Below are 110,177 nucleotides of genomic sequence, written 5' to 3' on the forward strand. Positions count from 1 at the left end.
GGGGAATGAAGGTACTTTAAATGATGTAGAATATTATAGCTGTTGAGAAGTAATAGAAATATAAGTTTGAATATATATTGCCTAATATGAACAAATATACATGAGCATGATTTGTCAACCATAGCAATATAAATGATACCAATGTCCTGTGTATATACACATAGCACACAGAGAATTGACATGTATCATCATATTGGTTTATCATCCAAGCTCTAATATAAAAAAACATTTTTTTTTAAATTTGCAAGCATGCACACTGAAATTAATGTTGGTGATCGTTTAGAATTAAAAAGATAATCTATTGTTATTAATACTGAAAATAAGACGGAGAAAGTTCAATAACGATATGATTTGCCAAGGCTTCTGTGAATTTATGCTGGTCATGCTGTCAGATGTTAATTTTTCATGCAAGTTTTGATATTTGAATGTTTCAGTGGACTGAGGGGCCTTGTCCGTTCCATCTAAACACGACGGTGGGCTCCAGTAACATGCTGTGAACATCAGGAAAGACATGGATATTTGTATGATATCAACCATGAACTACGACACGTTGCAGTGTAAAACTCAACCAGGACTCGGGACACAAAGTTCATTCAGGACCGATGTGGCAGCTGCATTAAGTTCAGTGAGGAGTGAAGACTGGTGACACAGCTGGGCGAAGTTTATTCAGGTGATGCAACTGCATAACATTAAACCTGGACGGACAATACAGCTGCATCAAACCATGGATAGCTCTGTAGCGTAGAGTTTAACCAAATTTGACCGCTGTGCCGCAGCAAGTTAAACCAGGATTGACAACACGGCTATACTGAAGGAGGATTTGTTTGTCGGGGTTCTCTTGATCACCAAGACCGTTTACTTACTCAACATGGCACTTTTCCAGTACAGATTGTGTATTGGGAATGTTAAGCAGTAACAGTGCACTCTATGTAGCCCTATGTTGGATGTGGTAGTACAAGTTTGTGTGCTTCAGAAACTCACAAATGGTGAATACTGTATTAAATACAGCATTACCATAGTATTTTAAGACTGGTGTATACTGGGTACATGTATCAAATTCAAATAGACTTTAACCAAGCTAGGCTCATTCTGTTAAATAGCTTTCATAGGTCTTAATAAAAAGTCTGAGGTTTCAAAGTTCAAATCAGTTTTGAACATTATTTGAGAAAACACAATGTATCCTTCAAAATTTCATCGAGATGGAGGAAAATCCAGCTCTTTGTAAGATTGAAAATCTCAAGTTGTTGATCACACAAAACTGATGCCTTCGTGGATATTTTTTGGTGTTTTGGTCAATTTTCAAAATACAATTATGTATTACTTATATTTTTAAAGGTTTTCCTTTTTTGGGGGTAAATTTGTGTTAAGCATCGATCTCAAGTCAAGCTTTCATGGGAACAGCAATTTACACATAACGTGTGATACAAACTTAGCGTGAAATACAAATAATTTTGTCGTTATGATTACGTACAGAAAATTCAGGTTGTATAATTCATTGTGGTGAAGTTTTAAACTATCTACTGTAAATTCACAGATAAATGACTAAGGTTGAAACCAATTGAGAGAAATGTTTTTCATAATTTCATGGTACATGTCAATAATTGTGAAATTATTTTAGAGTTCTATGAACATATAGGCACAACAGATTATCATTTGGCTACATCCAGTTAGTTGAAAAGTTTGTGTATGGAAATCCTTCAAAGTTTGTGTATGGACATTTTTCAACAGTGACAACATTTTAAAAGTGTAAAATCCTGATGTTTAAACAAAACTGTCCAGCCTAACAATTTCTGTTTTTCTAGTACATATGTATCTAGATGGGTGTTTGACCTAATCGTTTCGAGGTCATTGTGAAATATAGACACATCATATTCTGTCAATATATGGGTATTGAAGGATGGAGGTGGGAAAATGGCAGCAAAAGATGTAGATTTACTTTATAAAGTGAAACAGTGGCAGAAATGGATCTAAATGTAATGTACATTGGCAAACAGGACGGAGAGTTGTTATTACAGAAACAGAAAGTCCTGTGGAGCGACACTGTAGGGGGAGAGAAAAAAAACAACAGAAAAACAATAAAAAATGTTGTTACAGAAAACCATATTGAACAAATAAAACAATAGAGTACAACCAAGTCTGGGCTTTTTGGTTCTCCACGTGTATATGAACTTTACCTATGCACATGTTCCATACCTAGCTAGGCATGTGTATATGTACATGTTCTATACCTAGGCATGTGTATATGTACATGTTTGCCTGCGTTAACATACAAACATAAATGTGGACTGTACATGTTCTATACCTAGGCATGTGTATATGTACATGTTCCATACCTAGGCATGTGTATATGTACATGTTCTATACCTAGGCATGTGTATATGTACATGTTCCATACCTAGGCATGTGTATATGTACATGTTCTATACCTAGGCATGTGTATATGTACATGTTCCATACCTAGGCATGTGTATATGTACATGTTCTATACCTAGGCATGTGTATATGTACATGTTCCATACCTAGGCATGTGTATATGTACATGTTCCATACCTAGGCATGTGTATATGTACATGTTCCATACCTAGGCATGTGTATATGTACATGTTCCATACCTAGGCATGTGTATATGTACATGTTCCATACCTAGGCATGTGTATATGTACATGTTCCATACCTAGGCATGTGTATATGTACATGTTCCATACCTAGGCATGTGTATATGTACATGTTCCATACCTAGGCATGTGTATATGTACATGTTCCATACCTAGGCATGTGTATATGTACATGTTCCATACCTAGGCATGTGTATATGTACATGTTCCATACCTAGGCATGTGTATATGTACATGTTCCATACCTAGGCATGTGTATATGTACATGTTCCATACCTAGGCATGTGTATATGTACATGTTCCATACCTAGGCATGTGTATATGTACATGTTCCATACCTAGGCATGTGTATATGTACATGTTCTATACCTAGGCATGTGTATATGTACATGTTCCATACCTAGGCATGTGTATATGTACATGTTCTATACCTAGGCATGTGTATATGTACATGTTTGCCAGCGTTAACATACAAACATAAATGTGGACTGTTCATGTTCACAACACATGTTTATACTTGCATGTATGCAGGACATGATTAAGTACCAATATATAATTCAATGTTTTCTGTAACAAGTTAGACAGCCATATTTCCAATATAGACTTTTCTGAGGACAAATTTGTTTTGGTTATGTAACGCCTGTTTATGAAAAAAAATCACTTTGGACCTGGGTAGTTCATTCCTTTTCACACTTCAATTTATTTTCACACCCTGATTTATTTGTGACAATTTCATGTGTTGACGTTAGACATGCTTATCTGAAAACAGAGATTGTGATTTATTTATACAATGAAGTCACCAATCCTGATATTTTCAAAAGTATATTGACGTCATCTTGATTTTTAGTTCACACTAACAGCAAAATGTACATAAAGGCTACTAGTATGTGAGAAAAAGCTAATATAAGTTGCTGTTCATCATTTTTCCAATCTTGTTGATTGAATTACACATTATGAGCTTGAAGATTGGCAATAATTACAGTTAATTTATGCCATAGCCTCTATCTGTAACAGTACACCAAGGTTAACTGGTATGTTTTTCCTATAAATATCTCCCCATTTGGTTTATACCAATGCTGAACTCAGGTGATGAAGGTTTCCAATATTAAACAAGTTTTTATCAGTTTTATTAAAAATAAAAACATTTGGCTTCTTCACGTAAACTAACATTTACTGGTAACACTTCTGTAGCAGTGAGTATGATCTGCTCTTTGTTAGATAATGACATTGTACCGTGGCCTGTCTAGACAGGACCCTGTGTAAGACAGAAACCTATACATCAGACCTTCAACTAAGCTCCACTCTACATTTCTTTCTCAGTTAAACCTGTGTAAGCCCCAACTTTATGTTTCAAATTAATACAAATGTAATGCTTTGGCTTAGATGGGTTTCACTTCTAAAACATTAAGACACCTGTGCAGTGAACAACTCTGTTTATCAGTGTGTAGCATTAAACTGCAGGTTTTATTGCAATAATACAATAGGTATAGTCTCTCCACCTCAGGAAGTATGTGTCTGGCTAATGTACTCACAGAGGGATTTTACCTGTGAAAGTTCATTTGTATTTAAGTTAAAAAAGAGTGGCAGTGTCCTGTCCATGTAACTACAATGTTTATTGACCTGACAATGTTTTTTTTTTTTTTATTATGATATACTTGCTGGCTATTTGATTTATGCATTAACACGAATAGATCAGTATTTTTTACAAAAATGTGATCATGAAGAATCATGTTCTAAGGTTTTGAAATTCTGATTATCTTCAAAAGAAAAGAAACATGAAGAAGAAGAGAAAAATATGTTCACGTTTTAAAGATATTTTACTGATCATGTAACATGAAAATATTCATTATTGTGTATACACTGCCCTTTTTAGTTGGTGCATGAGTTGTGCTAAATTTTGAGTGTTTTTCAAAGTTGAAGGTCACATACTAAAATAGAAGTACAACGTCCAACTTTAAATGCAATAGTAAACATTTCACAAGCACATCCCCAATTGCTACACAGGAGATTTGTTTTGGGAACACTCTGCCCCTACACTCTGCCCCTATCAGCTTTCTTGTTTCTGTTTTGTACTTTGTGTAAAAAAAACGTTCAGATGTCAGTTTTTCAACATTGGTTAAAAACTTAACAGTACTGGTCATAAGCGCACGCAGATATTTACCGAATACATGTTTTAGTGCTTCGTACTACCAACTTAACTTTAACCTGGGTCAGGAACAAGTATTCATGTTTTCTAGGTATTCAATATCTGTTCATAAAAAAAACTTGGCTTAGGCAGTTTAAGCCATAATTATCTGTTTGAGTAAGAGTTGGAATTGATTTGCAAAGTTTTGTTAAACTGGATTTCACTGTACAGTGTATACAATTGTATACATATCTGTAAAACAATGGTCTGTGTTAAGCCACCTGCTTCTCTGTAGATACTCCAGCCAACCATGTTCTCAGTAAATATCCAGCCAACCCTGTTCTCAGTAGATATCCAGTCAACCCTGTTCTCAGTAGATATCCAACCACCCCTGTTCTCAGTAGATAATCCAACCACCCCTGTTCTCAGTAGATAATCCAACCACCCCTGTTCTCAGTAGATAATCCAGCCACCTTCGTCCTCGACAGAAGTGGCTATATTGTCAAACAGCTATATTACTGGAACAAATTTGCATACAAAAAGGCAAATTTGTCACTTAAAACTTTTAATTCTGGCTTTAAGGGGGACAATCGTGTTAATGTATATTTTAAGGGGGACAATCTGTCCTCTTCAAACACTGGCTAGATATTGGGACAACTGGATTGGAATTTAAGAGGTTGACCATATTTAATAGGATATAATACAGGATTAAAACATACCAGTGAAGTTTTGTTTGTGGTCCTGGCCGTATTGATATAGAATTGGGAGTAAGGATTAAATTGGAAGTAAGGATTCTTGTTTTATAAATGCATGAATTTTGTTATTCTAGACATTTTGGGGAAAACAATATTTGTGCTGTTGACAATAGGTCCTGCTGTACCGTTTCGTGATTTGATTTTGGTCTGTGGTACAGTTCGTAAAATCATTGATCTTGAATTAAATGTATTGTATTGTGCCATTTTTTACTGCATTTGAATCAGAACTGATAGAAATAGAAGGTATTTTTGCAGTAAGATCATTTCATTGTTAAATGTCACCTGATCATGTAATTTAACTATGTTGACTAATGTGAAAGGCAGCAGATGAAGTGTGTGTAATATTTACATTTTGTGTAGACATAGTGTACATGTGTGCTTGTCAATATCTGTTATGATAAACACCACACATTATGAACCCGATTTTCACAAGAATTAAACCTATACCAGCACCTTTTGACACATAGGGGAATGGGGCACATGTGATATTTGACAGGGACAGAAGTAGATGGGCAGGTTATGGGATGGAAGTATATACACTAATAGAATTCAGGCAGAAAGATAGGGACAAGATTGGCGTTGATTATGAGCTGGGACAAGCATATCCGCCACCTATTTCTGCCCCAGTCATCACCTGTTCCACCATCTCTCCCACAAAAGATGCTTATATGAAGTAAAATTTTAACTTATTCCATTTCTTCAGTTTTAATATTTTACATGTTTAAACAATTTCAGATCTCTTAAAATAATGGTTTGAAAATTGCTCTTCTTCACTTTATAAAATTTGTCGGGTGTAATTTTTATTCTTGTAATATTTTACCTACTGAAATGGTTAACGCCAAACATTTCTGAGACCTGATTTTGCAATGAGACATGTTTTAAGTATCACTGATGACAAAGAATTCTATTGTTTATACTCAATTATAAATCATATATTAAAACAGTGTTTAAGTAAGTGTATTTCTGCGCAGGAAATAATAATTTAAGCCCACACAGATGTCCACAAGAAGTACCAGGTATTCATAGCAGGATAGGTTTCTTGACAAATGACTTTCTATGAATAGATAAATTAATAAGGGGTATAGAAGATCGATTTTGTTTAATGAACAATCAGATAATTGGGGGGATTGGAGGGAGCTGCTGTTCTTATGACTTTATAAAGTGTATTTACTTTATACAGTTTATATTTACTGTATAAAGGGTTATATTTACTGTGTTCTGGGTTATATGTACTGTGTTATATTAACAGTATACAGGGTTATTTTAGTTGAAATGTTATTAATATGGCAAGGTGACTCTGAACTCAACAGAAACTGCAACAGTGAATGTTGCTTATCAATCAATGCAACAGACCATTCAATCTCTAAAAAAAAATGCAAACTTAGCATTTTACAAATTAACACTGCACAAAATGAAGTGTATTTTCTCATCAGAAGTTATGTAGGACCAATGTGTAGTGATAGACCACAAATTCAGGTCTGTATGTTAAACGTCCAGATCTGGTGTCTTGATACTTTTAGTGTTAATTTAGGTCTGGCTTATCGTCTACAAATCTATATCAGTGTTTGAAATAAACCATTTTCAATTAATTGTTGAAAACAAACACGAGGGAATCTTTTTTCTGCACAATATTAACTGTTTGCTCTGCCAGGATCATTATCAACGTGTCAAAATCTGTTGCCTCAAATTGAATATAAAAGATACAAGTATTTCATCAAAGAGTTGTAATATGTTCAATAAATATTGGTACTGCTTATGTTCTGTATGTATAAACTTGGGGTTACATTTCAAACCAGCAAGTTCACTTAAGAATTTAATATCACAAACAAAAGTTTGGTGTACTTTACATTCTGTATATTTGGTTTAAAGTATCTTGAGTTAAATATCATTGTTTACCTTTTAATCATTGTGGACACATGCTGGCCATTATGGTCTATTATTTTATACATGTTTTATTTATTGTTTACTTTGTACATTGTAAATAAGAAGCGTCCAAATATGTATACTTCTGTTTGTTGTCGTCTTTATATGTGTCACCAAATCATCAATGTTACATATACATTGCAATTGCATGAATTGTAACCAGTGTTTTTGTTTTCATTTAAAATCATTCGTAGATTTAGGATACCTGTATCATTGTTACCTTGGATACATAGGTTTAGGATACCTGTATCATTGTAACCTTGGATACATAGGTTTGGTATATCTGTTTCATTGTAACCTTGGATATACAGGTTTAGGATACCTGTTTCATTGTAACCTTGGATACATAACTTTAGGATACCTGTATCATTGTTACCTTGGATATGTAGGGTTAGGATACCTATATCATTGTAACCTTCGATACATAGCTTTAGGATACCTGTATCATTGTAACCTTGGATACATAGGTTTGGGATATCTGTTTCATTGTAACCTTGGATATACAGGTTTAGGATACCTGTTTCATTGTAACCTTGGATACATAAGTTTAGGATACCTGTGTCATTGTAACCTTGGATACATAAGTTAGGATACCTGTATCATTGTAACCTTGGATACATAACTTTAGGATACCTGTATCATTGTAACCTTGGATACATAGGTTTGGGATACCTGTATCATTGTAACCTTGGATATGTAGGTTTCAGATACCTGTATCATTGTAACCTTGGATACATAAGTTAAGGATACCTGTGTCATTGTAACCTTAGATACATAAGTTAAGGATACCTGTTTCATTGATACATAGGTTTGGGATACCTGTATCATTGTAACATTGGATAGATTGGTTTGGGATACCTGTATCGTTGTAACCTTGGATACATAGGTTTGGGATACCTGTATCATTGAAACCTATGATACCTAGGTTCGGGATACCTGTATCATTGAAACCTTCGATACATAAGTTAAGGATACCTGTATCATTGTTACCTTGGATATGTAGGGTTAGGATACCTATATCATTGTAACCTTCGATACATAGCTTTATGATACCTGTATCATTGTAACCTTGGATACATAGCTTAAGGATACATGTATCATCGTTACCTTGGATACATAAGTTTAGGATATCTGTATCATTGTAACCTTGGATACATTGGTTTTGGATACCTGTATCATTGAAACCTTGGATACATAGGGTTTGGATACCTGTATCATTGTAACCTATGATACCTAAGTTTGGGATACCTGTATCATTGTAACCTATGATACCTAGGTTTGGGATACCTGTATCATTGTAACCTTGGATACATTGGTTTGGGATACCTATATCATTGTAACCTTGGATACATAGGGTTTGGATACCTGTATCATTGTTACCTTGGATACTTAGGTTTGGGATACCTTTATCATTGTAACCTTGCATACATATGTTCGTGAAACCTGTGTCATTGTTAACTTGGATACATAGGTTTGGGATACCTGTTTCATTGTTAACTTGGATACGTATGTTTGGGATACCTATATCATTGTAACCTTGGATACATAGTGTTTGGATACCTGTATCATTGTAACCTTGGATACATATGTTCGTGATACCTGTTTCATTGTTAACTTGGATACATAGGTTTGGGATACCTATATCATTGTAACCTTGGATACATAGGTTTGGGATACCTGTTTCATTGTTAGCTTGGATACGTAGTTTTGGGATACCTGTATCATTGTTACCTTGGATTCTTCTGTGCGATATAAAATCTGTATGTCCCATCAATTTTAACCTCCAAGTTTAATCAAAGAAAACTTGTTTCCAAAGCATTGTTAATGTACTACTTCTGATATACATTTAGTACCAAGACGAAGTCATGACAAACTTTATTTTGACCTCTAATCTCATTCAAGGATAAATTGCTCAAAATGTCTTACCTTTATTATTTGATATAGTCATCAAACTGAGGACATAGTGTTACGGCAATCTGCATATTGATCTTTTAACCTCAGTTAAGAAAATCATGCTCTGGAGCATTTCTTTCGCTGTATAGGTCATCAGTCATCAAATCGGGATAGGGTGGACGGAGTTGCGTACGAAAACAAGGTTACTGGAGTTTTCACTTTCATCATCGGGGAAAAGGTCATTTGTTTTATGGTATGATGTTTTACGTGAGGGTGATCACACTTAGCGGTGAGTTAAATAAATGAGTGTTCTTAACCAGAAATAGGTGACCAGTGGTTACATGTCGGGCAGAAGGAGGGTACCAAAATAAGGTCACATCATCACATGCAACTTAGATTTTTGACCTCTAACAAGAATCATATCTGACACATTTATCAACACTTCTAGCCCTAAAAACATTTTATCATACAGTAAGTAGAAGGTCAAATTAAGGTGACATCGATTTGGTTGTGCTATAGCGCTGTGGTCTCAAAATGATCCGTTTTACTTTAAGTAGGCTAAAGGTCACAATACAGGTCGCTGCGACCTTATCAGTATACACACCATTCCTCTTCTATTAAAAAGTCCACTTGCAGCAAATAAGGGTGTATCCACGAGGCCATTCTGCAAATTTGAGGGGTTAGGCGTTCTCTGCACCCGTTGAATATGCTGTGATACTATCAAAGACACGCGGTTTGATTGGTTTCAGGTTTTAAAAAAAGACCAATGGCCTGTCTTGTACCTGTGCTATGAAGACTACAAACAAGCGACACATGATTTTCAAAGCTAGTCAATGACAGCGCGTGGATCTTTTGATTCAAATAAAATGATTAAATGAGTCTTAAGTGTATCATTGACAAGGTAGCGGTACATCTAGCCTATCGATTGTGTCGTGACTTCATCCAAAGGTGCCGAGAACTTTAAAGAATAAATCCTCTGGAAATTCGAGGATACCACAAAGATACTGCTTGATGTTCCGTCTATATTTATGCTGTTCTGTTATCGTGGTCTAAGCACACATTGGGCCACCAATACGTGCATAAGTTATTATGTGCGCCTCCCTCTTAAAGCTGAATCAAGGTGATGTGAAAAATCATCATCTAGGAAACCAGATGTCAGGATATGCTACCTTGTACATTATGCGTTTGATTTGTATGGGAAGGCTAAGCGTCTTCTGCCTCTCAACCACATAAAGAAACGTTGCACCTCCCCAAGAGACCACACCACGCCGACCATGAAACTCACCCATATACTTCATCAGCCTGCATCTATGGAAACCCCTCCGTCAGCAGTTGACATCCATCACGAATCTCATAACACTCGGAACAAGCTCTTGAACATGGAATCAACTGCGACATGAAAATATAGTAGGTAGGGAATGCATGGATATTACTAACGTGAAAGGGAAAGTTCACGATCTGAATGTCGCAATTATCATATCTGTCGTACAGCTTAGCAGCAACCTGTTCTCGTTGGTCACGCTTCGAGCAAAGATCGAGGAAAAAGTCTGTAATGTCCTGGACTTCGGGCCAATGAGGGCATACACGATCGATGTAGTCAACAAATCTACAGTCATTTAAAGACGGCCAACCATGGATACAACCGCATGCGGAACTGGAGGATTCTGCCAGGTCTTTGTTACAAATCCTTGAAAACCCATCTTCGAATTATGCTTCTTTTGAAAACTTAAACAGAAGTACAGTAAGTTTCGATAGGAATACCCACAGCCTGCCTGAAAATCTTGCCACTGAACTCAAAAAAGATATTGTCGACCAGAAACTCAATTATTCCACTTTGGCCTCCGCTGGACCCCCCACAAAACATGCTCCTAAACAATTAACAACCAAATATCTAGACCGCCGATCGCCCTTCCTGGGAAAAGCTCTCATAATTAGAGAACAGTGAGGTTCCGCCAGCCTGGTATGAGGTATCGTAGCGCAAAGGGTCGACTAGCCAAAAGTTCCGATAAAAGAAACATCCCAGAGATGAGGATGTCCAAAAGTGATCAAAAGATCCATTGAAAATCCTCAAAATTTACCCAACTCCACCTCTCGACTATACAGTGTTACAGTATGACTATAACCCTGATCCAATGGTACTAAGGATGGTAGTGAGAACACAACAAAGTTAGTCTAGACCAAAGAAGTATGCACAGACCAGTACTGATACTACATGTTGGCAAAGACCAGTATTTGAATAGATATTTAATGGGTCTACCGACTAGCTTGCCGATCAGCCGAGATGTTCTGTCGTCACCCTTGTTCGCTTGCTCCTCCTAGAATACAACTTCTGATTACTGTATGTTGTTTCAAGTATGATTTTATTAGACAGATATATAATTCTTGTGTATAACACCAACATCAGTTAATCAGCAATGCTTACAAAAAGGACATTGTGATCTGCGAAACAAATATTTTAGTATTTAATTTAAGGTTTATATATCTATCCCGTATCCTTTGTTGGCTATAGCTCCTCGATCCCACGGCATGCTGTCACACTTACATATAACGTCATTTAAGGAGAGGGCGTCCATAGGCTTTGTCTGTTACACAATTCCTTTTACATATACGATCCGTATAATAAAATATTTTGAAATGAAATGATGTCATGTTTTTCGTCAAATCGTATTCTGATTGGAAAGTTTATCTATGCGATTGGTACAGAGAAAAACTCATTATGTTTGCTTCGTTATATGGGCTACGTGATAAACAAGGGATTACCATATCTGATGTTTAATCATAGTTACGCCATTGAACATGATCTATGTACGTTCTGACGTTATTTAAAACCCTAAAACAAATAATCGGCCCACTGATTACAATTTGGAAGAGGGACTTACCAGTATTTATTGTGGAGTATAGATTTGTTTGCTGCAGAGCTTACAAAAGCAGCCTGCAGTTTATCAGTGTATCTGAAAACCTGAAGTAATAACTGTCTGATTTGCAGCCATTAGCTGTTACAGCACGTATGTCTTTGATGGGTATTGATCGAACAGATGACACCGAACGAGATTACTGGAGGTGGTTGTCGGTCGTGTGGGTGTAGCTGTACATTACCTTTACAGCAATGTACAAAAATACAAACAAAACCATTACATCAACTGGCAATGTTATATAACGTTTAATGGAGGAGAGAAAGTATTTAACATGCGCGGAGACTTTCGTTAGACATTTGTAATGGTATGCATTGGAATATCGGGGGCTTTGAGACGGAAAGTGCTTTACACGTCTTGATTTCATGGGGAATAGGGTTTTAGGCGAGAAACATTCAACTCTGTTAGATCAGTCAGTTAACAGTTGTGAGCTGATAAATAACTAGTAATGTTGAGTGTTGGTGATGATTGCGGTTAGTATATGTTTGGTAAGCCTCTTGGATAACAACTAGGTATTAGTTTGGCAAGATTTCCATTGATCTATTACAAGTTCTTACAGATATGCCAGTTGCACTATCTAAAGGAAATATGAATGGTTCTTGAATTATTGCTTTTTGAAGGAAGGTACACACAATCGATGTCTTGGTTTGCTAGTCTAGATGCTACGAATACCTTGGGGTGGGTTTTGGAGAGGAGGTACACATATTTGGGGTATTGGTTTCTGAGGGAAGTTTCACATAATGTGTGTGAATGAGGATTCTTTGTTGTATCGGGGAGACTGAGAAAGAAGAGTTTTCGTTTTAGTAGAGGAGACTGGGAAAGGAGGTATGTATGACTGGAGAAGGGGGATTCTTTGTTGAGTAGAGAGACTTGGAAAGTGAATACTTTATTGAGTAGGCTTGAGAAGGAAGAGTCTTTGTTGAGCGGAGAGACTGGGAAAGTGAATACTTTATTGAGTTGGCTTGAGAAGGAAAAGTCTTTGTTGAGTGGAGAGACTGGGAAAGTGAATACTTTATTGAGTTGGCTTGAAAAAGAAAAGTCTTTGTTGAGTGGAGAGACTGGGGAAGTGAATACTTTAATGAGTAGGCTTGAGAAGGAAGAGTCTTTGTTGATTGGAGAGACTGGGGAAGGGAATACTTTATTGAGTTGGCTTGAGAAGGAAAAGTCTTTGTTGGGTGGAGAGACTGGGGAAGTGAATACTTTATTGAATTGACTTGAGAAGGAAGAGTCTTTGTTGAGTGGAGAGACTGTGAAAGTGAATACTTTATTGAGTAGGCTTGAGAAGGGAGAGTCTTTATTGAGTGGAGAGAAGGAAGAGTCTTTGTTGAGTGGAGAGACTGTGAAAGTGAATACTTTATTGAGTAGGCTTGAGAATGAAGAGTCTTTGTTGAGTGGAGAGACTGGGAAAGTGAATAATTTATTGAGTAGGCTTGAGAATGAAGAGTCTTTGTTGAGTGGAGAGACTGGGAAAGTGAATAATTTATTGAGTAGGCTTGAGAATGAAGAGTCTTTGTTGAGTGGAGAGACTGGGAAAGTGAATACTTTATTGAGTTGGCTTGAAAAAGAAAAGTCTTTGTTGAGTGGAGAGACTGGGGAAGTGAATACTTTAATGAGTAGGCTTGAGAAGGAAGAGTCTTTGTTGAGGGGAGAGACTGGGGAAGTGAATACTTTATCGAGTAGGCTTGAGAAGGAAGAGGCTTTGTTGAGTGGAGATACTGGGAAAGAGAATACTTTATTGAGTATGCTTGAGAAGGAAGAGTCTTTGTTGAGTGGAGATACTGGGAAAGTGAATACTTTATTGAGTATGCTTGAGAAGGAAGATTCTTTGTTGAGTGGAGATACTGGGGAAGTGAATACTTTATTGAGTAGGCTTGAGAAGGTAGAGTCTTTATTGAGTGGAGAGACTGGGGAAGTGAATTCTTTATTGCGTTGGCTTGAGAAGGAAAAGTCTTTGTTGAGTGGAGAGACTGGGAAAGTGAATACTTTATTGTATTGGCTTGAGAAGGAAGAGTCTTTGTTGAGTGGAGAGCCTGGGAAAGTGAATACTTTATTGAGTTGGCTTGAGAAGGAAAGGTCTTTGTTGAGTGGAGAGACTGGGGAAGTGAATCCTTTATTGCGTTGGCTTGAGAAGGAAAAGTCTTTGTTGAGTGGAGAGACTGGGAAAGTGAATAATTTATTGAGTAGGCTTGAGAATGAAGAGTCTTTGTTGAGTGGAGAGACTGGGAAAGTGAATAATTTATTGAGTAGGCTTGAGAATGAAGAGTCTTTGTTGAGTGGAGAGACTGGGAAAGTGAATAATTTATTGAGTAGGCTTGAGAATGAAGAGTCTTTGTTGAGTGGAGAGACTGGGAAAGTGAATACTTTATTGTATTGGCTTGAGAAGGAAGAGTCTTTGTTGAGTGGAGATACTGGGAAAGTGAATACTTTATTGAGTATGCTTGAGAAGGAAGATTCTTTGTTGAGTGGAGAGACTGGGGAAGTGAATACTTTATTGAGTAGGCTTGAGAAGGGGGAGTCTTTGTTGAGTGGAGAGACTGGGGAAGGGAATACTTTATTGAGTAGGCTTGAGAAGGAAAAGTCTTTGTTGAGTGGAGAGACTGGGGAAGGGAATACTTTATTGAGTAGGCTTGAGAAGGGAGAGGCTTTGTTGAGTGGAGAGACTGGGGAAGGGAATACTTTATTGAGTAGGCTTGAGAAGGAAAAGTCTTTGTTGAGTGGAGAGACTGGGGAAGTGAATACTTTATGAGTAGGCTTGAGAAAGAAGAGTCTTTGTTGAGTGGAGAGACTGGGAAAGTGAATACTTTATTGAGTAGGCTTGAGAAGGGAGAGTCTTTATTGAGTGGAGAGACTGGGGAAGTGAATACTTTATTGAGTAGGCTTGAGAAGGGAGAGTCTTTATTGAGTGGAGAGACTGGGGAAGTGAATACTTTAACGAGTAGGCTTAAGAAGGAAGAGTCTTTGTTGAGTGGAGAGACTGGGGAAGTGAATACTTTATTGAGTTGGCTTGAGAAGGGAGAGTCTTTGTTGAGTGGAGAGACTGGGGAAGTGAATATTTTATTGAATTGACTTGAGAAGGAAGAGTCTTTGTTGAGTGGGGGGACTGGGGAAGTGAATACTTTATTGAGTAGGCTTGAGAAGGAAAAGTCTTTGTTGAGTGGAGAGACTGGGGAAGTGAATTCTTTATTGAGTTGGCTTGAGAAGGGAGAGTCTTTGTTGAGTCGAGAGACTGGGGAAGTGAATATTTTATTGAATTGACTTGAGAAGGAAGAGTCTTTGTTGAGTGGAGTGACTGGGAAAGTGAATACTTTATTGAGTTGGCTTGAGAAGGGAGAGTCTTTGTTGAGTGGAGAGACTGGGGAAGTGAATTCTTTATTGAGTTGGCTTGAGAAGGGAGAGGCTTTGTTGAGTGGAGAGACTGGGGAAGTGAATCTTTTATTGAATTGACTTGAGAAGGAAGAGTCTTTGTTGAGTGGGGGGACTGGGGAAGTGAATACTTTATTGAGTATGCTTGAGAAGGAAGAGTCTTTGTTGAGTGGGGGGACTGGGGAAGTGAATACTTTATTGAGTAGGCTTGAGAAGGAAGAGTCTTTGTTGATTGGAGAGACTAGAGAAGTGAATACTTTAATGAGTAGTCTTGAGAAGGAAGAGTCTTTGTTGAGTGGAGAGACTGGGAAAGTGAATACTTTATTGAGTTGGCTTGAGAAGGAAAAGTCTTTGTTGAGTGGAGAGACTGGGAAAGTGATACTTTATTGAATTGCCTTGAGAAGGAAGAGTCTTTGTTGAGTGGAAAGACTGGGGAAGTGAATACTTTATTGAATTGGCTTGAGAAGGAAAAGGCTTTGTTTAGAGGAGAGACTGGGGAAGTGAATACTTTATTGAGTAGCCTTGAGAAGGAAGAGTCTTTGCTGAGTGGAGAGACTGGGGAAGTGAATACTTTATCGAGTAGGCTTGAGAAGGAAGAGGCTTTGTTGAGTGGAGATACTTGGAAAGTGAATACTTTATTGAGTAGGCTTGGGAAGGAAGAGTCTTTGTTGAGTGGAGAGACTGGTGAAGTGAATACATTATTGAATTGGCTTGAGAAGGAAGAGTCTTTGCTGAGTGGAGAGACTGGGGAAGTGAATACTTTATTGAGTAGGCATGAGAAGGAAGCGTCTTTGTTGAGTGGGGAGACTGGGGAAGTGAACACTTTATTGAGTAGGCGTGAGAAGGAAGAGTCTATGTTGAGTGGAGAGACTGGGGAAGTGAATACTTTAATGAGTAGGCTTGAGAAGGAAGAGTCTTTGTTGATTGGAGAGGCTGGGGAAGTGAATACTTTATTGAGTTGGCTTGAGAAGGAAAAGTCTTTGTTGAGTGGAGAGACTGGGAAAGTGAATACTTTATTGAATTCGCTTGAGAAGGAAGAGTCTTTGTTGAGTGGAGATACTTGGAAAGTGAATACTTTATGGAGTATGCTTGAGAAGGAAGAGTCTTTGTTGAGTGGAGAGACTGGTGAAGTGAATACATTATTGAATTGGCTTGAGAAGGAATAGTCTTTGTTGAGTGGGGGGACTGGGGAAGTGAATACTTTATTGAGTAGGCGTGAGAAGGAAGAGTCTTTGTTGAGTGGAGAGACTGGGGAAATGAATACTTTATTGAGTAGGCTTGAGAAGGAAGCGTCTTTGTTGGGTGGGGAGACTGGGGAAGTGAATACTTTATTGAGTAGGCGTGAGAAGGAAGAGTCTTTGTTGAGTGGAGAGACTGGGGAAGTGAATACTTTAACGAGTAGGCTTAAGAAGGAAGATTCTTTGTTGAGTGGAGAGACTGGGGAAGTGAATGCTTTATTGAGTAGGCTTGAGAAGGAAGAGTCTTTATTGAGTGGAGAGACTGGGGAAGTGAATACTTTATTGAGTTGGCTTGAGAAGGAAGAGTCTTTGTTGAGTGGGGAGACTGGGGAAGTGAATACTTTATTGAGTAGGCTTGAGAAGGAAGCGTCTTTGTTGAGTGGGGAGACTGGGGAAGTGAATACTTTATTGAGTAGGCGTGAGAAGGAAGAGTCTTTGTTGAGTGGAGAGACTGGGGAAGTGAATACTTTATTGAGTAGGCTTGAGAAGGAAGAGTCTTTGTTGGGTAGACGAGACTACGGAGAAGAAGGATTACTTGTTTGAATAGACGAGACTGCGTATTGTTTCTTTGAGAATGTATGGGGAAAGATGACTCCATATCGTGATTGGCGAGACTGGGGACAGAGGGTTTTTGAGTGAGTGGAACTGGGTAGAAGTCCTCTATTTGGAGTGTGTGAGACTTTGTGTGGAAAGAGTCTCCTTGATTGAATTTGGACGACGACTTGGGAAGGGACATTGTTTGAGGAAGTTATCAATACTCTAAAACCAATAGGATCCCTAAGAGAGGTACAGCTACAGAGACATGCATGTTAGATGTGCATCGACCCTTTATCTTAATACATATGCCCCTGTATCCCGGAATGTAAATTTAATTAGTTTCCTCTATTTTTAACATTGCTTCATGTCGAGATGTGATATATCAATACTTCAAACATCTTTGCTTTTATGTTATATGTTTGAACATGTGGTTATAAAAAGTGTTACGTACCGGCATAACGCTGTCTGAAGTCTTTGCCTTTTTAATTAAAACTCCAAACATTGCTACATTTCGATGTATTTCATATCACTTTGAATTGATTTACAACTAAACAAGTGGGCACCGTATGCAGCATTTGCTGTTATTTATACGGTTTTCTGCGGAAGTCATGTGTATGGTAAATTGTTGGAATTAAAATGAAGTCACGTGACAATTTACAAACAAAACCCTTCCCGGGCTCGTGATAAGATGCGTCGCTCGAATCCGTGTCTCGTCTATACCTACATCGTTAGCCTTTACTGTATTGATTTTTCAGCGATAGTAGCCATGGTGACTCCATCTACAGTTGCAAATCTGTTCATTTGACAGTTAAAAAAAGTAGTTTCTGCAGAATTTTGTTAAAGAACTAAATACATAATAACTGATATTAATGCAGGGAAAATTAATCCTATGCAAGGGCATTCGTTTAAGCGGCCCTCCAGCCAGCCATCCTCAGTCCTATAGTTGTAGTATAGGATGAGGGGTACAGAATGGAGCTGGTAAGTCCGTGTTAGTGTCCTCGGAGGTTTTCTTGCTAACGCTGTACTTGCATATCTATACACAGAGAGATGTAGGTCGCGATAGGTAATCAATAACAGTCTGTCACACGGAGGGTAACTGTATTATCTGGTGCGCCATTAGATCTGCTATTGAGTGTGATTACGTCCGATTTGCTGTTATATTCCGTGTGCAGACGTAATGATAATGCTACGAAACCTATTTGTTCTTGGTTCCAAATGTTCATCCTTTATGCGCTGCTCTGCATCGTCTCTTATTGCATCAATTATAGTTTTAGATAAAAGAACTAAAATTGTTCTGTGACCTTCTACATACATCCAATTCTAATACAGACCCATGATGGTTTCTTCTTTGCGCTCGCCTCAGCTATTCTGTATTGCTCTCCGGAACACTAGGACTGTTTCCCTTATCCCGTCGCTAACGTTTGCCTATTTTTTATTATCGCAAATATATCCTTTGCTTCCATATCTTACATTCGTCCACATGTTTTCAGCACTAATCGCCGATTGATAACCACGAAACCCTAATTATACATGTATTCTCTATTTTTATTGAAAATCGATACACTAGCTTATCACGCTTGATAACTATAATCCCTCCGAATACCCATTCATGATAAGGAGTCAGTTTGGTTTTGGCCTACTTTGATGTTTTGGATTTGAAACTTTACTAGTATCCTAAAAACACCTTTTTATCGTTGGCTTTGCTAGTTACTTAACCAAACCATTATCTAAACTTCTTACTACTATCATCAGTACCGTTATATCAGGGTTTCTGTCGTCTTGTTGTACTATGCTCCAGAGGTGAGATAAATGGAATGTGGGTTTTAAAGAATTCAAAAAATCCGTGATCGATCTCGAGCATGCGCTCTCACAACATTTTACTTCTCCACTTTACCTTGGGGCAAACTGAACTTGTTCTCCTATTGTGAGAGGCGGACACTGATATAACTGTATCGATGTAAACCATATACTACTCACAGTTTGCTAAGGATCGCCTATATTTTGAAGAAGAAAAAAACAAAATCTTAGAAAGGACATTGTTTTCCTTCCATACTGTTTTGAGCCTTCCAAATCGTCCTGTGTGTGTGTGTTCAGTCAACCATAAAAGAGAGTGCACACCTTTCCACGTGTACACCCCTTTCAAAAGGTAAGCTAGGCTACGTAGGCCAGGGCGTTGTTCAAATTTTCAAGGAAATCAATTTGATGAATATTCTTTGCTTGTTTTTGTTTTAATATGGCACAAAGACGAACCAGACAACGGTGAAATGAATAGGGGCATCGGAATGCTGTAAGCTAATATGTCTCAACGTCAAGTTGCATCAGGCCTTGGGGTATCTCAAAGTGTGGTGGCAAGAATGTGGAATCGTTTCCAAACAAACGGAAACCCTTCAAGACGTCATGCTGGAGGTCGTTCTAGGGCTACAACGCAGCGCCAAGACCGATGTTTGCCGATACAGGCACGGCGTCACGGGTTCCAGACTGCCACAGCTTTACGAAATGACCTCCTTAATGCTTCTGATACCCGGGTAGCCACTCAGACAGTTAGGAACCGTCTTCATGATGTTAGTTTAAGGTTGCGTAGACCAGCGATACGAGTTCCCTTAACTGCCCGCCATGTTAGTGACCGATTAGATTGGGCCCAAGCTCACAGCACTTGGACTCTTCAGGAATGGGAACCTGTTTTTTCTACTGACGAGTCCAGATACTATCTCGACTTCACCGACAGGCGCGTTAGAGTATGGAGACAACCTGGGGAAAGGTTCAAGGCAGGTAACGTTGTGGAACATGGCCGACATAGCGGAGGTTCAGTGATGGTGTGGGAAGGCAAAAGCCTTCGTGGGAAAACTGACCTCCATTTCTTCCATAATGGTACCGTTACCGCCCGGATTTACTGCGGTGAAATCCTTGATGCCAATGTCAGACCCTACGCTGGCGCTATCGGTCCTGACTTCATCCTTATGGACGATAATAATAATAATAATATACAGCATTTATATAGCCTCATATATAATTTGTAAAATTACTCTAAGGCGCTTTACAACATATGGATAATAGTAATGGTCATAATTGTGAAAACAAACAACAAAGGCTTGCAATCACTTTCATACATTTAACAAGCAATGTGCACATAATTGAACAAATAAAAGGTTGGTATTTACATGACGTCTTTGCAAAGATTCTAAAATGCAGACGTGAAGAGGTGAGTTTTTATGTCCCTCTTGAACTTGGCCAGGGTATTCGACTTCCTAATAGCAGATGGTAAGCTATTCCACAACGTAGCCGAAACCCTCCCAAAGCATCTGTTTCCGTAATGCTAGTCCACATATAGCAAGGGTGACTGAGCAGTATCTACAGCAAGAGACTATTCATCGAATGGAATGGCCAGCCCGCTCGCCGGATCTAAATCCCATCGAGCATGTGCAGACAGCTCTTTCGGCCAGAAACGGTCAGTCAAGAACGCTCCAGGAGCTGGTAACAGCTTTGGTAGCTGAGTGGAACGCTATCCCACAAAACCGGATACGCGATCTCATTCGGGACATGTACAGACGTTGTGAAGCTGTAATTGATGCTCATGGGCATCACACTCGATACCAAAACAGTTTCTGTTTATTTAGGATTAGTTTTGTTCAATTTAAGTTTTTTAGTGAATACCTCGTTGTAACCAATTTTAAGGGTAACCCTTTTCCCGTGGCTCATTTTCCGACTGTAATTACGATTTTTGGAATTTTGCATGCTGATGAATGAAATGAACAATCAATAGTCTCAGTATAAACCAAATAAAATATTTATTTTCACATATGCCCAAAAATAAAAGTGACCCTTAGCAGAATGTAAGTAGTATATATGTTAGAGCATATCTTGTAAAAGGTACGGTAAAGGCTAAAACGAACTATACTGCTAATGAAATCCTGAGAATGATTGAGCTCCTGGTTGACACGATTTGGTGAATTCGTTGGTAAGTCAGTATACAGGGCATTCCAAGGGTAACAAACTGTGCCCCTGTTCTGGCCAAATGGGGTTTTTTCTTCTCCATATGAGGTTGAAATAAGAGCGTAACAGGTCTGGTGACAAAAACTTTGTCATGTCCTTCACTTTCAGACATATCGACAATATGGTTTCTGTGGTAACTACGTCGATCGTATGAACCCATTTTCCCCCATCTTTATTCACGACACGACAAAGGGACGGCTTATTTCTAAGTTGTACAATAGGTGTGACTATTTCGGATTTTATATAAAAAAAGTCGTCCCCTTTCTTAAAAGTAACATTCATGCTTACCTAACTTACAATGTTTGCATGTCGCACTGTATCGGGTATTCAGGGGCTTGCTTCGAATATCATGATATCTGTGATTGACGTCCACTGCTGACGGACACACTGACAATGCAGTGCTTTTCAAGAGGCTATGGGCACAATCATGAGATAATTGGGAAATATGTAGGAATTTGATGATAAGTGTGCCATGTTCTGTTGTCTCAATCTCGGTGTTCTTTGTTCGGTCCAGTAGCACAGTACTGTCCTCGGACAAGCTGTGTATATGTTACGTCAATTTACTTACCTGGCAAAAGTTCACACCTTATTTAGCGGAAGTACTAATGGAATGGTAATAATCGACGTTTTTGGTGTTTTCATTAAACAATCTTCTCCCATTGATGGCCCGTGTTTCTGTGGTGTCTTCCGTGGCACCTGTCGTCACATGACTTAAACTGTTGCGTAGACGTCTAGCCAAACCGATATAGAACACGACATATGAAGGTCGATACGTTTTTGCTAAGAAGTGAGCCTTGGCGTTTTGTTGTCATTTAACCAGTTTTCGGTGAAGGACATATGGAATTACTTATATTTTACCTTGATTTACATGGTGGGTGTCATCGATGAAACAGAAGACGCTTACCCTTCCAGAACACCTGGTCTTATTTTCATTCTTCGCTTCCAATGGTCTCCGAGTAAATATCTCTTATGAGTTCAAATTACAGTTTTGTTAACATTACGATATTTTCTTGATTGTTTTGATTTACCACCACTCGGAACTCATTGGCCAATTTGGTCTTCGATGGAAGGAACTGTAATCGGGGCGAGGTGTTCCGAATGGATTTACTACCGTCATTCAAGAGGAGCCCGGAACTGTCTTATACATTTGAATACGTCTATTCTATTTTGGACTTTGAATAGGTGTAAATTATGACAAAAACAACACCATGGCCTGACTTGATTTTAACCATACGACAAAATGAATCACTTTCATTCTAAACCACTTTTGACGTTTACCATTTTGTTAAATTATGCATTTAAAATCTCTGTATGACGATGATTTTGAGGCTACTATCGGTTTCTTTTTGGAGAGTTAGATTAGAATGGTGTTGAATGGTGTTGTATTATACAGCAAATGAGTGTACATTGTATGCCATGTTAGTGGTGATGTCAGCCCCTTTGGTGTCACTTACCGTAGCCTCTACATGTTATCCTCCTTAGTTCCATGCTGTGCACGGGGATCGATAATGGAGGTTAGGTATGTGGGCTTAAGCAATTGAACTCGTGTTTTTCCTATAGACATGTCATTTCTCGTGATCTGTAATTGTTTTGTAAAGTTATATGGCGCTAATCAAAGATACCACACAGACCTGCGCAATCTGTCCAGTATCCTGTCATTGGCAAAGACATTTAAACATAGATATGGTGTGTTTCGGGACCATTTTAAAAGTGTTTACCAATGTCTAGTTTTCCTATCGTTAGACACAAATGGTATCGATTAACAAAAACCTGTTACAAAAAAAGCATCGTTTTCATGGTAATTGTGTTTCAAGTCCATTTGAGAAGAGTTTAAGTCGTGTAGTTTTTAAGCACAATTGGTATCGATCGTAGCAGAACCACAGCAGAAATTAGACATCACTTTGAACTGCTGTGTGGTGTGAAGAAACAACCGACTATATGTATAGACACCATACCTTTACATGTCGACTTGTTTTATAAAGAGCTTCCAAAATCCCGATGCGTTCATAAGACGGCTTTAATGCATTCACAGCAATATAAATGCACTGTGATTCAGTTCCGGGAGCATGTGGCATCATTTCACATTACCATGTGTTATGCATAGGTGGGAATGAATCACTGGGCATTTTCGTTTTAGCTCTGACACGAAGTATCTGTGAGTTTTGATACAAAAAGAAGCGTTTTAGCTCACTATACAAAAGTGCAGCGTTAAAGCTCACTAAACCCGAGGTACCAAGTGAGCTTATACAATAGTGCAGCGTTAAAGCTCACTTAACCCGAGGTACCAAGTGAGCTTATACAAAAGTGCAGCGTTAAAGCTCACTTAACCCGAGGTACCAAGTGAGCTTATACAATAGTGCAGCGTTAAAGCTCACTTAATCCGAGGTACCAAGTGAGTTTATGTACAATGGGACAGCGTCCGCCGTCCTTTAAAAGACTAACCATGGGACATTTTAAGATAAAATGAAAAGTATCGATAATTAATAGGCCAAGGGAATTGAATTTTATGGGGAAGAGGGGTTGGGAAATTACATTAATCTTATAAGACTTCTTCAGTGCGGATGCCGGGAATTTTGTGTGAATCATTCCTTGGTTTATAGTTGGTTATTGGTATTAAAGTGTTTTGTATCCTGTTTACAGCTAAGGTAATTTAAGGACGTGCCTCCATGTATGTATGTATGCATGTATGTGTGTATGTGTGCTGGGGGTGGTATGGTAGTTTATTTGACTTCTTGCGATAGCGCGGGCCTGATACCGAGGCACCCAGCACAGTTTTATACCCAGTAACATTGGGGACAGAACCCATTGTCTTCGGCACATTGTAAAATTTAACATTGTACTGACAACAGATGAACCAGTTATTGCCAGTTATTGCCATTACCCAAAATGCTGAACGTTTGGCAGGGAATAACAACTGTAACATTTTTAATTAATTGACATTCCCCTGGGGACAGAACCCATTGTCTTCGGCACTCGGGCGAACGCGCACACCAAGGTCAACATTGACTCATTGCCATGGAAAGCGCCAGGAAAGAGTGGTCATCAGGGAACAGGAGGGCGAGATTCAAGTGAAAGAAATAAGGATTAAACTTTAAAGACTATCCTTTTAGAATAAGTAAACGGATTCCGATTAAATTTGAGAAGGAGCCTACGTGAAAATGACTCGATGGCTCATTATCATGACATCTAATACACACTAGAAGTACATGTATGTATTGCACAGAAAAAATGCAAGTCAAAGATCCACGGATCGAACATTATTTCAGAGTAAATCGTCGTTTTAGCATTAATCAAACCATTTCTTTTTAATCTTGATGCTAGTGTTTCGTTTCGCCATGATCAAGAACGATACCCCTTCATTTTTAACCGATATCAAGTTTCTAATGACAGATTTGAAAATATTCACAAATGGTGTGATTTCCAGAAAATTAAATGGGAAAAGTGACAGGATATATAATTTCGCCAATGCTTTTCATCATAAAATGAAAATCATCATCAGGGCAGAAGAGAGAGAGAGAAAGTCGAAGACCTTAATGGAGGCAGGCGTATTCTATTCTCGTTCAACCATACTCTTGTTGCCTGCGCAAGCTACGCCGAATAGAGAGTCTCTTGAATTACAAGTGATCAAGCGTCTGGTTGAACGAGACTAGGCGTATTCCAGCAAAACCGATTCCATAGGAGGCACGGTAGTTTAGTGGTAGGACGCAGGGCTCGTGACCGAAGGGTTTCGGGTTCGCGTCACGACACGGCACTGTGTTGAATCTTTGAGCAAGATACTTTACTCTGCTTGTTCTAGTCTACTCAGCCGTAAATGAGTACGTGGTTGGGCAGTGCTAGAATCGTTGAATGCTAGCGCCGAAATGGCAGCACCTTTTGTATGCTCCCAAGGAAGTTGAGAAAGATATTGGCTGATTGCAAAGGCCCTATAACCACGGATAATAATTTGTGAACCGCTTTGAGACGACCTACGAACTAGGTTGTCATAAAGTAGTATATAAGAACCTCGATAATTATTATTAGCTTCCATAACAATTACCACAACCAAGCATATATAATGTATATATCAGCCAGATATGTCTTACCGCGTTGGTCTTGTTCAAATCCTTCAATTCATGATAAATGACTACTGGTATGAACAATGGTAGTTTGTACTGAATCATCACATTTTATTGAGTAAACAACAGGATTGAACAGCAGGCTAGGCCTATATAAGTTATCTCCTTAAGTTGGCACGACAAAGACAAAGAATGAAACGGTTAGTAAGAAAATATTGATGCAAATTATATATAATAAGTAGCATAGATCCCCAGTCTATATATAGCAGATAGTATAGGGGAGATAATTCCATTTATGTTTCAATTACATATAAATATTCAATTGATATTTTTAGCTATACAATGCTCTTATTAAAAAGTCAATCATAATTAATTAGTAATAGGAAAGCAATGCCCTAATGATATATTAAACAGAGAAATTGCTACAATTGTATTTTTAAGAGAAGAGATGCCCCGAATCCCCGACTGCCTCGTCAAGTGTTCAGGGAAATGGTTTGGTGACACACAAAATGACACGCTACCAATGCTAACATTAACATCCATAGTTGAGGAGTCAAAACTCACACAATGCTGTTGCGTGTCTTCAAAGACAAATTACGATAACAATGATAATAATAAATGAAGAAGCCTTGCGTGGATACAAGCCAGAACAGTGAGTTCGTGTTCAATGAGTAAAAGAGGAAGCAGGGGAAATTATAGAGTCGATTTCATCATCAGAAATACGTGCTTCGGAAGACAATGGATTGGCTTTTTCTATTTGCAGTAATGGACGAAGGTAAACAGACAAGAGACAAGACAAATGGCACTGAAAGAAAATAAATGTTAAATGTGGTAGGTGGAACCTTCCGGATATAGTTTCAGCTATCCTCCTTATATGACACGCTGCCATCGATTGTTAACCGGCATCGGTAGGATGGGGACCGACTGAAAAGCATAGCTGAAAGCTGTGGGAAACAATATCTAACAAGATGTAAAGAAGCATTTTTGCATGGAAGCCACAGATGTTAGCACAACAACGTCTTGTTGATTTCTCGAGAAAGGGAAAGGCAAACTTGGTGTAAATAGGCACCGTCCGGGATTAAGGAAAGAAAGTCAAAGGAAGTCTCACCATTTTGAATCGGTCAAAAAGTAAGACTTTGACGGGATTCTTATGTTCCCAGTCATTGTGGAAACAACATTGAGGCCTGACGCAGCGTATCGCCAGAGAAACTCAGACACATCACCGCCATTTACCTCGCCGTACCATGGAAGGAAGACTGGAAGGAGGCCTACCAAAGGAAGAACACCAAATTTGATGATTAATTGATGGAAAGTTGCAGGAGCAGAGGATGGTCAATAGGACTCTTTCGAGTGGAGGTTGTATGTAGAGATTTCCCCTGTCCAGTCGGTGTGAAAGACACTGACATCAACCGACTCACTGGGATGCCAAAGCCATGAGATGACTGGGAGAAGCGGTAGAGAGGGAGCAGCAGAAAGAACGCCATGCTGGCTCTGACACAGACGAGAAAAACCATCGTGGAAGCCGACATAAGTTTGGTAACCACCTTCTCCCACTGAGCTTTGGTCATCGTCCGATGAGCTTCTTTCACTTAATTGTAGACACCCATCACGTAAATTTAAGGTTAAAACCTATAGCAATTTCTTGTTCAAAGCGAAAACCTTGACAGTGAAAGTAAAAAACGCTAGACACACTAATGAGTATAGTAGAAAACGTCTTAGTCCATGTCACACAGGGAAAATACATCTTCGATATCCAAGGTTTATGCTCTCGATACCAGATTTTCTCAATTACAAAACTGATTTTTTTCCAAAAGGATTTCGATCAAACTTCATACAATGATCAAATATAACAATACCTTGACTGACTGTTCACGTTTCATGGTTATACGGCTAAGGTCAAGGTCACCATCTCCGATTTATAACAAAAATGTCATTCTAGCGACTTTCTAAGTTCTCCTGAAGATTTTAATGCTAAAATTATACAACAAATAAATGAATTTTAGCACGCGGGCAAATTTAAATGATTAGATTTAAAATACAGTGAAGAGAGGTAACACTGACACGACTCAAGCATAAGGTAGCATATATCTTTACGTGAAGCGACCACCAACATAACACTTGGGTTCAATAGGCTCCTGACCCGTTAACTACCGTATATATCCTTATTTTTTGTTAATACTGAGACAGTGTTTAGTGAGCTAGTAAACCCGTACGTAACTGACCTACCGCATCGGCTTGCTGTCAATATTTAATCGATTTATGTAAACTAGTGCAGGGATGTGTAGTGCACTACACAGAGATGTGCACTACACATCCCTGACTAGTGTGAAACCATTTTGATGGGAAATTCAACCACATGTTTAGTATATTTTCCCCAAAATACCTATTAAACAGCAGAAAAGTTGTCATTTCTTTAAAAAAAAAACTGCTTGCCACAGAAATATATATGCAGGAAGCCATTTTTGTAGAAAAGAAATAAAAAGTGGTATCAGAAATAAATCTGCAGAGATTGCATATGTTGCTTGCCCTTATATGGTCTGGTTTGACGTAGGCGGCTGCTCCTGGTAGGGGGCCTCGGGGGGACTCTCCAGCCAATATTAACACCGGCATGCATTGGATTTTAGAACGAGGAATGGGTTGTATTAACACTATAGGTACAGGGTTTGGGGGACCGAGGAGAAAGTGCCGCAGTATAAGATATCTAAAGTGAATACCTCCTACCATCTAAATTTTTGAGAGGGACGATTTCGGATGTAAGATACCTTCACAATGCTAAAACAGGTAGTTTGAAGTAAATTAAGGCTAACTTCAAGAACTGTGTGATGCGTGCGCCTAGTATCATAACATAATCAGCAGTATTTAGAGTCTAGACGTTCCCTGGCTGGCAAGGACATTCATAGTAAATACGCTATTTTCTTTCATCAATAACAGAACATAAGGACAAGCATGGTGAAATTAGGAATTATTAGAATGGTGTTCTTAAAGAAATAATCGATAACAATCAATTAAAACGTCGTTTAATTGTAAATCAATCAGCAAAATCTTTGAAAAATGAGAGAAACAGCATTTGTTGTTTAATTCTTTATCATCAATTTGTCAGCTCGGAACCCGACAATCTCCCCCTCCCCTGCCTCTTATAATACCGACACACCAATCTATATACGTATGGAAATGTGTGGTCTCATTTTCTTGCTTCCCATTTAAATATCGATTTCTGCACTGTGTCTAGCACATCACACTGGGGACATGCCGCATAGTATATAGGAAGTAAGAAGTGGTCTGCCTAATTATATGCATTGTGTTATGTAGGATTAGGGCTGATTTAAGGATGATTGGACTATATCCTCCACGTAAAAAAGAGTTCCATCGTGGTTTTATGTTAAATGGTATCGATATTTACACGAACTGGGTTTTAATTGCTTCTGGTTTTGGTTTAGCTTTATTATTTTTTCTGATTTAAGGATGATTTCGCCATCGCATCTGGCGTAATTTAATCCTTTTTCCATTAAAAAAGATTTATCTCTGTGTAAAGCTGAAGAGTGCCTTCTGCTTGGTAACCTTGATTATATCATAATTCGTGTTTTGGGCATCATAGCGTTTTATGACATATTTAATATGAATGTTGGCATTAAATGGTTATTTATCTCATTTTGCTGGAAAATTACAACGGTACTTTCATTGATTTATTTAAGTTAAAGCAAAAAATGCATTCAGTACACGGGATTTCACTTGTATCCGACAAAGATAACATTCCGGGATTGTTTTACTCATTCTGATATGCAGGTTGGTGCAGACTTAGGGAAATTTTATGGTCGCCATCATGATTTAATTGGGAACAAATCTATTTCCTTGTGTGATATAGAAATCAATGCGTTTTATTTTGCTCATACGGTTGCTTTGTTATTTCCTGGTCACTACCCCGGTTCTAGCTTTGATGATATTACTGGGATCAGGACCTAGATTTACAATGTTTCGTTGTTGAAGCTAAAGTAGCTCATCCTTCCGGAACCCCTGGTCTTATATTTTTTGGTACCTTCTCACAGGTATATAAATCTTTCCTTCGAACAGACTTTTGTCCTAGATTTATCGATTTTGTGTTCGATTTATGGTTTTGTTGACATTTCGGCATCCTCTTGCTGCTTTTCAGTCGTATTATAAGAATGCTGACTGTTCGGTACCCAGCTGGATGATAGTATACAACGCTGCTAATGTAACGTAACATATCAGTTGAAATTGAAATGTCAGAAATGGATTCATTGGTGTATTGATGAACACCATTGAACTAGCCTCATCTGAACTTAATAGACCATTTATGTTTTAAACCATGAATATTGTGGTTCAAACTTTGTTGGTATAGTTTGCCCGGCGGAATGCTTCGGCATGGTTTTTCAGTGAGACAGCATTCTAAAGTCGGCGTAATACACCAAAATGCCCTGCCTCCATCACACATACTCACATGCACGCATGCACAACACGCATGGAGGCGCATGTGACCTAAGCTAGTACGTTAAACTCTATACAACCAACCAACTACATGTATGTGGCATTAAGTCTATGCTAATGGAAAAAAATGAAGGAAAATCATCCATTCCATTAACGTGTTATGATGTTTCTCATAAAAATTCAAAGATAAACAAATAAAAAATAAGACCATATTTTGACTGAAATAAGAGATTAAAAACAGTCATTCACTCCTTTTAAGACGCTGACATAAAATTTCCTAGACTAAAAAAGCCATGATGTAAGCAAAGAACTAGATATCTACCCCTGCATGTCTTGTGTGAAGTGCTTTTCTACACGGAATGTTTTCATATTCAGAAACAATCACAAAGATATTCCCTTGGTACCTTCATGAAAAATATACTTTGGGTTAGTGACATTCTAGTCCATGTCCTCGATTCTCAGTAGCCATCGATCAAGACAGTATTCCCCTGAAACCTCCATCCCTACCCTTACTCCCGTGTAATCTCAACCCCTACCCTTATTCCCCTGTAACCTCCATCCCTACTCTTACTCCCCTGTAACCTCCACACTACTCTTACTCCCCTGTAACCTCCACCCCTACTCTTACCCCCCTGTAACCTCCACCCTACTCTTACTCCCCTGTCACCTCCACCCCTGATCTTACTCCCATGTAACCTCCACCCCTCTTTTACCTCCCCTGTAACCTCCACCCTACTCTTACTCCCCTGTCACCTCCACCCCTGATCTTACTCCCATGTAACCTACACCCCTATTTTAACTCCCCTGTAACCTCCACCCTACTCTTACTCCCCTGTAACCCCCACCCTACTCTTACTCCCCTGTAACCTCCATCCCTACTCTTACTCCCCTGTAACCTCCATCCCTACTATAACTCCCATGTAACCTCCATCACTACTCTTACTCCCCTGTAACCTCCACCCTACTCTTACTCCCCTGTAACCTCCACCCCTGATCTTACTCCCATGTAACCTCCACCCCTATTTTAACTCCCCTGTAACCTCCACCCTACTCTTACTCCCCTGTAACCTCCACCCCTATTCTTACTCCCATGTAATCTCAAACCTACTCTTACTCCCCTGTAACCTCCATCCCTACTCTTACTCCCCTGTAACCTCCACCCCTATTTTAACTCCCCTGTAACCTCCATCCCTACTCTTACTCCCCTGTAACCTCCATCCCTACTCTTACTCCCCTGTAACCTCCATCCCTACTCTTACTCTCCTGTAACCTCCACCCCTATTCTTACTCCCCTGTAACCTCCACCCCTATTCTTACTCCCCTGTAACCTCCATCCCTACTCTAACTCCCCTGTAACCTAATCTTACTCCCATGTAATCTCAACCCCTACCCGTACTCCCTGTGACCGCCACCCCTACCCTTATTCCCTGTGACCTCCACCCCTACCCTTACTCCCATGTAACCTCCACCCCTACCCTTACTCACATGTAACCTCCACCCTACTCTTAGTAACCTCTACCCCTCCCCTTACTCACATGTAACCTCCTCCCTACTCTTAGTTACCTCTACCCCTACCCTTACTCACATGTAACCTCCTCCCTACTCTTACTCACATGTAACCTCCTCCCTACTCTTACTCTCCAGTAACCTCTACCCCTACCCTTATTCTCTGTAGCCTCTACCACTACCCTTACTCCCTGTGACCTCCACCCCTACCCTTACTCCCATGTAACCTCCACCCTACTCTTAGTAACCTCTACCCCAACCCTTACTCACATGTAACCTCCTCCCTACTCTTACTCTCCAGTAACCTCTACCCCTACCTTATTCCCTGTATCCTCTACCACTACCATTACTCAATGTGACCTCCACCCCTACCCTTACTCCCATGTAACCTCCACCCTACGCTTAGTAACCTCTACCCCTACCCTTACTCCCTGGGACCTCCACCACTACCCTTAATCCCATGTAACCTCCACCCCTACCCTTACCCACATGTAACCTCCTCCCTACTCTTACTCACATGTAACCTCCACCCTACTCTTAGTAACCTCTACCCCTACACTTACTCCCTGTGACCTCCCCCCTACCCTTACTCCACCCTACTCTTAGTAACCTCCTTACTCACATGTAACTTCCTCCCTACTATTACTCTCTAGTAACCTCTACCCCTACCCTTACTCCCATGTTATCTCAACCCCTATCCTTATTCCCCTGTGACCTCATTCCCTACCCTTACTCCCTTGTAACCTCCACCCTACTCTTAGTAACCTCTACCCCTACACTTACTCCCTGTGACCTCCACCCTACCCTTACTCACATGTAACCTCCACCCTACTATTACTCTCCAGTAACCTCTACCCCTACCCTATTCCCTTTAGCTTCAACCCCTACCCTTACTCCCTGTGACCTCCACCCTACCCTTACTCACATGTAACCTCCACCCTACTCTTAGTAACCTCTACCCCTACCCTTACTCCCTGTGACCTCCACCCCAACCCTTATTCCCTGGAACCTCCACCCCTACCCTTATTCCCTGTGACCTCCATCCCTACCCTTACTCCCATGTAACATCCACCCCTACCCTTACTCCCATGTAACCTACACCCTACTCTTAGTAACCTCTACCCCTACCCTTACTCCCTGTGACCTCCACCACTACCATTACTCCCTGTGACCTCAACCCCTACCCTTACTCACATGTAACCTCCACCCTACTCTTACCCTCCAGTAACCTCTACTCCTACTCTTATTCCCTGCAGCCTCTACCACTACCCGTACTCCCTTAACCTCCACCCCTACCCTTAGACCCCTGTAACCTCCACCCCTACCCTTACTCCCATGTTATCTCAACCCCTACCCTTATTCCCCTGTGGCCTCCACCACTACCCTTGCTCCCCTGTAACCTCAACCCTACCTTTACACTCCTGTAACCTTTACCCCTACCCTTACTCACATGTAACCTCCACCCCTACCCTTACCCCCTGGAACCTCCACCCCTACCCTTATTCCCTGTGACCTCCATCCCTACCCTTACTCCCATGTAACCTCCACCCCTACCCTTACTCCCATGTAACCTCCACCCTACTCTTAGTAACCTCTACCCCTACCCTTACTCCCTTTGACCTCCACCACTACCATTACTCCCTGTGACCTCAACCGCTACCCTTACTCACATGTAACCTCCACCCTACTCTTACCCTCCAGTAACCTCTACTCCTACTCTTATTCCCTGTAGCCTCTACCACTACCCGTACTCCCTTAACCTCCACCCCTACCCTTACACCCCTGTAACCTCCACCCCTACCCTTACTCCCATGTTATCTCAACCCCTACCCTTATTCCCCTGTGGCCTCCACCACTACCCTTGCTCCCCTGTAACCTCAACCCTACCTTTACACTCCTGTAACCTTTACCCCTTCCCTTACTCCCCTGTAACCTCCATCAATATCCTTGCTCCCCTGTAGCCTCCATCCATATCCTTACTCCCCTGTAACCTCCATCCATATCCTTACTCCCCTGAAACCTCCATCCATATCCTTACTCCCCTGTAACCTCCATCCATATCTTTATTACCCTGTAAACTCCATCCGTATCCTTACTACCCTGTAACCTCCATCCATTTGCTTACTTTTCTGTAATCTCCACCCCTACCCATACTCCCCTGTAACCTCCACCCTACTCTTACTCCCCTGTAGCCTACACCACTACCCTTATTCCCTTGTAATCTCCACCCATACCCTTATTCCCCTGCAATCTCCACCACTACTCTTACTCCCCTGGAACCTCCACCCCTACCCTTACTTCGCTGGAACCTCCACCCCTACCCTTACTTCCCTGGAACCTCCACCCCTACCCTTACTTTACTGGAACCTGCACCCCTACCCTTACTCCCCTGTAATCTCCACCCTACTCTTACTCCCCTGTAATCTCAACCCCTACCCTTACTCCCCTGTAGCCCCAACCACTACATTTATCCCCTGTAATCTCCACCCTACTATTACTCCCCTGTAATCTCCACCCCTACCCTTACTCCCCTGTAACCTCCACCCCTACCCTTACTTCCCTGGAACCTCCACCCCTACCCTTACTCCCCTGTAGCCTTCACCCCTACACTCACTCCCCTGTGATCTCCACCCCTAATCTTACTCCCCTGTGATCTCCACCCCTACCCTTTCTCCCCTGTTACCACCACCCTTTCCCTGTAACCTCCATGCATACTTACCTTAACTCCCCTGTAATCTCCACCCCTACCCTTACGTCCATGTAACATTCCCCTCTACCCTTACTCCCCTTTAACCTTCCTCTTCTTTCCTTACTCCCCTGTTTTCACCACCCTTACCCTGTAACCTCCATGCATACTTACCTAAACTCCCCTGTAACCCCCACCACTACCCTTACTCCCCTGTAGCTTCCACTACTCTGTAACATGGATTATCTTCCCTTACCTTCTTGTTACCTCTAAACTTGCTAAATGCTCATTTTCGTTCCTGATTGTAGCCTATTTGGTGTACACTGTTGAAATGTTTAATTAGGGTATGTTAAAGAAAGATAACAATATAAAGTTTGAATGGCAGGTGATCGGATTTCTTTTTATGTAAACTGTGACATCTCCTTGAATTTACAGTGAAGACTGACGTATACTGTTTGTAGTACGGTGTGTTGTATTTCTTACTGTAATACCCAGTGATTTTTTTTTCATTTAGACTTATTATTAAACTTAAAATTTATGTCATGGAGCGAGATAACTATTACCACTTCATTCCTACCCCGAACCCTACCCCTTACTTCAGAACTTTTTTGACTTATCATGTCATTGCGCTACATGTGTTTTCTAAAAGAAATCTAGCAAGGAATTGAAATTCGTTGCAGTCATAAGCTTAATTTTAACCAACATCTGAGCTAATAGTTATTAATTTTTCAGTCTAGTTTAAACGATCAATTTTGTCATATTCGGTCTATCCTTTACAAAATCGAAATTATGTTTTGAACGCCAAAGGTTCAGTCGCAACTCGGGTGATTAAGCAAAGAATACGGGAAATAGAAAAATCTGTTTTCGCTTGGTTCGCTTAACAGGAGGTGCATTTTACATAAATTAAATAAACTGTTACGTTTAATCTAAAGACAAAAATAAGAACAGTTCTTAGACTGTACGTGTGTGGAGAAAAACCCAACAACAAAACCCACCAAACAGAGCCTATGGCAAGCCAAGTTGTCATTTATTCAACCAAATTATATAAGATATCTCATATATTATATAAGATATCTTATATATTATATAAGATATCTTATAAAAGATATGATATCTCATTTAATTTTCTTTATAAGATATCTTATATCTTTTATGAGATATCTTATAAAGAAAGGTATATAAGATATCTTATAAAATATATAAGATATCTCATTTATTATATAAGATATCTTATAAAGTATATAAGATATCTCATAAAGTATATAAGATATCTTATATAATTAAATTAGATATCTTATATAATTTGGTTAAGTACTGGATCAACATTGCTCCATGAATAAATGACAACTTGGCTTGCCATAAGAGCCTGAAATAGTCTTGCTCAAGTCCGAGAATTATTCAACCAACAGTTTGCTAGTCAAAGGTAATACAGGATGTTACTGTAGAGATTCAGCATAGAATATGTAATCTGAACGTAGAAAGTATTGGCTGCCAATGCAGATTGAAAGTGTAGTATATTTTGTGTTCCATTTTAACACATTATTTGTCATACAAAAAAACAAACAATAAACAGACACACGGTATCACAACTTAAAAGTGCGGCCATTATTGGTCGTTTTAATTCTCCATATTAGTATATGATAAGGTATGACTAGACTCGTCTTTACACTGGCGAGTAAAATATAATTTAATGAAAAGCGGTATTATCTGTGTCCACGTGGATTCTGCTTTAAAATATGACGTCATCTGATTATGAAATATGACGTCATTCAATTGTTTTGATAATGAAGTCACAATACAATTACTACTCACATTTGTTGAAACTTGTTAATTAATATGACAAGTCCGCAATATATATGCGCGCACATTTATCTAAGCTACCGACTGGTATTCGGATGCATTTATGGTTTTTCTATGGAATACAAATTAAAACATACAGAGCTCAGGTCAATGAATTATTTGAATGAAACACCTTAGTGTATTTTTTTTAATTTATCTATTAATGTGTTGGCTGATACAGTATCATGAAACAAAGAATTGTTTCATTGAAAAGAAAAAGTAAAAATCCAAAAACGATATTCTTTAAAAATAACCCAGGTCAGAGTCGTTATAATATTGCATACACATGTCTTTAAATGAAAGCACGTATTACACCAGGCTTTTACCATCATATGGTATGTTGTACAAAGTATGTCTTATGTTCATTACATTATTTCCTTGATATTTATATTGCAATAAAATAGTTAAAATTACACAACTTTTGTCTTTGATTTGCTTAAAACGAAAACAAACAAATGAAGTTTATTATTCATTTATAAATAAAAGACACATATATGAAGAAATTGGCAAATTTAATTGATTTAAATAGGAAATGAAAATATTGGAGCTACAGAAATGACAGTAGACGTCTTGTTAAGAGTGTTCCTTAGTCAGTTAATATATACATTTTAAAGACTGAAATTGATTACTTTGATTTAGTTTGATTAAATAACTTTATTTTTTAATTTGCAATATCTGCTTTTATCTAAGAATTTGCGAAAAACATGCTGTATCGCAAATAGAACCTGCTAATAGCTGTCTACTGCAGTGTGTCTTTTCAAAGTGTATATTGTTTATTGGCAGTGCCATGTGAAGAGATGTGTGGTCTATTTTTAGAAACAAGGTCACTGGAGTATTGCCACATAAAAGCATGTTCGCAGTTTCCTCAAAGAGTCACGTGATCGTTGTAATCCAATCATTATTAGAGTGTTGTTTATCTGTAAACAATTTGTTTGTTTGCTCCATGCTACAACGTTGGTGAACCCCGCAGACATAGGATGCCATCTTTGAAAGAACTATTGATGGAGAGAAGATAACAAGGGACAAAGAGGGGCACGGGAATGTGCTATCGAACACGGAAGAGGTGGTGTCCGTGTTTTGACTGAAGCGGTGACATTTCTTTGTGATAAAAAATATTTTTTAGCGACGGTTTTAAAATTATTTCTGGATATAACAGGATATTTCTACCTTGCTACCCCGGGCCGATAGTGGATCGGTCTACGGTAAGTTCACATACACTTGGTCTGTGTGTAACGTTGTTGTATCCATTCATGAATCGTGTTGGTACAGTAATTTAACGTGTTCATATAGCACTTAAACGCTGATTTGTGAGCATAAAAGCTATATTTCGATGGATTTCAACTTGACTGTGTGTACGAGGTGTAACTGTGATTGTTGATATCAGAAAGTTCAGTAACGGATGCAGGAACCGCCATATAAACCGGACATAATTTTCAAAATTCCTCTGTTTACACGTGGTTGTATTATGTAAGTAAGATATATCGAAAATACAAAACAAATATGACTATTTATTTGGGTGAAAATGGGCATTGACTTGATTTCAAAATGGCCGCTCGTGGATTCACTTGAATTATTCAACGTTGTGATAAGAACAATGCTAATTAGTAGATAACAGCGTTATGTACGATAACGTAATCAGCTGATTGATTATTGGTCGTTAAAATGCTTGTTTATTAATCTACAGTGCACATCAATTGTTCAATTCTATGTTGGTGTATTGTTCATATGGCAAGGTTAAAATGCGGATGCCATCGGGTCATCGGGCGTCTTGCACGCTAAAAATTGACAAGTGTCGGTCACTAGCCTCGTTTTGATTTTCCGTGAAACGTGATCTGACTGCCTAATTTGCATCAGGTAATAAATATAAAGCACTTGACGTCAAAAACTGATGTGTGTGCTGCATCCTCAGTGTACGCTGCATTCAACACTGTCTGTAGGATTCTGTTGTAAACTCAACTGTGAGGTAGGGGGGTGGGGACCCGCCATCTTGATAATCCCCAGGGGTGAGGGTCGCCTCGTGCATTACTGCATTGAAGCGTGAAGTTGTAAGTATGTCATGTAGCATATCTAAATACTCGCAGTGACGCGTACTTCACAAAGAGAAAACAACTTTGCCTGCCGTAGGCATGGTAATTTTAGAATAAAGCCATACATCAGAAACACGTTTGACAAGATAAGACCTGCTTGAATCTACTATTGAAAATCAATAAAACCAAACAAAATTTAAACACCATTCGTGTTCAAGGTTTGTATTGTGACTATTGATGTTGTCATGATTTTAACAAGTATAATTTGAGGGTTTTAATAATATGATTGTTACTTTCAGTCATCTATAGCCATTGATATTAGAGGAGCTTCTAAAGTAATTATAATGGTCCAAAATTCAATAATGCTTCACACTTGTATTTTGTTATAAAAACAAACATTTTGAAATAGGTTTTCAAGTATAAGTATTTAGATTAGGAAATGGTCTACTTGTATAGCCCAACCTGTATTTTCATAGTAATGAGAATTTTCACTAGGCCTGACATAAAATTAGCTAGCCTATGGCGACAAGCTAGTGGAATTGTACACCCCTGTAATGGGATGACCACATACTGCAGACTCTGAAAATATTGATCAGGATACATATCAAATTGTGAAATATTTCTCAATTGTCTGTTCAAGGTTTCTATGCACTTTACCATGATGTATCTTCTACTTCCAGGTTATAATCAAGACAAAATGGCATCCACAGAGGAACTCGCCACTGAGGATATAGACAGTAAACCAGATCAGGAATCTACTAGTCATGATGGGTAAGTTTACAGGTCCAGCCAGAGACGACATTACAGTCTGAAGTGAAAAAAAAAAGAAACACATTCTTCATTCGTTGCTTTTCCAGTGTGCTAACTTGGCCTAATTGTTGATGGCATTTTGTTATCAACTAGCATTGGCTCTTCCGTTCACAAGCTTCACTATATTTTACAGTTACTGTTTTACTGAACTTGAATCACCTTATACAGTACAGGTCCAGTACACTCTGCTGATTGAGCTATATAGCTATAAAGACATATATAGCTATATTCACCTATTATTTATAGCTGTATGGAGGGAGCTATATTTTATCAGATTTCAATTTTCATTAAATTAAAGCAAAGTCGCATAAAACAATAAGGTTTATGGTAATGTTGATTACAAAAAGCATACAAAGCGACTTTGTTTCATTTTCCTTAAAAAAGAAAATTGCATGAAAATAGCTCAAAAGACCTATTTCAGATAGGTCAATAGAGCTATTTAGGTCTCTACAGCTATATAGCTCTATCGGCAGAGTGTACTGGACCTGCAATATGTAGCCCACATATTCTTTATCGAAGACTGATCACAGTAAAATAATACAGCAAATCTAAATTCAATTGCCAAATTTGATGTTTTTACTTTTACACTGACTTCTTCAAGCAAACCTTGGATTAGACCATTAAGAATATCACCGTTCCGGTGGAGATTTCTCTGTAAAGCCAGTATGGGAAGTTTATAAATCTTGTGTGCATAAATACATGCATGAAAAGATCTCTTTTGTTGTGTGATAAACCAGCTTACTTCTCCTTTAATGATAAGGTAAATAGTAATGGTGTCGATACTGGAATAGTGTACCATACAATCAGAATTTACTCCTAATCACCAGTGAAACTGCCTTCTTCACTCTTTGCTACGTCATCGGTGTACAATGCCACTAGTCAATCTTGACTAGTAGACTTTCTGTCTGTGCTTGGGCAAACTTTTAATATTTACTATAAAAATCGAAGATTGGGCGAGTAGAATTATTCAAAACCTGATATTGGACAGCCCTGTATATATGTTATACATGTAAGTTGCTTACATTTATTTTACGACAGTTTAGAATTAGTACCTAGTCCGGTTACTATTACTCTGTTCATTGATGAAAATATGTACCGAAAAATTCAAGTCATTTACTATTTATTTTGTTTCATGCACATCAACTGGCAAAGAATATCTTTGTACAAATTAAGTTAAATCAAGCAGACCGATACATAAAAAGTGCTCTTCTCAAATGCAGCATTAAGTAGTAATAAAAATGTTTATTGTTTTCATTGCAGAGATGCTGAGTTAGAGACTGTCCAGACAAATCGGAAGATATCTTTAAGTGACACAGAAACGCCTGATGATCAACCAGAGAAAAGGTTAATTTCCTTTCATGATGCAGTTATCACAATGTCCATCATTCTGTCCACATTTTGTTTCCAGAGATTATCTCTAATAAGAAGTCACAAATTTCAGAAAACTTATTTGTAGTATGTAGATGTGAAAAGTATGTAGCCCACATATATTCTTTATCAAAGACCGTTCGAAGTAACATAATACAGCAAATCTTAATTCAATTGCCAAACTTGGTGATTTTACTTCTATAATAATACTGACTTCTTGAAGCAAGCCTTGGATTAGACCATCAAGAATATCACCCTCCCGTTGGAGATTTCTCTGTAAAACCAGTATGGAAAGTTTATTAGTCCTCTACAAGTGAAACAGGGTTGTGGGGGGGGGGGGGGGGGGGGGGGGGGACTACTATAGTTTTCCTCTCCGTCCGTCTGTGTACCTACATACGTAACACCAATGTTTGTCAGCACTCTAGTGGCTTCATCTGAGGGATTTTGATCAAACTTCACACAATTACAAAGGACCATAATATCTCAAAGAAGTTAGAGTTTCAGGGTTGTTGGGTCAAGGTCCCCGATAATAATTTTAGAAAATCCTTGTCTGCGCTCTAGCGGCTTCATTCCTTGAGGGATTTGGATCGAACTTCACACAATTACAAAGGACCATAATATCTTGGACAAGTTTGAGTTTCAGTGTTGTTGGGTTAAGGTCAATGTCACTGTTACTATTTTAAGACAATCCTTGTTTGCGCTCTAGCGGCTTCATTCCTGAAGGGATTTTGAACAAACTTCATACAATTACAAAGGACCATAATATCTCAAACAAGTTTGAGTTTCAGGGTTGTTGGGTCAAGGTCCCCGATAATAATTTTGGAAAATCCTTGTCGGCGCTCCAGCGGCTTCATACCTTGGGGGATTTTGATCCAACTTCACACAATTACAAAGGACCATAGTTTCTCAATAGCTAGCGGGGGCTGGTAGGGGACATGTGTTGCTTTAGCGTATGCTTGTTAATCTTGTGTGCATAAATACATGCATAAAAAGATCTCTTTTGTTGTGTGATAAACCAGCTTACTTCTGAACCTGCCTTCTTCACTCTTTGCTACGTCATGGGTGTACAATGCCACTAGCCAATCTTCACTAGTAGACTTTCCGTCTGTGCTTGGGCAAACTTTTAATATTTACTATAAAATCAAAGATTGGGCAAGTAGAATTATTTAAACCCAGATATTGGACACCCCTGTATATATGTTATACATGTAAGTTGCTAATGTTTTGTGACACAGGAGTAGTTTTAGGCATGGTCCTCATTACAATTTAGAGTCAGTACCTGCTCTTCCTCAGTTCAATGAGAAGAATATATAAGAACTGAGAAATTCAAGCCAGTTACAATGAATTTAGTTCAAGCACATCTAATAATACAGAATGACCGAAAATATAAATTAAGTTTAATCAAGCAGATACATCTCAAACTCCCTTCTCAAATACTGCACTAAGAAGTGATAAAGATGTTTATTGTTTTCATTGCAGCGATGCTGAGTTAGAGACTGTCCAGACAAAGCGGAAGAGATCTTTAAGTGACACAGAAACGCCTGATGATCAACCAGAGAAAAGGTTAATTTCCTTTCATTCTGTCTGTCTGTGTGGCCACATTTTGTTTCCAGAGATTAGCTCTAAATTAAGAAGTCTCAAATTTCAGAAAATTTGACTGTAATATGAAGATGTGAAATTGGGGCTCAACAAGTTTGTAAGGCCAATGCCACTGTCGACAAAAATATAACAAGGGATTTGCTGCTGATAGACTGGTCGACAGAAGAAACAAAATGGTCATTAGATCATGATTTTTGATACAGGACCAATAAAACCAGTCGCTGGTCATATTGTTTAGGTGGTCACTATACACTGTCATATAGTAAAATGCTTTGGAATGTTTCAAATAGTAGTTATAGACAGAGGGTTGCTAGGACAGTTAACTGTAGAGCGACCAAGTAGAAAATAGAAAAGTCAATACCCTTTGTTTGCAAAAGGGAGAGTTGCAGATAATATGTCGCCCATCAAGATAAATGTCCCCAAAGCAGCAGACACTCCCCTGATTCTACATAGAGACCCACACATAATGGTTTGTTGTAGTGGTATACCGATTATCGGAAACATCGATTAAAATCGACTGTGAAAAAGACAGTTGTTATGTGTAATTCTATGTCAAATATTGCGTAAATTCCCGCTTGAACCATGTCCACATTCAAACGTCACGTAGTCAATGTCGGTGGTCAGTGAATATGGCAAGAAACTTACGACAAGCACCTTGTTACCTCACCTTCCCATCGACAAATTACCCACATTTTCAAAGTTCAGATTTTGATGACATTTAGCATTCATACATAAGTCATAACTTTTAATGTTAACAGATTAAAAAAAAAAACCTTTTTACAAATCCATGATAAATTCTGCATTATGTCGTGCAATAATGGATTAATAATGATTTTTCCTAAATAATAGTGATCTAACTTGAAGCAGATGCAACATCTGCACCGACATTATATTTTGGGTGGTTTATATAAAAATGATATTGTATATGGTAATAAGTGGAATTGCTTTTCGTTGCGTCACTTGTATTCGTTTAGTATAATACATACATCCGCTTTTTGTATCAACCGAAACCGCCATATTTAAAAGCTAGTAAAATGAAGCTAGCAGGAGTGGTTTTCGTGATAAATGATTATACATATGCTATGTTATAGTGATTGGAGCATTCAAATGGGGGTAATTAATACCTAAACTGTGAGTACACCTAGTTGTCATCAAGTTTTGAGTCAAAACAGAGATATAATTGAATCCTTCCTCCGCCTAGATTTCGGAAACGAGCATTTTCTCATCAGTAGATACAAATTACATCAGATAATAAATCGTCCGGCCTCTTATGTTACACAAGTAGGTCATTTTAACCAATAATCGATTATCGATCTTAATAATTACTTCACTGTCACTAACCTTAATACTTTCCTTGGTCAGTACAAGTACCGGTATAATTCGACAGTGGTTAGATCAGAGAGATAGTTTCTTTTGTTGCATTGCTATGTACAAAACGGTCAGACAAACACTGGACACCAGTATTTATAATCATACAGTAAACAAGGAAGGGATTGTCATTATATCCTTGAAGGATGGGGCCATAGGCAATGTGCACATCCAAAATGACCAATATATAATGTTAAACTAAGTATAACTTTTTCGAAAAAAGCTACAATATAATTTTTCTAAGAGTTTCAAAAAATATAACATTGTGGCATTCACATGTATTTGTGAGAACAATCTTTACATTCATGGCATATGAAGGTACATAACGGAATAACTTTAAAATTGTTTTTAAATGAAGGAACGTGGATGATTCATTTGTCTTTAAAACTTAAGTTACAAAAATGTTATGCAAGCAAAATTTGACTTTAAAATCCAAATCAGACTGATCAACTCATTTCATAATCAAGAAAACAGGGTCTGAGCAGTTTTGTCACTATGGCAGTACCTGGTGATTTGTCAAATTCCACTCTATCATGCTCATCTGTGACCAGCTACTTTTCTGTCATACATTTAAACATATAGTAAGTCTTGGAATGTCATTAAATTCATTACAAATGACAGATGGAGTACCCAGTGGCTTCTGATTGGCGGTAAAGACTAATGAACTCTAAATATTGTACAGTTTATTGTGATGTTAACATTTATAAATACCTCCGTGTTATAACAAGATTAGAAAGGTTCGTTATTGAGTTTAATTCATGAATACAGTATATAATGTATTAATTAATAGTTATTGTCTGGTTGATTGCATTAAAGAATGATTTTACTCTTTTTCAGGACAAAGTCTGAAGCTACTGATGAAGAAGATGAAAGCGGAGGGGTTGCTGGTACGAAGATGGACAGCTCCGATGACGTGAAGTGCAATGTTAAAGATAAGGATGATGTTGAAAATGTTAAAGACATTTTGAAGGATGATGTTGATAATGCTAGGGAAATCAAAGATGATGAGAAAGAGGAGGACAGTATACAAAGTGATTTAGATAACGATACAACAGAGGAACCAAGTGGTGAAAAGGAAGACGAAAAAATTCCAAGTGATTCTATTAAGGATACCTCTTGTGATGAAAAAGATGAAAAGGACGAAAGTGTACCAAGTGATGATAATGATAAAGAAAAGGAAACTTGTGATTCAGATGTAGAAATGAATGATAAAGAAAAGGAAACTTGTGATTCAGACGTAGAAATGAATAAAAGTAAGGAAAGTGGTGCTAACGGGAACGATGAGGGTGATAAAAAAAGTTCAGAGGAAAAGACAGTGACAACAAATGGTGATGAATCCGGAAAAAGTGTTAATTTAGCCTCGAAGGATGAGAAAAAATTAAACGAAAATGGCGAATCTTTGTCTAACAATGTACCACACCGATCGCGTAAACGTCCATCTCTGCCCTCTGAAGTAAAAGTAAACGGTGTCAGTGACAGTAAAATGGATGATGATGCATCAACAGGCAAATCTGAGGACAGTGAAAAGGAAAATCGTAGGTTAGATATGGACATTCCCATGGATCTCAGTACCAAGTCTAACTCCACAACAAATGGCAATGACATCATCATGTTGTCAGACTCGGAATCTGAAGAGGAACCTTTGATGATGAATGGAGATTTTATTGAACCGAGTCCGAGCGAAATCCTTAAAAGACGTAAAGCCATTAAACAATTTGAATCTGAATTACGTAATGAGGAAGCCAAACTAGTGCTGTTGAAAAAGCTTAAGCAGAGTCAAGTGTCCCATCAATTGCAGGAACATACAAGTGTTAATAACAAGCAGCCTGCAGTGAAACAGTCTAACGTGTCTCAGCCCCCACCTTTAGTACGTGGCAGTCAGCAGCAGCAGCAGCAACAGCAGCAACAACAGCAACCCCAGGCACGCCCTGCCCATGCTCACAGTCAACCCCCACAGCTCATGAGGGGCAACCAGATGCCCCAGTCCAGTAGGTCACATCAGCAGGGGCCTCCTCCTCTGGTGAATATGGGCAGTGGACAGCGTATCGACAATCGCCGGATGCCACACATGGGTTACCAGGGTGGCCTCGTCCAAGGACAGTCACATCAGTCCCATGGAAGTCATGGCAGTATCATGTCCAACTACCGACAGAATCAGAATTCTCAGGCGGCACAGGCAGCACAAGCAGCTGCTCAGGCAGCTCGCGAAGCTAGGGAAGTAGACAATCAGACGCCGGCCCAGCGTCAGGCCGCAGCCAAAATGGCTTTGAGGAAACAACTGGAGAAAACCCTCCTACAGATTCCTCCACCCAAGCCTCCACCGCCAGAAATGAACTTTATTCCTAGTCTAGGGAGCCCAGACTTTATATCGTTGCTCGGATTAGAGGAAGCTGTCAATTACATCATTGATGCTGCTCTTATATCAAAAGGACAGAAAAATCCTGATGAGAAGATGGTATGTAATCCATTTACATGTATTCAGTGTAACACAGACTTTACTCCTGTGTGGAAGCGTGAGAAAGCAGGGTCCAAGAATGTGATTTGCGAGAACTGTGTAACAACAAATCAAAAGAAGGCACTTAAACAGGAGCACACAAATCGCCTCAAGAGTGCATTTGTGAAGGCTCTTCAACAGGAGCAGGAGATTGAAAGGATGCAGTCCCAAACACCCCAATCCTCGTCTAACAACGCAAATGCTTCCTCTAATTCCTCGTCATCATCCTCTTCCCTGCAGCAGCAGCAGCAGCAACAACAACAGAGCCATACAACAGCCAATTCCTCGAACAGCAGTGGCAGCAGCTCTCTGTCCTCAGGGCCACCCCCGTCCTCCCTTCCCTCGTCGGTGTACAAGGCGACGTCCGAGACGATCCGCCAGCATCAGAACTTTATACAGGCACACCAGGCTGCAGCTGCACATCAGACTGCTCTGAGGATGGGCCAGCCACTTGGTATGGCTCCATTTGCGGCTGCAGCAGCTGCAGCACGAGGGGCATTCCCCTATCAAATTCCATATGGGGCCAAGCCGTCGGACTTGCAACTCCAACGACAATATCTCTTGGACATGATTCCTAACAAGGGGGCCATGTCATGGAGACCATGAATTGATAGTGTGTAGATTTATCACCTGCGATTTCTTGTCTCTTCTATTAAACTGCTTATCTTATAACTCTTTAACTGAAGCATTATGTATGGGTCTTCATTTACAAAGAAGATTCTAAATAATAAAATTGAACTTGTCATGACACTGAAGTTGTAAAAGTGCATCAGTATTTTTTCGTAACTGTAATAAGATGATTTGGCCACATTCCTTTTTTGACCTTTTGGACGGCCATGGTCTCACTATATAAATATATATAGCTAATTGCCTATTCAGTAGAATTGGATGGTCTAAGACTTAGTCTGTCTATCAGAATTTGTGCAACACCTACGTACTGTATTTAATAGAATGACCTGCTTTCGAAACATGCATAATATCATTCCCGTACTGTTTCAAAGAAAAATAATTTCTTTTTTCGGAATGGACTACATGTTTACTCATTCTGTATTTTGTTTGAAAAGCTTGATCAAGATTTTTCAGAAAAAAAAGGTTTTTTTGTTGATAGATTTTTCTCAGTGCTGTGAAATGAGATCCATTTCCATAGTTCAAACTCAAAACAACGAAAGATTTTCTCGTTTTCATCTAGTGCATTGTAAAGGCTTATTGTTTTCATACATACAATGTACATAAGCATTTATTTGTAAGTGAAGTTTGCAACTCTTGCTTTTTATCATTAGATCGGATAAAAAACAAATTTAATTTCCAGTTTTAATTTCATAGAAACCTGAGCACTAGTCATATATTTGTACAGCCAGATTGTGTGGTTTGAGTTTTAAACAGTTTCCATGCACAAGTAAATTGTGGAATAATGTAACTTGTGTTTATGTATCATGCATTGAAATGCTCACTCTTTCACATTAGAGATTTATATTACTGCCATCATTGAAACAACCTGTTACTTAGTGACTTGGAAATCTTCATTTGTTTGTTACAATCATAATCATGTTATAATCTCTGTTTTGAAAACACAGTGTCCTGTTTAACAAGTTTAATTTTCATTCATTTACTTTGCTGAAAGTTTTTGTTGGAGTAACCGTAATTGCTTAAAATTCTTGTTAGACAAGTCGTAAATACATTGGTATCATGCATTCATGTATATGAGTGAAAGCTTCAGGTTAATTTATCTTCAATTTCTTTTTATATATATTAATGAAACATTTTGTAAAACATTGTAAAAGAAAAAGCAGGAAAACATGTACCTCATCTGATCACTGATGGTAATCTAAGGACAGCAGGGAATTATGTAGATTAGACTTTGGTCATTGCTTGTGAAGTTCTCCCAGTGTGTATGAAGTTGTAACATGTTGACCCCTCCTTCACCTCGTAGGAACACCCCCTTCCCAGTCACCGTCAAAGGAGAGCTGGTCTCGACTTCTGATATTTCAATTAATCATGGTGTTAAGATCTTTGCAATATTCATCATGTTTAATAAACTATGTATTAAGTTATATAAAGGAAATCTGAGGACGTGTTTTGCCAAAAGTAACCTCAGATCCACATTAAAATGAGATTTTCTGTCGTGTTGTTTGAAGTATTTTGGATGGACAATGAATATTGAATTGTACATAGAACTTGTTAAGGTATTTCACGTCACCGTTTGAAGGGTGTATGCAGTGCGACCTTGTTATGTATACAGAGGACCTGGCATGGTAGTCATGTATATCTAACCGTGTACCAGTAGTATAAAGCAATGCCAAACTTTACAAGTTTTAAAAGGGGAGGAAGGTACTGCAGACCAAGATTTTCAGATTTGTGTACATGTGTGTAGGTGTTTTTTTTTATAAGGATTGAATATCCTGACCGTATAGTGCTTGTTTAATTAAAATTGGCATACAACTTGCAGGGTAGGTAGGATTACCAGAATCACTTATAATTTACTCTAATACCACGACTGTTCGAGACACTGCTACTAGTGCTACAGACACTGGTCTTGTATGTATATGCATCTTTTTTCTCAACAGTTCATGTCAATTACTCTAGGTCCTGGCACAAATATCAACAGGAGTTATTGTACCTGGATTGGTGTTCAGGTTAAAACGGCTAGTAGTGTTTAATAGGCCCTTTAGTTTCATGTCTTCAAATACAAAGGAAAAAAGTTTCCCTGGAGCAACAGAACCGAGAATTTAGTGCACCACAAAAATGGTCTGGATGATTGTCCACCTTGATTCTCTGCTGTTCACGTGTATAAGAAGAGACTGTTGTCACTTCATAAAACCAGAACTAGGGGGTTATTAATTTCCATGTTTAACTTATTTGACTAAAGGGAAATAACCAACTTCATTTTGGAAAGCGATGAAAGTGGCAAATTAATAAAAAAAATGACTCGCTCGCAGGTGTATGGATATTTTGTTTAAACTGTTTCGGTTTAAATCTTAATAATGGTTGTATGCAAATCAAAACTAGTATTTATTATTAAACTCCCTGCTGTTTGGGTGCATTTTGTTTGATTTGCAGTACTGTGAAAGACAGCTGGTTTTCGTTGTGTGGAGAAAGCACCTGTTACAACATCAGCATATCTTTCTAGCCATTCATGACATAACTTGGTCCTTTTCTGGAGTTTGTTGTTGTGTTCAAGACACAAGTGTCGCATATTTGTACTTTACCAAACTGTATAGAAATTGTTATTTAATGACAAACATTGTAAAGTAAATGTTTGAAAATCAATTTCTTGACGTTTGTTTTGTTTTTAGCTCACCTGGTCCAAAGGACCATTGTGAGCTTATGCCATACCGCAGAGTTCGTCGTCCGTTGTCCGATGTCAACTTTTCCTTTAAAATGGTACTAGTCCTGAATGGCCAAGTAGATTTTGACTACAGGACTATGTATGGTTTGGGCCTGTTTTGGCCCCCAAATGGATCAAAATTCAAAACCTTTAAATGAACTTTGAAATGACTGTTTCTTTAATTTAGAATACTTCCCAAATACTATTATGAAAACGTTTATTTATATTACTAATTATTGTTGCCATGGTAACAAGTTCAAATTTGCAAAAATTAGAAAAAAATGAATATTCAGTGCATATTGTGATATTTTGCAGTTTTTCTCCTAAAAACTATAGAGTGCATGCTTGAACAAACTTAATATCAAAGGATAATGTGTAAGCATCTGTAATACATCTTTAGGTGAAATATAAAGTTTGTTCAAGAGTGCGCTCTATGGTACCTAAGAGAAAAACTAGGTGAAAACCTGTCAAAATTAATCAAATTTCAATAATTTATGCAACTATGACCTGGTTACCATGGCAGCCAAAATTGAAAACACATAAATGTTCAAAATTAAAAAACATTCGTTTGAAAGTTCTATTGCAGATATTTAATTTTGATGGATTTGGGGGCCAAAACATAGTGTCCTTTAGTTTGGAGCATCCTCGGGCCAAGGGGACTCAATTTTGTATAAATGCTGGGTGTGGTCCAATTCCGTCTATGCTTATTGCCGAGTTATCTTCTCTTGGGAGCAGGTATTGATTGTTACGACATTGGTCTGTGCGAGGAAATTACGTTGTTTTCTCAAAAATTGATGACGTTACTCTCACAAACAAGTGACGTACCAATCAATACCTGCTCCCAAGAGAAGATAACTCTGCAATACGCAAAGACGGAATAGGGGAAATAGAGGTAAAACCTTTAAACCATAGGGATTAAGGGATAATATCCTAATTTAGTCTGGAGCATCCTTGGGCCAAGGGGACTCTTATTATGTTTAAATGGTGGGTTTGGCCCTCCTTGGGGCAGCCAAAATTAAAAACACATAAATGTTAGCATAATAGTACTGGGGAAGTATTCAAAATCAGAAAAACATTCATTTGAAAGTTCTGTTGCAGATTTTTAATTTTGATGGATTTGGGGGCCAAACCATACCTAGTCCTTTAGTCTGGAGCATCCAAGGGCCAAGGGGACTTTATTATGTATAAATGGTGGGTGTGGCTCTCCTTGGGGCAGAGCTGAATAGGGGAAATGGAGGTAAAAACCTTCAAAATCCTTCTACCGTAGGGATTAAGGAATTTTATCCTTATTTAGTCTGGAGCATCCTCGGGCCAAGGGGGAAATATAGCGAACTTTTTTTAAATCCTTCTGCTTCTGTAGGAATGAAAGGATTTGTTCCATATTTGGTCTGAAGGGGAACCAATTTTGTTCAAACCGTGGGTCTTGCCCCCCAGAGGCCTTAGGGGCGGGGCCCAATATGGGAAACATAGCAAATTATTGTTTAAAATCCTTTTTCTTCTGTAGGAATGAAAGGATTTGGTCCATATTTGGTGTTGAACATCCTTGGGTAAAGGGGAACCAATCTTTTATAAATGGTGGGTGTGGCCCCCCTAGGACCTGAGGGGCGGGCGGGAGGCCGCATAGAGGAAATAAGAGGTAAAACTTTTAAAAACCTTCTTCTACCATAAGGATTAAGGGATACTTGGGCAAAAAACAATTTCGTATAAACAGCTAGTGTGGCCCCCCTGGAGGCAGAGAGGTGGGGCCCAATAGGGGAAATAGAGGTAAAACCTTTAAAATCCTTCTTCTACCATAGGGATTAATGTATTTTCCTAATTTATAGTCTTGAGCATCCTTGGGCCAAGGAGACTCAATTCTGAATAAGCAGTGGGTGTAGTCTCCCAGGGGGCAGTGCCCAATAGGAGAAATAGAGGTAAACCCTTTAAAATCCTTCCACGACCATCGGGATTAAAGGATTTTATCCTTATTTAGTCTGGAGCATCCTTTGGCCAATAATAATAATTTGAGGTTCTATATACCGCTTTATCACGACCTAGTTCATAGATATAACACGATGCCGTACTGTGACTCGAACCCGCAACCCTTTGGTCACAAACCCGTCATCCTACCACTTTACTATCGTGCCTCCAAATATGAAGTGTACATACACATTTCTTTATAACTTGCAACAGATAAATAACAAATATTGATAGAGAAAACATCTTCATTTAATGACATCATCCCAGCATCAAATCTTTTAGCGACATCACACATTTGTGAGTAGAATAATCCCACTTGAGGAGTGGATGCTTTAAATCCCCTTTTATCACCAATAGCTCTGATAAATAACATATTAAACAAAGGTATTAAACAATTCTAAACCGGCCGACACGTGTGTAGGTCATTTGAATTCATAACAAAGTTCATCACAAACTCATCTCGCATGAATCTTGGGTCACAATTTTAAGAGAAGGCTTGTTTGTTTATGCACACATGAAACCGTTCAAATGATACATTTCGGTACTATAACTGCACGAACAACCTGTGCTATTTACCTCCCCAGATACTGCTACAATCATGTAAATCCACTGGACACAGGACTATCCAATAACTTTGCCAGAAATTGCAGATGTCAATTAACTTCTGTAGAACAAGTGGTCTACAGTCAGTATATTGTGTTTTAAGGTTTACAATTTATAACCCTATCCTGGTTAATTCAACCAGTAGCCACTAGTCCTGAACAAAGGAAAGTTTTTCTCAATTCTGATACAACTTTTGATTGATGAACAGCAGCTAAATGTCCAGTGTCCCTTGGAAATGTTGTAAATTTTCAAAACAGTAGCCTAGTATTCGCAGAATCACTTGCAACTCTACTGGAAAACAAAGTTTAGATTGAAATAAAATAAATATTGTATGTGTTAGCATAGGAAAAATTGTTTGCTACTAACATTTTAGTATGACAAAGTATATTAGATATATACATATATATACATGTGATTTGAGTCAAGTACAACAAATTACACTAAACTTGGCTACAGTTAAAATCCACTTTCATCCACACATTCACTTCTGTAACACCCGAGTCTTTCATTTATCCACTTATTACTCGAAAGCTTTGATCAAGTCTGCTCTACAAAAGTACACCAGAAATGTCTGCGAAAAAACAACTTGTAATTACAACGACCACAGAGGGCAAAATGATATAACTAATATTATCAATAAATGCAGTCTTGAAGTATACTGTGGATTTGACAAATTAACAATGAACACAAAAAAAAAGACTGATAAATTATGAAAGGGAAGAAAATTGTTCTTTTCACACCTGCCTTGATTAATGATATGATCTATAAAAGTACACCATTAAGTTTTATATTACTTACACATCTGTACCACATGAAGATATGTCTCAATCATCCTTGCCATATAAGGGCATCTCTAAGTCATCCATGCCATATATGGGCTTTTTTTCAATCGTCTTTGCTTTTTAATGCTTATTTCAATCATTCACGACTTACAAACAACATGTCTCGATTCACATATTATAAAGATTGGATGTCAAAATTGTGGCACTCATGAGACGTGTATGGTAAAAATCATCCTTTCACCCTTAATATTTGGACTTGCAATAGTGCTCATCCCTGTGCACTATATTCCACACAGAATGTATCAAATCAAATTGTAGTATGCCATTGTAATGTAATTCTATTTAAAACAGTTTTTCTATCTTATTCAGTTATATTGAGATAATATTTAACAACCTATGACGACAATACTGTCCCCATTGGTTGTAGGACAGGATTTTATCAGACTGATCACCTAACCATACTAGGTTATACATTGTAGGTATAAAATGTTTTTAAACACCGTTAAAGACTCTCAAAATATACAATGTACTGTTGGTTCTATCATTTACCAGGTCAAGAAACCTGCAATGACAGGACATAAATGTCAGAACAGTCCAGCAGTATCAAGCTGACCTTTATTTTGCATCGCAACGTCGTAAATCTGTAATTATACTTTTAATTGTGACATCAAATAACCTGTAACAATGATCACATTTAAAACATTGTAATAACAAATTTCGTATGTTTGAATTTGACATTAATTAAAAATAAGATCGATACCTTTATGACAGAATAGATATTAGGAAATCCTCATTGCAGAGAACAATCTACTAGGTTGATTTTGTTTATCATATTTAAATCTACATATTTTGACTGGCTGGACCAAGTTTTAAGTTAATATGAAATTGGGACAGAACTAAGAGCCTGATATTTTCTGGTGAACCTTTGCAGAGACTTTCAAATCCTACATTAAAATCGATAGGTCTTTCAGACTTATCACCGGCTAGTTTACATTAAAAGTGAAACAGTCCACCATTCCTCATAAAGGGAAGGAATCCTGCAGATAGAGGTCCGACACAAAACACTTCTCGCACATTAAAGGACACTAGTGACATAGGTTGCTTGTAGATGAAATTATTTTCAACAGTTTCTAAGTTTTCTGACATTACCAAGGTATACACTCAAACATTGAATTTATAAAACTCTTAAAATTAGTAATTTTGGAATAAAAAAAAAAGTTAAATTGACAACGTTAACACTGTTATTGACACTGATTTCAATTTCCTTTGTGTACAAAACTGAAAAGTAGTTGACATTCAGTTCACAGAGTATGCTTAAATACATTTTACAACTACATATTAGAATTCACTAAATTCAAACAAAATCATTTTGCCGCAAAAAGCAAAATTAATATCACCTTTGTATCAAAACCTGCAATATTTCATTCATTCAATTTGAATTATGTAACTAAAATTTCAAAAAACATTTGCATAACAGAATACACACCAGTTCCAATTTCCAGATGTTGTTATGTATCAGAACCTTAAATTTGGCATCATGATTGGTAATATTGTCAAAATTATCATCTCAATCTGCAAAATTCAGCATGTCTGATTTGTCATTGTGTCGCCTCATTCAAAGAGATGAATTTTAATAATTTTAACTTCATACAACAGATTCATAAAGATGAATTTAGTTTGAATGGTAAACAACATATCAATTGCTTATACAGGCTATGATAAATAATCATAAACCATGTAGTGGAATTCATGATCAACTCGTCCCAGGTTAACTCATTCACCCCTTAAAAACACATTTGAGCTCTTCCAATTCAAAGGTTGGAATAGTTCATTATGAAATTTCAGGGGTGAATGAGTTAACACAAAACTTATGTTTAAGATATTTACATAATGCCTCTGGTAAATGTTCACTTGCAAGTCTATGTTTAAAGCCATCATTTACACCAGATATATGACCCTATTTCGAGTTTGTTATTTTAAACATCTAAACAAAGCTCTAAACACAAACATCCAGTATATAGTCTTTTTAAATTAAAATATAAAAATACTCATTCATTTCACTGGTTTCATGTCATAACAGCATATTCAAAAAGAAAACTAGATTGCATCTTTTGGTATAACGTGCATACAAGGGCTATTCAAAATATAATTGATAAGATATGGGTGATCTGGCCAAAACTAATTGTCAATACAATCATATAATGGACCCCTAGAAGAAAATCATTGTGGGTGTAGTGGGTCACAAAAGTGCTAACCCAAGCACAAAACACCGGAGGGATATATTAGTGACACTGTAAGGATGATGGGGTCCTACTGGGTTACATTAATCCTTTCACCACTGTAGACCCTAATGGACTCATCCAGATCAATGCATGGTAGAGTTTACTAAAGTTGCATAGGGTGAAAGGGTTAAATGTCCCAAACAAAATTATCACTTTCAGTCCATCTTGCTCCGTACATCCAGACATCAGAAGCACGATAGTAAAGGTTTTCATGTGTATTCTGGGTTTGTTTTATTTTTGACATTATAATACATTGTACTATGCAATAATGTAAGATTCAAATATAGCCCAAACTGAAATTATGCTGATTAAAAGGGAACGACTGCAATATGAATTCTAAACCATAAATATTGCAAATAATAATAAGTACCTCTAGATATGTTAAAAGGGATAAAAAGGACCTTCCTGTGGAAAAGCTGTCTTAAGTCTAGAAATTCATTCATTGTAATATACCAAAGACATCTATTAACAAGGTTACCGCGAGCGGTATATAATTCGCCCGTCACACATTGAATGAGCAGTTGTTTGTATGATTGAAATATATGAAGTATTTGTGAGTAATTTATATTAAAAGAGAAATCATTCAACATAACTGGTAGATCAATGAGTGCAATACAACATCATGGAACGCATGCATCGCATTAATGAAACCAAGGGTAATAACTCCAGTAATTACAGTCGGATAATGGCGGTTATCGAACTCGTCCGAGCTTTCATGGTAATTACCCTTGTTGTGAAGTTTGAAGTTAATCTGTTAATAATTACTCGAGATATTTAGCGGACACTGTTTCGGCAAGTCCATAAAGGGGCATAACTCCACAAACTATGGTCGGATAATGGCGGTTATCGAACCTGTCCGAGCTTTCATGGTAATTAACCTTGATGTGAAGTTTGAAGTTAATCTGTTAATAATTACTCGAGATATTGATCGGACACTGTTTCGGCAAGTAAAGGGGCATAACTCCAGAAATTATGGTCGGATAATGGCGGGTATCGAACCTGTCCGAGCTTTCATGGTAATTAAACTTGTTGTGAAGTTTGAAGTTAATCCGTTAATAATTACTCGAGATATTTAGCGGACACTGTTTCGGCAAGTCCGTAAAGGACCATAACTCCAGAAATTATGGTCGGATAATGGCGGGTATCGAACCTGTCCGAGCTTTCATGGTAATTAGCCTTGTTGTGAAGTTTGAAGTAAATCCGTTAATAATTACTCGAGATATCGAGCGGACATCATTTGCCCCGCCCGCCCGCCTGCTCACGTGATAACATAATACGTCCCCGTCTTCGACGGGCGTATAAAAACTGGACAAATTCTAGGTCATGCATATCATTAATGTTATCAACAGTCATGGCATATTTGGGGGGTTGCACTTGTCAAAAAGAGGTGTACCTATGTTGAACATTAAAGTTGCATCATTTTCCATTGTAACTTGCTATTAAAGCCTATATAAGCCACTGAGAAAAAGCCCTGATAACGACTTACCATACTACTTGAAGTTATGACTACACTAGCTTATTACTTTCTTGAGTAATTATGATTGTCTCAAAATATAAAAGTTATCATGTTGCAAAGTCTTACTATCTCAAATAACAACAACGCTCTCTTGTTAAAACAAAAATAGGTTGTTATAATAACAAAGCTGTGCCGTTACTATGACAGCGAAATGAAGTCCCAATTTCATTATTACGACCTCTAAGTGACCTGTACTGGCTTCTGTAGTCTGTCATTGCCAATTATAAAGAAACAAATTCCATTCTATGAGGTAGTACCAAAATCCACATTTATAACTCAAAGTAGCTCTAAAGTACAAATTATTAGAATATCTTAGAAAATATTACGTGACCGAACTAGGTAAAATTGACACAACCTGATGACTGACCACTGGGTCCACCTAATGCCAATATACTGATATCTATACTAAATTAACCAGGTAAACTTACTGATACATCAGCACATGTAAGCTAGTTCATGTTTTTTCTATTGAGCAATAGGTGTATACAAAATGTACTGCACCCTGCTGGGGCGTACCTCAAAAGAAGTCAAAGAGAACATTATAAACTCCCGTTGCAGATCAGCAATACCTTATTATAAAAAAATCTGATTTGGATTGAGCACTTTTTGTCCCTGTACTAATGATGGTGACTGTACACTAGAGTAGTGATTTGTTTGTTTCTTGTTAAGGCTAGTACCTGGTGACTGTCCCGCATAAGCCTTGAACCCGCGACTCGGTCGTGGAGGGCTTGTGATCATAGACGGTCAGACGCCTTTACCATCCCGCCACCATGGCCCCACTAGTAGAGAAATGTCTATACAACTTAACTCTTTAATGAATTACTTGATAACAAGTTGAATACAATTGCAAAATGATAAATTCCTCGCAAATTAAAGTATTGTTTAACTTTTTTTAACAGAGTATATATAAATCATAGGGAAATTTCTAACAGTAAACATACAAATTACACAGATTAAATTTTAATGCTAGCATGATGGTGGTAGTAAAAAAGAAATTAGTTTTGGCAAGTTTAAGCAATTATATCCTTTAAATAACAGTTAATTCACTTCACAAAACTAAACAAAGATGTTAAACATATTAACTTGAATAAAAAACCCAAATATAATCTTGATGAAAAAACTCACAATTTTCAAATTGATTGCTTCGTGGATCTTGACAATACCTATAAGAATGAATCTGACCTGTTCATACTAACGTTGTGTATGTAGTTGGTAAATGCATACCAGCACACGTGGGACCCAAACTGTAATTTCTTTTTGTCTTGCAAAATTTTCACCATTTTGCCTTTCAAAATGTTATATATTAGCCTGTGTTAAATCAATTTCCCATTTGACATTTTTCTTTCCTAGTATCTGACAGGCTTCCAAAAAATGTACAATTTTGTCATACACACAAGTGCCAGAAAACATAAACAATATCTTTAAACACTGATCAGACTCAAATCTTACTCATTGTCATATTACATCCATTAATCTATTATAGACACAATCCTCTAAATAACTTTGTAAAACCAGTTCATCATTATACTGTCAACCAATGAATTTTAAATAGAATAGTGTAGCAAAACCATGATGAAATGTCTTCTTTTTTTTCTGTGTAAATTCATAATCTGACTTAAGATATGGAATAGGAAACTTTGACATAAAGATAACAAGTCCTATTACAATTTGTGTTATCCTTGGTTAAAACATGTACTTCCTGTTGAATATTCCCCTTTTCCCAAATCTTTCATGCTTTCATCACACTGTTCATTCTCTATGAAGTAAAGTAACTTTGACCTTCCTGTAATCCAATCAAGCGAGTATGGTCTTAATGTCGGCTGGGGTCGCATCCAATGATGACAAAGACATCAGTTTGCTGACTGACCAATTTTTCTGTAGTTGGCCTGCCTCTACTTAAAATTCTCAAATAGTTGTTGTTGGAGAATTTCAGTATTTGACAAATCCGGAGGCTCGAGGGCACGGTCGGAAGCAGACATTGGTCTGTGAAAGTCATGGTATCTCTCTCCATTATTGCCGATGCCATGGAGAACTGGGCTGTTTAGTCAACCCCTTCGAATCCCTCTGTGTTTTCTACTGCTGTTAGCAGCTTTTTCCTCAGCTCCTCGTAGCTCTCATAAGGTGGGAGATCAAGTCTGTTGAAGCTGGAAACATAACGAGCAATTACAATTACACACCTTAACATGATATATTACTAGAAATAGCTGCATCAAGCCTCATAAACTACATGGTAGACCAAGGACCTTGAATCACTCGCCTTCATATTTTGGAAGTGAAGTCTATATATATTCTAATAGTAATTTGGGTCGAGGAGGGCATCATGGGCTAAAAACTACTGCTACCCAACATTTGGATAAAACTTAACTCAGCAGTATGGGAGAAGATATGTTAAAGGAAATAAACTAAACTGATGCCTTTGGAATTCTCCTCAGCCTCCAATAGGGTAAGCCCCTTTTTTTTCTTGATCCTCAATGGCCAAGGATGCTACTTACACAATTCGAAACCAGCCAAGTTGTTTGCTTAGAGATGTCTTTAAGGGAAATCAGCACTTTTGACATGCTCAGGAGAGTAAGACTCATTATCTGTGTGGTTCTTCACACTATAGGCTAAAGACATTACCCCCGAAAGTTGGTTGAAACCAGCTCAGTAATTTAGGAGACGTCTTTTATTGCATATAACGACAAACTAGAGACCTATCTCTCCTTAATAGCCAACATGTATCCTTGATTGGCACTTATAAGAAAAGTAATAGTTATAATAGTAAACTAACTATAGAGCACTGCTCACCTGTTTAATCATTATCTCTTTAAAAGAGAAATTTTGCACTAAATAGCCTTTTGACCTTTGACCTAAAGGAGAAGTTTACGTTGACCTTATCACACTGCACACCATCTTTTGGTGATACAGGTACAATCAAGTTTAATCATGATATCTTTGATGGCTCAAAAAGTAAAGCCTTGAGACAAAATCTCACTTGAAATTTTGTACATATTTGACCTTTGACGTCCAGTGAAGATCAAAATTACCTAATTATAACACACTTTTCACCTCTAGTCAGTTAAAGATATATATCAGGTTTCATCAAGATATCTTTTATAGTTGATATGCTACAGAATACAGTCCACACAAGATTATACAAGAAGCAGAGGAAGAACAGTACTAAAATGTCTCCCTTCATTTGAAGGGGAGATGTATTGACACAAGTATGACGAAGAGGAAGCTTCACAACACAAGACTCACTGTGGTAACTCTTACAAGGTGAACTTATAATGATTAATTTGAATGCAAAACATTTCTGAATGATGAAAACACATTTAATTAAGCTTCAAAAGCCTGGTCTAGTACATGTCACCGAGTATGTGTTTAGCATGAGTTAAGTGTTTGAAGTTGCTGTTAGTACTGTACCAGGTGTGAGCTCTTGGAAGCTTTTTGGTGGTGCCCCATTTCTCTATGGTAAACAGTTGGGGGCCGTTGCTACCATACAGTTCCCGGAAACCGTTCATTGGGACACGTGATGTCCCCGTCACAAACTGGAGCAGTCTCGACCGCATCTCATTGTTCACGGAATACACAGCCTGAAATTCATGACAATATTAAAAACACATGATAATTAAAGGTGATCTTGAGTTTTTGATTTCATTTTTAGCGAGGTTTTCAATTTTTGATAATTAGTTTTCCTGGGTCTGAGGCCAAAACTGACTGGTACGCTACCTTCCAGAAGTAGATGATGGTCGGGTGGTTGGGGTTGTATTCCCCTTTGTAGGCAGAGTTAGCTTTCCAGTCATTAACATCAATGTCCTGTAGCCCACACATCAACAGCTCCAGCTCATTTTCATCAAATATCTGCAGTAGTGTCTGGTTGACTAGGGCATTGAAACCCTTCCTAAAGCATGTCATCTGGTTATACACTCGAGACACAAACCTCCAGTTTATCACCAAACTGTAACATAAACAGAATTTGTTACCCAAATAGTAAGACCACTCCTTAATTTCTCCTATTTCTATGAAAGTATTAGGGTATTACCAGGTATAAAATCTCTGCTCAACCATATGACAAATAGAATCTTTCATCCCATTGAGTGTCAGATGGAGGAGATTTTAAAGATACCAAACATAAGGCTTGCTGAGTGGTTGACAACGTGAGAATCTTTCTCCAAGGGTTGAGACCTCCCTATCTCACCCGTTGCTGTTGGGAATGGATTCTTTTTCTGTTACCCTGTTGACCCTGTCATATACACAATGTTGAATTGACAGGTCAGTGTATTGTTGATGTGACATCAAGCATTGCTGATGTCCACATTTTCCCGTTGTGAGATATCCTTGTCTCACCCTAGGGTTGAGAGGGGGGATTCCCCTTTCTATTACAACGGTATGACGTCACGTCAACAATCAATCAACATCACCTAACCCTGAATTTAGCCTGTAACTTTAACATTACATTATGTATATGATACACAATGGGAGAAAAGAGTAAGAGAAAAATATCATTCACCCCCTCGAGAAGAGATTGGAATTCTCAACCCTTGAGGGGGGAAAGATTCCAGAAAGAATCTCGGCAAAGCCTCGTGTTGGGCAGATTAAGAATCCCCCCCCCCTCGAGTAATAACTGAACAGCAAATTGAAACACAACCCACCCTACAGATATATCAAGTGTTGTTAAATGGATTGTTATTTTATTATTCTACCTGACCAGTAGTATGTTGTTTGGCTTACTTTATATATTCCAACTTGTTATCATTTGTGACCACTATGTCCTTTCCACCTGGTTTAAGTTCCCGTTCTGTTATCTAAAAGAAAAACAAACAATTTCTGCATTATTTAAACCACCAAACTTAAAGTCCATAGAGCCTGTAATATCAAACATTTGTGACCTTCACAAAGTAGGTCAAAGTCAAAATTATTTTACAAACTCAATACCAAGCAAGCTAACACTATGTGAGCTAAATATCATTTTCCTTCACCTTATAGATCTTTGTTGGAAGGTTTTAAAATATAATTCTCATGCAACTAAACAAACTTTTGGCCATTCAGAATTATTTGTTTACAGGTTTTGAAACATTTGACCTTGAAAAGGGGTCAAGGTCATTCAATTGAACAAACTTTAGTCCTTCAGTTCAGCATGCTTGCAAAATATCATGACCATATGTCTCTTAAGTGTTTCTGAAGCTTTTTACAGAAAAAGAGTTGATGCAAAACCAATTGATGACATACATTGCACCTTGGTATAAGCTTAGCTGCCAGTGCAGCGGATGAGCTAAAAACACAGAGTTTGTTGTAAGTCAGCTACCCATAGTTTTTATTGTGGATGTAAGCAAACTACCTGGTCTCTTTTGGCACTAACGCCTTAATACCAATGACAACCTACAAACACACTACAGCCAACTCATCTCCTTACCTCTCCGAAATAGTCCTCCTCCACACTAAACGTCAGGTCGAGGTCAATAGGGTCATTGTCTCGGATCCAACACAAGGAGTTGAAATACTCCGAGTCCTGTTGTAATCAACATACACATTAAGTACATACAAATCACTAACCAGCAACAACTCTCCATTGACATTACACAGCACATAGAATTTACTAAGATTGAAGAAATTTTAATATCCATTAATTACCATTCAGCATTGTCAAATTACCCTTCTTACCTCATGGTAATTAAGCGAGTTCAATTTTATATAAGAAACAGGATCAGCTACCAGGTACTAAAGGGAACAAACCCAGTACTACCCCCACCCCTCAAACCTGTCCACTTTGTCTCTGTGCACATTACAAGTTACAATATGCCATTTGATTGGGGTCAAAATGTTAGCAACAGAGTAAAACACTTAGAGTACATCATCTAACTCTATAAAAAATATACCTATAGTACACTAATTTCTCAGGTTCCTCCTTTGCACAAAATGACAAATGATCAAATGGCCATATAACAATACAGACACTCAACAAAAATCTTTTGTTCAATGGGATTTGTTGTAAATATGTAATACTGTATATATATACAAGAAGCCCATGGGTCTTAACAGTCACCTGATATATTTATACAGAGAGTTGAGAGAACACGAACAGAAATATTATTCGGTGACAAAAAAACAATAAAACCATCTTATTCAATATCTAGCATACAGATTTAAGACTAAAAAGTATTTGAAACTAGCACCTCTGATTCTAAACAAGGAAAATGAAGAAATTTTAGCACACTGACTCCTTTGGGCCCCACCCTTCAGCCCTTGGGGGTAGGGCTGGCCCAAAATTTTCAAAGTATCAAACTGTCAACTCAGGGTTATAATTCCAATCAAGTTATTAACATGTAATATTCAAAGTATCATTTGCCATAATAAATTTTGCCCCCCTCCTCTCCTTCCCCAGGGGGTAAACGTGAGACCCTAGGGTCAAAAACCTTAAGACCCTTCGATCTATGAAGAGTGTTTGATTCTGCCATATCTGGGTCTTTGAGAAGATTTTTTTTTGAAATTTCAGTCAATTCAACCCTTTTTGGCCCCACCCATCAGCCTTGGGGGGTCAGTCAGGGCTCATATGTGCATACCATCAAACTGCTATCCAATACTGATAATGCTAACCCAAATTGAATTACTTCAAATGAAAATTAAACAAAAAGGTGAAATATATTTGTTATTACTGAAGACACCATAACATTTTCTATTTATTACATTTTTAAAGCATAAAATTGAAAAATGTAATGCATTAAAAAAGGGCAGGAATCAGAAGCGTTTCCGATGTTTTCTGCTTTTTTCTGGTACGATTGCTTATACAATTTTTATTAATTGTGTATTTATGTAAAAACTTAAGCGAGTGTACCAAACATTTACCATAACAACCACTTATTCTACCGTCGCTTCATTTGAGTCTGACCAAAATATCGTTGCATTTGAATGCAGCGAATAGAAGATACCAATATCATTGGTCAATACCAAAAAGTGTTATTTTCACACTGTGAAAATATCTCTTGATTTTTGTCACAGTGTGAAAGATATCAGTTTTATCAAGTTGATAGAATCCAATATTTCACTGGTAAAAATGTAATTAAAACTTACAACTGGCTCCATGTCTTGTAGGATCATGCTTTTACCCAACATCATCTTGTAAAATGGACGAATAAAGAAACCTAGAATAAAAATCAGATTTCAGACACATGCAGGCATTCTTAAGAAAATCAGACAGTTCATTCTGTTTAGACTATCATCAGTATTACCAGATCTTTTATGCATAATGTTACATTACTATCAGATTTACACAAACGAAGTGACATGTCGATGGTTTTGGTATGTATTCATCATCTCAATACAAAGGCAGGTGTGCTATAACAACAACTTAAGCAAGAGAATTATTATGTTGCACAAAAACAAACGAGGACAACACAAGATTACTTGTCCAACTGACCCTTACTTACTTGTAGAAGCACCAGTAAATATTAATGGACATTCTATATAGGTCACATTAAACCTTCTTAATCTATTTCTATAGTGACCTTCAAAACCACATTAAAACCTAGTTATTTCTATAAAACAACACAGACCACATATAAACATATTTCTTTAGGAGAGTATTAGATAGCAGCGTCCAACAATGTCAAGTGCTGTTTGTATCTAATGAGTTACCGTCGAGCAGTTTGCCGTGGTACACAGCCATTCCCGCAATTCTGCCAATGAATTCAAAGTAAGATAAATGATCATCGTTGGCCAGGCCTGACAAAGGATTGATCTGTAAGGTGTAGTTGTCTCTGAAACACAAAATATAACATGTCAATGGCGAAATACACTTGTTATCACTTGTGAATTCCACACCGCCTGAACTCTTATTTTTTTTAACACAAACATAAAAACTAGAGGCCCAGAGGGCCTGTATCACTCACGTGGAACTTTATGCCAAGCAATGGAATAAATGACTCAAGGTTGTAGATCACAACAGTTTCAAAGTTATGGCCAAGAAATGAAGTCCCTAGGGGTGAGCAGCCCGAAGGTCAATACTAATATTATGATTGAGCCTGACTCTTGATGCCCAGCAATGATATATGGTTATGGGGAGGGGATCTCAACTGTTTTAAAGCTATGGCTCAGGAATTAAGTCCCTAGTTGTAGAGTTAGATCACAGGGTCAATCCCAATATCACAATAGTGGCGGTCTCTTGATGTCCAGCAATGATATATGATTATGGGGTGGGGATCTCAACTGTTTCGAAGTTGTGGCTAAGGAATTAAGTTCCTAGGGGTGGGGCCAGACCCCAGAGTCTATTCATACATTATGATAGTGTTTGTCACTTGATTCCCAGCAATAGTATATATGGTAATGGGGTGGGGATCGCAACTGTTTCAAAGTTATAGCTTAGGAATTAAGTCCCTAGGGGTGGGGCCAGACCCCAGAGTCAACTCTTATTTCATGGTTGTGTTTGTTTCTTGTTGCTCAGCAGTTGTATATATGGTTTTAGGGTGGGGATCTCGATAATGTCACAGTAAGAAATTATTTTGGCCCCGCCCCTCAGCACCTCCATTTGTACAATTTTGAATCCCCAGCACCCAGGGATGCTTCTAGTCTAGTTTGGTTAAATTCCAATTAGCGGTTAAGGAGAAGAGGTTGTTTGAAGAAATTGTAATGGCATTAGCTCACCTTGGTCCTTTCAAAACACAGTAAAAACTCAAAACTGTATATGGTGATTATTATTAATAGAATAAATAATATTAAGACTTGAATACTTACGTGGCTGAGTACTCAAACAGGCCATAGAAGGGGTTGAACATTTCCTTAGAGAGGAGGTAGAACCATTCACGAGCAACACCACCATAGTCAAGACCTGTGTCACCTTCGAACTCAATCCATAACCTATAACAGATTATTACACATGATTTACACATATCTACCCAAATTAAATCACTTAGAAATCCTGGACAGTCCTCTCGTGAACATATCTATCCAGTGTAAATCACTTAGAGATCCTGGACAGTCCTCTCGTGAACATATCTACCCGGAGTAAATCATTTAGAAATCCTGGACAGTCCCCAACCCCTTTTCTAGACAAATTAAGTGTATAAGATGTGCATACGAGTGAACAAAATACAATATACACAAATAACTTGTCGTATAATGTGAATAATTTTCTTACACTTTGATATAGTTCTCACCTGGTTTTTAAAACATCTGGCTTTTTAACACTCATGATGGCACGGTAGGAATCTTCAAATATATTGTCTCTGCTAATCTTAATATCCACTTTATTTGGTATATTTTGCTGAAAAGAGATAGAAAAACATTCTACAGCAAAACATAAACAACAGACTCATGGGCTGGTCACCGGAGTTAAAATGTTATAAAAAACAAAATATACATGTACATGTATCACCAAAAATGTCTTTTTGACGGTGGATTGGCTTTTACCAAATGTTAGGGAGTGAGGAACATATTCAATATCAATCATGTATTTCTATTTACTGTAAAAGCCAAAGTTTTGTTACAGAAACCTCAAAATATAATCCAGATGAAATTTTAACCACATGAAATATAGACCACACGAATATTTGCAGATCTTACCTGTACATATTTCTAGCGTTTCGTCTTACCTCTGGCAGTAAAAGGTTTTTACTGACCAAATTATAAATGTTTAAATATTCAATTTTAAAAATGTTGATTCCATGAAATTAAATCCCAACAAATTTTGTTCAGTATGTAAACCATGTATACATTATTTTACCTTTCTCTTTCATAAGAACTTTCCTTATCCTACACTACGGGAAAGAAAATTGGGCCCACTTGTTATTCATTATGATAAATTTGATACTGTTTATTATCATTCTACAGGTTCAAACAATGTTTACTCACTGGTTTCCGTAACTTTGATCTGAAATAGTCATACTTCCTCTTGTAATCCCTGGAATACGGTACTGCCTGAAAAATACAACAAGTTCTATAAATATACAAAAATACTATTTATGGAGACATTGCAGGTGACATGAATAATGTTGTTTCGCTATGACACATCCCCCCCCCCCCCCCTATTATGTTAATACATAATGCTGAACTTTATACAACACTTACAATTGTGTTATACAATATATCAATTCAGTTAGGTTAAAAAAACTAAATGTACATCTAGGCAGCCAGTCTCAATAAATCATAAGGAATCAATATCTGAACCATGAAAAAAACAAATGGGGAAATTGAGTTAAACAATCAAATATTGTGTTGTAGTTACATCAGCTTCGTCAACAGGTGCATTTGGGGTTTGTAAACTGATGTAGTAGTCTGACAGTTAAACTGAAAAGGTCTATTACTCAAGTTTTTGTATAAACAAATAAAACATAAATAAATAAAGAAGCATCCCTCGATCAAACTTTAGTCATGTCCTGATATAGGATAATTTGATTGACATGAGTGAAAGTTAAATCTGTTCAGTTAAGCAGCAATGAGATGTGTGAGTGGTCGAACAGGAAGCGTTACCTTGACCACCAGACCAAACATATCTATCATTCTACAGTAGAGACATTATGCACAGAATTTCTCTGGGATTATCTTCTATGGGAAAATGAACTTCTACACTATAACAGCATCCAGAATCCTGAATGTATTATTCATTTTGCTGGCGAAGCAATTCCACCTTGTTATGGAGCTGCTATTGAATTTGCTATTTCATGTCATTTTAAATATAAGCTTATTTTTTGAAGCAGCTTAATCTGAACCCCCCCCCCGATTAAAACACTGATTTTTGAGTCCTTGTTATCACAATTTTGAAATTTGTTGTTGTACTTATATCAATCCAATGGCAAAAACGAATCTCAGCTTTCTCAAAAATGTTTATCAAAACATCAATATAACTTGACTATCATCTTTTATACTTTGGTCTCCGTGGTCACCTACAGCCCACTCACATACTCACTGGGCGAGCCTGGATGTTTATAGAGGTCACAAGGAGAATCCGACCTAGTCTACGGCTATCCTGTAATTATAACCTAGCAATGGAATACTGTCAGACGCCTCCTTCTCCCCTCACCAAACTGGAGAATTGGTACATTATGCAAGTATCTTGGAATTTCAACTAGATTTTCACAACCCGGTATATAGTCGTAACAAAAACGTAAAAACATCATCAAATATACAAATCTTGATCTTATAGTATGTACCAAATCTTTGATTGACTCTTACACAAACAGCATACCGGTATATCCCACATTATAGAAAAAAAATCTGTCTGTAGTGGAATTTTAAGTGTCATCCTACAATGCCTTACATGATGAAATTCTACTAAGGGAGGTTATCTGGTAGTGTTTATTGGCAAAAACGTCAAAGAAAAGCAAGGATCCGCTCATAATAAATGAATTCTCTACCTCTGATACAACTAACAACGAATAAACAGAACAATAACTGAATATCAAAGATAGTCCACCATCTCAAACTCTCAATCTCAGCAGATTCTGTCATTTGTATCAAATGTCAAAGAATCAGCTTTTGAACCCTTCCTTAAATAAGATTACATGAAGTATCTAAATGGGCCCTTACCTGCCCTCCTAGCTTCTGTAACCGAGGATCTTCCCACTGGGTCATTTTGGTTGCTGAGGAAACAAGCATAGCATCAGTAAAAATACTTGTATATGAACATTCAATTGCAAAAGTGACAAATATGATAGAACACTTCATGAAACAAGTCAGATGGTGGGCTAAAAAATACACAAATTCAAGTTTATCACAGAACAAAAAGAAGTCTTATGACAAGAGGCCCAAGGGCCTTAGCGGTCACCTGAGGTATATCATAGGTACTGGTAGCTTTATTTTATTGTTTAAATGTGATGTGGAAATCAGCATGTAAACTAAGTGAAATACAATACTTGTCATGTCATCAAAGGATAAGAATTTTAAAATATTTGTAAATGTTCCCTTTGGGGCCCCGCTCTAACCCCTGGGGAGTGGGCAGGAATTCCAAGTTTACAATGTGATACCGTCATCCACCAAAGATGATTCTGACCAAGTAAAAATAATTTCCAACAGAAAATTGTCAAAATATACCCAAAAGTGTTGTTTCCCTATATAAACTATAGTAAACTTTACCCCCTCCCCAAGGGAGAACGGATAGCTCGGGGGTCCTGAAATTTACAATTTAAATAAAGCCCCTGATGATCTTTCCATCCATGCAGAGAAAATGACTGTAATACCTCTGAGTCTGGAGAAGAAGATTTTTGAAATATTGGTTAATTTTCCCTTTTGGGCCCCGCCCTGGCCCCTAGGGTTGGGGTAGGAATCCCAATTTTACAATTTGGTAGCCTCATCTACCAAGGATGATTCTGACCAAGTTTGAAAAAAATCCATCCACTGGTTCTTGAGAAGAAGTTGATAATGTAAAAAGTTTACACACGACGCACGACGACGGACGGAAAGTGATTGGAATAGGTCACTTGAGCAAAGCTCAGGTGACCTAAAAATAAAGATCTTATAGCATTCAGTAAGAGACTGTTGTCAGTCTATCAGAAACATTTTGACCAATGAGAGACACTTACAGTGATTAATGTAGAATACTCTGCCATCGGAGTGTGTTCTCTCTTCCCATCCAGCCTGCAATAATAATACAAATCACAGTGCAATTTACAAATCTCAATCTTTTTTGCACGACTATCACATTGCCTATTGACTGCACAAGACTAATGGTAGTGATGCCATATCAAGAAGATGCTCTGTTAGTGGCCCGAAGTTAACAAAGTTACTGGTAATAACTCCAGGGTAAACAAGACTACTGGTATCTAGTGACCACAAGTTAACAACACATACTGGTAATGGGCCCATGTAAACAAACTTTAAGCTCAGGCACAGGAAAGGACTCCAGTCTAACTAAGATGTATCGGTGTATAATGACCACATTAAGCAAGATTACAGGTATATAGTGACCACATTAAGCAAGATTAAAGGTAAAAGTATAACAAGACTTACTCCTATATAGTGACCACAAGTATAACAAGACTAACTCCTATATCGTGACCACAAGTATAACAAGACTAACTCCTATAAAGTGACCACAAGTATAACAATACTTACCCCTATATAGTGACCACAAGTATAACAATGCTTACTCCTATATAGTGACCACAAGGATAACAATACTTACTCCTATATAGTGAACACAAGTATAACAAGACTTACTCCTATATAGTGACCCCAAGTATAACAAGACTAACTCCTATAAAGTGACCACAAGTATAACAAGACTTACTCCTATATAGTGACCACAAGTATAACAAGACTGTCTCCTATATAGTGACCGCAAGTATAACAAGACTAACACCTATATATTGACCACAAGTGTAACCAGACTTACTCCTATATAGTGACCACAAGTATAACAATACTTACTCCTATATAGTGACCACAAGTATAACAAGACTTACTCCTATATAGTGACCACAAGTGTAACAAGACTAACTCCTATATAGTGACCACAAGTTCACTAGACTTACTGGTAATGGCCCCAGGTTGACGAGGAGGTCCTCATTTGAGGACGCCCTGGTGACTAGGTTAGGCATTTCCCCATGCTGACTCCTCATACTGGCTGTCCTTGTGGCTTTTCGTGGATCCTCCTAAAGGTCAAGATTACAGTGACAATGAGGTCACAAGTCTGCTGAATCCTTATACATAATACATGTTATGCTTTTGCCCTTCTTTTTCCATTAAAGTGTAGGAATGATTAGATAAAATAGAAGGCAATCGCTTAGAAATTTCTTTCTTTAGAAATACTTTGTACAAAAAAAGAATATTGGAAGTTGCTCTTGCTTTAAAAGATTGTTATCTTTGCCTATCATTTGTAGTTGAATCATATCATCACTGATCAACTTTGTTGTATATATCACAACATCACATCACCGTGTAGTTAACTTACCCATGTGGTCTTCATGTTATTGTGGTTGATGTAGAAGACTCGACCATTTGGAGCCATACCTATTGCCCAGCCTGGTCCTAGTGGCTCCTCTTCTGGTTCTCCTCCTGTAGCAGCGGTATTCTGGCAACACATCACCACATAGTATTAAGATACCTTTGTACGGTGCCCTATATAATTATATAATTATCACTCTAAAGCATCTGACAGAGAAACAATACACACATCATTTCCTAACTTAGTCACCTTACATGAGATACACAAACATCCACTTGCAACACTATACAGACATCTTGGACTCACATATACACATCACAGGAACACTCAAACACATTCTGTAATGATTTTGGCAGATTCTATAAACACATAGACCTGAATATTAACCTGTCGGTTAAAAACTTACTTCCAACAACACAGTTGGAGTGAGATTATCCAATGTTTTCTAGAATTCTGTAGTGCGACATCTATCCAATGCTACATGCTGTACGAACATATTTCAAACTAAATTTCCTATTTTTTAGATATGATCAGGAAAACCAAAAAGGTCTTTCCAAAAAATAAAATATCAACAGATTCTGCAAACTGAATTTTGCATATTTACTTTCTTTCTCTTTCAATTATGCTTTGAATCAGGTGTTCTGTACCAAATGAAATTCCTACCTTTTTATCTTGAAACCTCAAGTAACGTTATTGCAGATACCGATATGAAAGCTATGCACAATTCCATTACAAGATATAATTTACCACACCATATTACAGCGCTAGCCTAGCCTGTGGTTAGCGAAGAAATAGAGAGCTTCCAAAGAAGACAAGAGATATGACTTAGGATTCAGCATTAAAATGTATCCTTTCATAGCAACTTTTTCCATTTCCTTACTGATGGGCAAAACAATAGTAATAAATAAAAATAAAAACTTTACAAACACCTTCAAAGACTACAACTTTCACTGTACAGCATAACATTGAAATGCGTTAACAAAGTCAGAGAAATCTTATTTAATCATCAAAAATCAGCTTAAAATCCAAGACAAGAAAAATGGCCAATTATAATGTTAAAAAGAACACTTTAAGGAGTATTTTTGAAGATTATTGATGTAAATGTAGATGTAAAAAAAAAGAAAAAAAACTATACAGAATGATCAAATTTCACAGGGATATTCTTAACAACCTAACGTATTTATACTGTACTACAACATCAACTTAAATGATTTATATGACAAAACATATAAACAAAGTCATGCTAAATGATTAAAAAGACCAACAGACTGGTTTAAATGCCATTTTTTCGGAGAAGTAAACAAGATCAAAATGCTTCATTTTTCCAGATATCTTTTTTTCATGCGCAAGTCAAGATCTGTAAAATGAAATATCTTTGGAAAGTACCAATGAATCAAGTTAAAATATCTGTGTCCAAGGAAAACAAAAACACATCAAAAGTTGCCATCCTGCTGGGTTTTAGGATGTTGAAGTTGATGGTAGGAATAGGATTTGTTTTTGTGAAGAGGCAAAGATTTTTTTCTTGCAATCATTAGAGATAAGCTGTGGCAGCATGTCGCCTGTAGCCTGTACACAAACTAAGAAACTCAAGACCCATTAAGTCATGTATAGCAACAATACACGTTACATTGAAAACATGTTAACTAGCGCACACAGTTATAGAATCAGTTTTTCTTGAAGCATGATCACTACAAATATACAGATGACACAAATTATGGAGTACATTTCAACTCCTATTATTCCTAGCTTGCTATATTCGCTTTAGTCTAGTAATGGGACACAACAGAGTCCTCAGGTCAAAGTAATAGGTCACAACTTAGTCCCCAGGTCATGGTAATGGGTCACAACTTAGTCCTCAGGTCAAAGCAATGTGAAACAACAGTCCATAGGTCTTGGTAATGGGTCACAACTTAGTCCCCAGGTCATGGTAATGGGTCAGAACTTAGTCCCCAGGTCTTGGTAATGGGTCACAACTTAGCTGCCAGGTCATAGCAATGGGTCACAACTTAGCTGCCAGGTCATAGCAATGGGTCAGAACTTAGCCACCAGGTCATAGCAATGGGATACAACTTAGTCCCCAGGTCATGGTAATGGGTCACAACTTAGTCCCTAGGTCCTGGTAATGGGTCACAACTTAGTCCCCAGGTCTTGGTAATGGGTCACAACTTAGATCCCAGGTCATAGCAATGGGATACAACCTAGTCCCCAGGTCATAGCAATTGGTCACAACTTAGCTGCCAGGTCATAGCAATGGGATACAACTTAGTCCCCAGGTCATGGTAATGGGTCACAACTAAGTCCCCAGGTCATGGTAATGGGTCACAACTAAGTCCCCAGGTCATGGTAATGGGTCACAACTTAGATCCCAGGTCATAGCAATGGGACACAACCTAGTCACCAGGTCATAGCAATTGGTCACAACTTAGCTGCCAGGTCATAGCAATGGATCAGAACTTAGCCACCAGGTCATAGCAATGGGATACAACTTAGTGCCCAGGTCATGGTAATGGGTCACAACTTAGTCCCAAGGTCATGGAAATTGGACACAACTTAGTCACCAGGTCATGGTAATGCGTCACAACTTAGCTGCCAGGTCATGGTAATGGGTCACAACTTAGTCCCTAGGTCATGGTAATTGGTCACAACTTAGTCCCCAGGTCATGGTAATGGGTCACAACTTAGCTGCCTGGTCATAGCAATGGGTCACAACTTAGCTGCCAGGTCATAGCAATGGGATACAACTTAGTCCCCAGGTCATGGTAATGGGTCACAACTTAGTCCCAAGGTCATGGTAATTGGACACAACTTAGTCACCAGGTCATGGTAATGGGTCACAACTTAGCTGCCAGGTCATGGTAATGGGTCACAACTTAGTCCCCAGGTCATGGTAATGGGTCACAACTTAGTCCCAAGGTCATGGTAATGGGACACAACTCAGTCACCAGGTCATGGTAATGGGTCACAACCTAGTCACCAGGTCATGGTAATGGGACACAACTTAGTCCCAAAGTCATGGGAATAGGTCACAACTTAGTCCCCAGGTCATGGCAATAAATAAATCAGAAAATACTTAACTACTTGATATGTTTAACAAAGTAGCTGTTGAATAAGTCAACTCAGAAAGCAACTATGCTTAAATTTAATCTAGTTGTTCTCTGCTCCCCATTCAGTATTTATCAACTCCAAAACCATTTCAAAATCAATGGACAGAATTTAATTTCAACCCTAAACTGATCAACACCCCATCAAGGATCAATAAGGTCAAACGATTAGTGAGGTCAGTATCTGTGACACACAAGAAAATATACTATCTGGCATTGGATTAGGAAAGACAAGCATCAGGTGTTGATGTAATCTCATCTTGCAAGGAGATTCATCATGTGCATGTGAGCTGCATTTTTTTTTCATGACAAAGCATTTAAGTTTTGTTGTAAACGCAATAGAATGTCTAGTTCAATCATCAGAATTTGAAAAATAATGGGTAAATAAATTATGAATATGAATAAATTAGTTATCTGATAAATTACAAAACCATTTTTTTTTTACAATTTTGTGTCGTGTATGGAGGAATGAAAACATCAAAATGTACTTTTATACTAGATACTCAAAATTCACTGATGGAAAATTGTTTTCACATAACACCAGTAAAACCTTGGTATAATGCTCATTTCATTTACAGCCACACTTACCATCAATGTGTTTTATATCTACTTTTCCTTTTTATATATAATTCCTTTTTATACGTATAAGACTAGCATTCTGTTGGAGAGCTAGGAGGCAGTTCAGAGGCTTTACTTTGTAAGACAATGACTATAGCCAGATCAGAATTTGACTTAATTTCAAGTCTGTTGAAAAAGTTTTGCGCATGCCTTTAAAAATTGCATAACCCATTCAATTATTTGGATAAAAACAAATGTAAGAAAAATGCAATAAAATGGAATACGAGTCATAGGCACACCTTGGTAAGTGATACTTACTAATCTGGGAGCAGAGTTAACTGACGCAAATCTTTGACGGTTGAGTTGATTTCTGATCTGGAAATCAGGTAACAACCCACTTCTATATATTAGTGTCAGTCACGGACGCTGTTTCCAGACAATCAATTTAGAAAAGTCTAAAATCTCTTTGTTTCTTTTAATGTCATTTTGGTGGTGTGAAATGTTAAATGTTTCCTCATTGTTCCTGAATCCAAAAGTCTTAGGACTGATTTTCCAAATGAATAATGTTATTGATAAAACAGGAAAATAGAACAAATCACACCAAAATATAAACTGAATCCAAAATATTCAAAAGAGTGAGGTACAGAACCACAACTTGTAAATCATGCATCAGGTTTGTTTCCAGACTTGAACTTTCTATTATCATAATGATATGTGGTGTACGCGTGTTGAACAAAACCGAAGAAATCAAATTATTTGCATCCTAACCTTCTTCTGTAATGAATGTTGACCGTTAAAGTCGTACAAGATTGTACTCCAAGTCAACCACAAACCTGAAGCCTGTGGACCTACCTCTGTCTGACCAGTAGATGCAGGTCGTTGAGATTGCGTAGGACTGTCAATATCACTGTGCATACTGATGGTGTCCTCCATACTGATGTGTCGTCGAGCCCGGTACATCTGGGCGGCGTTATTTCTCTGCTGCTGTCGCCGATCCTCTCCGGCTGTTTCCTCTTCTGTGGTATCGGTTCTGTAACATTTTAATTGATATTATGCGTGATCCATAACACTTATGATTTTTAATACAGTTAAGGGAATGAATCAACTTTAAATTACATTGATATATATCTACATATATATACTTCAGGCCTGGAACTATATATTAGGAATTCTTTGACAAAAGGTTATACAAAAGAAAATGCTAGAAGCTTTCCACACACAGAAAGATTTCTAATCATTTTTCGAGGAAATGTCACTGTCTTCTCATTAATTTTAGCTGACAGTATTTTATATGAAATATCAATGAAACAAAATAAAACTCATGTTAAGTAAGTTATTTCATTATAGTTAAGTGGGCGATTACTCAACCCTATTTGCATAAAAGGTAAGAAGAAAGCTGTATTCTGTTATTTTACCACCCCTCCCACATAATTCTGAATAGCAACAGTCAAGACAAGGTTGATACCTACCCTGTGGGTCGTTCCCACTGTGTTGACCTGGTCTGTGTGTTGACATAATATGTTCTACCATTGGAATCCATTCTCTCCTGCCAACCATTGGGTAGGTCACTGCTTCCTAATGCCCTGTAACCATACAAATCATACAAATAAGTTCTTATCCTGTCAACTATTGGGTAGGTCACTGCTTCCTAACGCCTTGTAACCATACAAATCATACAAATAAGTTCTTATCCTGCCAACCATTGGGTAGGTCACTGCTTCCTAATGCCCTGTAACCATACAAATCATACAAATAAGTTCTTATCCTGCCAACTATTAGGTAGGTCACTGCTTCCAAAAGCCCTGTAACCATACAAATCATACAAATAAGTTCTTATCCTGCCAACTATTAGGTAGGTCACTGCTTCCAAAAGCCCTGTAACCATACAAATCATACAAATAAGTTCTTATCCTGCCAACTATTAGGTAGGTCACTGCTTCCAAAAGCCCTGTAACCATACAAATCATACAAATAAGTTCTTATCCTGCCAACTATTAGGTAGGTCACTGCTTCCAAAAGCCCTGTAACCATACAAATCATACAAATAAGTTCTTATCCTGCCAACTATTAGGTAGGTCACTGCTTCCAAAAGCCCTGTAACCATACAAATCATACAAATAAGTTCTTATCCTGCCAACTATTAGGTAGGTCACTGCTTCCAAAAGCCCTGTAACCATACAAATCATACAAATAAGTTCTTATCCTGCCAACTATTAGGTAGGTCACTGCTTCCAAAAGCCCTGTAACCATACAAATCATACAAATAAGTTCTTATCCTGCCAACTATTAGGTAGGTCACTGCTTCCAAAAGCCCTGTAACCATACAAATCATACAAATAAGTTCTTATCCTGCCAACTATTAGGTAGGTCACTGCTTCCAAAAGCCCTGTAACCATACAAATCATACAAATAAGTTCTTATCCTGCCAACTATTAGGTAGGTCACTGCTTCCAAAAGCCCTGTAACCATACAAATCATACAAATAAGTTCTTATCCTGCCAACTATTAGGTAGGTCACTGCTTCCAAAAGCCCTGTAACCATACAAATCATACAAATAAGTTCTTATCCTGCCAACTATTAGGTAGGTCACTGCTTCCAAAAGCCCTGTAACCATACAAATCATACAAATAAGTTCTTATCCTGCCAACTATTAGGTAGGTCACTGCTTCCAAAAGCCCTGTAACCATACAAATCATACAAATAAGTTCTTATCCTGCCAACTATTAGGTAGGTCACTGCTTCCAAAAGCCCTGTAACCATACAAATCATACAAATAAGTTCTTATCCTGCCAACTATTAGGTAGGTCACTGCTTCCAAAAGCCCTGTAACCATACAAATCATACAAATAAGTTCTTATCCTGCCAACTATTAGGTAGGTCACTGCTTCCAAAAGCCCTGTAACCATACAAATCATACAAATAAGTTCTTATCCTGCCAACTATTAGGTAGGTCACTGCTTCCAAAAGCCCTGTAACCATACAAATCATACAAATAAGTTCTTATCCTGCCAACTATTAGGTAGGTCACTGCTTCCAAAAGCCCTGTAACCATACAAATCATACAAATAAGTTCTTATCCTGCCAACTATTAGGTAGGTCACTGCTTCCAAAAGCCCTGTAACCATACAAATCATACAAATAAGTTCTTATCCTGCCAACTATTAGGTAGGTCACTGCTTCCAAAAGCCCTGTAACCATACAAATCATACAAATAAGTTCTTATCCTGCCAACTATTAGGTAGGTCACTGCTTCCAAAAGCCCTGTAACCATACAAATCATACAAATAAGTTCTTATCCTGCCAACTATTAGGTAGGTCACTGCTTCCAAAAGCCCTGTAACCATACAAATCATACAAATAAGTTCTTATCCTGCCAACTATTAGGTAGGTCACTGCTTCCAAAAGCCCTGTAACCATACAAATAAGTTCTTATCCTGCCAACTATTAGGTAGGTCACTGCTTCCAAAAGCCCTGTAACCATACAAATCATACAAATAAGTTCTTATCCTGCCAACTATTAGGTAGGTCACTGCTTCCAAAAGCCCTGTAACCATACAAATCATACAAATAAGTTCTTATCCTGCCAACTATTAGGTAGGTCACTGCTTCCAAAAGCCCTGTAACCATACAAATCATACAAATAAGTTCTTATCCTGCCAACTATTAGGTAGGTCACTGCTTCCAAAAGCCCTGTAACCATACAAATCATACAAATAAGTTCTTATCCTGCCAACTATTAGGTAGGTCACTGCTTCCTAATGCCCTGTAACCATACAAATCATACAAATAAGTTCTTATCCTGCCAACTATTAGGTAGGTCACTGCTTCCTAACGCCCTGTAACCATACAAATAAGTTCTTATCCTGCCAACTATTAGGTAGGTCACTGCTTCCTTAAGTCCTGTAACCATACAAATCATACAAATAAATTCTTATCCTGCCAACTATTAGGTAGGTTACTGCTTCCTTACGCCCTGTAACCATACAAATCATACAAATAAATTCTTATCCTGCCAGTTATTAGGTAGGTCACTGCTTCCAAAAGCCCTGTAACCATACAAATCATACAAATAAGTTCTTATCCTGCCAACTATTAGGTAGGTCACTACTAGTAAAAGCCCTGTAATCATACAAATAAGTTCTTATCCTGCCAATTATTGGGTAGGTCACTTCTTCCTAATGCCCTGCAATCATACCAATAGGTTCTTATCCTGCCAACTGGGGGGAATGTCACTGCTTCCTAAAGCCCTGTAAATTTCACTTCACATGGAAACAAATGTTTGCATACATAGTGCATAATAAAAATGCTTTTATGATATCATTAGACCTTCAACATTACTTGTTAATGCAAATGATCTTAGCTGTTGATAAACCATAAAACAACACAAAACATTATGGCAACAGTATTCCACTGAAACGAAAGAACATCAGTTAAGCAAATAAATAACAGAGAAATAACATGATCATATTTCCTGTTTTGATATATTTACATTATTTAAAACAGAAGTGTATGCTTTCTAGATAAGTTTCTACATCAAGACACAGCTACTACCAGGCTTAGACCAATAAGGCCATTGTGTTACCAGTGAGACTTACCCTGTGGGAGGGTCCCACTGTGTTGTTCGTGTGGTATGATTGATGTAGTATTTTCTTTGGTTGTCCGGATGTATCCTCATCTCCCATCCAGGGGGCAGGGGATCAGAGCTACTCGCCTCCTGGGTCGGGCCAGACGCACCGGCCTCATTAATACTGTTGGACATATCTACAAACTCCCATCCTGTCTGTAAAATGTAATACAAGTTTGAATATCATGGAGGTCAACACTTACTCAAAATCATCAGTATGTACATATAATAAATCAAATGTTACTGCTTTTTAATGCACGTATTCAGGAATGTTCAAGTTTTGACGTACTTAAAACTACAAGCTAATGGCCACCCAATAAATCCTGCACTCACTTTTTTTGTTTAAATTGACTAATTAAAATAACATGAAAAATACATTGCAGAGTAAACAACAACTTTGCCTAGTGATTAAATGTCCAATGTTTCATTGAAATTGATGCAGCACTTCAGGAGAAGTAGTCAGCGTACTCATTTTTGAGCATTCCAATTTTAGCTCAATATCAAATTTCAAAAGAATAGCACATTTATGAATGGGAACAGCCACACAATATGCAATAAAAAAACAATTTACACTTTAAGTGTGACACTCTGAAATAAATCAGTGCAATATCTAAAGGTTGAATAGTTCTAAAATAAGGCTACTGTTAAAACATGTACATTTGAAGTATATTGCACAGTGTTAAAGTGAACCAATTTCATTGGGTTGCTATAGTTGTGAACAACTTTGTCTACAGACAGATGGACAAACATTTTAATCCCCAGTTTAAACCCTCTATCTTCAATTTGGGGGTGGGGCGGGGGTTAAAACATTTTTTGGGTAACTTATTAACAAATATATTGTAAAACACAACTAGTATTCAGTTAAAGTACCTGACCCACCTCTTGTGGGGTCTGTCCAGCAGCAGTATCTTCACCTTCCTCATCCTCCTCTGTGTCCGACGATGGTAACAAAGCCAGATACAGCCATAGGTGACCTTTGACTCTTGATCTTACACTGGAACAGAAATTTGTACATATTTAACTTTTCAATAAATTTCAGATTTTAAAACTGCTTACCAGAATGTCCAGCAGGTAATATTAATTTAAATATCTTCTTTTTTTGGGGGGGGGGTTCTGGAAATATTCAAAACTATTCAGTGGTTAAATAAGTACTTTTAGCAGTGCAAAGATCACAGGGACAGGTCACAGACACCAATAAACCTCTGATAAAGCTGATAACAAGTTGTTGATTTTTTTATCGAGGAAGGAGTAGGATGAACTGTAGATTGAGATATTCAGAGAGTATTAAATGACAGTAATAAAAGAATCACAAATAAGAAGTCCAAATGGCCTGTATTGTCTTGTGGTTAGCCTCTGACAATTGCAAGATAGATGCTACTTTCCTTTGATTATAACAAGAACCAACGCTGAACTAAATTCATAATTCTGCATTCATCAAGTTCATTTGAAAATGGTAGAGCAAGAACTGTGTGTTTTTGAAAATCATTGGTACTTTGGGTAATTAATGCTCCATAAAACAGATATAAACCTATCTCTCCTGTCAGTTGTGTTTACTTAAGAAGTAATCCTAAGAAAACCTATCTCTCCTGTCAGTTGAGTTTACTTTAGAAGTAATCCTATGAAAACCTATCTTTGTGTCAGTTGTTTACTTTAGAAGTAATCCTATGAAAACCTATCCCTCCTGTCAGTTGTGTTTACTTCAGAAGTAATCCTATGAAAACCTATCTCTCCTGTCAGTTGTGTTTACTTAAGAAGTAATCCTATGAAAACCTTTCTCTCCTGTCAGTTGTGTTTACTTTAGAAGTAATCCTATGAAAACCTATCTCTCCTATCAGTTGTGTTTACTTAAGAAGTAATCCTATGAAAACCTATCTCTCCTGTCAGTTGTGTTTACTTTAGAAGTAAGCCTATGAAAACCTATCTCTCCTGTCAGTTGTGTTAACTTTAGAAGAAATACTATGAAAACCTATCTCTCCTGTCAGTTGTGTTTACTTAAGAAGTAATCCTATGAAAACCTATCTCTCCTGTCAGTTGTGTTAACTTTAGAAGTAATCCTATGAAAACCTATCTCTGCTGTCAGTTGTGTTAACTTTAGAAGTAATCCTATGGAAACCTATCTCTCCTGTCAGTTGTGTTAACTTTAGAAGAAATCCTATGAAAACCTATCTCTCCTGTCAGTTGTGTTTACTTTAGAAGTAATACTATGAAAAACTATCTCTGTGTCAGTTGTGTTTACTTTAGAAGAAATCCTATGAAACCCTATCTCTCCTGTCAGTTGTCTTTACTTTAGAAGCAATCCTATGAAAACCTATCTCTCCTGTCAGAAGTAATCCTATGAAACCCTATCTCTCCTGTCAGTTGTGTTTACTTTAGAAGAAATCCTATGAAAACCTATCTGTGTGTCAGTTGTGTTTACTTTAGAAGAAATCCTATGAAAACCAATCTCTGTGTCAGTTGGGTTTACTTTAGAAGTAATCCTATGAAACCCTATCTCTCCTGTCAGTTGTCTTTACTTTAGAAGTAACCCTATGAAAACCTATCTCTCCTGTCAGTTGTGTTTACTTTAGAAGTAATCCTATGAAAATCTATCTCTCTTGTCAGTTGTGTTTACTTTAGAAGTAATCCTATGAAAACCTATCTCTCCTGTCAGTTGTCTTTACTTTAGAAGAAACCCTATGAAAACCTTTGAAACTAATGAATTGACAGTTTCCTTTCATAATCACAGCTGATAGTTTGGAAAGATTAGTATATGAATGAAATAATAGAATATTGGTCTGCAAGTAAAGTCAAAGGAAATGATTTTTGTTTTTACACAAAGTATAAGTATGTACATGTAGGACTCAGAAGTATAATCCTATGACACACAAACAACACATGAAATTTCTAAAAATGTCCAAAATAGCTAAAAATCTGTTCAAATATCACTATACTGTCATGATAGTACAAATATCAATTCCTAGTATTTCTGATTTGACAATAAGTTTTTATATATGCAAACTTAAGCTAAATTTTCTCTAAATTGTTGTAAGAGTCTGATCTTTGGAAATTGGTTGAACTCCAGAAGGATGACGCGACTACTAATGGTAGATACTGTATACCGTTTTGTCAGTCGAAACAGGTGAGCTCAAATGATTCAAATACTACAAGTAACATACCATGAAACATGAGTCTATGATTACAACAGGATTAACTGAAGAAAATCAATTTGTAAAACTTGAACAAATATTGTTTTTATTTAAAGCAGCCAGACCTGACAAACATCAACAATAATGAGAAGCAGCATAAAAGATAACAAAATGAAATCAAGTACGATATGTGTACTTAAGTGCATGTACTGGAAAATAAGTCCACTAGTTTACATTCCTGTTTTAAAGTATCATAACATCTAGAATTGTGCTTTTATGATATAATGGTTTCAACAATAAAGCAATGGAATTCAAATAATTTTAAACAGCAAATTTATAATATATGCTGATGCTAAAACTATACTGGGTTGCTGAAATGGTGTAGGAAAATAAAAGAGTTATATGAGACTGGTCAGTCTGTTAGTATGCAGTACAGACATGCTGTCCAGTGTGGCCATTCCTGGTGGTCAGAGAAAGAGAGAGTAGTCATCCAAAAAATCAGTCAGAGGTCATCTCAACTACTCACAATCGATTCCACCGTCTGTTTATAGCAAAAATACAATTACATTCAGCTTTTATTTTTAATTATTTTCACCATAGACTGACAGGGACAAAACAGATGAAGAATCAAGTTACTTATATATTCAGCAGACAAAACATTTAAGGGGAATATTAATTTCACTTTAAAAGATTTCTGAAATTGATCTTGTTTTTACGTATTACCAGAGTAAAATTTTATTCTATTGGCCTAACATTTATAGAGTCTGAGTTTTGAAGACTATTGAACATTATTCATTGCTGGCAAAAAGAATTTAAGGTAAGTTTTGTATTTTAATAGATACAATTTACAATGGGGATTTGGAAACCCACCCAAAAACATCACATTTATATTTACAACCCTTTGTTTTAGTTAGAAATGGATTGCACTTATGAACGAATCATGAAGTTAATGGTAAACACTGATTTTTGTGTGCAAAGAATGAAAGACAATATAAGTTACTCCTCTTTGGAAAACCATTGTAATATTTGTACAAAGCAATGACACAGACCCTCACTCTGATGTAGAATGGACAATATATCTAATAACACAGTCTACAGGGGTCACCTAAAGAAGACACATTCAAATCTATTTTGGTTAAATGTAACATCAGTTTAATATAATAATGTTTACAATATACATGCATACAAAAACTAGCACACCGTCAAGTACAAACTCACTTCCAGATCCCTCCAAAAATAACCCAAATATTACTAAACAATATTTTAAGACAAATACTACTAATATTTTGAACTTATTATATGGGCCCATCAGCTTACTAAAAACATTTTTTTTATATTTCAGTGCACAAACTGCATGCTGTTTGTCAAAAATGTATCATGTGCCAATGCAAGATAAAGATAAACACATTCTTATCAGGTAAGTCCTGATTCTCTGACACAAAACTTCTCACTGTTGTGTTTCAGCAGAACATTTAACTGCTCTGGCAGGTACAGTGACATGCTTACCTGCGAGGTCTGAGGATGTAGTCTTTGGCCGGCACATCACGTCCCGTTCTCTCACAGATGATACTGGTGTGGGCCAGTGGGATCTCCACCAATCCCAAGAAGTCATCTCGGGTCTAAAATATAACATGGAGACATTTCGCTTGATCATTCCTGTGATAGATTTGGAAAAATAGGGTAGATGGATAGGCCAAAATGTCAGTTTTTTTTATAAAGGAAACAATTATTAGATAATTAAATTATATAATGACCAATTATTAATTTAATATTTTATATAAGTGATTTTTTTTTGCTCAGTTTTACAGCCGAATACAGACTGTTTCCCCTAGCTAAAAAGTGTTGTATTTTCCCCAAAATGACCAAAAAAATAAGAATATATTCCCAATTTCAATAAATATAATGCTATATAAAGGAACAGGCTGTTGTTAAATTTAGGTAGCAAAAACACTGTATATCTTCTTAAAAACTACTGGTATGTGACTGTCAAGATTTCAAGAAGAAACATTATGTTGTTAACATGAAGATGGAGGTTGAGGTTCACGTGAGAAACTCAATCTTTCGGAAGGTGAATACATACATTCATTAATAATGGACTCAGTAGTTTATTATGCAGCAAGCATGATGGTAGCTTATATCTAGAACTTGATCTCAATTTCTGATACTTACCACTCTGTTTGAATCAAACACTTCAAACAATAACACATTGTCTCTAGGGTTTACCTGAAATTCAACAACAGATTCTTGTTTAATAGCCTTACAGATTCTCTACCTCAGAAATACTAAGTATCAACATTAACTATAAACTCTTTTAAAAACATGCAATGTTTAGTATTTCAGAACGGAATGACTGCGCATCAATCAATCATTGTAACTACATGTGCAAATATTTAAGGCAGTTTTGAAAATGAATGTCAACAATATCCATTATTTTATCTGCATCTGTGTATATAATATCTCAAACTGCTTTTAATTTTCTTAAAGTACAGTATACAGGCCAAATTAACTGCTTCACTCATTGTTTTGGTCTGTATAAATTCACCCCTCTCCTAATAAATGAACATATTTTACGAAACTTTACCATAATAAATGGCATGTCTTAGTCCCCATATTTAGTTTGTTATAACAACAAGAAGCAAAACACCTGAATATCAACTTACTCTGAACAGGAACTCTTGCTCCCATTTTGGATTCAATGTCTGAAAATAAATCAGAGTATATCATTTATTGTTGACATAATATAACGTACATTTAAAGAATTTCTCCTAAATCTGAACATTGAATAGTACTAGCTAGACCCTCTTTTAAGATAGGTGGTGGGGAAATGGCTGTATAGAAGCTTTGAGTTGAAGTTTCTAGTGTGGAAATTACAACTGAAACATGTATACCATGAACATGTATTTAAATTAGCCTAAACCATTATTACTAGGAACATTTCTGGTGCCAATCACACATCCCCCCTGTGGATTTCCCCCTTATCACGTTGTTAATACAATCTCATATACAGTTCCTATAACTCAAACCCATTGCTTACAGGGCTAACTAAAAAACATTTAATTAGGACCTGATTATTCCAGTACAGCATCGTATTTACCTTTTTGATGACAGCGGTGTTGGCACTATCTATAATACCGGCTTCCCGGTCACCTCGGTACAGGCTGATTTTCACATATGGGTCACTGAAATAAAATTATTTTGTGTTTCTGGTAATGCATTCATACTATTAATGAAAACATACAATCTTTCATACTGACAAAAGCAAAGTTAACTTGATATTTCTATGGGTAAATATAATAATGAATCACCTGTTTGATATGAGCTCTGGCATTCTCTACAGAACACTGCTGTTACAACTTCTTCAACATGTTTTACTAATGGTCAATACAAAACAGCGAATGTCATGTATGCCCAGTTTAAGAAAAGGAGATTTCCCACCATAAATAATGTATCTAGTCAAGTGACCTTTTGGCTATATCTTGAGTACACATAGACAGTTGTTGCCTGCCAATAAAAGTTGTCAGTCTCTGCTTATACTGGGCTGGTAACTACAAATTTCTTGATTTCCTCAGATTTATGCAAAAAAAAATATCTCTGAATATAACTTAAATGATATGGTTCATATACTGTATCATAAACAATTGCTGGGCAGGACGAGAGAAATACAGCCAGGATTGGCCCAGGGACCTGACTTAGTCCCTAGGTAATAACATTGAATGTGATTTTCATACACAATTAAACCATTAAGCCTTATTATACTGCTACAAGTTGTCCAGATAAAGTTTGGTATTATTGAAATTTGTTGACAGTAAGCAAGATGGCAAACAGAGCGTGGGGTACTGTATCAAGGTTTCACTGTACATGTATACAATTGTTAGGCAAAACAAGATATATATATTAATAACTTATCATAAGATAAGTAAGCAGGGTTGGACCAGGGGTCCTGCCCCACCCTTGGGGACAAATTAGTTCAAATGGCATACTACTTGAAAATGGCCGAGATCCTAACCCAATAACAACTTACATAATTGCATGCAGGTTAAACAACACAACTGATGATCCTTGACAATTATCAAAATCAGAAGTCAAATTATACTTTCTCTGACATTTGAAGGGTCAAAACATGTGTTAAACTAATATTAATACCCGGCCTCCTCTGTCCCGGCCGGGTATTAGATTGATCCCATGCCTTGTAATAGAGCAAGCCTGGTGTGAATCCCACGGGGCGATTTTTGAATAAATTGACAGCACATTTCTGTTGAAGTTAAGCTCTACCTAAAATGTTGTTAAATTATCAAGTTAACGTAGCAAGTGCAATGGGAATCTGAATTGACTGCCATGTTGGAAAGTTCGTCTCTCTTCCTATATTGGTCAGGCGTCTAAATATGGGTTTCATGACCCAATATGGAAATTGTAGTAAACATGGCGGCTAGTGTTAAACAAAGGTCCTTACAAACCAAACTATGAAAGCTATTTTTTAATTCAAAACACTCCTAGCAGTCAACTCAATATATCCCTGTGTAGTGGAACTGGACTGGCAGTGACCTCAATTGTTTGAGCATCTGTCAAGAGTTTGGAGTGTCCAAGGTTTAAACCCCAGTCTGGCTGTGCAATTTTCCATCTCCTGTTACACCTGCCACACCTTATGTTGAGAGCAGGGCTCTAAACACCAACCAACCGATATCATGTCAATTGATAGCCCTAATTTACCACTGTGCTTCAGTACCAATATGTAACCCAGCCTCCAACAATAAATAGTATGATAATCATGGTCAGTCCAGGTCAGTCCAGGTCATCCGGAGTTGACAGGATCATCACGAGGATGGGACACACTAAGTTATTATTATTGAATTAAGCATTCATTTGCATGATCACTATTGAGGTTAAGATTAAAGTTAATTCGTTAGTGTCATTTTTGTCCATGTTTACGCATTGACGAATAAAATAAGTGTTGTAAAACACAAATACAACACGAGATGTTCCTCACATGACCCTTTCAGTGTCAGATAATATATAGGGCAAGTTCAGCCTAATTTGGTTAGCTATTTTGAGTTTCCTCAACATGTGTAGTGTTACGTCTATGCTAGCACATATACATGAATAATTATGTATATGGTGTCCCCCTTACCTTGCACCAAATATGTCTTTTTTCGCTAAGTTTGTTCCGCTGATAACTTTGATTCGCAAAACCCGAGTTGTCCCCGGTTGATCCGACTGAAATATGTCAAGTGAGAAATTAGACAGGTTTAGAAATAAGACAAGATTATTCCAGTGACAAGTGATTCGACAGGTCAGACAGACAGTTATCATACCTACCGACAATTCGGGTAAGCCTAGAATTTGCGTGTGTACAGCCATGCAAGATATTAAATTATCAGACTCGGTCTCTTCGTCAATGTTGATATTCCTTGGACAGAACCCATTTCTACTGCGCATGGACAGAACACGGAAGATCCCGGATGTTACGAAATAACCCAGCCCTGTAAATTTACAAAAATAACTCACGCACTTGCTTACATAGAACATTGATAGCGACTATACAAAAAATATTCCATTGGAGAATATAATAAAGTAGACCTATATATCGGTAAATAAATGTTTTTATTGATATTTTTAAGGATCTCGGTAAGGGTTTCATCATGCATATTATCAGAGACGTCTCTGATATTATATGTTTGTTTCGCAATGGACATATTATATAAAATATGGGCGTCACGGGAGACGTTAGTCTCTGGCATCACCAACACTATTGCGAAATAAAATATAAAAACACCACTATAGGTACATGATGAAACCTTCTTCATCTTCATCTTTTAAGCTTCCTCCGTCGATACCGACGATTACGGAAGTTATTCAAAAATTTCGATAGAATCAGATATTTTTAGACAAGTTATAAATTAAAAACTGACTTACGTATACGTCAACCAAATAATAGCTATTTCCACGAAATTAGATTAGATCTAAGTCCGTGCTATTTCATCACATTGAAAATTATGTCAAAGTATACGTATGATCACGGAATTAGATTAGACTATATGAGTCCGTGGTATGATTTACTATATGGTTGTGACTTAGTTATTTATTATATTTATGGAGCGGAGAGATTTTATAGGGATGCTCAGTCATGACCCATTTTTATTTAAGGGACGGTATCAGAGGCTGAGCTCTCGATGTATCTCCAACCGAAAGAGAGTTCCAGTTGCTCAATTTTTTTCTCTCTTAATTTGAGGTGCTTTCCCATACATTCACTCATCAATACGAAAGTTTATCTTGGCTATTGTTTCCTTTTTAACAAAAACTTCACCGCCACGGGGATTCGATCTCCTGACCCGTTATAAAGTTGAGAGCTTATTTACTGCACTACCGATCATGATATTTCTTATGCTAAGATATAAATTGACAATGATATCAAAATGTCTCAACCCCATAAAAGGCCCCGCAACCTATAATTGCCTTTTTGGTATACAGAGGAAATATTAAAAAAAAAAATACAGGAAAATAAGATTTCAATGTTTGTATGCAGTAAACAAAAGTGTCGAAACTCTCAAGCTGCGAAAGCCAAACGATAGCGACAAGAAATCAAACCAGTTAACAGTTGTTTTTTCTTTGCTGTTCATATGTTCATATATGATGAACACTTATTTTCACGATTTATTTTAGTTTTAATGATTTTTTCTTTCGCTTTGTTGTGACGTTTCCGCCTTCTGTTGGTAGAGTTTCGTATACACTTTAAGTTCCGAAGTTGTCCATGTTAATTAAGATTGAAGTATAAATTAAATGTGTTTTCTTTGTGCTATTAAAGACTCGGCTATCATATATTTCATAAGATAAGGTTTGATAATAATCAAGAGTGAGTAGACTGGGTTGTTGATTGTTCGTTGTAGCAGACACTATAGGTGTTTTACTATTGGCGTCCCTGCATGTAGGGCGTAAGAATTGTACCTGCTGCCCCTATTGCATGATCGTAAGAGGCGACTTAATTTGGGATCTTATCTTTTCTCTTCTTTCTAAACAACTTTCTTCTTCCTAATGTCTCTCATGACAATGCCTCACTTTTGGCCTTTAGTTATGCGTTCGCCCCTGTGGGGAAGGCTTTGGGTTCTGTCCCCTGGCCGAAACATACCAGAGTCTGTAAATATGGTAGTTTCTACTCCTGCTTAAGGCTGAGTAATTTAGGAGTGGGACGACTGGTTTGCCCGTTGTCAGTATAATGTGACTGAGTGGGGTGTCCTGCTGGGTGCCTTCGGCAGAATGTTTCAGTGAGGTAGCACTATAAAGTCGGTTCAACACGAACATATCACAGCCTCCCAAAACACACACGCATACACTATACGCATGCATCTTGCACACAGAAGAGGCCGTCCTTAACTGACCATAGCTATTGTTAGAAGGTTAAACAATACTTAACCAAACCAAACCAAACTAAACTTCTACTATAAGAGCATAACATCATTAGTGTTACATTACAATGTGTCTGGTGTCTGTGTGTATAACATGAGTTATCATTAGTGTAATCTACAATGTATCTGGTGGTCGGGTGGTTCAGTGGATAGCGCACTTGCCTTTCACCAAGGCGGCTGGGGTTCAAGTCCCCGATCGGACGTGAAATGGTTGGGGTCACCTGTCCGAACACGTGGGTTTTCTCCGGTTACCCCGGTTTCCTCTATCAATAAGACCCCCACGCGCTAACAACAGGGCTAGCAAGATTGACTAATATAAGTTGAAATAACTTGTTTCATAATTGTTGTAAAATAAATAAAGTTGTTTTTTTAATATATATATCTTGTGTCTGTGTGTATTACAGGTGTTATCATTAGTGTTACATTACAATGTATCTAGTGTCTGTGTGTATAACAGGAGTTGTCATTAGTGTAATCTACATTGTATCTTGTGTCTGTGTGTATAACAGGAGCTGTCATTGGTGTTACATTACAATGTATCTGGTATCTGTGTATATAACAGGAGGTATCATTAGTGTTACATTACAATGTATCTTGTGTCCGTGTGTATGACAGGAGTTGTCATCAGTGTAATCTACAATGTATCTTGTGTCTGTGTGTATAACAGGAGCTGTCATTAGTGTAATCTCCAATTATCTGGTATCTGTGTGTATAACAGGAGGTATCATTAGTGTTACATTACAATGTATCTGGTGTCTTTGTGTATAACATGAGTTGTCATTAGTGTAATCTACAATGTATCTTATGTCTGTGTCTATAACAGGAGCTGTCACTAGTGTAATCTACAATTTATCTGGTATCTGTGTGTATAACAGGAGCTGTCATTGGTGTTGCATTACAATGTATCTGGTATCTGTGTGTATAACAGGAGGTATCATTAGTGTTACATCACAATGTATCTAGTGTCTTTGTGTATAACAGGAGCTGTGATTAGTGTAATCTACAATGTATCTTATGTCTGTGTCTATAACAGGAGATGTCACTAGTGTAATCTACAATTTATCTGGTATCTGTGTGTATAACAGGAGCTGTCATTGGTGTTACATTACACTGTATGTGGTATCTGTGTGTATAACAGGAGGTATCATTAGTGGTACATTACAATGTATCTTGTGTCCGTGTGTATGACAGGAGTTGTCATCAGTGTAATCTACAATGTATCTTGTGTCTGTGTGTATAACAGGAGCTGTCATTGGTGTTGCATTACAATGTATCTGGTATCTGTGTGTATAACAGGAGGTATCATTAGTGTTACATTACAATGTATCTAGTGTCTTTGTGTATAACATGAGTTGTCATTAGTGTAATCTACAATGTATCTTATGTCTGTGTCTATAACAGGAGCTGTCACTAGTGTAATCTACAATTTATCTGGTATCTGTGTGTATAACAGGAGGTATCATTAGCGTTACACTACAATGTATCTGGTGTCTGTGTGTATAACAGGAGCTGTGATCAGTGTAATCTACATTTTATCTGGTGTTTGTGTGTATAACAGGAGTTGTCATCAGTGTTACCTTAAAATGTATCCGGTGTTTGTGTGCACAGTAAAAGTTGTTATAAGTTAAAGTTCAGCTGTGTAGTAAAATAAGTAAAAACATTTGCCCGTTAGTAAATAAGTAATCTGTCCGGATGGAATAAACTTCAATTAGCTTCCGTATAAATATTAGTGGATAAAGGGTAATGTCGTGAAAAACTACATAGAAAAAAATGTGCCGAGAATGACAGAAACGGGAAAAGTTGAGATTCCAAGTACTAGTATTACAATGTGTGAAGCGGGACATTTTCGTTTCTTCAATGTCTGTTAAACAGAAGGACACAGTAATTTTTCGCATTATTTTTTAGGTACCTTCCAGTGACATGTTAAGATGATCATGTAGCGTGATATACATGTAGCACGAGATGAACAGCTACCATACAGCTGACACCAGCAGGTATACAGCTAATATATACAAAACGGATGGTTTTACAGCAGACATCAGCTGATGTACAACAGAGAACAGCTGATATAAAGTAGAGATCAGATGATATACGACTGTACGGCTGGTATACAGCAGATAATAGCGACAGATACATGATGGTATATCACAGCGAACGAACAGCTGGTATTCAGCGTAGATCAGCTGGTATATCGCGCAGCGCTGCTGGTATACAGCAGCTAAGAGCTTTTATACAATGGTATACAACAGATAAATGTTGGTATATCACGGAGAACGAAGAGCTGATATCCAGCGCAGAGCAGCTGGTATACCACACAGAGCAGCTGGTATACCACACAGAGCAGCTGGTATACCACACAGAGCAGCTGGTATACCACACAGAGCAGCTGGTATGCCACACAGAGCAGCTGAGAATAGCTTTCATACACTGGTATACAGCAGATAAATGTGTGTATACCACAGAGAACGAACAGCTGACATTCAGCGCAGAGCAGCTGGTATACAGCAGATAATAACTGTTATACACTGGTAAACAGCAGATATACGCTGGTATTTCACTGAAAACGAACAGCTGATATCCAGCGAAGAACAGCTTTTATACAATAGAGAACAGCTGGTAATTAGTACACCCTATATAGTATACGATATTTATAAATAGGAACTTTGGGAGAGTAGATATATACTATAGACTATGATCGGGGCATAGAACAATAAGATTTTTGTTTCATTTCGGAATGGCAAACAATGAAAACATTCCAACCCTGTATTGATGCTTAGTACTTTCTATAATTAAATTAATACAGGCTACACAAGACTGAGGCACACGAACCCAGCAGATGTACATCTTTCAGAAACATCATGGTACACGTGTATGCACGTGTTTCCTTTAACTTGGAAAGTGCTTGCGTGTTTTGTCTGTATGGGTGATGAGATACAAGCCATTGTACGCTCTTAGTTATACTTACAGTCATCTTCATTTATCCCAACCAAGAAACGCATCAAAATGCGAACGCGTTAGCTAGCTATATCAAAATTTAAAATATGAAATTTGTTAAATGCATACATTACAATGGAATTGCATTTGCGTTGAATAAATATTCACCAAATGAACCAAGAATAAGATACGACGTTCAAATAAAGCTGTACCATAAAAACATCATTGGGTATGTCACCAACGATATACGCTGCTGCTACCTGGAATGTGTGTTTGAAGGAAATGTGACGTACCCTGAATCCCCTAGGGTACTAGTATACTACTACAATCTATAAGGGTACTGCTAATACAACATTCCAAACTTGAATAAAGGTTACGTGTATAGAAATAAAATAAACTGTTTTAGTTGAAATCATATATAAATATATTCTTAATTGTTATTTTTCTATTTGATAAAGTTTTGTCTTTTGTTCCGACTTTTATCATGTTAAGACATGACATCTTTATTTTAAACTTCATGTATATAATTTGTCTTATATTTAAAAATTGAGCTGCTTTCAGTTGGCATTTTGACTATAAATCTTCACAGTGAATTATGTTTAACTGAACTGTAACTGCAAAACAAAATTATACTATTGTTCCGGAAAATAATATGATTGTTACCGGATTTCTTTTTACAAATTAGTGTTAATATTTTTTTATTTTTTTTATTATTCAGGTAGAGAAAATAAGGCAACTTTATTACAGAATGATACACTTATTTCAGAAAGATTCAGTTAATTATTACAGAACATGAACAAAATATAATATGATACGATACAATTATGACCGTCTATAGTTGAAACCATATTCTATTTCATTGTCTTTTTTGTCATACACAATATACCTAAGCAAGCACAGGATTCAGAATAAAAGTATTTAAATACTTATATGAATCTGTCTCCTTAATAACTGACAAGCGGATGACAACAGTACAAAGTTTAACAACATCGTAAGAATACTATATGTAATTACAATGATATCATTCTCACGGACTATTGTGATCCTCTCTTCACAATGATATCAATCCCGCCGACTTTTGTCATAGATCAATCCTGCACAGCTATTGTGGCCTGCCAGCCTCATGGACCGATCCAACCCCGCTGTCACAAATATCAATCCTACCGCCTATTGCTAATATCCTGTCGTAAAGAAGTCTTTTAGGCTAAAGTTCTTGTTTTGTTTACGACAGGAGACATCATAGCTGTGTTAACCAACGACGTAACCAGTGATAGCTATCTGATGAACGTATTGAAGATGACTGTGAAACTCTTTCGAAGGTGGGTCGGAGGTGGTAGAAAGCCTATATTTTGACCTGGTGAACACAACGAAATACAAGCCTTTGCGGGGCAAAGCATCCTCGATACTCCAGGGGGTACGTTCACTTACGCTCCCTGCACCACTGGAATATGTCAAAGCAAGATTGAAGGCACGCGGCTAGCAATTTGATCGGTCTCAGGCAGAAAAAAGACCAATCGCTAGGCTGATACCTGGGCATTTGAAGATTACAAGTTTCAAGTTAATTGGTTTCCTCAGATTCATTACCATGTACAAATATTAAGTACCGTACAGAGGAGCGACACCCAACTACAAAGCCAGTGAATTTTACCGTTACGCGACCGAGCAATTCTTTTGATGCCCTTCAAAGTATCAAACTAGTTCCCTCGTCTCATCCACAAGGTGGTGCACACTGAACCTTCGATGTTGTCATGACATATCCCAGGGCACAGAGAGCGTAAGTGAGCATAACCCATGGAATATCGAGGATTGGGCAAAATAGCCATTGTGTATGCTGTGTCAGTTGTATACATTTTGACGGACAGCAGGTTGCAGAATTACAAATTACAGTTGAAGGAGGAGAACATGTAGATATTACAGCCTGTGTGGAAAATGTAATGAGCGAAATTTAATCTTGTATGTTGTTTTTTTTAAATTGATTTATTGGAATGTGTGAACAGTGTGCTAACTATGAGGGTAACAACACCAATGTCAATGTATGACTAAATGGCAAATGACATCACGTCATAATACAATGTAGTATAATCTGAGCGCGCTTTCATTCTCGGGCTTCAATCAAATACAAACTATTACGGATTATATTATTATTTGCATGTTATTGTATGTACTTAATCAATATGTGCTTTATAACTTACATACCATGGTTGATATTAAGGAAGCAGAAATGACTTATACGGGTAGCGTTATTTTATCACATTTTTCGTTCACTTCTTAAGCGTTATCTTCACGTTCAACTCGATCATATACAAATCGTGACCATATGAATGTCAAATATATGAGCTTTAATTATGTCTATATGCATTCCGATAGCTCTGAAAACACATGTTTCACAAAGCCAACCGAGTGTCACAAACGTCAAATCTAAAACGGAATGACGTCAAAAGTATGTTACACTATTGTGCGTCAACATCTGACGTTACGTCAATACGGTCTAGTTCGTACTACACCCCTTTTAAACGAAACCTGCCTTGTAATAGGATTATGATGATGACGCACACCAGCCTGGCTCTATATACCTATGTGTTATATCTTGTTATCTGTGTCGTAAAGTTCAATTTGTTATTAGTACGCTCGTGTTGTGTCCCAGATCTTGCCTCTATTTTATGTGACCCTTCACTCAATATTTGGGTACAGGAAAGCTTTATATTTGCCCGACAGAAGGTGACTTCTACAACAGGTAAGCATGGAAGATTTCTCTGCTTTGTATTTCAGTGTACGGAGATAGGATACAAATGTTGTAGCATGGGATATTATATAACTATATATGTCTGTGCGTTCCAGTCTTGTAACTCTCTTACCTACTTTCCCTTTCGGTAGTGTTCTTCATACACCAGAGTAGCAATAGTGAGGACGAAAAACACAAAACTTTACCCGAAACCTATAATATATTGATAATATCATTATATAAGACATATAAGTATATGACTAAAGGTACTATTATGTGAGAAAAGTATCGAATCTTGAAACTGGACCTCACATTAGTCGCCTACAGAGACCATTAGTCTCCTACAGGACCCCACATTAGTCTCCTACATGACCCCACATAGGTCGCCTACAGGACCCCACATTAGTCGCCTACAGGGCCCCACATAAGTCGCCTACAGGGCCCCACATTAGTCACCTACATGATCCACATTAGTCGCCTACATGGCCCCACATTAGTCGCCTCCCGTACCCCACATTAGTCGCCTACAGGGCACTACATTAGTCGCCTACAGGGCCCCACATAAGTCGCCAACATGATCCACATAAGTCGCCTACAGGGCCAAACATAAGTCGCCTACAGGACCCCCCATTAGTCGCCTACAGGGCCCCACGTTAGTCGCCTACAGGGCCCCACATTAGTCGCCTACAGGGCCCCACATAAGTCGCCTACAGGGCCCCACATTAGTCGCCTACATGACCCCACATAGGTCGCCTACAGGACCCCACATTAGTCGCCTACATGACCCCACATAGGTCGCCTACAGGACCCCACATTAGTCGCCTACATGACCCCACATAAGTCGCCTCCCGGACCCCACATTAGTCGCCTACAGGGCACCACATTAGTCGCCTACAGGACCCCACATTAGTCGCCTACATGACCCCACATAAGTCGCCTCCCGGACCCCACATTAGTCGCCTACAGGGCCCCACATTAGTCGCCAACATGATCCACATTAGTCGCCTACAGGCCCTCACATTAGTCGCCTACAGAGACCCATTAGTCTCCTACAGGACCCCACATTAGTCGCCTACATGACCCCACATAGGTCGCCTCCCGTACCCCACATTAGTCGCCTACAGGGCACCACATTAGTCGCCCACAGGACCCCACATTATTCGCCTACAGTACCCCACATTAGTCGCCTACAGGGCCCCACATTAGTCGCCTACATGACCCCACATAGGTCGCCTCCCGTACCCCACATTAGTCGCCTACAGGGCCCCACATTAGTCGCCTACATGATCCACATTAGTCGCCTACATGGCCAAACATTAGTCGCCTCCCGTACCCCACATTAGTCGCCTACAGGGCACCACATTAGTCGCCTACAGGGCCCCACATTAGTCGCCTACATGATCCACATTAGCCGCCTACAGGGCCCAACATTAGTCGCCTATAGGGGCCCACATTAGTCGCCTACAGGGCCCCACATAAGTCGCCAACATGATCCACATTAGTCGCCTACATGGCCAAACATTAGTCGCCTCCCGTTCCCCACATTAGTCGCCTACAGGGCACCACATTAGTCGCCCACAGGGCCCCACATTAGTCGCCTACATGATCCACATTAGCCGCCTACAGGGCCCAACATTAGTCGCCTACATGATCCACATTAGTCGCCTACAGGGCCCAACATTAGTCGCCTACAGAACCCCCATTAGTCGCCTACAGGGCACTACATTAGTCGCCTACAGGGCCCCACATTAGTCGCCTACAGGGCCCCACATTAGTCGCCTACAGGGCCAAACATTAGTCGCCTACAGGGCCCAACATTAGTCGCCTATAGGGGCCCACATTAGTCGCCTACAGGGCCCAACATTAGTCGCCTACAGGGCCCCCCATTAGTCGCCTACAGGGCCCCACATTAGTCGCCTACATGGGCCCACTTTAGTCGCATAGCCCACTTTAGTCGCATACAGGACAGGACCCCCCATTAGTCGCCTACAGGGGCCCACATTAGTCGCCTACAGGGCCCCACATTAGTCGCCTACATGGGCCCACTTTAGTCGCATACAGGGCCCAACATTAGTCGCCTACAGGGCCCACATTAGTCGCCTACATGATCCACATTAGTCGCATACAGGGCCCAACATTAGTCGCCTACAGGACCCCCCCCCCATTAGTCGCCTACAGGGCACCACATTAGTCGCCTACTTGATCCACATTAGTCGCATACAGGGCCCCACATTATTTGCCTACAGGACCCACATTCGTCGCCTACAGGGCCCCCCTTTACTCGCCTCTTACGACATGCAGTTGGATACAACAGGCGTATTCTTTCCCGACGCCTGCACAGGTGGCAGCCAACACCGATAGTTTTACCCTGCAGTTTTTGGGTTAACAGAAAATTATATAAAACATTGTTAACAAATCTGGACTGAACATACAATACTGACTTACAAGAATTTACAAGGACTTACTTAACCAACAGGTTGGCTTTACTAATACAGACTGCGCCTTTCATATTCACGCCTTTACTTGACCTTAGCATCTAATAGGACGTTAAACAAAATAAAACAAAACAAAACAAAATATATCACATTCAATAACTAAGTTTGAAAAATGCATTTCATGAAAAGATTATATTTCAGTGGGTTATCATTTCTGGTGAGTATACATAATGCCCAGTAAGACGGATATCGCCCTAGGTACGGCCGCGGGGGTCACGGGTGCCGCCCTGGTAGCATGGAGGGCACTATTCCCCTACCTCGGGGACGACATAAGGACATACGGACCAATGATTAAAACAACGGTGAAAATCATGAAAGGACTGAAAGCCGCCGAATATTTGGTCGATGTGTTCGAGAGGCAGGTAGCCAAGGACCCTAAAAAGACTTTCTTGATTTTCGAGGACAAGTCCTATAGCTTTGAGTTTGTCAACGAAATGGCGAATAAAGTCGCTAGTATTGCCATGACGTGGAACCTAGATTTGAACGACACTGTAGCGACTGTCATCTACAACGAGCCCGCCTTCGTGTGGACTTTCCTGGGTAAGTACAACGAGCCCGCTTTCGTTTGGACATTCCTGGGTAAATACAACGAGCCCGCCTTCGTGTGGACATTCATGGGTAAATAAAACGTGCCCGCCTTCGTGTGGACATTCCCGGGTAAGTACAACGAGCCCGCCTTCGTGTGGACATTCCTGAGTAAGTACAACGAGCCCGCCTTCGTGTGGACATTCCTGGGTAAGTATACCAGGTGGGTCCGTGAAATGATTAATACTTCAAAAAGAGTTAGGATATTTTAACGAAATCACAAAAATGGTTACATACTTTTGATATTTTGATATTTGGAGAAATTAATATTTCATTTCATTTTGGTAGATTTTTCGTAAATAAAAATTACAAATTTATAAAACAAAAATATTTCTTTTTGACACTTTGAATGGTTGTGTAGTACACGGCGGACCTCTTTCAAGCGTAATCCAAATGTTAAAAATGTAGAGCGACTTCATTTAAAAATTGTAACGCATATAATCATTTCCTTTAAACTGACAACATTATAGTAGGTATAAAATACAGTATGTTTAGTTCGAAAACTGAGTTGTGTGTTTCAACACATACATGAACATTTTCATATAGTGAAAACAATCTTCATGTTTTATCACTTTTTTATTTAGATAAAAGCTAATATACATTATGAGTGAAAAAAATCCATTACATAAAATGTCATACAAACAAGCCTGAAACTTCGTTCAGAGATTATCATATACTATGACGTCACAAACACGTCACACTCCATCGGCCTTCATCAGTTAATTTTTGGAAGGATGCATTTTATCGGAAAATCTTGGAACTGATGTTCGTTGCATTTATCTCTTTGTTGGTGCTTCATGACTTTTTTTTATTTCTGTGTTTGCCACAGACACAAAAAGTAAAAATGCGGATACACAATATCCTTTAAGTCATCAACCAGGTTCTGTTAATATTTCTACCAGGAGATATCTTCAGAAAGAGCCGGCATTAAACCAATAAGGTCAACGTGTACATTTATTTTGTTATCGTCTAAAAAATCATCAGCTTTTGGTTTTTATTTGTTGAGAATAATCAACGAAATAATTAACATTTTTGAAAGTCTTGTTATAGTCTTTACATAATTTACTTATGTATCACCACTCGTTTATGTCGAAATCAACAATAATTTTCCAGACAACCAGCCCGAGTTCCACGCCCTTTTTCAGCAACGTATGATTTTTGTCCATGCCGATTTATAACTAGTTATCATTCTGAATCAGTATTATTTCATTCTGAATCAGTATTATTTCATTCTGAATCAGTATTATTTCATTCTGAATCAGTATCTATCAGAGGTTAACAAAAGCTACACTCGTTTTAGGCTTTGCCTTTTCATATTATATGTGTAGTATACATTATTGTGTATTCAATTTTGATAAAACTATTTAGAATACAAATAATGCTGACATAATTAAGTAATTATGCAAATCTAGTATACAGTAGGCTTAATGATATTGATATAATTATTTAACCATACAATTCAATATGAAGTAGATCAATATATGTAGTATTACGAGTGATATGAAATGTAGTATTACGGGGTGTTAGAATAGAGGCTAAGCCTTCAGTGGTATCAGTACACAATTTATCATGGACTTAAGGCCTGGTTTTCATCTTCAACTCGTGAACTTTGCTTTTCGCATAGGGAATGAAATGGAATCGGAGTCGATTGAAATATAGAAGAGCCGGAGTGAAATTTCACATGAGAAATACGAAAATAGACCGAACATCTACTATTATCGTCTGCCGGATCACCAAACTACTCGGTCCCGGGGCGGAGAACGACGTATAACGCCAGTTACCGTCGTATGTCCGTTGCCTACTAATCAGTTAACATCAGTGCGATGAGGTCAAAGTTCACGGGTAGACTCGGGTCCGAGCAAACTCATGTACATGATTGTTTGGGTAAGTCCGGGAACCCTTTCTTTGGGGTCACATTTTCCACATTACACCGGTCCGGTTGTATATAAAGCAAAATAAAAAATGACATAAATGTAATTATTGTACTGGAAAATCTGGCAAATATTAAGTAATAGGCCTTCAAGATGTACGCCGATCTCGTAAATTTTTCAAATTGTTTTTTTTTTCAAAACACACCATTTTTTCATACCATTTTAACATCACTTCTATCTATAATATATTAAATATAACTCAGGTGTGTCGTTTAATTCTAAGTGTTAATCGAACTAAAAGGAATTCCTAGCAACAGGTGTGATATCGGATGACTGGCGCACTGCTAATGTAACCCCCACCTCCAAGAAGGGACATTAGTACGATACATCTAACTACAGGCCAATTTCCCTCACCACTATCTGCTGCATAACATCACCAAAAACCTTCACGCAGGCCAGCAGACTGACGTGTTCATCATGGACATTGCGAAAGCCTTCGACAAGGTCAACCACAGTCTCCTCATCCACAAACTCAGCGATAATGGGATACGCGGAAAAATCAACTCCTGGATCGAAAACTGGCTAGCTGGAAGGTGAGAGCTCCACCTCGGTGGGTGTCGACTCCGGTGTCCCCCAGGCCTCTGTTCTAGGACCGAGTCTCTTCATCTACTACATCAACGACCTGCATGAGTCTTTGAAGTCCACCATCAGACTCTTCGCAGATGACACCATATCCTATCTCACCATTACATCAGAGGGCAGCGGTAAGACCCTACATGAGGACCTCGATAAGCTGACCAAATGGGAACGGTTATGGTGTATGAAATTCCATCCTGACAAGTGTAACATCATTAGACTCACCAACAAGAGAAACCCAACGAAGACCAACTATCACTTACAAGGCCACTATCTACAGGAGGTCAACACAGCCCCCTATCTAGGTGTCACCATCTCCAGCAACCTTAGATGGGACACACACATTAAGAAGATAACAGGGAAGGCAAACAGAACCATGGGCTTCCTACGGAGAAATATGAAGATTACATCTACTCAGATCAAGACACTAGCATACCACGGCCTGGTCAGACCTTTGCTGGAATATGCATCCTCCGTATGGGATCCGCACACCCAGCACAACATCAACATCATCGAATACATCCAGAGAAGAGCTGCAAGGTATGTCACAAACCGTCATCGTAACACGCCCAGCGTCTCTGATATGCTTCATATGCTCAGGTGAAAACAACTACAAGAAAGGAGGAAAGAAGCTAGACTAGTGATGTTATACAGGATTGACAGAGGAATGGTTGCCATCAGTAAAGAAAACATATTGCTACCACCAAGACGACTTGCCAGAAACACCAACACCAGATCCTTCCAACTCCTTACCATACCTGCAGAACTGATTCAAGAAAAATGTCTTTCTTTCCAAGAACTGTACGTGACTTGAACGCCCTACCACCAGACATCACAGATGCAGCCACACTCTCGGCCTTCAAGGCCAGAGTGACGAAGCTCTGAAACCCTTAAAGCTTCGTTTATCCTGTTTTTAACTTACAAACTTATTTTTACCGCGTCAGTCCTGTCACATGCGAAACTGCCACATATTGCAGAAGCATCAACCTGTTGATGGAGGCAATTACTGGAAAAAGAAGAAGAAGAAAAATAGTTTTACAAATAGTTCGGGGAAAATATGTTGTTTTTTTTAATAAAATGTTGCATATTTCAATACAAAAGCTAGATTCATAAAATACAACTTACATAATTCAAGCATACTAATAATTTTACTAGAATTCAGAAATTATTTTATCAATGTCATTATCTTATCAATCTTAATTTAAAATAAAAATGTTGTTGTAGTTCTTGTATAATACGAAGAAAATAGGCCTTCTTGGTAAATATATTTAAAGCAAATAGGCCATGACACTAGACTATATGCTGTGCTCTGTGCTGTCTCAGTATTTTGTTATGTATGATGAATGTAGTGTACACTAATGGGACTTTAGGCACAAAGAATTCTCCATGTTCATCATCATAATCAGATATATTTCTACAGCCCTGTGTATGAAATTCGACTCAGAATGCTAAATGCCATTGCGTCTACTTTGGTTTGGGGAAGTTTACCATATATACGGTTTTTATAATAATATAGCTTGTATTATCATTTTTTATCATTTTGTTATCATTTTGTATACCCACGACACTGAAGTAATATCAATACGAAACATCGTTATCTTGAATAAACAAAACCACACTCTGGCTCTCAAATGATCTGACACTATTCATATAATTCCTTTCTCCAAGCTTTTCTAATAATAGCCTGAGGGACGCGATACATTATATAATCTCTCACTCCTGTGGGTAAAGATAGAGAATGCCACAGGGTAAGATCTGTAATGTTTAGCACAATTCTTTGCCGAAGGAACATACATTTATATTTCTACTTTTGATACACAAATGTAACATTGTAGGAAACCTTTACATGCCAGAGTAAATGTAATAGATCGATATCTGAATAAATAAAACAAGAAAAAACCCACTTATTAAGTACTTGAAACGCGTACCACCTTTAGTTTATTAAATAAAATTATTAATATTTAACTTACATTCGGATAAGATGTTTGAATCACACTTTTTATTGTTCAATACCAATCTACAAATCAAATCACAAGGGGTGTTCCATTTGCTAGGTCTACAGAAAGTAGGACTTGCGGATGCCTTCATAAACTACCATCTAACAGCCAAACCTTTGCTGCACTCTCTTAAGGTCAGCGAGGCAAAGGTCATTATCGTAGGAGAGGGTAAGACAAATTGTGGATTTTCCATGTTATATCCTTATTAGTAGGTGATATTTGCCGGTCAGAACTCCACACAGTCCGGAAATAACTATAAAGGACTAATCTATATGGAGGGAGATAATTTGTGTAAGAAATGTAGAGGTAATTAATGCAGGGGTGGACGCCACGTGACGGAGGTTACTAATGGGAGGAATGGGGAAATGTGTTTCATGGAGAAAATCAGAAAAAACTTTATGTAAAAGAATATGGCTAAGGTAAATGTAAAGAAAATGCGATATTCAGTACATCCAGCCTTGCATAAATTATTTCTGCATACATTGCTATGATTAACCTTCATTGTTATCATGCATACGTACAACTTTATGAATGGTGAACATGTAATGAATGTGTAAATATTCATAGAAAACGTTATCTTTTAAATAACTTCGCAGTATTCTTTCGTTTTAGGTTCCTCTGATTTTTTCCATCAGTCACCTTAACCAATTTTCGAATAAGCAACCTCCGCACATTGCTTCGTAAACTATCTTCACATTGCTTTCACCGTTACATAGATTATCTCACCTGCTTTCCTGTTATTTCTGGAATGCGTGGAGATTTGACCGTCAGACGTCGCCTTCTCATATTTTTGTATTTATTTAATACATTTGCAGTTCTATAAAATAATATCTCCATAATTATGTTAAAATAATTGGATGACAAAGGTCAAACTGACCGATATATTGTTAAATATAATAAGCAGAAGAAAGTACGGGAAATAAAAAGAAAGGACGCTGCTTGTGATATGCAGTACTTCATCAAAGTTGAAAAACCATCGTTAGTATCAAGCACATGTAAATGAAGAAATTTATCTCCAGGTGATGAACTGCTCGAGTCGATATTGGCCATAAAAGATGGATTACACGACACACCGATTTATGTCCAAGGAAAGTCAAATTCTGAACTCCCTCCTGGCTTCTTGTCCATGGAGGATAGGATGACATGTACAATCCCTGCTAATATATGTAAATCACTACGGTCAAATGTCACAGATACGTCCCCAATGTGCTTTATATACACATCTGGAACAACAGGTATGACAAAGTATTTCAAGAATATTATTATATATATGTCTTCTAGCCATATGTCAACCATGGAAAATGGCTGGATTATAACAACTTATATTCTTCAGAGAGCTACATTTAAGTTATTGTAAATTCCAAATCGAGGTCAGCTCGTTCAGTCAAGTTTTCATAATATTAATCTTCCACCCTTCAGGGCCACTTCAGCATTGTGAGAGACATATAAGCCAGTAGTAGTATATACGTCTCTGGTATTGTCAATGTGAGTCGGTAGCTACAATAGTTTTATCGATGCGTTATTTTCTCAGACTGTAAAATTGAATGTTTGGACGTTTTCATATAGCCTTAAAGATTAGAAATGTAGTATAACCATACTTTTTTTTAATTCTTCAGCAATAATTGGGATAGGGATTGCCAGGGTTGAAGGGCACTGGGTTCAATCCCCGGACAATGATTGCCCTCAATCTAGGAGAGTTTTCGTTCGCCATACATATTGTATAACCTTGATCGCTTTTACGAATAATATATATCCAGTATCAAGCTTATTAAGATGTCGTTTTTGGTACTATGACATTTTATATGATAAGCATTCAACAAGTTTAATTATGGTGGTATATACAACTCTATATTAGGAAGTGTTAAAAATAACTATTTCAGGTCGAAGCATTATCGGTCCCAGGGGAAAATCACAGGTGCGTTCCCCTGGGACCGAGGATGGGCATTAAAGGTCTTCGCTAATCATATTTGTCGACATTTTCGAATCCCGAGTCATATATTCCACCTCAATATACAAAAACATGTTGACTATATCTATTCAACATCGGCGCCATCAATAGTTATTAATATAAGTTGTAAAAACTTGTTTCACAATTGTTGTAAAATAAATAAAGTTAAAGGATGTTATACACTCCATTACCATAATTAGGATACACGACTATTGTATTGACTAATTCATGTCTATGGAATAAATACACTGCTTTCTTCTCAAACAATACAAATATATCATTATATAACCTCCTCTTATGCAGGACTTCCGAAACCCGCCATTATCAACCAAGCCAAGGGGATAGCTACGTCTAAGATGTACAGCTTGTTTGACTATAATGAGAAGGACGTGGTGTATGTGGTGACCCCACTCTATCACAGCGCCGCAGCCACAAACTGTTTCTTCAACTCCATAGACACAGGTACTGCGCACGACTGTCACAGACCACTTGAACATTTGACTGCGGTTACAAGAACGTCAATTCTTTACAGTAGCTTAAGTTAAGATGTTCTTTTAACTTCAATAAAGCATGACCTAAAAAACCCAAATAAATAATCTTTATTTAAAGTCGTGTATATTGTCAACAACACACATAAGCTCTGTAGAGCTTTTATTACGAAGCCGGTAAGGGAACAAATTATGTTTTCGTGGTAGAGGAAAACCCACGGGGATAAACCACCGTGCCATCGGAGGAATAACAACTAACCCTATCAAACATCAGTCTCTTTTTTTTCGCCACCGCTGGGGATCGAACCGAAATTCTTGGGAGAGTGAGTGATCTGAAGCTTACGCTTGATTGCACATCGTAGAAAGGGTATTTTAAGAAACCGAATGCTATTGTTAAAGTATACAATCACACTCACCCAGCATTAACTACACGATATAACAGCAGACTTATTTGCCTCCTCGTTACATGCGTATAAATGGAGAATCTTAATCTATTGAAAGTAGCAATACTTGCTTCTACCCTATCATGTCAAAGAGGAGGATTGATATTTTCCAAATTGTAGTTTGTTTCAGTTCAGTCGATGTTTTACCCCGTTTGCAAATAATGTTAATACCACGCCCTACATCATGCTTAATACCCAACAGGTGCTACGATGGTGATACGTAAGAAGTTTTCGGCCTCACATTTCTGGGAGGACGTGAGAAAACATAACGTCACTGTGATACAATACATCGGGGAACTGCTCAGATACATTGTTGCTGTGCCGAAGGTACTGAAATTTTCGCTGCAGTTTAATTTTCGCCTATTATTCATTATTGTAGCGAATATAAGTAAACAACGCAATGGATGTAGTAATCAAATGTAAAGGGCGAAATTAACTTTTTGCGAAAATTGATTTCATGGGCAAAGGGTGAAAGCTTGACTGGGTGAAAACTTCGCGGTATACAGTATTCGGTAGAAGGACAACCACCATACGTGTACCTACCTGTCTGATTATTTTTGCAATCATAGTTTTAAACGTACATCCGAGATCTATAACTTACTGAAAGGAGATGGCAAATACATTATTCTTTTTTTAATTTTGTCAAAAAAACAAGATATTGAATTCCGGATGTGATTTGTCGTTAGTATTCTCTAATATGTAGGGGAACTTGTGTTCGACATTTTGGTTTGCGACATGTGCAATTGTTTTATAGTTGTATACATTTCCATATTACATTTATGATATCATTTACAATATTGTTGAGGCTGTACCTCTTGGTATTTATTTCATACCCTTGCCAACATTCATCAGTCACCACTAGATGGCGTTCATAACGTCCGTGTTGCCTATGGGAATGGCCTCCGACCCGATATCTGGAAAGAGTTCCAAAGTCGATTCAAAATTCCTTGGATAATGGAGATGTTTGGTGCCACTGAGGGGACGGCCGCCATTGTGAATACGACCAATAAACTTGGAGCTATAGGGAGGTTGTCGCCTTTGGCAGTAACTATTTTCTGTTATAATATTCTTGTCCCTTAACTTGGAACTAACGATTACATTCTTTTATTTTTCAAATTCAGATGAATCTATATTCTTAAGATCTTAGAAAGTAACCACTTATCTTATAGACACAATTTGTATGTCTTTAGTTTAATTTACTTATAAATATCTACCTTAAAGTCCAATCAGTAAAGAGTTTTGATTTTGTTTTAGAACGTCATGGCCGCTGTAGGGTTCCCCATGGTACGATTAATCAAGTATGATCTCATAGAGGACGCCCCTGTTCGAGACAAAGATGGAAGATGTGTTACAATTAGACCTGGTTTGTTTGGTTATGTAACGTTTTCTGTCGTATTAAGACTATATCAACGATATTTTTTTACTTCAATTAATTCAATGAAATGGTTTAATAGTCTTATTTTAGGAAATTAAGAACAATCAATTTATGCATTGGTAAGATTTTGCAAAACGTTTATAAACGACAGAAAAAGTATCACTTGCAATACAAAGAAGGAAGCACCTCTTTAAAATTCGGTAAATCGACGCAGAAAGTCCAATAAACTAAATATCTACATTGAGCAATTTTGTCCATTCAGGACTTGTCAGTAGCACTTAAGGCCAGACGAATGGATATTCGAACTATATTCAAATATTCAAATGTAAATCAAACACCATCTACGCGAAGGTATTTCTTTATGATGCATACAAACTAGTTCTTCCAAGTGTTCTAAACATGATAATTTCCTGATAGTTTCTCGCAGGTGAAGTTTAAAAAAACAAACAGGAATATTGTTTTCTTGGAAATTTTGATGCTCTTAAAGGCAAATGAGAACTTAGCATTGGCATCCTCATATTTTAGTCAAGAAAAGAAAAATTCTGTTTCGATTTGCAAAATAAATTTATATTATAGAAATATTTGACACTTCTTTGTCACTTTTTGATTACTAGGTGAACAAGGGCTGTTCATTTCACCAATACCGGACACACACACTGGTTTCTACAAAGGACCAAAAGAAATGGACGAGAAGAAGATACTGAGGGACGTATTCGTGAAGGGTGATTTCTACTTCAGCTTCGGAGACCTTGTGTTCCTCGACAGAGATTATTACATCTATTTCCGGGACCGAGTGGGGGACACGTTTAGGTGCGTTCGATGACTCTATCATCATTATATAATTATAAAAAGAAAAGTAAAAGTGTTGAAAACTAAATACAATATCACACTTAGGTTTTGCGTCAGTTTTGTTCGGGACATAACTTCCATGTTTAAATTCTCTATTCTTATTGGTCGTGTTTTGTATTGTTTTGAAATGGCATTGTCTGGATTAGAACCTATGGACATTTTGTTATTAATTAGGTTAGTTTTGTAACATCATAAAAATTCCACTACAAGTTACTAGTTAGGAGAAGGTGCCTGTATCATTTTTTAAAAGATCCTTGAACCAAGACTTTTAAAATATGCGCTAGTGCTCCAACTATTCTGTCATCAGTCAAAACATGACATCACAATAGCAACTACATTTAGCGTGACGTCGCACGTTGATTTGTTTATGCAGCCAAACTTTATGGAATGGTCGTGACCAATGTATTGACCAATTAATATTATCTAACTTGTTACTCTTATAAATGTTTATCGAGTAATCCAGGGGTAAACATCTAGGGAAACACTATTAATTGTAATCGGAATAAGATTCATCAGTTTGGAATGAATAATAAGCTTGTTAAGCTTGTTTTTAACACAAACAGGAATTGAAAACTTATTTTGTGAGCTTTCGAAAATTCTGATTCTTTATCAATCAAAGAGTGCAAATGACACAATCTACCAGAAAAATGTGGGGCAGCATTGGGGAGCCTAGTATCACTCGTTTTTGCTAATTTATTTATGGACCATATGGAGCAGAAGGCCCTCACAACTGCTCCGATGGAGTGTCGTCCTAAACTATGGCTATATATGTTGACGATATCTTGGAAGTAATCAAGAAAGGTGAGGTTAACAACCTATCAACCCACCTAAACCAGGCGGACGATATATGCGCCATAAAATGTACACCTGAAGACGAGGCAGACAGAATACTATTAATTCCTTACCTGGATACCCTCATTATAAGAAGAGCTGACGTTTCCATCAATTTGCTGGTATACATAAAAAACACTTGCACAGAGAGTACCTCAACTTCAATTCACATCATCCATTGAATCCTACGTTGGGAGTAGTTCGAATATCCTGGACAGATGAATAAGCATCGTAACTGAACAGGAAGACATTGAATTTGAAAAGCGAGATATCAAACAGGTACTGACAACATTTGGATACCCCTAATGGCGGTGCAAATGGTCCAAGAAACAAAAACCCCAAAAACACATAAAGAAAAAGCAATCGGCATGGTCACTATCCCATACATAAAAGGGGTGTCTGAAGCACTTTCAAAAGTCTTGCACAAACATCGCATCAGCATGCCCATGCGATCACGACACACCATCAAGCAACTGGGATGGTTTACCGAATTCCATGTAACAGCTGCAACCTTACATACCTCGGGAAAGCTGACCAACAATTCGGGACACGCCTAAAAGAACATCAGAAAGAAATACAAGGAAGACATTGGAGAAATAATAAAATAAAACAGCCATTACAGACCAAGCTAACACACACAACAACATCATAGACTGAAACAACTAGGAACTGCTTGAAACGGAACTTGACTGAAAAGTAGGGGAAATCAAAGAATCTGGGTTAGGAGGGATGGCATTCGATAAACAGAGACGAAGGGGGCCACCAGCTGAGTCCTCTTTATGACCCCATTTTAGCATCCACTGAGGGGCGGAATGGGTAAACATGTTACCCGTCCCCCTGACTGCCTGCAGTATTAGAGTGCAATTGGGTGAAATGTCTCTATGAATTTTGACCGCTGACTTTACTGATTCGGCAGACTGTGGCTTAGTGAGTTGTTTTAAGCGGTTTAGAATCGAGACACCGGTCATTTGCACTCTTTGCTTGACAAAGGAAACAGAAGTTTTCGAAAGCTCGCAAAACAGGTTTGCAATTGCTGTTTGTGCTCTAAGCAAACTTGGCCTTTAAAATTGTAGTTATGAAAGAAATTAATTCCCAATATAACGCTATCCAATTTAGCTTTCTACAATGACATTTTTAGATTTCACTTATCATAACGATATTTAAGATATAGAGTTAAAATCCCAACAAGCTCAGAAAGAATATAAAAAGACATGAGACCGATTTTATATATTACTTGAACTAAACGCTGTTCTACTGTATAACGGATTCCATGGTATTAATCCTGATGGGTTTGTTGTTAGGTGGAAGGGGGAGAACGTATCGACACGGGAAGTGTGTGATGCCCTCAGTACGATAGATTTTATCCACGACGTTAACGTGTACGGGGTGCATGTACCAGGTAAATATGATACAATAACGTGATAGTAGCCACACGTGGTGTAAGAAACAATTAATCTTAACCAGCAACCAGTCTTATGGTTTTCTGAAGGATATCTACGATCTTTCCCTCTGGTTTGGTCTCGCCTTGAACTCACCAAGGTGTATTTTACTCTACTGCTTGGTATTTATCAAAATGTACAGACTTGATTACGTGGAGACAGCTTGGATTCCAACTTTTCTGTCAATGCTTCACATTTGTCGCTTACATCAATAACATATTGCATCATAGATAATATTGTCTAAAATTTATTACTTTGCCAGTGATATATTTGTACATAATTATTATGTCTTAAGGTGGGTCCATCCTTCTCAAATTTAGCGCCATGCGCGGAAGCTCCGCATGTTGGCTAAATTTCAGTATGATTTACGGTAACCTAACGACACCACGCTTGGATTTAAAAACTGTTATCGACAATTATTAACAACAATTAAGAACGTCAAAAAAAAAAAATGAAAACTATCCAGTCCGACCATCTTTTATATTTAAATAATCTTATTTAATGTGATATTGAACTCTCGTAAATAAGAACGAAAGTCGTTTACACCGGAAGTTTACTATCGCAGCTGATGACAGCGATATGACAGCTGCTGAGGATGAAGTCTGAAAGTGAAAGAATATGTGCTTTCCGTTGTTATTGCTCACTTATCTACATGTTGAATAGAACAAACGATAATCAGAGTTTATCATCACTTGAACGGAATAGGTAATTTCGTACGATGGAAGAATTATGACCGTTACCCATCACACTGACTGCGACACTTCTCTACTCTACTGAACAGCTGATCATGAAGGTCTCGACGTTGAACGTTTCATTCGAAGCATTACAGCAATTCCGTCTTGACTGTTGACAGAGATTTTGTTCAGAAATAAATAATAAATGGCAGTGTA

At 37.9% G+C, this 110,177-nt stretch overlaps 4 protein-coding genes across 10 annotated transcripts in view; 3 read left to right on the forward strand and 1 right to left on the reverse strand.

The window, feature by feature from the left end:
- Positions 1–2,173, forward strand: part of LOC110454979 (MAU2 chromatid cohesion factor homolog) — a 15,445-nt gene extending 13,272 nt beyond the window's left edge. Inside the window, exon 18 of the mRNA XM_021504827.1 lies at positions 435–2,173. Coding sequence (XP_021360502.1) covers positions 435–497 — 63 coding nt within the window. The 3' untranslated portion in view covers positions 498–2,173. The remainder of the gene's footprint in view (positions 1–434) is intronic.
- A 34,634-nt stretch (positions 2,174–36,807) lies between these two features.
- Positions 36,808–48,813, forward strand: LOC110454959 (transcriptional repressor p66 alpha-like). Of its 3 annotated transcripts, none has more exons than XM_021504793.1 (5): positions 36,808–37,082; positions 38,588–38,678; positions 39,978–40,061; positions 41,565–41,648; positions 43,890–48,813. In XM_021504793.1, the coding sequence occupies exons 2-5, from the start codon at positions 38,605–38,607 to the stop codon at positions 46,150–46,152; spliced, it is 2,505 nt and encodes an 834-aa protein (XP_021360468.1). In that variant the 5' UTR covers positions 36,808–37,082; positions 38,588–38,604; the 3' UTR covers positions 46,153–48,813. The 3 variants fall into 3 exon arrangements, with proteins under 3 accessions (XP_021360468.1, XP_021360470.1, XP_021360469.1); XM_021504794.1 differs by lacking the exon at positions 36,808–37,082 and adding an exon at positions 37,093–37,347; XM_021504795.1 differs by lacking the exon at positions 41,565–41,648.
- Positions 48,814–55,656: 6,843 nt separating this feature from the next.
- LOC110454990 (E3 ubiquitin-protein ligase NEDD4-like) lies at positions 55,657–86,720 on the reverse strand. 5 transcript variants are annotated; one of them, XM_021504850.1, is made up of 26 exons: positions 86,591–86,720; positions 86,403–86,488; positions 84,372–84,456; positions 83,938–83,976; positions 83,447–83,500; positions 82,784–82,896; positions 81,804–81,818; positions 79,032–79,146; positions 78,124–78,308; positions 74,997–75,110; positions 74,380–74,557; positions 73,846–73,902; positions 69,875–69,994; positions 69,456–69,575; positions 68,505–68,559; positions 67,513–67,565; positions 65,839–65,904; positions 65,145–65,251; positions 64,723–64,845; positions 63,628–63,749; positions 63,064–63,134; positions 61,409–61,504; positions 60,727–60,800; positions 59,725–59,953; positions 59,419–59,588; positions 55,657–58,157 (listed from the first exon to the last, which is right to left on the reverse strand). In XM_021504850.1, exons 1-26 carry the CDS (start codon positions 86,708–86,710, stop codon positions 58,055–58,057), a joined length of 2,670 nt encoding a protein of 889 aa, XP_021360525.1. In that variant the 5' UTR covers positions 86,711–86,720; the 3' UTR covers positions 55,657–58,054. The 5 variants fall into 5 exon arrangements, with proteins under 5 accessions (XP_021360525.1, XP_021360524.1, XP_021360527.1 ...); XM_021504849.1 differs by having other exon boundaries at positions 79,023–79,146; XM_021504852.1 differs by lacking the exon at positions 81,804–81,818.
- A 7,526-nt stretch (positions 86,721–94,246) lies between these two features.
- LOC110455058 (very long-chain acyl-CoA synthetase-like) overlaps positions 94,247–110,177 on the forward strand; it is a 21,235-nt gene continuing 5,304 nt past the window's right edge. Inside the window, exons 1-10 of the mRNA XM_021504988.1 lie at positions 94,247–94,342; positions 96,967–97,365; positions 101,972–102,082; positions 102,934–103,149; positions 104,166–104,324; positions 104,996–105,120; positions 105,646–105,837; positions 106,048–106,156; positions 106,783–106,978; positions 109,150–109,247. Coding sequence (XP_021360663.1) covers positions 96,996–97,365; positions 101,972–102,082; positions 102,934–103,149; positions 104,166–104,324; positions 104,996–105,120; positions 105,646–105,837; positions 106,048–106,156; positions 106,783–106,978; positions 109,150–109,247 — 1,576 coding nt within the window. The 5' untranslated portion in view covers positions 94,247–94,342; positions 96,967–96,995. The remainder of the gene's footprint in view (positions 94,343–96,966; positions 97,366–101,971; positions 102,083–102,933; positions 103,150–104,165; positions 104,325–104,995; positions 105,121–105,645; positions 105,838–106,047; positions 106,157–106,782; positions 106,979–109,149; positions 109,248–110,177) is intronic.

The sequence above is a fragment of the Mizuhopecten yessoensis genome, unplaced genomic scaffold, assembly GCF_002113885.1.
Source record: "Mizuhopecten yessoensis strain PY_sf001 unplaced genomic scaffold, ASM211388v2 scaffold8123, whole genome shotgun sequence".
NCBI classification, from domain to species: Eukaryota; Metazoa; Mollusca; class Bivalvia; order Pectinida; family Pectinidae; genus Mizuhopecten; species Mizuhopecten yessoensis.

Excerpts from the sequence above, each read along its gene's own strand:
- LOC110454959 (XM_021504793.1), top strand. The coding sequence starts at position 38,605 with ATGGCATCCACAGAGGAACTCGCCACTGAGGATATAGACAGTAAACCA. Across the intron at positions 40,062-41,564 it reads GATGATCAACCAGAGAAAAG|CGATGCTGAGTTAGAGACTG; the intron begins GTTAATTTCCTT and ends TTTTCATTGCAG. Across the intron at positions 41,649-43,889 it reads GATGATCAACCAGAGAAAAG|GACAAAGTCTGAAGCTACTG; the intron begins GTTAATTTCCTT and ends ACTCTTTTTCAG.
- LOC110454990 (XM_021504849.1), bottom strand. The coding sequence starts at position 86,710 with ATGCGCAGTAGAAATGGGTTCTGTCCAAGGAATATCAACATTGACGAA. Across the intron at positions 73,903-74,379 it reads CATCTACTGGTCAGACAGAG|ATCAGAAATCAACTCAACCG; the intron begins GTAGGTCCACAG and ends CCTGATTTCCAG. Across the intron at positions 63,135-63,627 it reads CCACGGCAAACTGCTCGACG|GTTTCTTTATTCGTCCATTT; the intron begins GTAACTCATTAG and ends TTTTTATTCTAG.